The following is a 142,509-nucleotide window of genomic DNA, read 5'->3' on the forward strand; positions in this document are numbered from 1 at the left end:
AGGACTGTAATGCAGCGTTTGCTGGTATAACCACTGCGTCTCCTATACAGCCTGCCTGCCTACCTGATATCTGGGATGGATATTAGTCCTGAGAAGGACTGTTTGTTTCATCTGGCAGCCTTTACAGAACCTACACTAACTATTTCGCAGGATATATCTCTCCCTAAAACAGCAGCACTGTCCCTACACTGTCTGATCCGGAGCGACTGTGTCCAAGATGGCGGCGCCCGGTTTTAAATACTTGAGGTGACGCTGTGCGGCCAGCCAATCACTGTAATACCCACAACCAACATGGCTGCGGCATTACAGTGACTGGCTGGCAATCCCTGCATGTTCATTGGCTCTGTAAAGAGCGCCAAACATGCAGGGCGGAGATCCGAGCTCCCGCCCGAGTAACCTGGAAATGCTCGGTGCTCACCGAACATCCCGAGTAGCGTGATGCTCGGGCGAGTACCGAGCAGTGTCGAGCATGCTCGCTCAACACTACTGGCCGTATCTCATATTGGCCAAACCTGGTGACAGGTACCCTTTAAATCAGGGTTCCCCAACTCCAGTCCTCAAGGTCCACCAACAGATCATGTTTTCAGGATTTCCTTAGTATTGCACAAGTGATAATTCCATCACCTGTACAATATGTATGTCTTGCTGGCCTAAAGAAGAGAGGGCGTAAAGGGGGGGTTACTGTAGCTCTGGCGTCTCTGCCTCCTGCCGGGCAGAGACGCCGTTCCCCCTCACCGCCGCGTTCCCGGTCCGGAGTCCTCCAGCTCCCCTGCTGCTGTTGCGCGCATCGCAAGCAGCTTCTCGGACACTGTGCTTAGGGCGCGTGCGCGCTCCCTCCCTCCTAAAGGGGCCGCACGCGCCGTCCTAAAGAGTCCCCGGCCAATGGCCGGAGGACCACTCCTGTTTAAAGCACCACCTCCAAAGTGGAGGTGCCTGTGCAAGGTTGTTGTTTATGTGCTAACACTCTCCTCATCCCTCAGGTTCCAGTGCCCGCCTGCCTGTCTATCAGCCGTGCCCGCCAACCTGCCGTGTCCGCCGGCTCGCCTACCCGGGTTACCTGTCTGGCTCCCTGCCGTGCCCGCCTGCTTGCCTACCTGGATCACCCGTCAGGCTACCTGCCGTGCTCATCCGCTGTATCTGTCAGCTTCAACCATCTGATCCGTGGGAGTCGCCTGCTCTCAAACAAGGTCGATCCCAGAGTGGCACCTGGTTCACCTGCCCGGTCTCTCCTTGGTTCACAGAGTCGACTAAGCCGCCGTGTGACCAGGGTCGGTCCGAGTTGGCACTTAGTTACTTCCCTCTGGTCCCTCCTTGCATCCCATTACAGAGGTTCCACCACCCGGACACGTAACCGTTTGCACAGGCCATGGAACCCGGTGGCTCCCAGGCTCCTTCGCTCTCCGACCTGTACCAAGAGGTCTCTCGCCAGAGATCCCAACAGGATACCACCCTGTCCTATCTGCGGACAGTCAACTCCAGCTTGGACGCGCTGTCCACCCCGACTGTGTCCACCTCTGACCGAACGGCACCTCAACCAAGTAGCGCTGTGGTACCCGGCTTTGGACCCCGGCTTTCTGCGCCTCCACGTTTTGGTGGTGACCCTGTCCTATGTCGGGGCTTCATAAATCAGTGCACGCTGCACTGTGAACTCCTGGCACACCAGTTCACCTCCGACCGGGCCAAAGTGGCATTCATCATGTCTTACCTCACCGGAGAGGCGTTGGCGTGGCCTAATCCTATGTGGGATAGAGAGGATATCCTCTGGTGTCCGATCTTCAGGCTTTCCTCGCGGCTTTCCGGAAGGTGTTCGATGAGCCCGGACGAAAATCTTCTACTGCCTCCTCACTTCTCCAACTCTGCCAAGGGAGTCTCTCTGTGGGCCAGTATGCTGTGTGTTTCCGAACCCTCGTATCTGAACTTGCCTGGAACAAGGAGACCCTGGTGTCCACCTTTTGGGAGGGCCTTTCCAGACGGATCAAGAATGAGCTAGCCGATCGTGACATACCTCCCTCCCTGGACGACTTGGTGTCATTAGCTACCCGGATTGACATCCGTTTTCTGGAACGCGCTAAGGAGATGACCCGTGAGAGGAAACCTCTGCGCCTCGCTCCCGTCCTCCAAACTCCAGTCTTGCAACCTGTACTCCCCTGGGTGTCTTCTCCATAGAGCCTATGCAAATTGACCAAGTAAAGATGGTCAAGTCTCGCCAGGAGACCCGTCATGCTGGGGGGAGTTGCTTCTATTGTGGCAATATAGAGCATCAGATCCGCTCTTGCCCGGTAAGACCGGGAAACTCCAGTGTCTAGGACCGCTCGAGAGAGGTCATCCTAGGCAAGAGTTCTTCCTCTCTGCCCTTGACTCTGTCCGCTTCTGTTACCAGTGGTGACACCCGCTTCTTCGAGACTGCCCATCTGGATTCCGGAGCCACTGGGAATCTCATCCAACATGCCGTTGTGGAGCGTTTTCAGATTCCTACCATACGTCTGGCGGATCCTTTAGCGGTTTCCTCTCTGGATGGAAAGCTTCTCCCTGAAACCATCTTGTTGATCACTGAGACGGTAACTCTTCAGGTGGGAATGCTGCATCCGGAGAAGATCTCCTTTTACGTACTGTCCGGTCTCTCTCATCCCTTCTTGCTTGGCCTGCCTTGGTTACAGAGACATGAGCCTGTCCGGAATTGGAGCTCGGGTGAGGTGCTCCGTTGGGGTCAGGAATGCCATAAGACCTGTCTGGTTCCGGATCATCCTGCTCGACCCCCGTCTACTCCGGCTAACCTACCTTGCCTGCCAGCACCCTACTGGTCCTATACGGACGTCTTCGATAAAAAGGAGGCAGAGACACTACCACCTCATAGGCCATATGATTGCCCCATCAACTTAATACCTGGTGCTTCGTCTCCTCGCAGGTGAATCTACTACTTTTCACTGGCCGAGACCCGTGCCATGTCTGAATACATTGAAGAAAATCTTGATAGGGGATTTATCCAGAAATCCACCTCTCCCGCTGGAGCTGGATTCTTTGTCAAAAAGAAAGACGGCTCTCTTCGTCCTTGTATCGACTATAGGGGCCTAAACCAGATTACCATCAAGAATAAGTACCCATTCCTGCCTCTCATCTCAGAGCTGTTTGAACGCCTTAAAGGCGCAAAGAACTTCAATAAGCTCGACCTGCGTGGGGCGTACAATCTGGTCTGGATTCGCCAGGGAGACGAGTGGAAGATGGCATTCAACACTCGGGATGGTCACTACGAGTACCGCGTGATGCCCTTCGGTCTCTGTAATGCTCCAGCCATCTTCCAGGAGTTAGTAAACTATATTTTTCGAGATCTTCTCTATTCCTGCATTGTGGTGTACCTGGACTATATCTTGGTGTTCTCCCCTGAACTGCCCTCTCACCGGAGGGATGTTCACCAGGTCCTGCTGAGGCTCCGGAAGAATCGCCTGTATGCTAAGTTCGAGAAATACCTCTTTGAGCAGACCTCCCTGCCATTTGTGGGGTATATTATCTCTGAGACCGGACTGCGGATGGATCCCGAGAAGGTGTCTTCTGTCTTAAATTGCCCCCGACTGGAGGGGTTGAAGGCTATTCAGCGGTTTCTGGGATTCGCTAACTATTACCGCCTCTTCATTTCTCCTCCCGGACAGCTCCCATCTCTGCTCTTACCCGTAAGGGAGCAAATCCCAGGGAGTGGTCTTCCGAGGCAGAGAATGCCTTTATCTCTCTTAATCAAGCTTTCTCCTCCGCTCCTTTGCTACACCGTCCGGATTGCAATAAACAGTTCTTCCTGGAGGTTGATGCCTCTTCCGCCAGAGCAGTGCTTACCCAGAAATCCTCGTCCGGACGAATGGTGACCTGCAGCTTCTTTTCCAAACTCTTCTCTCCGTCCAAGCGCAATTACTCCATAGGAGATCGAGAACTGCTGGCCATCAAATTAACGCTGGAGGAGTAGCGCCACTTGCTTGAGGGGGCTCTGCACCTGGTGGTCATCTACACTGACCATATAAACCTTGCTTATTTGCAGAAGACTAAACCCGCGTCAGGCCAGATGGTCTTTGTTCTTTGCTCGATTCTGCTTCAATCTCCATTACCGCCCGGCAGACAAGAACATTAAAGCCGACGCTCTATCCCGCTCTTTTCTGTCTTCCGACCTGGAGGAGGAGCCTCTACACATCATTTACCCCTCCAGAATTATGACTGTTGCTCCATTTGACCTGTCTCATCTACCTCGTGGTAAGACCTTTGTAGCTGCTCAGGATTGGAAGAGGGTCTTACTCTGGGGCCATTCGTCCCAACTGGCTGCCCATGCCGGCCAGAGGAAGACACTTCTGCTCATTGCTATTGGTGGCCCACCCTGCCCAAGGTTATTGTGGATTTTGTCGCGGCTTGTTCCTCTTGTGCCCATAACAAGATACCTAGGCACCTTCCAACCTGTCGCCTCCTTCCTCTTCGCGTGCCTTCCACTCCATGGCAACGTATTGCAATGGATTTCATCACGGATCTTCCTGTATCAGCCGATTGTACTGTCATTTGGATGGTCGCCGACCGGTTCTCCAAGATGGCTCACTTTATTTCTCTGCCTGGTCTTCTGTCGGCACCTGTGCTGGCTAAGGACTTCATCCGTCACATCTTCCATCTCCACGGCTTACCTCTCCACATTGTCTCGAACCGAGGAGTTCAGCTCACTTCTCACTTTTGGAGAGCCACGTGCAAGTTGCTGGATGTCTCTTTGGATTTTTCTTCTGCCTATCATCCTCAGTCCAATGGTCAAGTGGAACGTATCAATCAGATCCTTACCAGTTTTCTTCGGTATCTTGTCAACGTTCACCATAGCGATTGGGTTGAGCTCCTGCCCTGGACTGAGTTTTCCTATAACAACCATATGAGTGAGTCTTCTGCTAAGTCTCCGTTTTTTGTGGTCTACGGTCAACACCCACGGTTTCTGTTTACTGTCTCCTCTTCAGTGGACAATCCTGCCGCGGAGTCTCTCGTCAGTGAATTTTCTGCGATTTGGGAAGACACTAGATCTGCTCTCCTTCAGTCCTCCGAGCAAATGAAGAAGCATGCTGATAAGAGACGTCTGGATTCGCCTTAATTCTGTCCGGGAGACAAGGTCTGGCTTTTGTCCAAATATGTCCGCCTCAAGATACCATCATACCAGTTGAGTCTGCGGTTCATCGGTTTGTTTGAGATTCTGAACCAAATAAATCCAGTGGCTTACAAGCTGAAACTCCCAGCCTCCTTACGGATCCCCAACTCCTTTCACGTGTCTCTCCTCAAACCGGTTGTCCTTAATTCTTTCTCTGACGATTCAGGTACCACTCCAGCTCCAGTCTCCGCTGAGGATGTCTTTGAGGTAGAAAACATTTTGGCCATCAAGAGGGTAAGAGGAAAGACTTTCTTTCTTGTGGATTGGAAGGGTTTTGGTCCTGAGGAGAGATCTTGGGAGCCCAGAGAGAACATTCATGCCCCTCGTCTTCTAGAAAATTTTCTTGCGGGCCTAAAGAAGAGGGGGCGTAAAAGGGGGGTACTGTAGTGCCGGCATCTCTGGACCACTCCTATTTAAAGCACCTCCTCCAAAGTGGAGGTGCCTGTGCAAGGTTGTTGTTTGTGTGATAACACTCTCCTCAGCCCTCAGGTTCCAGTGCCCGCCTGCCTGTCTATCAGCCATGCCCGCTTGCCTGTCTACTTGCCATGCCCGCCAGCTCGCCTACCCAGATCACCAGTCAGGTTACCTGCTGTGTCCTCCTGCTTGCCTACCCGGATCACCTGTCTGGCTACGTGCCGTGCCCGCCTACTTGCCTACCCGCATCACCCGTCGGGCTACTTGCCGTCTCATCCGCTGTACCTGTCAGCTTCAGCCATCTGATCCATGGGAGTCGCCTGCTCTCACACAAAGTCAGTCCCAGAGTGGCACCTGGTTCACCTACCCGGTCCCTCCTTGGTTCACGGAGTCGACTAAGCCGCCGTGTGACCGGGGTCGGTCCAAGTTGGCACTTAGTTACGCCCCTCTGGTCCCTCCTTACATCTCAGCACAGAGGTTCCACCACCCGGACCCGTAGCACAATGCTAATGAAATCCTGAAAACATGATCTGTTGGTGGGCCTTGAGGACTGGAGTTGGGGAACCCTGCTTTAAATGACGTAGGACCAACTGATCTCACACCGGAAACACACAGAAAGGAATGCCCCACCTTATAAAAATCATTTCTCTCTAGGCTGGCCCATACTGGTTCTGTATTCATGTGCTGATGATGGGACTTGTTGTGAATTCATATGCTGATGTAGTCATATACTGATGGAGGTTTTGTTGATGTAGTTGTGTACTGATGGCAGTTCAAAATACAGATTTTTTTGCTGCGCTTTTTTGCTGCGATTTTGCCTGCAATTTAGCTGTGTTTTTGCCACGATTTTGCAGCAATTTTTTTTCCCCACATATTGCCTGTGTTTTTGCTGCAATTTTGCTGCTTTTTTTGCCTGCGTTTTTACCATGATTTTGCCTGCCTTTCTGCTGCAATTTTGCTGCATTTTTTAGGCTACAATTTTGCTGCGTTTTGCATATTATGGGTGAAAAACGCAGGCAAAAACGCACCGAGAAATGACATGCTGCAGATTATTTTCTATTTTCATTTTTGGTGCGTATTGCCTGCATTTTTCACCCATTGAATGCACTGAAAAAACGCAGGCAAAAAACGTGGCAAAAATGCACAGAGAATTGACATGCTGAAGATTATTGTCTGCCCCAAATCTGAAAGTCAAAAAATACTCAGCGTGTGCATGACACTTCAGGTTCCTCATTCACTTGGCTGCGGAAAAAAATTGGTTTTGGTGCGTTTTTGTACATCAATGAATGCTTTTTGGAGCTAAAGATATTTGAACAAAGAAACTTGGGGCAACCATTTAACCCTTGGATTACCGTTGGACCCAGAGTGAGTATTTCCAATTCCGCACTTGTTTTGTCAGTACATGCGGATCCACCACATGTAATGACATTTCAATCGGTCAAAATCTGCAGCGGAGATGCTGCTACAAAATTAACATGCTGCGGGTGAGTTGACACAGTGTCAAAAACAAGCACAGTGGGCATGGGATTTCTTATAAATGAAATTAAATAAATAATTAAATAAAAAAATGGCGTGGGCTCCCGCGTCATTATCATAACCAGCAGAGGGAAAGCCGGCCACTAGGGGCTGATATTACTAGGCAGGGAAGGGGCCATTAGCCAAAGATGTTCCAGATCTATTAATAACAGCTCATAGCTGTTTGCTTAGCCTTTACTGGCTAGATTACAGGGGGACCCAAGAAAAAACTTGACACAGGGTCCCCCTATAATATCTAACCAGCAGAAGCTAAACAGACAGCTGTGAGCTGATATTAATAGCCAGGGAAGGGGCCATGGATAATAGCCCCCTCCGAGGCTAATAATATCAGCCCTCAGCAGCCCCAGAAATGGCGCATCCTTAAGATGCGCCAAATCTGGCGCTTAGTCTCACTCTTCCTACTTGCTCAGTGACTGTGGCAAGTGGGGTAATAGGGTTGGGGTTCATGTCAGTCATGTATTGGCAGCTGACATGAAGCCCAGGTTAGTAATGGAGAGACGCCCCCATTACTAACCCTGTAGTAAAGTTTTTGAAATAAAGACATGGACAGAATAAAGTAGTTTATTTCAAATAAAATTGCACATGGTTTTAATAATTTATTTAAAAATGAAAAACACTGTGTACTCACCTAATGCCTAATCCCCGATGTCCTCATCTTCTGTAAGAAACCAAAAATAAAAAACACCCATATCACCTCACTGATGTGACTGCTCTACAAGAGAGCAGGCTATACACTGACACTGCTACATCTCTATGCTATATAAGCGATCAGGCTGCAAAAAGTGAAAGTCCCATAGTGGGACATAGTGTACAAGTAAAAAAGTGCCAGAAAGTGAAAAAAAAATTGTAAAGATATAAAAAAAAAGTTAAATAATCCCCCAAAAAATAAAAATATACTTTACCCATAAATACATATATATTTTTTTGCTTTTTTCATAATAAGAGTACACATATTTGGTATTGCCGTGTCCGGAACGACCTGACCTATAAAAATTTCCCACTAGTTAACCCCTTTAGTGAACACGGTAAAAAATAAAAATAAAAAACAAAGCAAAAAATGATGTTTTATCATCATACCGCCAAACAAAAAATGGAATAAAACGTGATCAAAAAGACGAATGTAAATAAAAATGGTACTGCTGAAAACGTCATCTAGTCCCTCAAAAAACAAGCTATACAGCTCCATCTACCGAAAAATAAAAAAGTTATAGCTCTCAGAATAAAGCGATGCGAAAGTTGTTTTTTTTTCTATAAAATAGTTTTTATTGTGTAAAAGTGCCAAAACATAAAAAAAAAACAATATAAATGTGGTACCATTGCAAACGTACTGACCCGAAGAATAAAGCTGCCTTATCAATTTTACTACACGCAGAACGGCATAAAAAAAAAAAATTCCTGAATTGTTGGATTTTGTTTATTCTGCCTCCCAAAAATCAGAATAGAAAGCGATCAAAAAATGTCACGTGCCTGGAAATGATACCAATAAAAACATCAACTTGTCTCACAAAAAACAAGCCATCACATGACTCGGTCTGCCGAAATATGGAAAAATGATAGCTCTAAAAATATGGCGATGCAAAAAATAGTTTTACAAAGAAAAGGGTTTTTCAGTGTGTGACAGCCGTCAATCATAAAAACCCGATATGAATCTGGTATCGCTGTAATCGCACTGACCCGAAGAATAAAGTCGTCTTATCACTTGTACCGCATGAGGAAAGGCGTAAAAAATAAACTCTAGGGTTAGTGTTGGGCTAGGGTTAGGTTTTTTTCAAAAGTAAACAAAAAAAAATGAAGACAATATGGCGACTAGTGTTGAGTGCAAGTGCTTGCAACTGGAGTTTGCATCAGGTACTCGGGTATGCACAGAGTATCGCAGGTGCTTGAGTGACATGCTCGAGTCTCAGCCCCATATGTTTTGCAGCTGTTATACAGCCAAAAAAAACTCACTGGGATTGCCTGCCATGTACGAGCAATCCCTGCATGTTTTTTTGGGGTGTGAAACATGCAGGTCAGGGACTCGAGCATGTCACTCGCCGACCTGAGTGCCCGATACAAACAAGTACAAGTAGCGAGCACTTGCGTCCAAGGCTAATGACAACTTATTCAATATGATGACCTAATGTTATCAAATTCTGTGTCATACCTCTGGGTTCAAAATGTTCACTATACTCTTTGATAAAATCCTTGAGGAGTGTAGTTTACAAAATGGGGTCACTTCTGGGGGGTTTCCACTGTTTAGGCACATCAGGGGCTCTCCAAATCCGACATGGCGTCCGCTCTTGACTCCAGACAATTTTGCGTTCAAAAAGTCATACAGTGCTCCTTCCCTTCTGAACCCTGCCAAGTGCCCAAACAGTCTATTTTCCCCGCATATGTGGTATCGGCGTACTCAGAAGAAATTGCACAACAATTTTTGGGATCTATTTTCTCCTCTAACCCTTGTGAGAATAAAAACTTTTGGGCTAAAATCTCATTTTTGTGGAAAAAGTTAGATTTTTTTTATTTTCACGGCTCTTTTCCTGTTGGGGTGACCTGCTCACACATGGCCGGTTAGCTCAGTTGGTTAGAGCGTGGTGCTAATAACGCCAAGGTTGCGGGTTCGATCCCCGTACGGGCCAAGATCAGCTTTTTAGAGGTCACGTTCACTAGTTTAGTCACAGGTAGGTTGATGCTGAGGTTGGTTTCTTCTTATTCAGCAGTTTCTTAGTTGCAACATTTTCTTTTCTGATTTTACTAGTTTAATAAAGAGCAAAAAAATTCACAAAAATAAACTACAATGTAAGTCAGGTGCCCTGAGGTGAACACACTTGAAAGCTGCTACAATAAAAATATACTAGTGGCACAATAATCGGCGTCAAAGAAAGCGGGCACCGAAAGGTGTTATCAAAAAGGTTAAATGACTTAGGGTCAACTGATCTCACACTGGAAACACACAGAAAGGGATGCCCTGCCTCATCAAAATGATTTCTCTCTAGGCTGCCCCATACTGGTTCTGTAGTCTGTATTCATGTACTGATGATGGGTCTTGTGGTGAATTCATAGGCTGATGTAGTCATATACTGAAGGAGGTTTCATTGCTGTAGTTGTGTACTGATGGTGGTTGAAAATACAGCAGTCTGAATGAGGCCATATATGTTAGCCGAACAAATGTTTGACTAAAGCTCCCATACACTATAGACAGCTGTCCCATCATTAGGCCGGCTGCTATCTGGCCCAATCCTCTCATATACAGGAACACTTACTCTGCCGAGTGAGTGCAAAGTTGCAGTTTTCTTCACAATCTCACCCCACTTGTCATTTTTTTCCCATTTTTCAGTACAGAATGTGGTAAAATGGATGGTGTCATTCAAAACTACAACTCCTCCTGTTAAAAGCAAGCCCTCAAACGACTATGTCTACAGAAAAATAAAAAAGTTATGGCTTTTTGCACAAATGAAATGGCAAAAATGAAAAATGAGCAGGGCCCACTGTGGATCATATTATCACTCACATACTTCGTGTTTACTTTCTAGTAGTGTGGTGTCCGAGGTCGCACCACAGCCAATCCTCGTTAGTATAGTGGTGAGTATCCCCGCCTGTCACGCGGGAGACCGGGGTTCGATTCCCCGACGGGGAGGTTTCTTATATTCTTACTCTGGACTCTGGAACTCTGGAATTCTTCAAATTGCTACGGAAACGTAATTCATCCGGCAATATATTGATATTCAGGAGCTGTTTATATTTTATTGTTTGGTTGTCAATTACTACAGGTGCATGTACCACCAAAAATCACCACATGTTTGATAAATCCATCCCACAAAAACAGAATGCTTGCGCTCGCACATATTTCCAGTTTTTCCTGTTGGGGTGACCTGCTCACACATGGCCGGTTAGCTCAGTTGGTTAGAGCGTGGTGCTAATAACGCCAAGGTCGCGGGTTCGATCCCCGTACGGGCCAAGATCAGCTTTTTTAGAGGTCACGTTCACTAGTTTAGTCACAGGTAGGTTGATGCTGAGGTTGGTTTCTTCTTATTCAGCAGTTTCTTAGTTGCAACATTTTCTTTTCTGATTTTACTAGTTTAATAAAGAGCAAAAAAATTCACAAAAATAAACTACAATGCAAATCAGGTGCCCTGAGGTGAACACACTTGAAAGCTGCTACAATAAAAATATACTAGTGGCACAATAATCGGCGTCAAAGAAAGCGGGCACCGAAAGGTGTTATCAAAAAGGTTAAATGACTTAGGGTCAACTGATCTCACACTGGAAACACACAGAAAGGGATGCCCTGCCTCATCAAAATGATTTCTCTCTAGGCTGCCCCATACTGGTTCTGTAGTCTGTATTCATGTACTGATGATGGGTCTTGTGGTGAATTCATAGGCTGATGTAGTCATATACTGAAGGAGGTTTCATTGCTGTAGTTGTGTACTGATGGTGGTTGAAAATACAGCAGTCTGAATGAGGCCATATATGTTAGCCGAACAAATGTTTGACTAAAGCTCCCATACACTATAGACAGCTGTCCCATCATTAGGCCGGCTGCTATCTGGCCCAATCCTCTCATATACAGGAACACTTACTCTGCCGAGTGAGTGCAAAGTTGCAGTTTTCTTCACAATCTCACCCCACTTGTCATTTTTTTCCCATTTTTCAGTACAGAATGTGGTAAAATGGATGGTGTCATTCAAAACTACAACTCCTCCTGTTAAAAGCAAGCCCTCAAACGACTATGTCTACAGAAAAATAAAAAAGTTATGGCTTTTTGCACAAATGAAATGGCAAAAATGAAAAATGAGCAGGGCCCACTGTGGATCATATTATCACTCACATACTTCGTGTTTACTTTCTAGTAGTGTGGTGTCCGAGGTCGCACCACAGCCAATCCTCGTTAGTATAGTGGTGAGTATCCCCGCCTGTCACGCGGGAGACCGGGGTTCGATTCCCCGACGGGGAGGTTTCTTATATTCTTACTCTGGACTCTGGAACTCTGGAATTCTTCAAATTGCTACGGAAACGTAATTCATCCGGCAATATATTGATATTCAGGAGCTGTTTATATTTTATTGTTTGGTTGTCAATTACTACAGGTGCATGTACCACCAAAAATCACATGTTTGATAAATCCATCCCACAAAAACAGAATGCTTGCGCTCGCACATATTTCCAGTTTTTCCTGTTGGGGTGACCTGCTCACACATGGCCGGTTAGCTCAGTTGGTTAGAGCGTGGAGCTAATAACGCCAAGGTCGCGGGTTCGATCCCCGTACGGGCAAAGATCAGCTTTTTAGAGGTCATGTTTACTAGTTTAGTCACAGGTAGGTTGATGCTGAGGTTGGTTTCTTCTTATTCAGCAGTTTCTTAGTTGCAACATTTTCTTTTCTGATTTTACTAGTTTAATAAAGAGCAAAAAAATTCACAAAAATAAACTACAATGCAAGTCAGGTGCCCTGAGCTTTAGTCAAACATTTGTTCGGCTAACATATATGGCCTCATTCAGACTGCTGTATTTTCAACCACCATCAGTACACAACTACAGCAATGAAACCTCCTTCAGTATATGACTACATCAGCCTATGAATTCACCACAAGACCCATCATCAGTACATGAATACAGACTACAGAACCAGTATGGGGCAGCCTAGAGAGAAATCATTTTGATGAGGCAGGGCATCCCTTTCTGTGTGTTTCCAGTGTGAGATCAGTTGACCCTAAGTCATTTAACCTTTTTGATAACACCTTTCGGTGCCCGCTTTCTTTGACGCCGATTATTGTGCCACTAGTATATTTTTATTGTAGCAGCTTTCAAGTGTGTTCACCTCAGGGCACCTGACTTGCATTGTAGTTTATTTTTGTGAATTTTTTTGCTCTTTATTAAACTAGTAAAATCAGAAAAGAAAATGTTGCAACTAAGAAACTGCTGAATAAGAAGAAACCAACCTCAGCATCAATCTACATGTGACTAAACTAGTGAACGTGACCTCTAAAAAGCTGATCTTGGCCCGTACGGGGATCGAACCCGCGACCTTGGCGTTATTAGCACCACGCTCTAACCAACTGAGCTAACCGGCCATGTGTGAGCAGGTCACCCCAACAGGAAAAACTGGAAATATGTGCGAGCGCAAGCATTCTGTTTTTGTGGGATGGATTTATCAAACATGTGGTGATTTTTGGTGGTACATGCACCTGTAGTAATTGACAACCAAACAATAAAATATAAACAGATCCTGAATATCAATATATTGCCGGATGAATTACGTTTCCGTAGCAATTTGAAGAATTCCAGAGTTCCAGAGTCCAGAGTAAGAATATAAGAAACCTTCCCGTCAGGGAATCGAACCCCGGTCTCCCGCGTGACAGGCGGGGATACTCACCACTATACTAACAAGGATTGGCTGTGGTGCGACCTCGGACACCACACTACTAGAAAGTAAACACGAAGTATGTGAGTGATAATATGATCCACAGTGGGCCCTGCTCATTTTTCATTTTTGCCATTTCATTTGTGCAAAAAGCCATAACTTTTTTATTTTTCTGTAGACATAGTCGTTTGAGGGATCATATTATCACTCACATACTTCGTGTTTACTTTCTAGTAGTGTGGTGTCCGAGGTCGCACCACAGCCAATCATTGTTAGTATAGTGGTGAGTATCCCCGCCTGTCACGCGGGAGACCGGGGTTCGATTCCCCGACGGGGAGGTTTCTTATATTCTTACTCTGGAACTCTGGAATTCTTCAAATTGCTACGGAAACGTAATTCATCCGGCAATATATTGATATTCAGGAGCTGTTTATATTTTATTGTTTGGTTGTCAATTACTACAGGTGCATGTACCACCAAAAATCACCACATGTTTGATAAATCCATCCCACAAAAACAGAATGCTTGCGCTCGCACATATTTCCAGTTTTTCCTGTTGGGGTGACCTGCTCACACATGGCCGGTTAGCTCAGTTGGTTAGAGCGTGGTGCTAATAACGCCAAGGTCGCGGGTTCGATCCCCGTACGGGCCAAGATCAGCTTTTTTAGAGGTCACGTTCACTAGTTTAGTCACAGGTAGGTTGATGCTGAGGTTGGTTTCTTCTTATTCAGCAGTTTCTTAGTTGCAACATTTTCTTTTCTGATTTTACTAGTTTAATAAAGAGCAAAAAAATTCACAAAAATAAACTACAATGCAAGTCAGGTGCCCTGAGGTGAACACACTTGAAAGCTGCTACAATAAAAATATACTAGTGGCACAATAATCGGCGTCAAAGAAAGCGGGCACCGAAAGGTGTTATCAAAAAGGTTAAATGACTTAGGGTCAACTGATCTCACACTGGAAACACACAGAAAGGGATGCCCTGCCTCATCAAAATGATTTCTCTCTAGGCTGCCCCATACTGGTTCTGTAGTCTGTATTCATGTACTGATGATGGGTCTTGTGGTGAATTCATAGGCTGATGTAGTCATATACTGAAGGAGGTTTCATTGCTGTAGTTGTGTACTGATGGTGGTTGAAAATACAGCAGTCTGAATGAGGCCATATATGTTAGCCGAACAAATGTTTGACTAAAGCTCCCATACACTATAGACAGCTGTCCCATCATTAGGCCGGCTGCTATCTGGCCCAATCCTCTCATATACAGGAACACTTACTCTGCCGAGTGAGTGCAAAGTTGCAGTTTTCTTCACAATCTCACCCCACTTGTCATTTTTTTCCCATTTTTCAGTACAGAATGTGGTAAAATGGATGGTGTCATTCAAAACTACAACTCCTCCTGTTAAAAGCAAGCCCTCAAACGACTATGTCTACAGAAAAATAAAAAAGTTATGGCTTTTTGCACAAATTAAATGGCAAAAATGAAAAATGAGCAGGGCCCACTGTGGATCATATTATCACTCACATACTTCGTGTTTACTTTCTAGTAGTGTGGTGTCCGAGGTCGCACCACAGCCAATCCTCGTTAGTATAGTGGTGAGTATCCCCGCCTGTCACGCGGGAGACCGGGGTTCGATTCCCCGACGGGGAGGTTTCTTATATTCTTACTCTGGACTCTGGAACTCTGGAATTCTTCAAATTGCTACGGAAACGTAATTCATCCGGCAATATATTGATATTCAGGAGCTGTTTATATTTTATTGTTTGGTTGTCAATTACTACAGGTGCATGTACCACCAAAAATCACCACATGTTTGATAAATCCATCCCACAAAAACAGAATGCTTGCGCTCGCACATATTTCCAGTTTTTCCTGTTGGGGTGACCTGCTCACACATGGCCGGTTAGCTCAGTTGGTTAGAGCGTGGTGCTAATAACGCCAAGGTCGCGGGTTCGATCCCCGTACGGGCAAAGATCAGCTTTTTAGAGGTCATGTTTACTAGTTTAGTCACAGGTAGGTTGATGCTGAGGTTGGTTTCTTCTTATTCAGCAGTTTCTTAGTTGCAACATTTTCTTTTCTGATTTTACTAGTTTAATAAAGAGCAAAAAAATTCACAAAAATAAACTACAATGCAAGTCAGGTGCCCTGAGGTGAACACACTTGAAAGCTGCTACAATAAAAATATACTAGTGGCACAATAATCGGCGTCAAAGAAAGCGGGCACCGAAAGGTGTTATCAAAAAGGTTAAATGACTTAGGGTCAACTGATCTCACACTGGAAACACACAGAAAGGGATGCCCTGCCTCATCAAAATGATTTCTCTCTAGGCTGCCCCATACTGGTTCTGTAGTCTGTATTCATGTACTGATGATGGGTCTTGTGGTGAATTCATAGGCTGATGTAGTCATATACTGAAGGAGGTTTCATTGCTGTAGTTGTGTACTGATGGTGGTTGAAAATACAGCAGTCTGAATGAGGCCATATATGTTAGCCGAACAAATGTTTGACTAAAGCTCCCATACACTATAGACAGCTGTCCCATCATTAGGCCGGCTGCTATCTGGCCCAATCCTCTCATATACAGGAACACTTACTCTGCCGAGTGAGTGCAAAGTTGCAGTTTTCTTCACAATCTCACCCCACTTGTCATTTTTTTCCCATTTTTCAGTACAGAATGTGGTAAAATGGATGGTGTCATTCAAAACTACAACTCCTCCTGTTAAAAGCAAGCCCTCAAACGACTATGTCTACAGAAAAATAAAAAAGTTATGGCTTTTTGCACAAATGAAATGGCAAAAATGAAAAATGAGCAGGGCCCACTGTGGATCATATTATCACTCACATACTTCGTGTTTACTTTCTAGTAGTGTGGTGTCCGAGGTCGCACCACAGCCAATCCTCGTTAGTATAGTGGTGAGTATCCCCGCCTGTCACGCGGGAGACCGGGGTTCGATTCCCCGACGGGGAGGTTTCTTATATTCTTACTCTGGACTCTGGAACTCTGGAATTCTTCAAATTGCTACGGAAACGTAATTCATCCGGCAATATATTGATATTCAGGAGCTGTTTATATTTTATTGTTTGGTTGTCAATTACTACAGGTGCATGTACCACCAAAAATCACCACATGTTTGATAAATCCATCCCACAAAAACAGAATGCTTGCGCTCGCACATATTTCCAGTTTTTCCTGTTGGGGTGACCTGCTCACACATGGCCGGTTAGCTCAGTTGGTTAGAGCGTGGTGCTAATAACGCCAAGGTCGCGGGTTCGATCCCCGTACGGGCAAAGATCAGCTTTTTAGAGGTCATGTTTACTAGTTTAGTCACAGGTAGGTTGATGCTGAGGTTGGTTTCTTCTTATTCAGCAGTTTCTTAGTTGCAACATTTTCTTTTCTGATTTTACTAGTTTAATAAAGAGCAAAAAAATTCACAAAAATAAACTACAATGCAAGTCAGGTGCCCTGAGGTGAACACACTTGAAAGCTGCTACAATAAAAATATACTAGTGGCACAATAATCGGCGTCAAAGAAAGCGGGCACCGAAAGGTGTTATCAAAAAGGTTAAATGACTTAGGGTCAACTGATCTCACACTGGAAACACACAGAAAGGGATGCCCTGCCTCATCAAAATGATTTCTCTCTAGGCTGCCCCATACTGGTTCTGTAGTCTGTATTCATGTACTGATGATGGGTCTTGTGGTGAATTCATAGGCTGATGTAGTCATATACTGAAGGAGGTTTCATTGCTGTAGTTGTGTACTGATGGTGGTTGAAAATACAGCAGTCTGAATGAGGCCATATATGTTAGCCGAACAAATGTTTGACTAAAGCTCCCATACACTATAGACAGCTGTCCCATCATTAGGCCGGCTGCTATCTGGCCCAATCCTCTCATATACAGGAACACTTACTCTGCCGAGTGAGTGCAAAGTTGCAGTTTTCTTCACAATCTCACCCCACTTGTCATTTTTTTCCCATTTTTCAGTACAGAATGTGGTAAAATGGATGGTGTCATTCAAAACTACAACTCCTCCTGTTAAAAGCAAGCCCTCAAACGACTATGTCTACAGAAAAATAAAAAAGTTATGGCTTTTTGCACAAATGAAATGGCAAAAATGAAAAATGAGCAGGGCCCACTGTGGATCATATTATCACTCACATACTTCGTGTTTACTTTCTAGTAGTGTGGTGTCCGAGGTCGCACCACAGCCAATCCTCGTTAGTATAGTGGTGAGTATCCCCGCCTGTCACGCAGGAGACCGGGGTTCAATTCCCCGACGGGGAGGTTTCTTATATTCTTACTCTGGACTCTGGAACTCTGGAATTCTTCAAATTGCTACGGAAACGTAATTCATCCGGCAATATATTGATATTCAGGAGCTGTTTATATTTTATTGTTTGGTTTTCAATTACTACAGGTGCATGTACCACCAAAAATCACCACATGTTTGATAAATCCATCCCACAAAAACAGAATGCTTGCGCTCGCACATATTTCCAGTTTTTCCTGTTGGGGTGACTTGCTCACACATGGCCGGTTAGCTCAGTTGGTTAGAGCGTGGTGCTAATAACGCCAAGGTCGCGGGTTCGATCCCCGTACAGGCCAAGATCAGCTTTTTAGAGGTCATGTTTACTAGTTTAGTCACAGGTAGGTTGATGCTGAGGTTGGTTTCTTCTTATTCAGCAGTTTCTTAGTTGCAACATTTTCTTTTCTGATTTTACTAGTTTAATAAAGAGCAAAAAAATTCACAAAAATAAACTACAATGCAAGTCAGGTGCCCTGAGGTGAACACACTTGAAAGCTGCTACAATAAAAATATACTAGTGGCACAATAATCGGCGTCAAAGAAAGCGGGCACCGAAAGGTGTTATCAAAAAGGTTAAATGACTTAGGGTCAACTGATCTCACACTGGAAACACACAGAAAGGGATGCCCTGCCTCATCAAAATGATTTCTCTCTAGGCTGCCCCATACTGGTTCTGTAGTCTGTATTCATGTACTGATGATGGGTCTTGTGGTGAATTCATAGGCTGATGTAGTCATATACTGAAGGAGGTTTCATTGCTGTAGTTGTGTACTGATGGTGGTTGAAAATACAGCAGTCTGAATGAGGCCATATATGTTAGCCGAACAAATGTTTGACTAAAGCTCCCATACACTATAGACAGCTGTCCCATCATTAGGCCGGCTGCTATCTGGCCCAATCCTCTCATATACAGGAACACTTACTCTGCCGAGTGAGTGCAAAGTTGCAGTTTTCTTCACAATCTCACCCCACTTGTCATTTTTTTCCCATTTTTCAGTACAGAATGTGGTAAAATGGATGGTGTCATTCAAAACTACAACTCCTCCTGTTAAAAGCAAGCCCTCAAACGACTATGTCTACAGAAAAATAAAAGTTATGGCTTTTTGCACAAATGAAATGGCAAAAATGAAAAATGAGCAGGGCCCACTGTGGATCATATTATCACTCACATACTTCGTGTTTACTTTGTAGTAGTGTGGTGTCCGAGGTCGCACCACAGCCAATCCTTGTTAGTATAGTGGTGAGTATCCCAGCTTGTCACGTGGGAGACCGGGGTTCGATTCCCTGACGGGGAGGTTTCTTATATTCTTACTCTGGACTCTGGAACTCTGGAATTGTTCAAATTGCTACGGAAACGTAATTCATCCGGCAATATATTGATATTCAGGAGCTGTTTATATTTTATTGTTTGGTTGTCAATTACTACAGGTGCATGTACCACCAAAAATCACCACATGTTTGATAAATCCATCCCACAAAAACAGAATGCTTGCGCTCGCACATATTTCCAGTTTTTCCTGTTGGGGTGACCTGCTCACACATAGCCGGTTAGCTCAGTTGGTTAGAGCGTGGTGCTAATAATGCCAAGGTCGCGGGTTCGATCCCCATACGGGCCAAGATCAGCTTTTTAGAGGTCACGTTCACTAGTTTAGTCACAGGTAGGTTGATGCTGAGGTTGGTTTCTTCTTATTCAGCAGTTTCTTAGTTGCAACATTTTCTTTTCTGATTTTACTAGTTTAATAAAGAGCAAAAAAATTCACAAAAATAAACTACAATGCAAGTCAGGTGCCCTGAGGTGAACACACTTGAAAGCTGCTACAATAAAAATATACTAGTGGCACAATAATCGGCGTCAAAGAAAGCGGGCACCGAAAGGTGTTATCAAAAAGGTTAAATGACTTAGGGTCAACTGATCTCACACTGGAAACACACAGAAAGGGATGCCCTGCCTCATCAAAATGATTTCTCTCTAGGCTGCCCCATACTGGTTCTGTAGTCTGTATTCATGTACTGATGATGGGTCTTGTGGTGAATTCATAGGCTGATGTAGTCATATACTGAAGGAGGTTTCATTGCTGTAGTTGTGTACTGATGGTGGTTGAAAATACAGCAGTCTGAATGAGGCCATATATGTTAGCCGAACAAATGTTTGACTAAAGCTCCCATACACTATAGACAGCTGTCCCATCATTAGGCCGGCTGCTATCTGGCCCAATCCTCTCATATACAGGAACACTTACTCTGCCGAGTGAGTGCAAAGTTGCAGTTTTCTTCACAATCTCACCCCACTTGTCATTTTTTTCCCATTTTTCAGTACAGAATGTGGTAAAATGGATGGTGTCATTCAAAACTACAACTCCTCCTGTTAAAAGCAAGCCCTCAAACGACTATGTCTACAGAAAAATAAAAAAGTTATGGCTTTTTGCACAAATGAAATGGCAAAAATGAAAAATGAGCAGGGCCCACTGTGGATCATATTATCACTCACATACTTCGTGTTTACTTTCTAGTAGTGTGGTGTCCGAGGTCGCACCACAGCCAATCCTCGTTAGTATAGTGGTGAGTATCCCCGCCTGTCACGCGGGAGACCGGGGTTCGATTCCCCGACGGGGAGGTTTCTTATATTCTTACTCTGGACTCTGGAACTCTGGAATTCTTCAAATTGCTACGGAAACGTAATTCATCCGGCAATATATTGATATTCAGGAGCTGTTTATATTTTATTGTTTGGTTGTCAATTACTACAGGTGCATGTACCACCAAAAATCACCACATGTTTGATAAATCCATCCCACAAAAACAGAATGCTTGCGCTCGCACATATTTCCAGTTTTTCCTGTTGGGGTGACTTGCTCACACATGGCCGGTTAGCTCAGTTGGTTAGAGCGTGGTGCTAATAATGCCAAGGTCGCGGGTTCGATCCCCGTACGGGCCAAGATCAGCTTTTTAGAGGTCACGTTCACTAGTTTAGTCACAGGTAGGTTGATGCTGAGGTTGGTTTCTTCTTATTCAGCAGTTTCTTAGTTGCAACATTTTCTTTTCTGATTTTACTAGTTTAATAAAGAGCAAAAAAATTCACAAAAATAAACTACAATGCAAGTCAGGTGCCCTGAGGTGAACACACTTGAAAGCTGCTACAATAAAAATATACTAGTGGCACAATAATCGGCGTCAAAGAAAGCGGGCACCGAAAGGTGTTATCAAAAAGGTTAAATGACTTAGGGTCAACTGATCTCACACTGGAAACACACAGAAAGGGATGCCCTGCCTCATCAAAATGATTTCTCTCTAGGCTGCCCCATACTGGTTCTGTAGTCTGTATTCATGTACTGATGATGGGTCTTGTGGTGAATTCATAGGCTGATGTAGTCATATACTGAAGGAGGTTTCATTGCTGTAGTTGTGTACTGATGGTGGTTGAAAATACAGCAGTCTGAATGAGGCCATATATGTTAGCCGAACAAATGTTTGACTAAAGCTCCCATACACTATAGACAGCTGTCCCATCATTAGGCCGGCTGCTATCTGGCCCAATCCTCTCATATACAGGAACACTTACTCTGCCGAGTGAGTGCAAAGTTGCAGTTTTCTTCACAATCTCACCCCACTTGTCATTTTTTTCCCATTTTTCAGTACAGAATGTGGTAAAATGGATGGTGTCATTCAAAACTACAACTCCTCCTGTTAAAAGCAAGCCCTCAAACGACTATGTCTACAGAAAAATAAAAGTTATGGCTTTTTGCACAAATGAAATGGCAAAAATGAAAAATGAGCAGGGCCCACTGTGGATCATATTATCACTCACATACTTCGTGTTTACTTTGTAGTAGTGTGGTGTCCGAGGTCGCACCACAGCCAATCCTTGTTAGTATAGTGGTGAGTATCCCAGCTTGTCACGTGGGAGACCGGGGTTCGATTCCCTGACGGGGAGGTTTCTTATATTCTTACTCTGGACTCTGGAACTCTGGAATTGTTCAAATTGCTACGGAAACGTAATTCATCCGGCAATATATTGATATTCAGGAGCTGTTTATATTTTATTGTTTGGTTGTCAATTACTACAGGTGCATGTACCACCAAAAATCACCACATGTTTGATAAATCCATCCCACAAAAACAGAATGCTTGCGCTCGCACATATTTCCAGTTTTTCCTGTTGGGGTGACCTGCTCACACATAGCCGGTTAGCTCAGTTGGTTAGAGCGTGGTGCTAATAATGCCAAGGTCGCGGGTTCGATCCCCATACGGGCCAAGATCAGCTTTTTAGAGGTCACGTTCACTAGTTTAGTCACAGGTAGGTTGATGCTGAGGTTGGTTTCTTCTTATTCAGCAGTTTCTTAGTTGCAACATTTTCTTTTCTGATTTTACTAGTTTAATAAAGAGCAAAAAAATTCACAAAAATAAACTACAATGCAAGTCAGGTGCCCTGAGGTGAACACACTTGAAAGCTGCTACAATAAAAATATACTAGTGGCACAATAATCGGCGTCAAAGAAAGCGGGCACCGAAAGGTGTTATCAAAAAGGTTAAATGACTTAGGGTCAACTGATCTCACACTGGAAACACACAGAAAGGGATGCCCTGCCTCATCAAAATGATTTCTCTCTAGGCTGCCCCATACTGGTTCTGTAGTCTGTATTCATGTACTGATGATGGGTCTTGTGGTGAATTCATAGGCTGATGTAGTCATATACTGAAGGAGGTTTCATTGCTGTAGTTGTGTACTGATGGTGGTTGAAAATACAGCAGTCTGAATGAGGCCATATATGTTAGCCGAACAAATGTTTGACTAAAGCTCCCATACACTATAGACAGCTGTCCCATCATTAGGCCGGCTGCTATCTGGCCCAATCCTCTCATATACAGGAACACTTACTCTGCCGAGTGAGTGCAAAGTTGCAGTTTTCTTCACAATCTCACCCCACTTGTCATTTTTTTCCCATTTTTCAGTACAGAATGTGGTAAAATGGATGGTGTCATTCAAAACTACAACTCCTCCTGTTAAAAGCAAGCCCTCAAACGACTATGTCTACAGAAAAATAAAAAAGTTATGGCTTTTTGCACAAATGAAATGGCAAAAATGAGCAGGGCCCACTGTGGATCATATTATCACTCACATACTTCGTGTTTACTTTCTAGTAGTGTGGTGTCCGAGGTCGCACCACAGCCAATCCTCGTTAGTATAGTGGTGAGTATCCCCGCCTGTCACGCGGGAGACCGGGGTTCGATTCCCCGACGGGGAGGTTTCTTATATTCTTACTCTGGACTCTGGAACTCTGGAATTCTTCAAATTGCTACGGAAACGTAATTCATCCGGCAATATATTGATATTCAGGAGCTGTTTATATTTTATTGTTTGGTTGTCAATTACTACAGGTGCATGTACCACCAAAAATCACCACATGTTTGATAAATCCATCCCACAAAAACAGAATGCTTGCGCTCGCACATATTTCCAGTTTTTCCTGTTGGGGTGACCTGCTCACACATGGCCGGTTAGCTCAGTTGGTTAGAGCGTGGTGCTAATAATGCCAAGGTCGCGGGTTCGATCCCCGTACGGGCCAAGATCAGCTTTTTAGAGGTCACGTTCACTAGTTTAGTCACAGGTAGGTTGATGCTGAGGTTGGTTTCTTCTTATTCAGCAGTTTCTTAGTTGCAACATTTTCTTTTCTGATTTTACTAGTTTAATAAAGAGCAAAAAAATTCACAAAAATAAACTACAATGCAAGTCAGGTGCCCTGAGGTGAACACACTTGAAAGCTGCTACAATAAAAATATACTAGTGGCACAATAATCGGCGTCAAAGAAAGCGGGCACCGAAAGGTGTTATCAAAAAGGTTAAATGACTTAGGGTCAACTGATCTCACACTGGAAACACACAGAAAGGGATGCCCTGCCTCATCAAAATGATTTCTCTCTAGGCTGCCCCATACTGGTTCTGTAGTCTGTATTCATGTACTGATGATGGGTCTTGTGGTGAATTCATAGGCTGATGTAGTCATATACTGAAGGAGGTTTCATTGCTGTAGTTGTGTACTGATGGTGGTTGAAAATACAGCAGTCTGAATGAGGCCATATATGTTAGCCGAACAAATGTTTGACTAAAGCTCCCATACACTATAGACAGCTGTCCCATCATTAGGCCGGCTGCTATCTGGCCCAATCCTCTCATATACAGGAACACTTACTCTGCCGAGTGAGTGCAAAGTTGCAGTTTTCTTCACAATCTCACCCCACTTGTCATTTTTTTCCCATTTTTCAGTACAGAATGTGGTAAAATGGATGGTGTCATTCAAAACTACAACTCCTCCTGTTAAAAGCAAGCCCTCAAACGACTATGTCTACAGAAAAATAAAAAAGTTATGGCTTTTTGCACAAATGAAATGGCAAAAATGAAAAATGAGCAGGGCCCACTGTGGATCATATTATCACTCACATACTTCGTGTTTACTTTCTAGTAGTGTGGTGTCCGAGGTCGCACCACAGCCAATCCTCGTTAGTATAGTGGTGAGTATCCCCGCCTGTCACGCGGGAGACCGGGGTTCGATTCCCCGACGGGGAGGTTTCTTATATTCTTACTCTGGACTCTGGAACTCTGGAATTCTTCAAATTGCTACGGAAACGTAATTCATCCGGCAATATATTGATATTCAGGAGCTGTTTATATTTTATTGTTTGGTTGTCAATTACTACAGGTGCATGTACCACCAAAAATCACCACATGTTTGATAAATCCATCCCACAAAAACAGAATGCTTGCGCTCGCACATATTTCCAGTTTTTCCTGTTGGGGTGACCTGCTCACACATGGCCGGTTAGCTCAGTTGCTTAGAGCGTGGTGCTAATAACGCCAAGGTCGCGGGTTCGATCCCCGTATGTGCTAAGATCAGCTTTTTAGAGGTCACGTTCACTAGTTTAGTCACAGGTAGGTTGATGCTGAGGTTGGTTTCTTCTTATTCAGCAGTTTCTTAGTTGCAACATTTTCTTTTCTGATTTTACTAGTTTAATAAAGAGCAAAAAAATTCACAAAAATAAACTACAATGCAAGTCAGGTGCCCTGAGGTGAACACACTTGAAAGCTGCTACAATAAAAATATACTAGTGGCACAATAATCGGCGTCAAAGAAAGCGGGCACCGAAAGGTGTTATCAAAAAGGTTAAATGACTTAGGGTCAACTGATCTCACACTGGAAACACACAGAAAGGGATGCCCTGCCTCATCAAAATGATTTCTCTCTAGGCTGCCCCATACTGGTTCTGTAGTCTGTATTCATGTACTGATGATGGGTCTTGTGGTGAATTCATAGGCTGATGTAGTCATATACTGAAGGAGGTTTCATTGCTGTAGTTGTGTACTGATGGTGGTTGAAAATACAGCAGTCTGAATGAGGCCATATGTAACGGGTCTGGGAGGCGGAACCTCTGGGCTACTATACAAGGGAGCGGTCCTTGTAAGGGAGCGGGTGGCGACCAGGCAGGCAGTCACAGCAGGTGACCGGGACAGTCTCTGGGTGTACGGGCAGGAGGTCACGGCAAGTGATCAGGGCAGTCTCTGGAAGAACGGGCTGGAGGTCACGGCAAGTGACCGGGGCAGTCTCTGGAAGAACGGGCTGGAGGTCACGGCAAGTGACCGAGGCAGTCTCTAGGTAAGGGGTAGGTACGACCTGTGATGGCTGAACCTCCAGGTAGGCTAGCAAGGCAGATGGAGGATGTGTGCTCCCAGGTGAGCAAGCGAGAGTCTCTGGAATAGCAGGTGGTCACAGCACGTGACGGCGGAGCCTCCAGGTAGGCAAGCAGGCAGGTAGCGGAGAAGCGCTCCCAGGTGAGCGGGCAAGAGTCTGGAATAGCTGGTGGTCACAGCACGTGACAGCGGAGCCTCCGGGCAGGCAAGCAGGCAGGTAGCGGAGAAGCGCTCCCAGGTGAGCGGGCAAGCTGGTCCATAGACAGACTGACCGGAGTTGTAAGGCAGACCGTCGGACCTCAGGCAGGCAGGCAGGTAACAGGAAATCAGGCAGGATTAGGACAGCAAGCTGGCAGGAATCTGGCAGGTAACTGGCAGGTAACTGGCAACGGGACCTGAGGGCTGAAGCAGAGTAGAACGGTGCAACAACATTGCTCGGGCACCTCCATTTTGGAGGAGGTGCCTTATATATGGTAAAGTCCTCCGGCCATTGGCCGGGGACTCCTTAGGACGGCGCGCGCGGCCCCTTTAAGAGGGAGGGAGGGCGCGCGCGCGCGCCCTTAGCACAGTGGCCGGGAAGGAGCGCGCGCTGCCAGCAGAGCGGGAGAGGGACGCCGGGCACGGAGCAGAGCGGTGAGGGGAACAGCGTCCCTGCCTAGCAGAGGGCAGGGACGCCGGCACTACAGTACCCCCCCCTTTAGGCCCCCCCTTTTTTAGGCCAGATAGAAATTTAGCTAGGATGAGAGGGGCATGGATGTTCTCCTGGGGCTCCCACGTTCTCTCCTCAGGACCAAACCCCTTCCAATCTACCAGAAAAAGGTCTTTCCTCTTACCCTTTTGGTGGCAAGAATGTTCTCTACCTCAAACTCATCCTCAGCAGAAACCGGAGCAGGAGGCGTACCTGTAGATTTGGAAAAAGAGTTAAGCACCACGGGTTTGAGGAGAGATACATGGAAGGAGTTAGGGATCCGTAAGTTGGCCGGGAGTTTCAATTTATAGGCCACTGGGTTGATCTGACTGATGACCTCCAGAGGACCGATGAACCGAGGCCCTAACTTGTAAGAAGGTATCTTGAGTCGAACATATTTAGTTGAGAGCCAGACTTTATCTCCTGGACGAAATTGTGGAGGATCCAGGCGTTTTTTGTCAGCGTGTCTTTTCATACGCTCGGATGACAGAAGGAGTGCGGACCGGGTACTCTCCCATATGGAGGAAAATTTGCTAACGAGAGATTCCGCAGCCGGGTTGTCCACAGAGGTGGAGACAGGAAAAGGAATCCGAGGATGCTGACCAAAGACTACAAAAAACGGGGATTTGGAGGAGGATTCGCTCTCGTGATTATTATAAGAGAACTCGGCCCATGGTAGGAGATCCACCCAGTCAGAATGGTGGGCATTAACGAAGTGCCGGAGGTAACTGGTCAGGTTCTGATTGATCCGCTCCACTTGACCATTGGACTGTGGGTGGTAAGCGGACGAGAAGTCCAGGGTGACGTCTAGTAGTTTACAAGTGGCTCTCCAGAAACGTGAGGTGAACTGTACCCCACGATCCGACACGATGTGGAGGGGCAGGCCATGAAGACGGAAGATGTGGCGGATAAAGTCTTTAGCCAGCTCGGGTGCAGACGGAAGGCCTGGCAGGGGAATAAAGTGAGCCATCTTGGAAAAGCGGTCAGCGACCACCCAAATGACCGTACAACCGGCAGAGACGGGGAGATCAGTTATAAAGTCCATTGCTATATGCTGCCAGGGGGCAGCAGGACAGGAAGCGGAAGGAGGCGTCCGGCTGGCAGATGTCTCGGGACTTTGTTGCGGGCGCAGGACACACAGGCAGAAACAAAGTCTATTATGTCCTTGTGCAGGGTAGGCCACCAATAGTGCCAGGCAATAAGCTGGAGGGTCTTTTTCTGACCGGCGTGGCCCAGCTAGTTTAGACGAATGGCCCCAGTGTAGGATCTTCTCCCGATCAGGTACTGAAACAAACGTCTTACCGGGAGGGAGACGATTTAGACTCACGGGAGCCACCTGCATTACTCTGGCGGGATCGATGATATGTTTAGGTTCTTCCTCGAGATCGGACACCAGAAAGGATCGGGACAAGGCGTCTGCTTTGACGTTTTTGTCAGCCGGGCGAAAATGAAGAACAAAATCAAAGCGAGCAAAAAACAAGGACCACCGGGCTTCGCGCGGGTTAAGTCTCTGGGCATGCTGGAGGTAAGCCAAGTTCTTGTGGTCAGTGTAAATTATTACCGGATGAAGAGCCCCCTCGAGTAGGTAACGCCACTCCTCCAACGCCAGCTTGATGGCCAATAACTCTCGGTCTCCTATGGAATAGTTGCGCTCAGAAGAGGAGAAGAGTTTGGAGAAGAAGCCACAAGTTACCATTCTCCCGGAAGATGATTTTTGAGTAAGTACCGCTCCGGCTCCAGAGGAGGAGGCGTCAACTTCCAGGAAGAACTGCTTGTTGCCGTCCGGGCGATGCAGCACCGGGGCGGAAGAGAAGGCCTGTTTTAGGGAAAGAAAGGCCTCCTCTGCTTCGGGCGGCCACTCTTTGGGATTAGTACCCTTACGGGTGAGCGCGGAAATTGGGGCAGTCCGGGAAGAGAAGTGCGGGATGAAGAGGCGGTAATAGTTGGCGAAGCCCAGGAACCGTTGAATAGCCTTCAACCCCTCTGGTCGGGGCCATTTCTCGATGGCAGACAGTTTCTCAGGATCCATTTGTAGGCCGGTCTGAGAGATAATGTAGCCCAGAAACGGAAGCGAGGTCTGCTCAAAGAGGCACTTCTCATATTTAGCATAGAGATGGTTCTGCCTGAGCCTGAGCAGGACCTGACGAACATCCCTCCGGTGAGTCTGGAGATCCGGAGAGAAGACCAAGATGTCGTCCAGGTACACCACTACGCAGGAGTAGAGAAGGTCCCGGAAGATGTCATTGACCAACTCTTGAAAGACGGCAGGAGCGTTACAGAGGCCAAAGGGCATTACCAGATATTCATAGTGGCCGTCCCGGGTGTTGAATGCCGTCTTCCATTCATCCCCCTGACGGATACGAGCCAGGTTGTACGCCCCACGGAGGTCCAGTTTGGTGAAGATTCTAGCCCCCCTCAGACGATCAAATAACTCCGGAATGAGCGGAAGGGGGTACTTATTCTTCACCGTGATCTGGTTAAGGCCTCTATAGTCTATACAGGGACGGAGAGAGCCGTCCTTCTTTTTGACGAAAAAGAAGCCTGCTCCCGCCGGGGAGGTAGATTTCCGGATGAATCCCCTGGCCAGATTCTCCTCAATATATTCGGACATCGACCGGGTCTCAGCAGCGGATAATGGATAAATACGCCCACGGGGAGGAGAAGTACCAGGTAACAGGTCGATAGGGCAGTCGTATGGTCTATGAGGGGGTAGTGTCTCTGCCTCCTTTTTATTAAAGACATCAGCATAAGACCAATAAGGAATCGGAAGTCCAGGTAGATTAGCTGGGGTAGGAGAAGGACGGACGGGATGAACGGGAACCAGACAGGTCTTATGGCAGCCCTGTCCCCAGCGAAGGACTTCTCCGGTCTGCCAGTCAAGAACGGGTGCATGTTTCTGGAGCCAAGGTAGGCCTAGCAAGAGGGCGTGAGAGAGTCCAGGCAGAACATGGAAGGAGATACTTTCAGAATGCAGCATTCCCACCTGCAGAGTAATGGATTCGGTGATGAGTTGGATGGGGCGTGGTAAGAGCCCCCCATCCACGGCAGCAACAGACAAGGGTACAGCCAGAGGTTTGGTGGGGATGCGGTATTTCTCTACCAGGGACTGTGAAATAAGATTCCCGGCTGCTCCAGAGTCCAGTTGGGCTAGTTCGAAATAACGGTTCTCCCCGTAGACGATTGAAACTGACAACAGCAGGGATGGAGAGGATTTATTCTTGTCTAGGTGGACCTCTCTGAGCGAACCTAGACACAGGCGTTTCCCGACCTCTCCGGGCAGGCACGGATTCGGTGTTTCTTACTGCCGCAGTAGAAGCAGGTCCCCTCGGCACGGCGTAAGTCCTGACGGGTCTTGACCATCTTGGTCTGGTTGACCTGCATAGGCTCAGGAGGGTGTACCTGGTTAGAGACAGAAGGAGTGACGGGTTTCTGAAAAGTAGGAGCTAGACGTGGTAACCTCCTCTCACGGGTGACCTCTCTGGCACGCTCCTGGAACCGTAGGTCAATCCGGGTGGCAAGAGTTATTAAGTCATCGAGAGTGGTAGGAATGTCCCGACCGGCAAGTTCATCTTTAATACGGCCGGACAGACCCTCCCAGAAGACGGAAACCAGAGCGTCGTTATCCCAGGCCAGCTCCGAGGCAAGGGTACGGAACCGTATGGCATATTGGCCCACGGTGAGACTTTCCTGACGGAGGCGTAGCAACGATGATGCGGATGAGGTCTTCCGTCCGGGTTCGTCGAAGACTTTCCGGAAAGCCGTGAGAAAAGCAGGCAAGTTGGACACCAGGGGGTCTCCTCTCTCCCATAGAGGATTTAGCCAGGCCAGGGCCTCCCCGGTGAGATGGGACATGATGAATGCAATTTTGGCTCGGTCGGAGTTAAACTGGTGGGACAATAGTTCAAAGTGCAGGGTGCACTGATTTATGAAGCCCCGAGCCTGGGCTGAGTCGCCTCCGAAGCGAGGAGGTGCAGAAAGCCGAGGTCCGGGGTAGGATATCATGGTGTTAGTGGACAGCGGAGCTGCCGGATTGCGAGACATGGCACTGGCGGAGGTTGTTGGTGGAACAGTCAGAGTGTCCAGGCGAGTATTGACATTCCGCAGGTGACCCAGGATGGACTCCTGTTGGGACCTTTGACGGGACAGTTCATGACACAGGTCCGAGAGCGAGGGAGCTTGGGTGCCACCGGGTTCCATGGCCCGAGCAAACTGTAACGGGTCTGGGAGGCGGAACCTCTGGGCTACTATACAAGGGAGCGGTCCTTGTAAGGGAGCGGGTGGCGACCAGGCAGGCAGTCACAGCAGGTGACCGGGACAGTCTCTGGGTGTACGGGCAGGAGGTCACGGCAAGTGATCAGGGCAGTCTCTGGAAGAACGGGCTGGAGGTCACGGCAAGTGACCGGGGCAGTCTCTGGAAGAACGGGCTGGAGGTCACGGCAAGTGACCGGGGCAGTCTCTAGGTAAGGGGTAGGTACGACCTGTGATGGCTGAACCTCCAGGTAGGCTAGCAAGGCAGATGGAGGATGTGTGCTCCCAGGTGAGCAAGCGAGAGTCTCTGGAATAGCAGGTGGTCACAGCACGTGACAGCGGAGCCTCCAGGTAGGCAAGCAGGCAGGTAGCGGAGAAGCGCTCCCAGGTGAGCGGGCAAGAGTCTGGAATAGCTGGTGGTCACAGCACGTGACAGCGGAGCCTCCGGGCAGGCAAGCAGGCAGGTAGCGGAGAAGCGCTCCCAGGTGAGCGGGCAAGCTGGTCCATAGACAGACTGACCGGAGTTGTAAGGCAGACCGTCGGACCTCAGGCAAGCAGGCAGGTAGCTGATGTGCGCTCCCAGGTGAGCGGGCAAGTTGGTCCTTAGACAGACTGACCGGAGTTGTAAGGCAGACCGTCGGACCTCAGGCAGGCAGGCAGGTAACAGGAAATCAGGCAGGATTAGGACAGCAAGCTGGCAGGAATCTGGCAGGTAACTGGCAGGTAACTGGCAACGGGACCTGAGGGCTGAAGCAGAGTAGAACGGTGCAACAACATTGCTCGGGCACCTCCATTTTGGAGGAGGTGCCTTATATATGGTAAAGTCCTCCGGCCATTGGCCGGGGACTCCTTAGGACGGCGCGCGCGGCCCCTTTAAGAGGGAGGGAGGGCGCGCGCGCGCGCGCCCTAAGCACAGTGGCCGGGAAGGAGCTGCCAGCAAAAGCTAAGACTAAAGCTCCCATACACTATAGACAGCTGTCCCATCATTAGGCCGGCTGCTATCTGGCCCAATCCTCTCATATACAGGAACACTTACTCTGCCGAGTGAGTGCAAAGTTGCAGTTTTCTTCACAATCTCACCCCACTTGTCATTTTTTTCCCATTTTTCAGTACAGAATGTGGTAAAATGGATGGTGTCATTCAAAACTACAACTCCTCCTGTTAAAAGCAAGCCCTCAAACGACTATGTCTACAGAAAAATAAAAAAGTTATGGCTTTTTGCACAAATGAAATGGCAAAAATGAAAAATGAGCAGGGCCCACTGTGGATCATATTATCACTCACATACTTCGTGTTTACTTTCTAGTAGTGTGGTGTCCGAGGTCGCACCACAGCCAATCCTCGTTAGTATAGTGGTGAGTATCCCCGCCTGTCACGTGGGAGACCGGGGTTCGATTCCCCGACGGGGAGGTTTCTTATATTCTTACTCTGGACTCTGGAACTCTGGAATTCTTCAAATTGCTACGGAAACGTAATTCATCCGGCAATATATTGATATTCAGGAGCTGTTTATATTTTATTGTTTGGTTGTCAATTACTACAGGTGCATGTACCACCAAAAATCACCACATGTTTGATAAATCCATCCCACAAAAACAGAATGCTTGCGCTCGCACATATTTCCAGTTTTTCCTGTTGGGGTGACCTGTTCACACATGGCCGGTTAGCTCAGTTGGTTAGAGCGTGGTGCTAATAACGCCAAGGTCGCGGGTTCGATCCCCGTACGGGCCAAGATCAGCTTTTTAGAGGTCACGTTCACTAGTTTAGTCACAGGTAGGTTGATGCTGAGGTTGGTTTCTTCTTATTCAGCAGTTTCTTAGTTGCAACATTTTCTTTTCTGATTTTACTAGTTTAATAAAGAGCAAAAAAATTCACAAAAATAAACTACAATGCAAGTCAGGTGCCCTGAGGTGAACACACTTGAAAGCTGCTACAATAAAAATATACTAGTGGCACAATAATCGGCGTCAAAGAAAGCGGGCACCGAAAGGTGTTATCAAAAAGGTTAAATGACTTAGGGTCAACTGATCTCACACTGGAAACACACAGAAAGGGATGCCCTGCCTCATCAAAATGATTTCTCTCTAGGCTGCCCCATACTGGTTCTGTAGTCTGTATTCATGTACTGATGATGGGTCTTGTGGTGAATTCATAGGCTGATGTAGTCATATACTGAAGGAGGTTTCATTGCTGTAGTTGTGTACTGATGGTGGTTGAAAATACAGCAGTCTGAATGAGGCCATATATGTTAGCCGAACAAATGTTTGACTAAAGCTCCCATACACTATAGACAGCTGTCCCATCATTAGGCCGGCTGCTATCTGGCCCAATCCTCTCATATACAGGAACACTTACTCTGCCGAGTGAGTGCAAAGTTGCAGTTTTCTTCACAATCTCACCCCACTTGTCATTTTTTTCCCATTTTTCAGTACAGAATGTGGTAAAATGGATGGTGTCATTCAAAACTACAACTCCTCCTGTTAAAAGCAAGCCCTCAAACGACTATGTCTACAGAAAAATAAAAAAGTTATGGCTTTTTGCACAAATGAAATGGCAAAAATGAAAAATGAGCAGGGCCCACTGTGGATCATATTATCACTCACATACTTCGTGTTTACTTTCTAGTAGTGTGGTGTCCGAGGTCGCACCACAGCCAATCCTCGTTAGTATAGTGGTGAGTATCCCCGCCTGTCACGCGGGAGACTGGGGTTCGATTCCCCGACGGGGAGGTTTCTTATATTCTTACTCTGGACTCTGGAACTCTGGAATTCTTCAAATTGCTACGGAAACGTAATTCATCCGGCAATATATTGATATTCAGGAGCTGTTTATATTTTATTGTTTGGTTGTCAATTACTACAGGTGCATGTACCACCAAAAATCACCACATGTTTGATAAATCCATCCCACAAAAACAGAATGCTTGCGCTCGCACATATTTCCAGTTTTTCCTGTTGGGGTGACCTGCTCACACATGGCCGGTTAGCTCAGTTGGTTAGAGCGTGGTGCTAATAACGCCAAGGTCGCGGGTTCGATCCCCGTACGGGCCAAGATCAGCTTTTTAGAGGTCACGTTCACTAGTTTAGTCACAGGTAGGTTGATGCTGAGGTTGGTTTCTTCTTATTCAGCAGTTTCTTAGTTGCAACATTTTCTTTTCTGATTTTACTAGTTTAATAAACAGCAAAAAAATTCACAAAAATAAACTACAATGCAAGTCAGGTGCCCTGAGGTGAACACACTTGAAAGCTGCTACAATAAAAATATACTAGTGGCACAATAATGGGCATCAAAGAAAGCGGGCACCGAAAGGTGTTATCAAAAAGGTTAAATGACTTAGGGTCAACTGATCTCACACTGGAAACACACAGAAAGGGATGCCCTGCCTCATCAAAATTATTTCTCTCTAGACTGCCCCATACTGGTTCTGTAGTCTGTATTCATGTACTGATGATGGGTCTTGTGGTGAATTCATAGGCTGATGTAGTCGTATACTGAAGTAGGTTTAAATCGAAGGTTAACAGCAGCTCAGATTAGAGACCAGGTCATTGCCACACAGAGTTCTAGCAGCAGACACATCTCTACAACAACTGTTATGAGGAGACTTTGTGCAGCAGGCCTTCATGGTAAAATAGCTGCTAGGAAACCACTGCTAAGGACAGGCAACAAGCAGAAGAGACTTGTTTGGGCTAATAACACAAGGAATGGACATTAGACCAGTGGAAATCTGTGCTTTGGTCTGATGAGTCCAAATTTGAGATCTTTGGTTCCAACCACCGTGTCTTTGTGCGACACAGAAAAGGTAAACGGATGGACTCTACATGCCTGGTTCCCACCGTGAAGCATGGAGGAGGAGGTGTGATGGTGTGGGGGTGCTTTGCTGGTGACACTGTTGAGGATTTATTCAAAATTGAAGGCATACTGAACCAGCATGGCTACCACAGCATCTTGCAGCGGCATGCTATCCCATCCGGTTTGCGTTTAGTTGGACCATCATTTATTTTTCAACAGGACAATGACCCCAAACACACCTCCAGGCTGTGTAAGGGCTATTTGACCAAGAAGGGGAGTGATGGGGTGCTACGCCAGTTGACTTGTCATCCACAGTCACCAGACCTGAACCCAATCGAGATGGTTTGGGGTGAGCTGGACAGCAGAGTGAAGGCAAAAGGGCCAACAAGTGCTAAGCATCTCTGGGAACTCCTTCAAGATTGTTGGAAGACCATTTCCGGTGACTACCTCTTGAAGCTCATCAAGAGAATGCCAGAGTGTGCAAAGCAGTCATCAAAGCAAAAGGTGGCTACTTTGAAGAACCTAGAATATAAGACATATTTTCAGTTGTTTCACACTTTTTTGTTAAGTATATAATTCCACATGTGTTAATTCATAGTTTTGATGCCTTCAGTGTGAATGTACAATTTTCATAGTCATGAAAATACAGAAAAATCTTTAAATGAAAAGGTGTGTCCAAACTTTTGGTCTGTACTGTATATATTATTATATATATAAATATATATCTGCCCAGGATCACAACCTGTAGATCGATACAGTATACATAACACATGACAAACCTGTCCTAAGGTAATAGAATATGAATGAGTGCTCCAAGGTAAAAAAAACCTGATCATGATCAGATCAAGCAAGTGACATATGACCATAGGACACAGCTAAGCAGAGAGATCAAAAAATGTAAAAATGGGAGAAGGTATTGTGACGATACAGCCTAAAATCTTAATAAGCCAGATGTTTAGATTTGTTAATCCAAGAGAAATACCCTATGATCTTGGTGTATTTATGTCTGGTCAATAAGAACAGACCAGTATTTGTATGACCCTGAATGTTGAATTTGATTCCTTAGGAAACAATCGTGTTTACTATGCTAATGACAAATTGTAGTAAAAGTCAGTTAGACGTTTATTTACAAGAGCCAATGTGATACCAACTATGTAAACAGACTAGCTCAAACAAGGATAGCTGAGCCCTGCACCTTTACCTCTTACCTGTGACTGATGACCTTACAGAGATGTAAATATTAACAGGGATGTCTGTAGTGCTGCAGACAGAATCAAAGGAGAATCAAGGAGAGTCAAAGACTTTACAAGGAGAATGAGAGACATCCTTCAGGACAGCAGATCGATTGCCTGGCATTACCCAAAGAGACACAGATTTGAATTCTATATGATTCTAGCCTAAGGGTACGGCCCTGACTGGAAAGATTCGGATCTGCTCCCTTGACCATCAGAGAGACATGGATACATTTTGGGGAGACCAGGTTGGGGTAAAGAAGTCACCTGGCACCATGGATATGTTGTTTGGGGTTGCTAGGAGGGACCCACTGCTCGCCTGGAGCTCATGTCTATTCAGAGAAGCCAGATTGTGACCCACCAGTCATCTGGCCCCATGGAATCTCTCGGAGAGGCTAGGATGTGACTCTCGGGTCTCCTGGCCTTGTAACTCGATGGACTGCTAGCTTCCTAAGCTTGCCGCTAACTTCTCTCTGTGGGGGCCCGCCCGAAGCGGGGGGCCACTGGTTAAGGTAGTCAGCCCTGGATGTCTCCAAAGTCGCAGCTGTTCTATTCCAGGCAGGTGGAGAAGGAAGGGTGAGATTGTGTAATGTTGTACCATCTTGGGTATTTGCCGGGACTGTTCTATATGTTTATTGTCCGCTTTGTGGTTCAATAAAGTATTGCCACCCTGTTTTAACCTCACCCTGTGTTGTCTGAGTAGCGTTACGACCACGGAAGACCCCAGGTCTTCACAGGTATCAAGCTCCACACGTTACGCCACAAATTATGCCAGTTAAGGCACTAGCAAAACAACCCCAAAACATCTTTGAACCTCCACCATATTTGCCTGTAAGTAGTGTGTTCTTTTCTTTGTAGGTAAACAGTAGAATGATGTGTTTTACCTAAAAGCTCTATCTTGGTCTCATCTGTGGACAAGATAATTTCCCACAAGTATTTTGGCTTAATCGTGTATATTTTGGGAAACTGCAGTCTAGCTTTTTTATGTATCTATGTTAGCAGTGGGGTCCACCTGGGTCTCCTGCCATAGCGTTTCATTTAATTCAAAGGTCAATGGATGATTCACGCTGACGCACCCTGAGCCTGTAGGACAGCTTGAATTTCTTTGGAACTTGATTGGGCCGCTTATCCACGATCCGGACTAACCTTCGTTGCAACCTTTCATCAATTTTTCTCTGGCATCCACGTCCAGGGAGATTAGCTACAGTGCCATAGGTTGTAAACTTGATTATGTTGTGCACCGTGAAGAGAACAACATCAAGATCTCTGGAGATGGACTTGGAATCTTCATATTGTTGGTATTTTTTAACAATTTTGTTTAAGTCCTCAGACATTTCTCTTCTCCTCCTTCTGTTCTTCGTGCTTAGTGTGGCACACCCAGACACACAATGCAAATATTGAGTCAACGTCTCCCCTTTTTATCTGGTTTCAAGTGTGATTTTCATATTGCCAACACCTGTTACTTGCGACAGGTGAGTTTGAACTAGCATCACATGCTAGAAAGAAAGCGGTTTTACACTCAATTTTGGAAAGGTGCCAACAATTTTGTCCAGCCCATTTTTGAGGTTTTATGTGAAATTATGTTCAATTTGCCTTTTTTTGTCTGTTTTGTTTTTGTGTTGTTCCAATACACACAAAGGAAATAAACATGTGTACAACAAAATGTGTAATTGCAATCATTTTATGGGAGAAATACTTCATTTTCGGGAAAAATTTCAAATGGTGCCAACACTTTCGGCCATGACTATTTATTTTTCTTTTGTTTTACTGTGGCTCTCTGCATATAAAATTGCAGTACAATGAGGTTTCTGAAAGAGAACACCTGATACATGCTGCCCTATCCACAAGCATGTATCATGCACTTGGCTATATGAACTTTGAGAGTATGTTTTCTCTGAAACGCTATAGCGTTTCAGAATCAAAAATGCCTCACTAAGCTGCCAGGGACCAATCCACGCCGGAGATTAGTAGGGCAGTCAAGTCTCTGCCTACATATATGTATTTATGGCTGAGATAATACAGCCAGTTTCTGATACATGTTGCCCCTGGATTGGGCAGCATGTCTAAGTTGTCAGGTTCCCTTTAAGTATTTGAAGAAATGGTCATTCTTTTGAACTGCTTTGAGCAGGGAGTTGGACCAGATGACCCAGGAGGTCCCTTCCAACTCTACCATTCTATGATTCTATGATTCTAACTCCATTAAGTAAATGAAGTCAAATGAAAATGTTTGACAAATACACAAGGATATTACAGGTAGGATTAGATATGGTGGTAAAGGCCACATGATCGTGTGGCAATTAGTCATCGCAGTGGGCATTTCTGCCACATGCATCCGACTGCACCGTCTGATCCCTCCCTAAGCCTAACTCTGTCATCAAACACATAGCACAACAATGTCGTACCAATCTGATAAGGGGCATACAAGTTTGCGGGGTGGTCCTATGCTGCGTGTACAAACGTGTGGTGCCATATATCTGCAGGATCTCAACTATATCTATTTTCTTTGTTGCTTGCCAACACAAAGGAGCGAATTTCAGAGCAAAGCAGGAACTCAATGGTTCAATAAATTAAACACTGGGAGAGATTTATCAAAATCTCGTGCATCGGAAAAGTGATCATTTTACTATCCAAAACTTGTTCAAAATTGAAAAGGGAGAATCTGATTCGTTTCTGTAGGACACTACTGCTTTTATTAATTTTGATAAATCTTCACTGATGTGGTTTTGTGCTGCTTTAGACATAAAGTGCAAATCAGTCAGAGCATGGATCAAAATGCATGAACTGGCCGAGCCTCTCAAAACTGATCGTCACGGGCATGTATTAACCTGTCACACTTGGGTCGGCAAGACCTGTGGCCAGTCTGTGCATTTTAGTCCATTCGCAGGCTGCTTTGCATGGATATCTGAAACAGCCCTGACAAAGCGCACATCAAAAGCAGGCAAGCTATTAGGGTTATTCTCATAAATAAATAATAAAAAAAAAAAAGATAGCCAAGTTGGTATAAATAGCTTTAAAATCAATGGTGTAAACATTTTATTAATTTTTAACAAATCATTTTATTTCAAAAGCAAAATTGTGCATTTTAGGAAATTGGAAAACATTCTGCAACAGGTGATGTGTGAACCCGATAACAAAACATATGTACATATTGACCGAGAAAAAGGTTCACATAAAACACTGAATACAGCTGGAAGACGAGCAGCCAATCAGTGAGTTTTTCAGATTGCAGATAGTTGAAGTCTACTCTTCTTCAGGATCTAAGACGAGAACCTAATTTTTCCCACAAAACAACTTGAAATGTGTTGGTCAAAACCTAAAAATTCTGGGGCAGGTGTCCAGGTTGCACAGCACACTATGGCCCCGATTCATCAAGACTGGCATTTTTCACGCAAGTCTTGATGAGGGGGCATGCTGGAGTCAGACGATCTTGATTTATTAAGAGGGGCCTATTTAATCTAGAAGTGGGCATCTTCAAATTTTCCACAAGGCTTTCTACGGATGACAGCCGTCCTCAGGATACAAGCATTTTTTGACAGACTTCCCGGTGTCCTACACATGTTCTAATCTTCTGAGACACAGATGGGTAGTTTAGCAAAACCTAGTTCAGTTCAGGGAGTTCATCATCTCAAGAGCCTGTTTCAGTTCTACGAAGAAAAACAGATTATCATTAAATTTTGTAACCAAAACAATACTACGTAAAATGCTCTTCTGAAAAATCTAGTTTCTCTTATCTCTCCATTGGATTAATTTATTTGTTCATTATACAGTGGGGAAAATTATTATTTAATACACTGCCGATTTTGCAAGTTTTCCCACCTACGAAGAATGGAGAGGTCTGTAATTTTTATCGTAGGTACACTTCACCTGTGAGAGACAGAATCTAAAAAAAAAAAAAAAAAAAAAAACATCTAGAAAATCACATTGCATGATTTTTACATAATCAATTTGCATTTCATTGCATGAAATAAGCATTTGATATAATAGAAAAACAGAACTTAATATTTGGTACAGAAACCTTTCTTTGCAATTACAGAAGTTAGATGTTTCCTGTAGTTCTTGACCAAGTTTGCACACACTGCACCAGGGATTTTGGCCCACTCCTCCATACAGATCTTCTCCAGATCTTTCAGGTTTCGGGGCGGTCACTGGGCAACATTGAGTTTCAGCTCCCTCCAAAGATTTTCTATTGGGTTCAGGTCTGGAGACTGGCTAGGGCACTCCTGGATCTTGAAATGCTTCTTACGGAGCCACTCCTTATCTGCCTTGACTGTGTGTTTTGGGTCATTGTCATGCTGGAAGACCCCGGCACGACCCATCTTCAATGCTCTTACTGAGCGAAGGAGGTTGTTGGCCAAAATTCATGATACATGATCCCATCCATCCTCCCTTCAATACGGTACAGTCGTCCTGTCCCCTTTGCAGAAAAGCATCCCCCAAGTATGATGTTTTCCCCACCATGCTTCACAGTTGGGACGGTGTTCTTGGGGTTGTTCTCATCCTTCTTCTTCCTCCAAATAAGGCGAGTGGAGTTGATGCCAAAAAGTTCTATTTTGTTCTCATCTGACCACATGACCTTCTCCCATGCCTCCTCTGGATCATCCAGATGGTCAATGGCAAACTTCAAACGGGCCTGGTCATGTGCTGGCGTAAGCAGGGAGACCTTACGTTCCCTGCAGGATTTTAATCCATGACGGCGTAGTGTGTTACTAACGGTAATGTTTGAGGCTGTGCTCCCAGGACTATTCAGGTCATTGACCAGGTCCTCCCGTGTAGTTCTGGGCTAATTCATGACCGCTCTCAGAAATATCCTTACCCCACAAGGCAAGATCTTGTATGGAGCCCCAGATAGAGGAACATTGACAGTCATCTTGTGTTTCTTCAATTTTCTAATAATTGTGCCAACAGTTCTTGCCTTCTCAGCAAGCTGCTTGCCTATTGTCCTGTAGCCCATCCCAGCCTTGTGCAGGAGCACAATTTCGCCCCTGGTGTCCTTAGAGAGCTCTTTGATCTTGGCCATGGTGGAGAGGTTGGAGTGTGATTGATTGAGTGTATGGACAGGTGTCTTTTATACAGGTAAAGAGTTCAAACAGGTGCAATTAATACAGATAATAAGGAGGGATTCTTAAAGAAAAACTAACAGGTCTGTGAGAGCCAGAATTCTTGCTGGCTGGTAGGTGAACAAATACTTATTTCATGCAATAAAATGCAATTTAATAATTTAAAAATCATACAATGTGATTTTCTGGTTTTTATTTTTAGATTCTGTCTCTCACAGGTGAAGTGTACCTACGATAAAAATTACAGACCTCTCCATTCTTTGTAGGTGGGAAAACTTGCAAAATCAGCAGTGTATCAACTACTTATTTTCCTCACTGTCGATAGTATAGAGAATGAAACTACTAAACACTGGTCCGTATGGAGCCTTACACACTGTCTGAATACCAGCAACCATTACATTCTTTTAAATTTGCATCCGAAAATCTGCTCCGGTTTCCAAGTTTTAGCACGACAATATGGAAAGTCTCAAGACACCATGAACGTTGTCTCAATGGCATATTTTCTGTCAATTTCTTATGATGTGCTTTCTATTTTGGGGCTCTCTACTAGGTTTTATCTTCTTTAAAACAACTAATAGAGATTGGCGGATCGAGAGTCTATCAGTCAGATCAGTAGTCTCTGGCAGCAAAATGGGAGCTCTACAAATCTCTTTGCTCCTGGGATCTCCGTTGCAGCTTTAGATTAGGTGAGCGGCCAAAGTCATAATTGCCGCTTGATGCCCTGATGACATTGCGTCAGCCTGCATAATCAAAAGCCCATATCACTTGCCAGAGACTACTCAATTGACCGATGGACCAGAGACTTGCAAATTGATCCGCCCATCTCTACTGTCCAATTATTCTGGATATTTGATAATACGGTACCCATAAAGTTTCAGTAAAGCCAAATTTAGAGGGGTTGTCATCTTAATAGATGGGTAAAATTGCAAAGTACTTGTAAATTGCAAAGTTGCTTGCTTTTACTCCTTATTAAAAATTCTCTCCATTCTTAAAAGAATGAAGGGATGTTAAAAAATGTTAGTTTACTTCTTGTTGCCTAAGTTACCTGCCACCGTCTGCCGTCTATCAGTAGTGGCCAATTTCCTAGGTAAGAAGCTTAGCGCTTACAAGCTCTAGAGACAACGGATTGTTACTTGCAGCTTTGAAGGAGGCCAGGTCACTGTGCCCGGTTAGCCTCAATGCCTCCGTGCTCCTCCAAAGCAAAGCAGCTTCACATAGCAGCACTGGAGCTCAGAGGCTCAATCATGATTCTTGTCTAAACGATCAATAATTCCTAAAGACAGTTTGAGAGCAATTATTTAAGGAATTTTACCAAAAAGAAGGATATGTACATGGGTCCCACAGGGAAACACACTTTTATTGAAGAGGACAAGTAATACTAATCTCGCCCCAACACTGACATGAGTAGAACCCTCAACAAAAGAACTCACTATTTTATCAATGTGTATATTATCGACACTACAGATATGTATTAACCAATATAAAATCTTTTCCCATACACATTACTATCTTACCTGTTAACAAAACTCTTAATTTACCGGCGGACATAGTTACATTGACGGGTCTGGAGTTAGCAGAATCTTTCACGCACAGGTTTAGGTGGACTACTGGTTCATTCACTTCCCGCAGAACACTGGAGCCGAGAGTCTGGTCCACCCGCCAGCTCAAGGAGGATAAGCGCGATACTGCAAAGGCAAGAGGGACAGCCATGCACATGGAAGGGTTACAAAAGCAAACAAGTGTCACTAGTGGAGAGAAAATAATGAACACATCAAAAAAAGGATTTTACAACTGACTTCCTTTGTTTTCAGAATGCAGAGAGGTTTCGACCTCTAGAAATAAGATAAAAGATAAATTTATAATATTTAAAACTTCCCCTGTCATCTTAATAAAAGAAGAGGGCTCATCTTTTTTTCCATATCAGGCTAGGATAAATGTGGTTGCTACTGCTTGATGGTATAGGATATATTAGAGGTGTAAATATCTTATTTCTGGTGGGACATGATAAAGGTATAATTATCAGGTGATGTACAATACTAATCACCAGGATTGTAATCTGAGAGCAGCATTATGTAGGGACTGAGACCCTGATTCAAGTGATTTATCACTTGCTGGGCTGCTTGCTGTCATTTTGATACAATCCCTGTTTTATCTGCTCCACATCTTGTAGTTCTCTGAATGCTGAGCTCTGTATAACCCCATCCACCACTGATTGGTAGCTTTCTGTACACACCAAACACTGACACAAAGCGGCTAATCAGTGGTGCGGAAAGGGCTACATAGAACAAATTGACTAGGAGGCACGTGACACCTAGTCCTGTAATAATATCCTGCTGATAAAACACTGATTTTATTAAAACAGCAACACACAGCCCAGGAAGTGACATATCACTGGAATCAGGCTCTCAGCCCCTACTAGTCTCAGGTTACAGAGAAAAATCCTGCAGACATATTCCCCTTCGAGATAAGCATAAAGTTGGTTAGCTCAGTTGGTTAGAGTGTGATACTAATAAAAGCCCAGATCGTGGGTTCGATCTCTGTACAGGAGAGGAGCTTTTCACACAAGTTTTGTCACTAGTCAAAGATATGTCCTCTCCTGATGAAATATGCCCCATCATCCTAACTTTGTAGGGGGTTAGGCTGTGTTAGCATGTCCTGTTTTATTTCTATATTTATGATGCGTTTATACATTGCAATCTGCTGGATGTTCACAACGGAGTTCCAAAACTCTGTATTCAGATGTATATGGAGGAATACCTACAGATTAAATGGGCAAGGCATAGTATATTAAAAAAAAAAGTTATTTTGAACACATTTAGTCAGTTTTTTTGTATCTACAAAAAGAAAAAACGTGAGCACGTTTTTTTTTTTTGTTTGTTTCCCAAAAATAGGGTATTAAAAACATTTACATTTTTTCCCAATCATTCTCTGTGGGAGACGTGTTGAAATGTATAGCAGCACGGTTCCATATGTCTAATGCCCTGTTCACACTGCATTTCAGCAGTGGTTTTAAATTTTCCGCCAAAATAGTCCTAGAAACAGGATTCAGTAAAACCACCAAAAGGGCCATAGATTGAACGGCATTTGTGTTTATTCTGTTTAGACGGGCACAGAAATATGTTGTGGTACACTTTCAAAAAAAAAAAAGACAAAATAAAAAATTCAGTACATATGCTTGTGCCATGGCTGCCAAGCCCTAGTGGGGGCCGCTACTGAATACCGTTTTATAGGGCTATTAAGGTGAAACCTTCAAACGCAGTGCTGAAATACATTTTAGACCCTATATTTACATTGTATGTTTCCCTATCAGTACCTTAGTCAAAATAAAAAATAAAAACTTTATAGACTTTGGCCTCTACTCATAAAAGTTTTTACACCAGTATTCTGGAGAAAATGTTTTGAAAAGTCACATAATTTTGGCGAAACTCAAGGCTGCGCTAAAACGTTGCGACATTTGGTAGTCTCACAATATTTTCACCCAGCTTCAACAAAGTGGGCATAGCTGGGGCAGGACGAAGGATTGGCTACTACTACTTGTTAAATTCATCATGAGAGGCGGAGATCGCTAGGCCACAAATCTTACTCCAGCAGGGACTGTAGTAGGATTTATGGCGAAGCGCACACAAGGTGTATGTCTCTTCATGAAGCAAAAGCGTTTGACTCCAGCACATCTCCTCATCAAGGAAGTCTTGATGAATCAGGTCCATTGATGGTCATATACATCCAAATTCAGACAGGCGTAGCATATGTTCTTGAAGTTTATATCCTACTGTGACAAAGTCACTGGCAAAGTGCAGGAGGGGAGATATGTTTCACTGAGGCTACTAGCTTCAGTGATGTGAAACCTGGAAGTATTCTCCTGAATAATATGTGCTGAGAGGGTTAATCAGCCATATTTAAAGGGCATGTTTTTTTGTGAATGGCCATAGTGCGGGTGGGAGGCCATTCACCTTATCTCCACCCCAGGGTGTGGTCTGGGGTTTAAATACTCAGCCTGTAGAGGCATTCAGTGTTCAGTAGGTCTGGAGAGAATACCTCCAGATCTGTTTGTGTAGAGCTATCCTGAACACATGGAGTTGCTGAACGCAGAGCAGGCGGATCCCTGCTACCCCATAGACTGTGCTTTTGTGTTACCATTTTGCTTTGCTTTCCCTGTTTTGCCCAAAGGGCACCCATATTGTCTATGGGCTGTTCACATGTCTGTTTTTTTGTGGGCCGTGTGACTGTGCAAAAATCACGGAGACGTGGCATCATGGATGAAGAGTGCCAATACATGTTTAGGAGTCTGAAAATCACAGACAGCACATGGATGTCATCAGTGTGAAGTCCGTGAATAACATCGTAATAAAGGTTTCTAATTTTTCCAACAAAATTTACAAAACCAATCTTTTAAAGGGACCATATCCCATTTGAAGTGACTTTGAGGGGTCTACGTGACAAAAAAATATCCAAAAGTGACTCCATTTTAAAAACTACACCCCTCAAAGTGCTCAAAACCACATTCAAGAAGTTTAGTAACCCTTTAGGGCAGGGGTCTCAAACTGAGCCGGGTAAAGGGGCCTTACATAGAAAAAATATGAATACTAAGGGCCGCGTTCTTCGGGGGAGAAGATGACGTTTTCAGTGATACCATTATTTTTTTATATGACTTTTTGATCATCATCTTTTTTTTTTGGTGTGTTTATTATTTTTAATGGTGCTTATCATATGGGCTATGATACAGGTCTTCCCTTTTTACTTCAAATTGTACATAAAACAGTATTTTTTATGGCCAAATACTATTCCATTATTTTTTACTTTACATTTTCTTTTAAATGTTTTCCTTTTTTTGACCTCCAATCGACCCCATACAGTAATATAGTTTTTCAATTTCCATATAGTAATACAGGCTCCCATCCGGTAATAATGTATCCACTCCTGTAATACTGTCCCCGTACTATAATAACATCCCCAATCCTGTAATAATGTTCCTCACTCTGTAATAATGTCGCTTGTCCTGTCATAATGTCCCCATCATGTAATAGTGTCTCCTGTCTTGTAGTAATATCTCTAAGCTTGTAATAATGTCCTTAGTCCTGTAATAATGTCCCCATCACGGTCCCATCTTATAGAAATGTCCTCATCCTTCTCCCCTGACCTCGCTCCTATGGCAAAGACACACACGTAGTTGAGAAGCACTGATGTCAGCAGTCCCAGACTCGCTGGATGCTATTATCTCAGGGGGCCGCACAATGGAACCTCAGGGACCGTGTGTTTGAGACCCCTGCTTTAGGGTCTTCACCGGAATTAAAGCAATGTGGAAGGAAAAAAATTTAACATTCTACTTTTTCCCACAAAAATATTGCTTTAGCCCCAAATGTTGCATTTCTGAAAGGGTAGCAAGAGAAAATGGCCGGTACAATTTGTTGTGCAGTTTCTCCTGAGTATACCGATACCGCATAAGTGGTGGAAAACTACTGTTTGGTCACGCGGAAGGGCTTGAAAGGGAGGGAGCAATATTTGAGTTTTGTAACGCAAAATTGGCTGGAATAGCGGACGCCATGTAACATTTGCAGAGCCCCTGCATTTTGGAAACTACACCCCTCAAGGAATTTATCTAGAGGTGTGTGGAGCACTTTGAACCCATAGGTGCTTCACAGAACTTTATAACGTTGACCCGTGAAATGCTACTTTAGCCCCAAATTTTTTCCTTTTCACTATGGTAACAGGAGAAAATGGATCCCAAAATCTGCTTTGCAATTTCTCCTAAGTATAACAATACCCCATATGTGGTGGAAAACTAATGTTTGGGCGCACGGCACGGCTTAAAAGGGAAGAAGCGCCAATTTAATTCTGGAGCTCAATTTTGGCAGGAATAAATTGCGTATGCCATGTTACATTTGAAGAGCCCCTGACATGCCAAAACAGCAGAAACCCCCACAAGTGACTTCATTTTGGAAACTGCACTTCTTGAAGAATTCATATAGGGGGTGTAGTGAGTATTTTTTAATCATCAGACGATTCACAGAATTGTATGAAATTGGGCTGAGTCATTGGCAAATTACAGTTTTTTTACACTAAGATATTGCTTTGGCCCCATGTTTTCAATTTCAGAAGGGATAATAGCAGAAAATGAAAAGTACAATTTGTTACACAATTTCTCCTGAGTACACCAATACCCCATAAACTACTTTTGAGGCACAATGCAAAGCTGAGAGGGAGAAGGTCACAGCTGACGGAGGCAGGAGTGGGGCGATGCTGCAAGCCTCAGGCTGGAAAAAGAGGGTGTTCGGAGGTGCGACACTGCAGGTGTTCGGTGGTTGGGGAGGCTCCGCCGACATTTTGTGAAAGCCCGGAGCCCTGCACTTCCATGGTTTACGTGGACTCCGGAAAATGGCCGCCTGGAACAGCACATAAACAGATGAAGATCTCCGCACCAATTGGACAAAAGAGGGAGCCCCCTTCCTCTCCCAAATGCTGCGGTCGATATCGATTGCGGCATTTAGGGGGTTAAACAGCCGGGTCTTGGCTGTCACATAAGCCAAGCTCTGGCGGCGATCGCGTGGGCATAGCTCCTGGGCCGCACACGATTGCCATGACGTAACCATACGTCAAAGGTCGGGAATCCCTATCCAACCATGACGTATGTGTACGTCAAAGGTCGTGAAGTTGTTAATACTGGATATTTAGCAGCATGTTGATAGAAACTCACAGCGGAGACTGTTTTCTCTCAGCGTTTCTTGCAAGGCAGTCTGCTTCTCTTCGTAAGAGCGGCAAAGGGAGGCAGCATGTTCTATGGAAAACAAGGAGAGTTCATTGAACTTTTACATACAGCACATAATACATGAATGGCCTTACTAATAGAATAATAAACTGTAACAGCCAGGTAGATGCTAGGAACAGGTACAAGTAGAGTAAAAGACTTATTTTTTTCCTTACCCCTGGGAAGACCCAGCTGCTGGAGTTCACTAGACAGATTATCACCGCTCACATTATGCTTGGCCGCACTGGAGAGGATAAAACAGAGGACAGCAACCGTGGCTTTTATGTCACCAGACTCTACAGGAAAAGGAAATTGTGCTATTAATATTGTAATTTACTAGTCACGTACACAGATATGGTAGTGTAACCATTAGAGTACAGGAAAATATAGAAGTTTTACGCATTTGCCAGGCTACAGATTCTTGTGGTGTTCACATGACAACACTTCCCGTCTTTGCTCTGGTCTTGTTCAGTCACATCACCAATTTATTTTGATTTAAATTATTATCCACATCAATGTCCACATCCTTAAAGAAGCACTCCCAAGAAATGTTTTGTTTGATAAACCAGTGTAAATATGTGTAGTGCAAGTGTAATAAAATACTTCTCTTCTCTCTCTTGTGACTGAAATCCCAACTCTGTGGATCGCACCGACCGTGATGAGCTGGAAGTCGCTTTTACAATTTTACATTTAGAAATGTTTCACAAATTAAAAATGTATTTAATTGCTTCAACAGCGGCCGTCATGTGTGTCTATTTGTGCACAATGATTTGGATGCATATAATGTTCACGTGATAAGAATAATGGAAGAAAGTATTGTCATTGCACTAGAAGAACAGAGGGGACGCAGGCGACCAACTTGTGACTTCATGGCAGCAAAGAATCAAGTTGTAAAAAATTATTTCTCATTTTTCATTCACAATAAACAAGTTTTTCTGAAAAGGTGGAGTGAAAGTAGCTGCACAAATATTTTATTTGGAGTTGCTGTATGTCTTCACCCGCTCCTCACAAGAGCCTACTGTCTTACTGTTCTGAGAGTTATACTGAATTTTAGCCATTTCCTAGCTTCTTCAAATCCATTAATTAGGTCTATACAATGAAAAAGTTACCATCATACAGTAGTTAAGGTAACTAAAGTGTATGTATATGAAGCAAAGTGGTTACAACACATACAAGTTGTCATTTAAGACTCCCCTTCCAAATGCTGTAGAAAAGCACATTGTTGTGATGGAGAAGATCCCATGCACGAGCGTCTATTCTCTATTAGTAAAGATTAGCTCCCTTTTTAGAGTACTCAATATGACTACATATCACATTAGTCGTCAGAAGTTTGAAAATGCATCATGTCATAAAATATTAAAGGGTTATATTCAAGTTTTTTATATTGCTTTAAGTTAGACAGCATGAAAAAAAGCAAGTTTGCAAATGTCTTGCTTTTTCTATCTCCTGTCACTCTCCTTCTACGAAAGCTTTTATCTTACACTGTTTATAGTTTGTTGCCAAGGGAACCTTCAAAGGTTGAGATCTGACAGTTAAATCCTGAGATCCCAAGTCACCCATCTCCATCCAACCACCACTCCAGCAGTCTTTTATTGCAATGCTGGAGTGGGGCTACTATCGCAAGTTCCCTACCCCTATTCTCATACTTACCAGCCACTGTCTTTATCTTTTATCAGCGCCGCTCCAGTCAGTCTCCAGCAGTTTGTGACCTGCCGGATCACTCAAGTGTTTGCTGGAGCGAGCCATAGGTCACTTTTCAATGCAAGTCTATGAGACCCTTGCTCTGACTCTCGTAGACGTACATTGAGAGCTTGTGACCGTTACCTCACAAGTTACGGTCACAAGATGGCAGCACATTACCGGAGCAGGAATAGCTGCAGATGGCGGGTGAGGAGTGGAATATTAGATGCAGGGATTCTGCATTAGTAGCACCACTCCAGCACGGAAATAAAAATAAATGCTCGAGTGATGCTTTAAATTTTATAAAATCGTTTGACAGTGCAGCTCACCTTCCGGGCCCAAGCGGCTATCATCAGTCCTGCAAAAACACAAGCCCATGTCTCCTAGCAATTGGTTGTTTGAGCAGTGAGTCACGACTCACTTTCCCCATGAGCTGCTGAGCCATGAATTCCTAACTGTACAAATAACAGTGCAGACTTTATAATGGGTGCATTGACAGTCACAGTAGCACAATTCTGCTTAGTCATAACTGCCACTGAATAAGGAGAGCCGCCCCCCACCAACAAGGAAGTCAGGAGACTGGGGAGCAGTGTGCTCCTGAAGACCCATATTTACGCTAACCCTTTAAATGAAATTTGTGAGTGCCTGCAGCTTACCCTAGTGATGATGGCTGATCATTATAGATCCTGGCACTCTTACTTGTGGCTGTCAGCTGTCATAATTTTAGGAAACTATGGGCATAAGCAATTGAATATGGACAGGGGGATATTCAGATGGGAAAAAAATCCTGCCATATGTCTTACTTTTCCTTCTTTAAAATTGTGTTTTTATTATCTTCTTTAAAATTATGTTCTTCAAAAGGTCTCCCAGAAGAACTGATAACATATCGCTAGGATATGTCATTACTTGCTGACCAAACAGCTGGGACCCCCCATGACCCTAACAAAGGGTTTACAGCACAAGTTATGCACTGCAGTTTTTTCACCATTTTACCCCCCGCAACATGTTTTTCCATCTATATGCTCTGCTACAACTGGGTTGTGTTTCTTTAAAGAGCTGGGACCCACTCAAAGAAACTGCCGAAGGAGCTTCTGACCCTTTTTGTCTCTCTACTAGCAGGGATCCCATACATTAGACCCCAGTAATCATGGAGTGATGACTTATCCTACTTTTTGAGATGGGAATAAGCCTTTAAAACATAAATTGTGAATGTTGTGCAAAAAAACAATATTAATAACTTTCTAATTAGAGGATTCCCAGTGTGTGTGTGTGAGACAATGAAACAAGTAATACAGTGAAGCATCTCACCAAAGCGAGCGTCTGCAGTCAGCTTCAGGATCTTTTCATACTGTTAAGTACACAGAGATAAGTGAGTCAGCACACCAGCATCATCAGTATGGTATAAATGCCTGTTCCTACATCAGTGCTTACATCAATGGCTTCTCCCAGATGCTCCTTCAGCACTTGTGCACAGATCAACTTCAATTTAACAGAGGACTGAGAAAGGAAATAGAAGACATTTAGGATACGGCTAAGAGCCAGATGGAGACAGGAGCAGTGATAACTATAACTGAGTTAGGGTAAGGCGTACAGAAACAAAAAGCACATAACCGGCCTCATATACTTGAGACAAAGTGCATTCATATAACTGTTATATCAACTATAATTAATATGTTGAAGGTTAACAGGCCCATAAAGTCATTGCAAAAAGCCACTCCGGTTTGGCTAGAGATTCAATCGATCAATGTAGTGGCTTCAGCATCAAAAAAGGGATTTTTAAGCCTTTAAAAAAAAAAAAAAAAAAAAAAAAAAAAACACAGCCCAGCATATTCATCTACCGAGCCCAGCATATTAATAATAATAATTTTTATAATAATATTTTTTATTTATATAGCGCCAACATATTCCGCAGCACTTTACAATTAAGCGGTGACGTGTACAGACAATAAATTCAATACAAGGTGAGACAGTTTAAACAGTTACATTAGGAGTGAGGGTCCTGCTCGCAAGCTTACATTCTACAAGGAAATGGGGGGACACAATAGGTGAAAAGTGCCTGTTATTTCAGGTCTGGCAATTATAATAAATAGGGATTTTCATATAAAGTTGCATGATCCGGTCATCAGCCCATATGTTTAAGTGCAATAATCAAGTATCGAATGCATGGAGGGTGTGGAGACCGATTACTAGTAGGGTGCAGATTCTGAATAATAATTTAGAAGGAGGGGACAGGGGAAAGTTAGTTTACTGAGTAGTTGAGGTATTCTTGTTTAAAGAGATGGGCTTTTAAAGCATGCTAGAAGAAGTGGTGGCTAGGCATCAGTCGGATCATCTGCGGTAGGGCATTCCAGAGAACTGGCGCAGCACAAGAGAAGTCTTGAAGACGGAGGTGTGAGGTTCGGATTATGGGGGATGTTAGTCTTCGGTCATTTGTAGAACGGAGGGCACGTGTAGGGTGATAGACAGAGATGAGAGAGGAGATATAAGGCGGTGCAGAACTGTGGAGAGCTTTGTGGGTGAGAGTGATGAGTTTATATTGGACCCTGTAGCGAATGGGCAACCAGTGTAATGACTGGCACAAGATGGAGGCATCAGTGAAGCGGCTGGACAGAAATACGACCCTGGCTGCCGCATTCAGGACGGATTGGAGAGGAGAAAGTTTGGTAAGAGGGAGACCAATCAGAAGAGAGTTGCAGTAGTCCAGACGAGAGTGAATAAGAGCGACAGTAAGAGTTTTAGCAGTTTCAAAGGTGAGAAAAGGTCAGATTCTGGAGATGTTTTTAAGATGCAGGTGACAAGAGCAAGTGAGTGATCGGATATAGGGAGTAAAGGAAAGGTTAGTTTCGAATATGACCCCAAGGCAGCGGGCATGCTGCTTGGGAGTTATGGTTGAACTGTGGTGCCCCTGAGGGTTCGGTCGCCACAGAGGTACTGCATCTCACCCAGAGGTGTGGTATCTCACTCTCAGGTAAGGAAGGAGTACAGCTCGGGACCCTAACACCTGCATCCAACACATACCCGCAGTGGGGCCAGGGCGAGATTGCTCCTAAGGGAGAGCACAGTCCTGGGTCCCTAGCTGAGGGGAGGTGCTATGTAGTGGGTGTGGGTGGAGGAAGCAGCTTAGGGGAGCACATGAAGAAAAGTATAAATAGAGAAGCCATCTTGTAAAGATAGTTTAGTCAGATCAGTCTACAGTGAGAGGAGTTGGGAGCAGGAGCTCTGCTCAGGCAGAAGGCCTGAGGAGAGGCCCAGGACTGAAGGAGAAGGAGAGAGGAGAAGGAGAGAGGAGCAGGAAGGGCTCCAGGAACGAAGAAGGGACCCCAGGGGTACGGGCAGTGCTGGAGGCCACCCGTACGCCCGAATCCACCAGGAGGTGGAGGGGTCAGGCCACACAAAGGGGACCGGTCCCTCAACTAGCAGAGCACTCTATGTCTCAACTAGAAACCGGAGGCTGCACTATTTCAAGTCCTGCAGCCAACAGTCCATATCAGTCTCACCAAGAAGGTAGCCATAGAGGACCCAGGGGACAGAACCGACGTCGCCCAACAAGGCCCGCAGGTATCGGATTGGGACACTTGGTATGGGGTGCAGGGAGACGGCCAGAGAGAGAACACACAGAAGGGGGTCCCGCTAAGTACTCCGGAGATATCTGAGGGTGGACTGAACCCCTCTCTGAGTAAAAGCAGCACGACGAGGGAAGTTACACTGGTACCTGTAACTTGGACTGCAATAACCGTGAGTAAAGACCCTGAGGACTGCACTCCACTGTCTCTGTGATTATTATCTGCGCCATCACCCCTGCACTACAACGCCCAGCACATCTACAACATCTACACTGCCCTGGAGCTAAGCTCTACCTGTGGAGAGCCACACCAGCTTTGCTGCACTAACACCAGCTCCAGAGGACCTGCTCCGCAGCGGCGGCTCCCTTTAGCCGCATACCACAGGTGGCGTCACGAACTTTGTACATAAATCCCCTGTAAATATTCCCCTTTTGACTGACCGCCCTGGGTCACAGACGGGGTCACCGCCACTGTGACATCTCCCCTAGCAACGACCGGCCCGGGACTGAGTACCCCACGGCCCAGGGGGCGCGTCAGAACCCTCCAAGGTAATTTCGATGTTAGGTAGAGTTAGGTTAGTAGAGGGGAGAAACACAAGTTCAGTTTTGGAGAGATTCAGTTTAAGATAGAGGGAGGACATGATGTTAGAGACAGCAGACAATCCTTGGTATTTTGTATTAGGGTAGGGGTGATGTCAGGGGAAGAAGTGTATAATTGGGTGTTGTCAGCATAGAGATGATAATGGAATCCAAATATGCTGCATATTCATCTACCGAGCCCAGCATATTCATCTACCGAGCCCAGCATATTCAACTACTGATCCCAAGATAATGGGAGGCCCCATCGGTCTCTCTGATTCCTTTTTCTGGCAGGGGCAGACATGAGATTGCTGTAGCCAATCAGGTGCCAGAGTGGTTACCAACGTGTCCCCTCTATTGTCTGTGATCAAAAATATAGATAAATACCTCTGCGACCACTGGCTGGCCAGTCTACTAACCACAGAAAGAGACTGGTGGGAGACACAAGCAGCAGTAAGCAGTATGGAGGGATATGCATTTTTCGCTATTTTTTTCTAAACTAGGCTGGGACCCGTGTTATAGACAAACAAGAGGGACTGGACAACCCCTTTAATGTGCATGGCGCCTAGTAAGTGAACCATAGCCAGACCACCTCCAACCTTACTCTGTAGTATACATTATATTCTTGGGTCAGATCTGTGGGAGTATTTTTATGCACCAAAGAGGACTGCGAGAAATAAAGCTCAAGAACTCAAAGTGGATATTGTAGAAATACATAATTAACGTTTTATTGCTAGAAAATGAGGAATTACATCAAGTTACCGATAAATCTAATAATCTCTGCTTACTTCATGAAACTAGCAGATAAGAGATCTAAGAATACTCAACTATTTTAGCCAACGTACTAATTTCTGCCAAAACCCAGTCCGGGCAATCCAGATCACCACAGAAACGGAATCTCTGCAAAGATATATAAGCAATACACAATGAGAAAGCAGAGAAAAGTTATAGGCCAAATACAACACAGAGGGCTTGAGAGGATGTCCACTACTTTTTCATGGATCACCTATTTTTATGATAGGCCCTCAATGTCTGACTGGCTGGGGTCCGACACCGGCACCCCCGCTAATCAGCTGTTATAGGTGTCGGCAGTGGCCCACCGCCTTGAAGTATTTGCTTGAGGAGCTGCCATCTTCTCATAGTGGCCGAAGCTTGGTACTGCACACCCGCCTACTATTCAAATCAATAGGACGCGGATGTATAGTACCCTACCATGGCCACTACCAGAAGACGGAGCAGCTCCACATGTGAGTATTTCTGTCGGTGACCGCCAACACCGATAACACCTGATCGGCGTGGGTGACGGGTGTCGGACCCTGGCTTATCAGACATTGATGCCATAATCTAAGGATAGGGCATCAATGAAAAAGTAGTGGACATCCTCTTTAAGTTATAGGGGTTGTCCCCTTCCAGAAAAGTTTTTCCTAGAAGCTCCATTAGTTTTTAAACAAACCCTACCTAAAAAGGTGTCTTACTCACCCTACCACAGTCCAGCACTGAGTTTCCGCTGCTGCCCTGGTGTTTGTCGTTATCTGCAGTGCTGCAGCCAATCACTGAGTCCAGCTGCTCTGAGCGGCTTCAGCCATCTACACCCGCAGAGCCACAGGGCTCAGTGCTGTCAACGTGACGCCAGCGCTGCAGACATCAGGAGCAATGGCAGAGAATCAGTGCGGGATCCAGAGAGCGCGAGTACAGATTAGTTTGTTTTTTTCACTAGTAACAGAGCTTCTAGGAAAAACTTTTCGGAGGGGGACATCCCTCACACACATACAGTGTATTCATTGTAGAGGTAGAAGATTAAGCTATTCCGTTTCAAATCATTTCTATTTTCTCCGCTTACTGCCAATGAGTAAAAACTTTCACATAAATTTGTAGCTAGAAGCTGAACATCTGTCATGATCATTCCCAACAAGCAGAGGAGTAGGGCTTGTGCACGGAGAGTCCGGCACCTCTTCCATTCACTGCCAGCAAGCAGACATCATGAGCCACGAAAACACATACAGTATGCAGCCATTCAGCATTAATTCTGCGGCTTTTCGTTGCAGTGAGTTCACGTTCCCATGTATCGCAGTGCTGCAAGACTTCTGCATGTTTTTCACAGCACCAAAATACACAATAGTAATGTAATAGCAATACACTCTGTTTATCGTGTAGGGTTTATTGCTTTGTCTGATCCTTTTGATATAGATTTGGCAGAGCATTTATTAAGAGTGGAAAGCACTGAGTCCACACTTAAAAACCCCATCTTTTACATGCGCTTTTCTGCTTGTTCCATTTGCAATAAGCTCCACGTCATCCACAACATTTTTACCTCTCACGGTGCGTTCCCACGTTCAGGACTTGCTGCAGTTTTGATGCAGCGTATTTGTGTGTCAAAACCGAAGTGGCCAGATGTTACAACATAGTGGATGGATTTCTAGAAATCCCATGTCCACTATGCGTCTCTGTGCACCTGTAGATCACCTGCGGAAACTGACAGGCGGCGCGTCTTTCAGATCCGCAGCATGTCAATTTCTCTTGTGGGTCCACATGTGGATTTTCCCCATAGATTTTCATCAAAGTGGAAAATCTGCATGTTTGCAAAAAAAATAAAATGCGTGTCCGCTCATTTGTGGAAGTGGTGTGGAAGTTCTGCAGCATTGGGGCCAGGGCCAGGGCTGTGCAGTCGGAGTCGTGGAGTCGGTGTCCATTTTGGTGGAGTCGGAGTTGGAATCGGAGTCGGTATAAAATGGACCGACTCAAACTCCTAAAATATATAATAAATTGGGTACAGTAGTTCAATGCAGTTTGTGGGGAATATTTTTTCATAAGAATTTGGGAAAGTTATTAAATGTCCTATTCCTGATCTGAGGGTCTAGACTTTTAGCTGAGATGAATCTGTGCTGCAGTAAATTTATCTCTTAAACATGAGCCATGTATGGGGGAGTCGGAGTCGTGGAGTCGGTGTCATGGAAATTGAGGAGCTGGAGTCAGAGGTTTGGCTTACCGACTCCACAGCCCTAGTTGGGGCTGCAGCGGGTCCTGAACATGGGAACGTACCCTCACACTCTATCCTTCCTGGGCCTCACCGAAACATGCCTGACGCCCTTCGACACAACACCACCTGCTGTGTTGTTGTGACCTTCAATTCACCCACCCTACTCACCCAGGCAATAGACATGGTGGTGGAGTGGATTTTCTCTTTTCTAACAACTGCATCCCACCTCTACCCTCCCTCATCCGTCCGTCTTTTGAAGAACATTCTGTCTGTATATACTCTCCCTTCAACCTCCAAGTGGCCATCATATACCGACCCGGCCGCTGCCTTTATTGATCACTTTTCCACTTTCTCTCTGCTGACATTCCCACCATCATCTTGGATGACTAAAATCCCCACTGAAATCTGCCAGTCGGCAGCCTCAAAACTCCTGTGGCTCGTTTCATCCTCTGGTCTTACTCAGTGGTCCTTTGCAGTCACCCACACAGACGGACACACACTAGACCTTATCTTGACCCGCCTCTGCTCCCTATATCTGACCACCATCTACTCACTTTTTCATCCCTTTCCTCTTCAACTATCCCACCATGTCCAGCAACTAGTGCAGCCCTGCAGAAACCTCGCACATCTAGACATTCACACACTCTGACTCTATTCTACTGCTGTCCTCCATATCTTCACTTCACGACACAGACCGTGCCCCCATTTTCTGCAATGCCACAGTTGCATCAGCTATTGACTCAGCTTTGCCAAGTGTCCAGGGTTGCAGAGCGGTGTTGGAAGGAAACGCACTCGCAACAAGACTTCACCACATTCAAAAAAAAAAACCTTGCATATTTAGCGGCAAGGTGCGAATGAGTTTTCACTTTGTAATAACTCGAACGCCACAGATTTTCCACACAAAAAAAAACAAAAACATACAAAAAACCGAATAAACCACAACGTCATTCATACTTATTATTGATTTTAGGTATTTTTATGCCAAATTCATTGTGGCTTTTGCACCATGTTTGTGGTAGTTTTTAAAGTCATCCTCATTTTTTTGGCTTTGCATGGAAATGCAGGTGCAGTTGTAATTATCCAGATGTTTTGGCCAATTCATGATTTGCAACTTTTTGCAAAGTGGAGTACCAAATCTGTCCAGTTTTTAATTTTTTTTGCACAGTTGAAGACCAGAGTATGACATTTTAAAGCTTATTGAAGCAATTATGTAACATTTTACTCTAAAAATATGCTAAAAACAACTTTGAGGTTTGCACCAAATTCATTGAACATCATGCTCCATTTTGATGCAAAGTCCAACAGCAAAAGAGAAAATCAAGGCAGAAAACCCCCTCAGTAAACTCACGATTGATGAATTGGTGCCCAAGCATATAAGAAAGCTGCATAACCTCTTAAACATGAAGAAATTAATAGGAGCAGTCCTTTTTTTTATAACTTTCTCCCTTTTATAGCAACAATGTGTGTGTTTGTGTGTGTAATATACTCACCGGTCAACATCTTATGACATTTTCAGTGGCGATCCGGTGTCACATGCATTTGTGACCTGCCGAATCACAGTGTCTTCTATGTGGACAGAAAGAGGTCCCATTTAAATTTTCTCAGTGCAAGTCTATGAGATTCAGGGCTCATTCAGAGGTCAGGTTTTTTGACATACAAGAAAAAAGACAGCGTTTCATCAGTGATTTCATCAGGGTGTTGCCAGACATTAGTTAGAGTTTGGTCAGTATTTTTCACTGATGTGTAAAGAAAAAAATAGAAAGGTGGTTAAACCTTTTTTTTTATCTGTCAGTGAAAAACTGGATGGCATCTGAACGCTGTGAGATTTTTTTTCATGGACCCATAGACTTGCATTGCCAAGTTTCATGCGACACATCTCCGAGATCACGGACATGTGAACAGCCCCATACACAGTTATAGGTACGAGTGCAATCCGTGAGAAAATCGGATAGCACACGTACATGAAAAAGAGACGTCTGAATGAGCCCTCAGAATGACGCTACAGAGGCTCCTTCTCGTGCTCATAGACTTGCATTGAGAGAATAACCACGGCTCCACACAGAAAACACGGATCCTGCAGGTTACAAATGTGGTCAAATGATGGTGGAGTTGACTGGAGAGCTACTGGGAACGGCAGAAGATGGCAATGCTATGCAGGTACTGCTATAAGCAGTGTTCTGGTATGAGCACATGACGTCTTTTTCAGGCTACTCTTATTTTCTCTGGCATTTTGTAAAAATGAATTATCTTTTTTAGTGTTCTTTTGGACATTTCCTGAATGCTTTTTCGACCACCGTTGGATTTTTTGACCGTTTTCCAGACATTTTTTTAACTTCATTAAACAATGAAGAAACTGATCACGCTTTTTTTAAAGCAAAAATGCTCAAAAGAACGCCGGTCATCTTTTGAGCTTTCCCATTGACTTGTACAGTAAAGTATCGAGAATTCTCCAAGCAGACGTTACTTGAAGAATGGTCGGGTCACTTCTTTTAATAGTTTGGCATCTCTGGAAACCTGAAGCAGTTAAAAGAAGCTCAAAAGACTGAACATATGTGCAGCAAGGTGTTTTTGCTTAGAAATACAAATATTCATTCTTTTGAACATTTTGTCAGCGCTTTTTTTCAGGCATGTTTTGGAGCGGAATCCACCTGAAAAAGACGCTGTGTGCAAGTACGGACAATGGAGGTGTGTGTGTGTGTGTGTGTGTGTGTGTGTGTGTGTGTGTGTGTGTGTGGTGTTTGCAGTACTTACTCTGGGCATCTACAGTGATACAAGTTCCCATCTGAGTAATGTATTGAGCAGTATTTTTAATGCTGACTCCATCTGGCTGGTTCTTACTGCTATATATGTAATATGTCACCTATGACATCACACAGCGGCTTTTGGGGGGGGGGTTGGTGTGTGGATAGATATTTTTATCTATTTTCTCAATTTCAGCTTCACAAAGGAAAGACAATGTATTCTGATGAGGCGTGGTCACTGCAGGGGAGCTGCCTAGGGAGGGGCGCTGCAGGGCGGCAGCCGACGGAGTGCCGCTGCTGAGGGGCAACCGACGGAGGGGCGCTGCTGTAGGGCAGCCGACGGAAGGGCGCTGCTGAAGGGCAGCCGACGGAAGGGCGCTGCTGAAGGGCAGCCGACGGAAGGGCGCTGTAGGGCGGCAGCAGAGGGAGGCGCGCTGCAGGGCGGCAGCAGAGGGAGGCGCGCTGCAGGGCGGCAGCAGAGGGAGGCGCGCTGCAGGGCGGCAGCAGAGGGAGGCGCGCTGCAGGGCGGCAGCAGAGGGAGGCGCGCTGCAGGGTGGCAGCAGAGGGAGGCGCGCTGCAGGGCGGAAGCCGAGGGAGGGGCGCTGCAGGGCGGCAGCCGAGGGAGGGGCGCTGCAGGGCGGCAGCCGAGGGAGGGGCGCTGCAGGGCGGCAGCCGAGGGAGGGGTGCTGCAGGGCGGCAGCTGAGGGAGGGGTGCTGCTGAGGGGGCAGCCGACGGAGGGTCGCGGCTGGGTTGCACTGACATGACAGATCCACATCAAACAGCACGATGATCACTGGCAGGTAAATCCCATCTGTTAGTATCATGTCTGTTGTGATCTGTGGTCACATGGACGGGAGCACCCGCTCCGTCCATTATCTGCAAGAAAGGAACTATTGGTGAGCACGCTGCAGTTACCAGACGAGCCCCTTTTCTAGGACACAGCAACGGAGCGCCCATTGGCCCTCATAACATGTGCACCATCACTAACAGCCCGCACATCGCCGGACTCACCATGTCGCTGGAGTCTGAAGCCTCGTCGGTCAGCTGACCAGATAGCGGTCATGTGATCTGACTTCACTGTGCTTTTTTTTTTTAAACAAGCTTTATTGACGTGTGCGCAACACTAACATTCGTGTAGGCTGAGCGGCAGCACCGTGCTGCAGCTGCGCGAAGTTAATATCTATGAAAGCGATGAGCTCGTGTTCTGTCATAATCGCGTCTGCCTGCGACAAGCCCAAAATCCGAGGAGCTCAGTAGCTGCGCTCTACGCCACAAAGATTTAACGCAGGATTGTTGTTTAACCCTTCCAGGACCAGATCATTTCCATTTTTGCGCTTTCTTTCTAGAACAATAGCCTTTTTTTTAATAAAAAAAACAAACATTTTTTTCCTTCAACGTAACTGTATGAAGGATGGCTGCAAACCGTAAAAAATCCCAAGAGTGAAATATTGAAAAAAAAAAAAACCTTTAATTCGATGGTCTCTGGAACAATGACACCAGCAATGGGACAATGTGAATGCTGCCAGAGACTGATAGTGGCATGCAAGTGGTTAAATAGCAGCTTTAGTCGCTGGCCCTGGTCAGTGCTGTTAGCGGCAGGTTGTATGACACCGATGTCACCTGTTGGGTGTAGTGACCTGCGGATCCTGAGCCGCTTCATAATCCTGCACCCAAAGAAGGATGAACTAATAGGCTATGTTCTCACCATGAGCTTATGGTGACTTTTTGATATTGCAGATTTTCTGCACCCTTTAAGTAAAATAGGTCATCGTGGGAACGTAGCTTTACATCCTATGTCGGGAAGGGGTTGAGTCAAGAATTGCCTCTAATGTGCTGTGTAAGTTTTAAAAAAGGGAAATATGTTTGTGTGTCCCATTGGGACTAATGATACATATGTAGATAACAACCATTGTACAGCGCTGTGGAATACAAGGAGCTAATTAACATTAAATATGGTTCCCCATCCCATAAATCTGGTATAAGAATAATTACTTTTACATAATATATTGCTCGTATTTTTTACGTAATAATTCTTTGTATTTAGGGTCAAAATCTTTTTCCAGTTGTTTTCCTTCAGGTTTATTAGAAACGTGACCCCAAACAGTATCATAAAATCAAGGGAGAAAGTTTTACATGGATCAGTTTCAATGTGAATCTACATTATAATGAGCGAATTAGAACAAGGCATGGTCATCAATGCAAAACTAACCGGGGACAGTATTTCACTAACTGACAACCTTATCGGATTTTCTAGTGCAATGTGAAAAGTGATCTGGTGGATAATTAAGGCTACGTTCAGTATTTGGTCAATATTTTACCTCGGTGTTTGTAAGCAAAAACCAGGAGTGAAACAGTCAGAGGAAAAGTATAATAGAAACACTTCACCACTTCTGTATTTATCCTCCACTCCTGGTTTTGGCTTACAAATATTTATGTAAAATACTGATCAAATACTGAATCTGTGAACGTGGCCTAAAGGAGGATATCAAGAATTTCTCTAATGAACAGGCGAGCAAAGTTAAGCAAAATGCAGCTGAATACAATGCTGATGCGCCAACTAACATTCTCCAACACACAACTTGTCGTCCCTTAGCACATTTGGGATATAACAGCTGACAACCAGTACTAGTGCTCAGTGGCGTACCGCCAATGGCGGCAGGCCACACCACTGCTATGGGGCCCATGAACCAGGGAGAAGAGTGAATATTCATTCTCTTTAGTAGTGGGCACGGAGGAGCGCTGAGCCATGGCTCCTGCTGTCAGTGCTCACTACTAAAGAGAATGCATATTCACGCCTCTACATGCTCATAGTCCCGGCGTGGAGAAGAGTGAATGCACCGGCAGCAGCAGCTCATCTTGGCGTCTGAGAGCGCTCACTGCTCAGATGCCGACATGAGCTGCTGGTAGACAGGACGCAGCACTGGAGCAGAGGTGAGGAAGGAAGGTGAGTACAAGTGTTTATTTTTTTTTATGTGTAAAGTGATTGGGACACACATACCAGCATTGGGGGATGAGGGGGCCCACACATACCAGGATTGGGGAATGAGGGGGCCATACATACTAGGATTGGGGGATGAGGGAGCCATACATACCAGGATTGGGGGATGAGGGAGCCATACATACTGTAACGGGTCCGGGAGGCGGAACCTCTGAGCTACTATACAAGGGGGCGGCCCTTGTAAGGGAGCGGGTGGCAGTCTCTGGGTGAACGGACAGGGAGTTACGGCAAGTGATCAGGGCAGTCTCTGGGTAAGGGGTAGGTACGACCTGTGATGGCAGAGCCTCCGGGTAGGCTAGCAGGCAGATGGTAGATGTGTGCTCCCAGGTGAGCAAGCGAGAGTCTCTGGAATAGCAGGTGGTCACGGCACGTGACGGCGGAACCTCTGGGCTGGCAGGCAGGTAGGTAACGGAGAAGCGCTCCCAGGTGAGCGGGCAAGAGTCTCTGGAATAGCTGGTGGTCACCGCACGTGACAACGGGACCTCCGGGCTGGCAAGCAGGCAGGTAACGGAGATGCGCTCCCAGGTGAGCGGGCAAGAGTCTCTGAGATAGCTGGTGGTCACAGCACGTGACAACGGAGCCTCCGGGCTGGCAAGCAGGCAGATAAGGGAGAAGCGCTCCCAGGTGAGCGGGCAAGCTGGTCCATAGACAGACTGACCGGAGTAGTAAGGCAGACCGTCGGACCTCAGGCAAGCAGGCAGGTAGCTGATATGCGCTCCCAGGTGAGCGGGCAGGCTGGTCCTTTAGACAGACTGACAGGAGTAGTAAGGCAGACCGTCGGACCTCAGACTGGCAGACAGGTAACAAGTATTCAGGCAGGAATCAGGCAGGTAACTAGCAGGAAACTGGCAGGAAACTGGCAGGTAACTGGCAGGTAACTGGCAGGTAACTGGCAACGGGACCTGAGGGCTGAAGCACAGGTGAGACACAGGTGCAAACAACATTGCTCGGGCACCTCCATTTTGGAGGAGGTGCCTTATATATGATGAAGTCCTCCGGCCATTGGCCGGGGACTCTTTAGGGCGGCGCGCGCGGCCCCTTTAAGAGGAGGGGAGCGCGCGCGCGCGCGCCCTAAGCACAGGGGCCGGGAAGGAGCGCGCGCTGAGAGCAGAGCAGGAGGAGGACGCCGGGACGGAGCGCGCGCTGACAGCAGAGCAGGAGGAGGACGCCGGGACGGAGCGCGCGCTGACAGCAGAGCGGGGAGAGGACGCCGGGACGGAGCGCGCGCTGACAGCAGAGCGGTGAGGGGAGCAGCGTCCCTGCCTAGCAGAGGGCAGGGACGCCAGCGCTACAGTACCCCCCCCTTTAGGCCCCCCCTTTTTTAGGCCAGACAGAAATTTAGCTAGGATGAGAGGGGCATGGATATTCTCCCGGGGCTCCCACGTTCTCTCCTCAGGACCAAACCCCCTCCAATCTACCAAGAAAAAGGTCTTTCCTCTTACCCTTTTGGTGGCAAGAATGTTCTCTACCTCAAACTCGTCCTCAGCAGAAACCGGAGCAAGAGGCGTACCTGTAGACTTAGAAAAAGAGTTAAGTACCACAGGTTTGAGGAGAGATACATGGAAGGAGTTAGGGATCCGTAAGTTGGCCGGGAGTTTCAATTTATAGGCCACCGGGTTGATCTGACTGATAACCTCCAGTGGGCCGATGAACCGAGGCCCCAACTTATAGGAAGGGATCTTGAGCCGGACATATTTGGACGAGAGCCAGACTTTATCCCCAGGACGGAATTGAGGAGGATCCAGACGTCCTTTGTCAGCGTGCCTTTTCATACGCTCGGATGACAGAAGGAGTGCGGACCGGGTACTCTCCCATATGGAGGAAGACTCGCTCTCGTGATTGTTGTACGAGAATTCGGCCCATGGCAGGAGATCCACCCAGTCAGAATGGTGAGCATTAACGAAGTGCCGGAGGTAACTGGTCAGGTTCTGATTGATCCGCTCCACTTGACCATTAGACTGTGGGTGGTAAGCGGAGGAGAAGTCCAGAGTGACGTCTAGCAATTTACAAGTGGCTCTCCAGAAACGAGAAGTGAACTGTACTCCTCGATCCGACACGATGTGACGGGGCAGGCCATGAAGACGGAAGATGTGGCGGATAAAGACTCTAGCCAGCTCGGGTGCAGACGGAAGACCTGGCAGGGGAATGAAGTGAGCCATCTTGGAAAAGCGGTCAGCGACCACCCAAATGACCGTACAACCGGCAGAGACGGGCAGATCAGTTACGAAGTCCATCGCTATATGCTGCCAGGGGGCAGCAGGTGCTGGCAGAGGAAGAAGGCGGCCGGCCGACAGGTGTCTCGGAACCTTGTTGCGGGCGCAGAACACACAGGCAGAAACAAAGTCCATAACATCCTTGTGCAGGTTAGGCCACCAGTAGTGCCGGGTAATAAGCTGGAGGGTCTTTTTCTGACCGGCGTGGCCAGCTAGTTTAGACGAATGACCCCAGTGTAGGATCCTCTCCCGATCAGGTACCGATACGAACGTCTTACCAGGAGGGAGACAATTTAGACTCACGGGAGCCACCTGCATTACTCTGGCGGGATCGATGGGGCAGTCACATGGTCTATGAGGTGGTAATGTCTCTGCCTCCTCCATATCAAAGACATCAGCACAAGACCAATAAGGAATCGGAAGTCCAGGTAGATTAGCTGGGATAGGAGAGGGACGGACGGAATGGACGGGAACCAGACAGGTTTTATGACAGTCTTGTCCCCAGCGAAGGACTTCTCCGGTTTGCCAGTCAAGCACGGGTGCATGTCTCTGGAGCCAAGGCAGACCTAGCAAGAGGGCGTGAGAGAGTCCAGGCAGAACGTGAAGGGAGATACTCTCTGAATGCAGCATACCCACTTGCAGAGTAATGGATTCGGTGATGAATTGGATGGGGCGAGATAAGAGGCCCCCATCCACGGCAACAACAGACAAGGGTACAGCCAGAGGTTTGGTGGGGATGCGGTATTTCTCCACCAGGGACAGTGAAATAAGATTTCCGGCTGCTCCAGAGTCAAGTTGGGCTAGTTCGGAATAACGATTCTCCCCGCAGATGATTGAGACAGACAGCAGCAGGGATGGAGAGGATTTATTTTTGTCTAGATCAAGTCCTCTGAGCGAACCTAGACACAGGCGTTCTCCCGACCTCTCCGGGCAGGCACGGATCCGATGCTCCTTACTGCCACAGTAGAAGCAGCTCCCCTCGGCACGGCGAAAGTCCTGACGGGATTTGACCATCTTGGTCTGGTCGACCTGCATAGGCTCAGGAGAGTGTACCTGGGGAGAAACGGAAGGAGTGACGGGTTTCAGAAAAGTAGGAACCAGACGTGGAAGCCCCTTTTCACGGGTGACCTCTTTGGCACGTTCCTGGAACCGTAGGTCAATCCGGGTGGCAAGAGTTATTAGGTCATCGAGAGTGGTAGGAATGTCCCGACCAGCAAGTTCATCTTTAATACGGCCGGACAGACCCTCCCAGAAGACGGATACCAGAGCTTCGTTATCCCAGGCCAGCTCCGAGGCAAGGGTACGGAACCGTATGGCATATTGACCCACGGTGAGGCCTCCCTGACGGAGGCGTAGCAGAGATGATGCGGATGAGGTCCTCCGTCCGGGTTCGTCGAAGGCTTTCCGGAAAGCCGTGAGAAAGGCAGGCAAGTCGGACACCAGGGGGTCTCCTCTCTCCCATAGAGGATTTAGCCAGGCCAGAGCCTCCCCGGTGAGATGGGACATGATGAATGCAATTTTGGCTCGGTCGGAGTTAAACTGGTGGGACAATAGTTCAAAATGCAGGGTGCACTGATTTATGAAGCCCCGAGCCAGGACGGAGTCGCCTCCGAAGCGAGGAGGTGCAGAGAGCCGGGGTCCGGAAAAGGATACCATGGTACTGGCCGTAGTTGCAGGTGGTGTTGTCAGAGTATCCAGGCGAGTATTGACATTCCGCAGGTGACCCAGGATGGACTCCTGTTGGGACCTTTGACGGGACAGTTCATGACACAGGTCCGTGAGCGAGGGAGCTTGGGTGCCACCGGGTTCCATGGCCCGAGCAAACTGTAACGGGTCCGGGAGGCGGAACCTCTGAGCTACTATACAAGGGGGCGGCCCTTGTAAGGGAGCGGGTGGCAGTCTCTGGGTGAACGGACAGGGAGTTACGGCAAGTGATCAGGGCAGTCTCTGGGTAAGGGGTAGGTACGACCTGTGATGGCAGAGCCTCCGGGTAGGCTAGCAGGCAGATGGTAGATGTGTGCTCCCAGGTGAGCAAGCGAGAGTCTCTGGAATAGCAGGTGGTCACGGCACGTGACGGCGGAACCTCCGGGCTGGCAGGCAGGTAGGTAACGGAGAAGCGCTCCCAGGTGAGCGGGCAAGAGTCTCTGGAATAGCTGGTGGTCACCGCACGTGACAACGGGACCTCCGGGCTGGCAAGCAGGCAGGTAACGGAGATGCGCTCCCAGGTGAGCGGGCAAGAGTCTCTGAGATAGCTGGTGGTCACAGCACGTGACAACGGAGCCTCCGGGCTGGCAAGCAGGCAGATAACGGAGAAGCGCTCCCAGGTGAGCGGGCAAGCTGGTCCATAGACAGACTGACCGGAGCAGTAAGGCAGACCGTCGGACCTCAGGCAAGCAGGCAGGTAGCTGATATGCGCTCCCAGGTGAGCGGGCAGGCTGGTCCTTTAGACAGACTGACAGGAGTAGTAAGGCAGACCGTCGGACCTCAGACTGGCAGACAGGTAACAAGTATTCAGGCAGGAATCAGGCAGGTAACTAGCAGGAAACTGGCAGGAAACTGGCAGGTAACTGGCAGGTAACTGGCAACGGGACCTGAGGGCTGAAGCACAGGTGAGACACAGGTGCAAACAACATTGCTCGGGCACCTCCATTTTGGAGGAGGTGCCTTATATATGATGAAGTCCTCCGGCCATTGGCCGGGGACTCTTTAGGGCGGCGCGCGCGGCCCCTTTAAGAGGAGGGGAGCGCGCGCGCGCGCGCCCTAAGCACAGGGGCCGGGAAGGAGCGCGCGCTGAGAGCAGAGCAGGAGGAGGACGCCGGGACGGAGCGCGCGCTGACAGCAGAGCAGGAGGAGGACGCCGGGACGGAGCGCGCGCTGACAGCAGAGCGGGGAGAGGACGCCGGGACGGAGCGCGCGCTGACAGCAGAGCGGTGAGGGGAGCAGCGTCCCTGCCTAGCAGAGGGCAGGGACACCAGCGCTACACATACCAGGATTGGGGGATGAGGAGGCCATGCATACCAGGATTGGTGGATGATGGGGCCATGCATACCTTGATTGGGGGGATGAGGGGGCCATGCATACCATGATTGGGGGATGAGGGGCCATGCATACCATGATTGGGGGGTGAGGGGGCCATGCATACCAGGATTGGGGGATGAAAGGGGCCATGCATACCAGGATTGGGGGATGAGGGGGTCCATGCATACCAGGATTGGGGGATGAGGGGGCCATGCATACCAGGATTGGGGGATGAGGGGGCCATGCATGCCAGGATTGGGGGGATGAAGGAGCCATGCATACCAGGATTGGGGGGATGAGGAGGTCCATGCATACCAGGATTGGGGGGATGAGGGGGCCATGCATACCAGTATTAGGGGGATGAGAGGGGCCATGCATACCAGGATTGGGAGGATAAGGGGGCCATGCATACCAGGATTGAGGGGATGAGGGGGCCATGCATACCAGGATTGGGGGATGAGGGAGCCATGCATACCAGAATTGGGGGATGAGGAGGCCCAAACATACCAGGATTGGGGGGGATGAGGGGACCATGCATACCAGGATTGGGGGGATGAGGGGGCCATGCATACCAGGATTGGGGGGATGAGGGGGCCGTGCATACCAGGATTGGGGGGATGAGGGAGCCGTGCATACCAGGATTGGGGAGATGGAGCCGTGCATACCAGGATTGGGGGATGAGGAGGTCATGCATACCAGGATTGGGGGATGAGGGGTGTCATACGTACCAGGATTGGGGGATGAGGGGTGCCATACGTACCAGGAATGGGGGATGAGGGGTGCCATACATACCAGGATGGGAAAATTTACCAGTAGCTGCTGCATTTCCCACCCTAGGCTTATACTCGAGTCAATACGTTTTCCCAATTTTTTGTGGTAAAATTAGGGGCCTCGGCTTATACTCGGGTTGGCTTATTTAAAATATACGGTATTTTTAAATCAGTGAGTACATGGTGCCCATAATACTGCAGGACTGTGGAGTGAATTATACTATATGGGGGCTGCATTTTACCCTATGGGGTGTGTATTATACTGTATGGAGGACTATGGCGAGTGCATTATATTCTATGGGGGACCATGGGAAGTTCATTATACTATATGGAGGATTATGGGGGGCGCGTTATATTATATGGAGGATTATGGGTGGTGTATTATAATATACGGAAGGCTATGTGGGGCCATTATAATATTTTGAGGCCTATGTGGGGGGCCATTATACTGTATGAAAGCAATTATATGGTGTGAAGGTTTGTGTGAGGTCCATCATATTGTATGGAGGGCTGTATGGGAGTCACAGTTTGGGGATTATAATGTGTTGGGGTCACCATACATTGCCTTGGCAGTTGAAGTGGGGTACAATAGGGTCATTATACTGTGCATGTGGAGGCTAATATGGAGGAATGCACCATGGGGGTATCATACTGTGTGTGGGGGGCACTTTTATTGGCATCATACTTTATGGGGCAATAAAAGAGGAATCTAGGACTTCAGCAGGAGGAAAATTACTATGTAAAGGCTGGAAAGTTGTGAGAACTTCTCTTCTGTGACACAGACTAATGTTTGTTGTTTTTTTGGGGGGGGCTTCTGCTATGGGGCCCCATGATTTCTATGTACGCTCCTGCTAGTGCTAATAGTATCTAAGGGCAACAAAAAGACAAGACCCTAGTGAGCAAAAGAACCTTTAAATTAGGATCAGAGGGTGGTTTTAAAGTGTCGCCTGATGGGTTGAAACCAGATTTCTTTTGAACCATGGTGATGAGAGGAGCAATGTTTCCACAAGTAGCAGTAAGGCCACTTGGTCAGTTTTTTACCTCAGTATTTGTAAGCCAAAACCAGGAGTGGGTGATAAATACAGAAGTGGTGACGTGTTTCTATTATACTTTTCCTCTGATTGTTCCACTCCTGGTTTTTACTTACAAATACTGATGTAAAAATCTCACCAAATCCTGAACATGTGCATGTGGCTTAATCCCTTCCCTTCGCAGCCAATTATCTTCTTTGCTCTTTTTTTTCTTCTGGTTCATCCAAGAGGCATAACTATTTTATTTTTTCCATCCACATAGTATGATGGCTTGTTTCTTCCAGAAAAAAATGTCATATTACTATTCAAAGTACTGAAAAACTTCCTATTTTTTTTAAACAGTGCTTTACTGGCAATATAACACTATTGCTGGAGACAGAAACTCATGCACTATTAAACAGTACTAAGTAGTAGTTGTTGCAATATATACAATACTAAGCATTATGCCAACACCCCCACTCAACAACTACGTATCCTGTTAGTCTCATAGTGGTTCTGAATTCTTCAAATTTGGCTCTTGGAAATGGCTTTGTCATAACATCAGCTATTATCTGGTCAGTCTCACAATAAACAGACTCATGTATGCCACATTCTATCAAATCACGGAGGTGATGATGTTTATCGTCAATGTGTTTGGTTCTCACATTGATCGTTTCACTGCATACAAGTTTAATTCATCCTTGATTGTCTTTATAAATCGCCGTCGGTTGAGTTGATTGCTTACCAAGATCGCCTAACAATTTATTTAACTAAATGACCTCTTGACTTGCATGAGCTGCAGACACAAACTCTGCTTGTGAAGATGACAAGGCTACAGACATTTGTTTTCTTCTAGACCTCTTCTTTTTCTCTGAAGAGGCAATTTGCATATTAAATTTCCCAGTGGAGCATTGTAGGTCAAATAAGCCTCCTTACCTTGACATGCCAGAGTCGGTATGTCACTCTCCACAAGGAGAAATGTTACCCCTTAGACCTCAGTCCAGAGCCTCTCATCTAGCCAAATCAGTTCTCTCATACTTTGCACTGACGAAGGCCAACAGCCCAAAATACAGTGTCTGCAAATTGAGATTCTGATTTGGCTTTTATCCTAAGTCATATTGCACGACTCATTAAAGGGTTGATTGTGACTTGTAGGATTGCTGCTTCCAATAGGTGGCGCTATAGAGTTCAAGTCCTCTTTTTCTCTGAAGAGTCAATTTGCATACCTTCTAGACCAAGAAATTGAACTTTCTCCAAGTTTGAGCAAATAGCTGCTTGTCGATTCACGATCATTTAAGTCACCAGCCCAGTCTTTTTTTCCACATAACCGGTGAGTTTTAGATCTCCTGTTGCAGATATCGTTAAATTTATGTCTTGAGTCTTTCAAATATCCAAGAACTCTCTTAACAACATTCCAGTCTTTTTGATGTGGCTTTTCCGCAGAACTGCAGAGAATTCCAATTGTTGCTGCGATATCCGGTTAAGTCATAGTTGCTATGTATAGTAGTGCCCCCACTGTTGTCTGTATTTCTCATTGTTAGGTAACAGATCATCTTCTCCTTCCAACTTTAAGTAGGATGGTTCCATAAGGCCATGGCCCCACTATCAGTATTCGGTCAGAATTTTTTCTCAGGAGTGTGAGCCAAAACCAGGAGTGGGTGATAAATGCAGAATTGGTGACTTGTTTCTATTATACCTTTTCTCTGATTGTTCCTCATCTGGTTTTGGCTCCCACTCCTGAGAAAAAATACCGACCAAATACTGATAGTGAGGCCGTGGCCTTAGGATTGATATACCTTTAACTTCTGACATTCCAACCTGATTCAGAATTGAGTTAATTTTTGCACTTTGGTTTAGAGGAAAGCTTCCATCTTCTTCTTTTTGAACCTGAATTCCTAGATAATATGTCACATTTCCAAGGTCTTTTGTTTCAAAATGTCGATTCAGAATGTTAGTCATCTTTGCAATTTCTGTTTCCATAATCATATCGCCCACATATAAGAGAATATACATCCACTTTCTGTCTGTACATTTTGTGTATAAACACGGATCTGCTTGACCTCTTTTAAATTTCTTGGAGATTGCTTAAGGCCATAGAGAGATTTTTTTAGTTTGCAAACGAGATTCTCTTTACCCTCTTTGATATAACCCTCAGTTTGAGTCATGTACAAATCCTTTTCAATGTCACCATTTAAAAAGGCAGTTTTTATGTCCACATGTCTGACAAACCTTTTTTGTACAGCAGCTATAGCCATTAGAGTCATGAATGTGGTCTGCTAGCAACTGGAGAAAATGTGGCATCATGATCTTCACCATATTTCTGAGGATATACTTTTGCGACTAATCTTTCTTTAAATCTATGAACCTTGCCATCAGAGTCATACTTGGTCTTAAAATCCCATTTCCATTTAATTGCTTTCTTGTCTTGTGGTAGTTTGGTTAGTTTCCAAGTTTTAATTTATTGAAGGGACTTCATTTCCTCATTAGCAGCATTTATCCACTTTAGTTTTTCATGGACAGGTAGTTGTTGCATGACTGTGGCTCTGACTGAGGTAGTGTTTTGACAAAATAGGATAGACGTTTAACTAGTATACCCTTGTTTGATCTCGACGATCTCCTGACTTCAGTTTCACTTGATTTTTCTGTTGCTTTTTCAGTGGTTGAAGAACCTAACCAAACTTCTACATCCTTTTTCTTGTTATTTTGAAATTGTGACTGAAATTGTTATTGATTCAGCTGGACTACTGGTATGGTGTCATGAAACTTGAGCGACACAAGTGTTCACGAGGATTACACACAACCTAAACCACACAACAGTCTTAGCTTAAATCCTCCAAATGCTTTCTCAAACAAAAACTCTCCACCACACTCCTAGCACCATGCAGCATAAGCTAGCACTGGCAATGACTCAAAGCCAAAGCCCAGAATATATAGGAGCGGGGAGTGGCTAACATTGAACAGCTGAGAGCCTTAATGCAGGTAAGCTTCCAGGAGCTCACAGCTGAGCAGATTAACCCCTGCACTGCTGAAAGAAACTTGCACCATTCAATATCAAGGTGAAATGCTTCTAGTGAGTGCTGGAGTGGAAGAAATCAGATGCTGCTGTCGTCTGGCTCCTCTCTGTCACTGTAAACCCGTGACAGTACCCCCCCTTCTATGAGAGACCTCCGGAACCTCAGAACCGGGTGTATCAGGGTGTGTCGCGTAAAAAGACTGGATCAACCTGGCTGCGTGGACGTCAGATGCTGGTACCCATATCCTCTCCTCAGGACCATAACCCTTCCAGTGTACCAGATACTGAAGTGAACGATGAACTAAGCAAAATTCAACGATCTTAGCTATTTGGAATTCAAAATTTCCATCCACAATGACCGGAGATGGCAGTAGCGGTGATGGTACATATTTCTTGAGTAGAGATCGATGAAACACATTATGGATCGATGAAACACATTATGGGCAACAAAGCAAGTTGGAATGCTACAGGATTGACGACGGCCACAGTCTTATAAGGACCGATGAACCTGGGACCCAGTTTCCAAGAGGAAACCTTCTACTTAATGTTCCTTGAGGACAACCACACCAAGTCACCAACACACAGGTCCATACCCACCACACTTCTCTGATCAGCCACACTTTTGTATTTGGACCCCATCTTCCTAAAGCTGTTACGAACCCTTTGCCACACAGACGTAGTAAGATGAAAACCGTTCCTCTTCAGGTATTCCTGAAGAACGATTTCTATTAAATGAGCTGAACTGAGGATGAAATCCGTATGCCCTGAAGAATGGGGACTTACCAGTAGATTTATGACAATGATTATTCACCTCGAATTCAGCTAGAGGTAAGTAAGTAACCCAATCCTCCTGATTCTCAGACACAAAACACCTAAGATAGGTTTCAAGATTCTGGTTAACACGTTCATGTTGCCCATTAGACTGTGGGTGAAATGCTGAAGAGAACGACAAATGGATCCCCAACTGAGTGCAAAACGCCTTCTAAAATTTGGAAATAAATTGCACCCCCATATCAGAAACAATATCGGTAGGGATCCCATGTAATTTTACAATCTCTCTAATGAAAATCTGCGCCAAAGTATTGGTGTTAGGTTATGCAGGTAGCGCAATGAAATGTGACATCTTACTGAATCTGTCCACCACCACCAAAATTACAGTATTAACTGCCAACACGGGTAAATCAGTGATAAAATCAACAGATAAATGAGTCCACGGTCTACTAGGAATCGCCAATGGTTAGAGAGACCCAGACGGATGAGTATGAGAGGTCTTAGAATGCGCACAGACATTGCAGGTGGCTACATACACTTGAACAGCCTGATGAACCCCTGACCACCAAAAACGCTGAGTCAGAAGATCTGTGGTGGCTTTACTACTGGAATGTCTGGCCAAGACCAAATCATGATGTTGACTAAGAATTCTAAGACAGAGATTCACAGGTACAAACAGTTTACCTAATGGACAGGCAGCAGGGGCGTCCCCCTGAGCCTCAACAACCTCCTCAAGATCAGAGCATATAGATGCAATAACCACCTCTTTTTGAAGTATAGGAACCGGTTCACAATTATCTCCACCTCCAGGAAAGCAACGAGATAAGGCATTCGCCTTAATGTTCTTATTCCTCTGCCTATTTGTAACGAAAAAGTTAAATCTGATGAAGAATAATGCCCATCTTGCCTGTCTAGGCGTTAGACATTTTGCAGACTCTAGATATACCAGATTCTTATGATCCATGATTACCATAACCGGATGAAGTACCCTCTCCAGAAAATGACACCACTCTTCAAAAGCCCACTTGATTGCCAAGAGTTCACTGTTACCAATGTCATAATTTCTTTCAGCGGGTGACAGTTTTTTAGAAAATTATGCACATGGATGCCATTTACCAGGAGACGCACCCTGCGACAAAACAGCCCCCAATTCAGACACGTCAACTTCTACAATGAATGGCTGAGTGACGTCAGGCTACATGAGAATCGGCGCAGATGCCGGTTGCATGGATTTATATAGTGTGACCAAGTTGTCAAGCACTTTCCAAGTGATGCTAAAATCGCTTGGAAAGCGCTTGTCAACTCGCATGCGGAAATGTATGTGAAGAACGCTTCACATCCGCAAGTCCCTGGCAGGAAAAACCCATGTACAATCCGCATGTACAATCCGCATGCATTTTTTCTGCCAGGGAGATGCAGAAACGCTCAAAAAAAATCCGGAGCATTTCTGCATCGTGGGCACATAGCCTTACATTAATTGTATGACTCAATATTGAGCACACATAGCCATCTATACACAGCAGGAGGCCGCACGTAGCCATCTATACACAGCGGGAGGCCGCACGTAGCCATCTATACACAGCAGGAGGCCGCACGTAGCCATCTACACTGTGTTCCAAATTATTATGCAAATAATATTTTCTCAGATTTTCCCAAATTACCTATATGAATTGCAGTCATTGTAATTTTCCAGTCAAATAACTATTAGAGTGCAATTGAAAGGGTTTTGTACAAACTGCCTATGATAACAGTATATTTTTAAAAAAATAAAAAACTCAAACTGCACTCAAAATGCATGTTCCAAATTATTATGCACAGCAGAGTTTTCAACCTTTTCATTTTAATAAAGAACAAAAAAATGGTCATTTTTGAAATTATAAGCATTAGAGGGTCAGAGCAGAGCGAGGCTGCCGGAGCAGTGAGCAAAGGGTCAGAGCAGAGCGAGACTGCCGGAGCAGTGAGCAAAGGGTCAGAGCAGAGCGAGACTGCCGGAGCATTGAGCAAAGGGTCAGAGCAGAGCGAGACTGCCGGAGCAGTGAGCAAAGGGTCAGAGCAGAGCGAGACTGCCGGAGCGGTGAGCAAAGGCAGAGCAGAGCGAGACCGTCTGGAGCGGTGAGCAAAGGCAGAGCAGGCAAGAACCGCCGGAGCGGTGAGCAAGGCAGAGCAGGGAAGAACCGCCGGAGCAGTGAGCAAAGGCAGAGCAGGCAAGAACCGCCGGAGCAGTGAGCAAGGCAGAGCAGGCAAGAACCGCCGGAGCGGTGAGCAAGGCAGAGCAGGCAAGAACCGCCGGAGCGGTGAGCAAGACAGAGCAGGCAAGAACCGCCGGAGCGGTGAGCAAGGCAGAGCAGGCAAGAACCGCCGGAGCGGTGAGCAAGGCAGAGCAGGCAGAAACCGCCGGAGCGGCGAGCAAGGCAGGGCAGAGGGGAGAGTGCTCTGTTCACAAGGAACAGACAGGAAGGGAAAGGCAGAACCAGATACCCACAGGGTACTTGCAGTGAAGTAGCGAGTGGACCACAAACTCACAAACGGAAGTACAGTGACAACGAGCAAGAGTTAGGTATGAGTTCAGACTCTGCAGAAAAAGGGAAGATATGGGCGTAGAGAGAAACGGGAAACAGGCTGGAACAGACACTGGGAAAAGACACAGACAACAGATCTAGGTATGTGGCCCCTAGAGGGCGGAAGGAACAGGCTAAGAGCGTGTTCACACGGGCCAGGAAAGGCAGAAAGACAGCTGGCTAGAGTACACAGACAGGACACAGTTCAGACACGGGAACTGATACCGCAAGGCAGGAAACAAAAACAGGACCTGGCACATCAGTGACTAGAAGCCAACTGACAGAACAAGATGCTCAGGCATGGATTTCAAGGAGGAGCTGGTTTAAATACCAGGTGACAGACAGCAATAGGCTGAGGACGCATTAGGGGTGTGTCTGCAGCAGCTACAAGAAACAGGAAGTTCGGCGGGTGTCGCCCTAAGCAGCCAGAGCAGAGCAAAGTTAACAGTATGGAAAGAAGCCAGAGTGGCCGTCTGGACTGGAAATCAAGTGCTCGCTCTTGCACAGTGGGAGATGGACCACTATGCAAGGACGCCGCCAGGTATGTTACAAGGAGGCCGCACGTAGCCATCTATACACAGCAGGAGGCCGCACGTAGTCATCCATACACAGCAGGAGGCCGCACGGCGCCATCTATACACAGCAGGAGGCCGCACGGCACCATCTATACACAGCAGGAGGCCGCACGTAGCCATCTATACACAGCGTGAGGCCGAACGGCACCACCTATACACAGCGGGAGGCCGCACGTAGCCATCTATACACAGCAGGAGGCCGCACGGCGTCATCTATACACAGCGGGAGGCCGAACGGCACCACCTATACACAGCGGGAGGCCGCACGGCGCCATCTATAAACAGCGGAAGGCCGCACGGCGCCACCTATACACAGCGGGAGGCCGCACGGCGCCACCTATACACAGCGGGAGGCCGCACGGCACCACCTATACATAGTGGGAGGCCGCACGGCTCCACCAATACAAAGCGGGAGGCCGCACGGCGCCATCTATACACAGCAGGGGGCCGCACGGTGCCATCTATACACAGCGGGAGGCCGCGTGATGCCATCTATACACAGCAGGGGGCCGCACGATGCCATCTATACACAGCGGGAGGCCGCACGGCGCCATCTATACACTGCAGGGGGCCGCACGGTGCCATCTATACACAGCGGGAGGCCGCACGGCGCCATCTATACACAGCGGGAGGCTGCACGGCGCCATCTATACACAGCGGGAGGCCGCACGGCGCCATCTATACACAGCAGGAGGCCGCACGGCACTATCTATACACAGCAGGAGGCCGCACGTAGCCATCTATACACAGCGGGAGGCCGCACGTAGCCATCTATACACAGCGGGAGGCCGCACGGCGCCATCTATACACAGCGGGAGGCCGAACGGCACCACCTATACACAGCGGGAGGCCGCACGGCGCCATCTATACACAGCGGAAGGCCGCACGGCGCCATCTATACACAGCGGGAGGCCGCACGGCGCCACCTATACACAGCGGGAGGCCGCACGCCGCCACCTATACATAGTGGGAGGCCGCACGGCTCCACCAATACACAGCGGGAGGCCGCACGGTGCCATCTATACACAGCAGGGGGCCGCACGGTGCCATCTATACACAGCGGGAGGCCGCACGATGCCATCTATACACAGCAGGGGGCCGCACGATGCCATCTATACACAGCGGGAGGCCGCACGGCGCCATCTATACACCGCAGGGGGCCGCACGGTGCCATTTATACACAGCGGGAGGCCGCACGGCGCCATCTATACACAGCGGGAGGCTGCACGGCGCCATCTATACACAGCAGGAGGCCGCACGGCGCCATCTATACACAGCAGGAGGCCGCACGGCACTATCTATACACAGCAGGAGGCCGCACGTAGCCATCTATACACAGCGGGAGGCCGCACGTAGCCATCTATACACAGCGGGAGGCCGCACGGCGCCATCTATACACAGCGGGAGGCCGAACGGCACCACCTATACACAGCGGGAGGCCGCACGGCGCCATCTATACACAGCGGAAGGCCGCACGGCGCCATCTATACACAGCGGGAGGCCGCACGGCGCCACCTATACACAGCGGGAGGCCGCACGCCGCCACCTATACATAGTGGGAGGCCGCACGGCTCCACCAATACACAGCGGGAGGCCGCACGGTGCCATCTATACACAGCAGGGGGCCGCACGGTGCCATCTATACACAGCGGGAGGCCGCACGATGCCATCTATACACAGCAGGGGGCCGCACGATGCCATCTATACACAGCGGGAGGCCGCACGGCGCCATCTATACACCGCAGGGGGCCGCACGGTGCCATTTATACACAGCGGGAGGCCGCACGGCGCCATCTATACACAGCGGGAGGCTGCACGGCGCCATCTATACACAGCGGGAGGCCGCACGGCGCCATCTATACACAGCAGGAGGCCGCACGTAGCCATCTATACACAGCGGGAGGCCGCACGTAGCCATCTATACACAGCGGGAGGCCACACGGCGCCATCTATACACAGCGGGAGGCCGAACGGCACCACCTATACACAGCGGGAGGCCGAACGGCACCACCTATACACAGCGGGAGGCCGCATGGCGCCATCTATACACAGCGGAAGGCCGCACGGTGCCATCTATACACAGCGGGAGGCCGCACGGCGCCACCTATACACAGCGGGAGGCCGCACGGCGCCACCTATACATAATGGGAGGCCGCACGGCTCCACCAATACACAGCGGGAGGCCGCACGGCGCCATCTATACACAGCAGGGGGCCGCACGGTGCCATCTATACACAGCGGGAGGCCGCACGATGCCATCTATACACAGCAGGGGGCCGCACGATGCCATCTATACACAGCGGAAGGCCGCACGGCGCCACCTATACACCACAGGGGGCCGCACGGTGCCATCTATACACAGCGGGAGGCCGCACGGCGCCATCTATACACAGCGGGAGGCCGCACGGCGCCATCTATACACAGCGGGAGGCTGCACGGCGCCATCTATACACAGCGGGAGGCCACACGGTGCCCCCCCCCAGAGACAGAAGGAGGCCGCACGGCGGCATCTATACAAAGCGGGAGGCCGCACGGCACTCCCCCCCAAAGACAGCAGGAGGCCGCATGGCGCCATCTATACTCAGCAGGAGGCCGCACGCAGTCATGCACGCAGTCACACACACACACAAACATATACAGACATATACATACATGCATAAACACATTTGAAACACAAAAATACATATAAACAGACATCACACAATGATATCTGCCTGCACACACACACTCACACACATACATACATACATACAGTGCCTACAAGTAGTATTCAACCCCCTGCAGATTTAGCTGGTTGACACATGCGGAATTAACTTGGCATTGTGACATTTGTACTGTAGATCAGCCTGGAAGTGGGAAATGCACTGCAGCAAATTTTGTTTTTGTTTTTTTTTTTTGTTTTTTTTTAAAACGTTAAAAGTTAATTCAGAGTGTCATTTATTATTCAACCCCTCAAACCACAAGAATTCTGTTTGGTCCCCCAAAAGTATTAAGAAGTAGTTCAGGCACCAAGAATAATGAGCTTCACATGTGTGGATTAAAGATCTTTTGCCAGCCTTTTCTGACTATTTAAGACCCTCCCCAAACTTGTGAACAGCACTCAGACATGGTCAACATGGGAAAGACAAAGGAGCATTCCAAGGCCATCAGAGACAAGATCGTGGAGGGTCACAAGGCTGGCAAGGGGTACAAAACCCTTTCCAAGGAGTTGGGCCTACCTGTCTCCACTGTTGGGAGCATCATCCGTAAGTGGAAGGCTTATGGAACTACTGTTAGCCTTCCACGGCCAGGACAGCCTTTGAAAGTGTCCTCCCGTGCCGAGGCCAGGCTTGTCCGAAGAGTCAAGGTTAACCCAAGGACAACAAGGAAGGAGCTCCGGGAAGATCTCATGGCAGTGGGGACATTGGTTTCAGTTAATACCATAAGTAACGTACTCCACCGCAATGGTCTCCGCTCCAGACGAGCCCGTAAGGTACCTTTACTTTCAAAGCGTCATGTCAAGGCTCGTCTACAGTTTGCTCATGATCACTTGGAGGACTCTGAGACAGACTGGTTCAAGGTTCTATGGTCTGATGAGACCAAGATCGAGATCTTTGGTGCCAACCACACACGTGACGTTTGGAGACTGGATGGCACTGCATACGACCCCAAGAATACCATCCCTTCAGTCAAGCATGGTGGTGGCAGCATCATGCTGTGGGGCTGTTTCTCTGCCAAGGGGCCTGGCCATCTGGTCCGCATCCATGGGAAGATGGATAGCACGGCCTACCTGGAGATTTTGGCCAAGAACCTCCGCTCCTCCATCAAGGATCTTAAGATGGGTTGTAATTTCATCTTCCAACAAGACAATGACCCAAAGCACACAGCCAAGAAAACCAAGGCCTGGTTCAAGAGGGAAAATGTCAAGGTGTTGGAGTGGCCTAGTCAGTCTCCTGACCTTAACCCAATTGAAAACTTGTGGAAGGAGCTCAAAAATAAAGTCCACATGAGACACCCAAAGAACCTAGATAACTTGGAGAAGATCTGCATGGAGGAGTGGGCCAAGATAACTCCACAGACCTGTGCCGGCCTGATCAGGTCTTATAAAAGACGATTATTAGCTGTAATTGCAAACAAGGGTTATTCCACAAAATATTAAACATAGGGGTTGTATAATAATTGACCCACACTTTTATGTTTAAAATTTAATAAAATTCAACTGAGCAACATAACTTTTTGGTTTGTAAGATTTATGCTTCTGTTCATAAAACCTACTCTCGTTTGCACTTTGAAGGCTCTAACTTATTTGCATCTTATCAAACCAGCTAAATCTGCAGGGGGTTGAATACTACTTGTAGGCACTGTACATACACACACACACACACACACACTCACACTCACACACACAGACACACACACACACTCACCATCCCCCGGCTCGGCTCTTTTCCGGTGCAGCACTGCAGGCCGGGTGCGCACTGCGTGACGTCACAGCTAGGAGACACGGCCTCGCACACGGCCGTGTCTCCTAGCAGTAATGCGGCCGGGCCAGCACAGGGAAGTTAATTGCTGCAGTGCTGGCCCGGCCGAAGAAGAAGCAGCGGCCGGGCGCCGCTGCTGGGGGAGCGGTCCGGGGCATCCCCCACCACTGTCCGCCGGTATGTGCCGCGGCGCCGCACATATAATGAGGGCAATCTGGCCATAGACACCCCGGAGCCCCGGGCCCCCTGGAGGTTCGGGGCCCGGGCGGTAGCCCAGATAGCCCTCATTATAATCCGCCTATGACCATGAGCAAGTTGTTTTTGAGCTAACTTTCTGATTACTTCTGGGTCTCCATGTGCAAGATGCAAGTGCCATACATTGGTACACTTCTTGTACTGTTCATGTTTATCAGTGTATACACTTTCCTTGCAGTTTAGTTGGTACAACTCATCTTTAATTTTTCCTTCTTCTAGTGTGTGACCTTCTTTTTGAGATGTTATAGTTGTCATCTTTTAAAGTAACATTATTTGCTTTTCCTGTGAGTTTCTTCACAGAGAACAGATTGCTTTCAAGACTAGGGATATAGAGCACGTCCTTTATTGGGATCTTTCTGCTTTGTGTTGGGGAGACTTAACAATTAATGTAACCATATCCTATTACCTCTGATTTCATATACTGACCATTAGCCAAAATAACTTTTTCTGACTTACTTTGGTCAAGGTTAGAGAAGCTTCTGTCATTAATAATATGACTAGATGCCCCAAAGTCTATACACCTTGCATGCTTTGATGTATTTGCAATAACAGTAAATGCATCTTCAGTACTTCATTCTCCTGCTCTTCTTTTTGTTATATACTAGGAATGAGCGAACCAGATTTGTAAAGTTTGGGATTTGTACCGGGTATCTAGTGTACGGTACCGAACTCTGAACACAGACATTTTCCCGGAAGTCCGTTTTACTGTTCGTGTTCGGTGTCGAATAAAGTTTGTTGAAAGGGTGCAGTACAGCTAATCAACAAGCTTTTAGGCTTTGGACACTTTCGGAGTCATCACAGCCATGCCAAGTATAGGCATGGCTGTGAATGGCCGGTGCAAGACGTGACTTGGCCTGTGGATCACTGGTTGCGTCGCCATTTCGGTCTCAGCCTGGCGCAGTGTGCTCTAACAGCCTGGAGCACAGTGCCCTAACAGTCTGGTCTAGAATGAAATAACAGCCTGGTGCAGCATGCCCTAACATGCTACATTGTGCTCTAACAGCCTGGTGCTGAGTGGCATAACAGCCTAATGAAGAAAGCCCTAACAGCATGCTGCAGGGTACCCTATCAGCCTGGTGCAGACTGCCCTAACAGCCTGGTGCAGAGTGCCCTAACAGCCTGGTGCAGAGTGCCCAAAAAGCCTGGTGCAGAGTGCCCTAACTGCCTGGTGCAGAGTGCCTTAAAAGTCTGGTGCACTGAGCCATAACAGCCTGGTGCAGAGTGCCCTAACAGCCTGGTGCAGAGTGCCCTAACAGCCTGGTACAGAGTGCCCTAACAGCCTGGTGCAGAGTGCCCTAAGAGTGTAATAATCTGCTAGGCACTTTCTCTTCTCTACTGTGTACTTTTTTGGGGTGGAAAAAATGAGGAGAGCATCAAATAGTAGATGTTGCCGTGTTGTTGCTGCTGGTGGTGGTAATGTAGCTGTTGCAAGGAAAGAATGTGGTCGTTCTGTACTTCTGCTTTTTGATGATCCCGCTGGCTGGGGTTTTGCGGGCCATCCACCAGGTCCTGCCCCACAAGTGGAAAAGATTGAGTGCACTGATTCTCAACCATTTGTTCAGTTGGAGGATGAGTGCGTGGGAGTGTTAATGCACACGGTCAGCGAACCACTGCCGCACATCTCTGATGATGACAAAACGCAGGTGCCAACTGCTGCATCTTTCTGCATTGTGCAGACCGGCAAGTGGCAGGGGTGAGGAATGGGTGAAAGATGATGCGGGGGGATGATGAGTTCCTAGACCCCACATGGAGTGAAGGCCATCCGTGTGATAATCGCAGTTCAGATTAAGAGGAGGTGGCCATGCTGCCCCACCTGCACAGCAAAAGAGGGAGTGGGGTGCAAAAACACAGCGTCTGGCCCCTAGCCAGTACGTCATATGCTACTGCCCACTGCACCAACGAACTGAGCACACCAATGCCAGCTTAAAGGAAGTCCCTGGTGTGGCATTTCTTCAGGCAATAAGCTTACGACAAGAGACAGTTTGCATACTGTGTAGTCAAAACCTGAAGCAAGGCATAAATGTTCTGAACCTGAGCACAACCTGCATGATGAGGCATATGAATTCAAAGAATGAGCTGCAGTTTTGTACACACCTGAAAAATCAGGGAAGATCTCAGACTCCTCCTTCTCCCTCTTCTGCTGCGGTCTTGGACTCTCTCCCAATCAACAATGCCACCTGACTCAACGCAAAGAGATGTGATAGCACCACCAGAAGTGTCACCAAGCATTTCCACACCATCCCATGGAAATGTTCAGCTGTCCATCCCCCAAAGGCTGTAGAGAAAGCAAAAGTACACCCATACCTACTCATGAGCATTGGTCTTGAATGGCAGCATTTCAGAATTCCTTTTGAAATGCTGCTATTCTGGCTAGTGAAGAGTTTTAAAAAAACTGATGGCGGTGGCTGTCCCAGAGTACCTGGTTCCCAGCCGCCGCTACTGTTTCAGGTGGGCCATCCCTGCACTGCACACACATGTTGCAGAAAAAATCAGGTGTCCATTGCGCATCCGTGGCAAGGTCCACAAAACCACCGATACGTGGATCAGTAAGCAAGGCCAGGGTGTCAGTATGTCTCCCTAACAGCCCACGGGTTAAATGTAGTGGTGGCTGGGCCTGAGGCAGAAGGCATTCTGGTGTATGTCCTACCACCACCGAGGATTGCAGGACATTTCTCTGTCTATGTTGCCTCCTCCTCCTACTCTGCTTCCTCCACCGCCTCCTCATCTGATCTAGGGAAACGACAGCAGGCTGTTCTGAAATGTATTTGTTTGGCAGAAATATCAGCGCAGGAACTGTAGATGGGGATCAAACAACAAACTCATGAGTGGTTGGTGCCGCTGAACCCCAAGCCTGGCCTGGTGGTGTGCGATAATGAGCGAAATCTCATAGCACCTCTGGGTCTAGCCAGTTTGACGCACATCGCTTGCCTGGTGCATGTGCTGAATTTGGTGGTACAGAGCTTCCTTAAAAATTACCCTCTTGTCAGAGCTGCTGAAAGTGTGGGTCACCTGTACGCGCTTTCGGTGTTCTTACCCTCCTGCTGCTCACCTTTCTACACTACTGCGTCACTTCTGCCTTCCCGTTCACCTCATATTCAAAATACCCACAAGGTGTAACTCCACCTTGCATATGCTGGAGAGACTGTGCGAGCACCAGCAAGCAATAGTGGAGTTTCAGCTGCAGCACGCACGGGTGAGTTGCTCTGCAGAACAACACCACTTTATGACCAACGAATGGGCCTCCATGGGACGTACATGCGTTGTTGCGCTGCTTTGAGTACTCCACCAACATGGCCAGCGCTGATGATGCCATCACCCGCATTACTATCCCACTTCTATGCCTGCTTGAAAAAATGCTACAGACCGATGATGGATTGAGGTGGTGGCACAGGAAGAAGAGGAGGAGAAACAGAGACCATTCACACCATTATCAGGTTGTTCACGCATGGCTCGGAGGGAGGGTTCCTGTACCAACAGCGTCCAGGTACACAACTTTACAGCCAGGGGACAGTTTAGGAAGAGGAGGAACCGTGTTCAGTGCCGTGTGGCACTCACAACATCTCACAGGCATCGCTGGAGCGTGGCTGGTGGGATACTGAGGACCCATGCGATACACCTCCCACTGAGGACAGCTTGTCTTTGCCTATGGGCAGCCTGGCACACATGAGCCAATACATGCTGCTGTTCCAGCGCAATGGCCGCCGAGTTGTCTGGATTGTTACCAGTGCTGATTACTGGATGGCTATCCTACTGGATCCCCGCTACAAGGACAACGTAAGATTCTTACTTCCGTCACTGGAGCAGGATCGGGAAATGCGGGAATACAAGCGCACACTGGTAGACGCACTACTGACAGAGTTACCACCTGACAGCGGGGGCTCAGTAGAAGAACACGGCTGAGGAGGAATTTTGCCAATGCTGCTGTGGCACCAGCACCACCCCGGAATATGGCCAAAATGTGGTAAACTTCCTCAGCATGCCACAACATCCGGCACCACCATCTGATATGGTCCGCGTTAGCAGGAGGCAGGGTTTCAACAAGATGGAAGAGTACATGTCCACACGTATCCACGTACTAAGTGATGGGTCTGCCGCATTTAACTTCTGGGTCTCCAAATTGGACACATGAACTGAGCTTGCACTTTACACCTTGGAGGTACTGGTCTGACCTGCGGCATGTGTGCTGTCGAAACGTGTGCTTAGCATGGCATGGGATGTGATCACAGACAGGCGCATCCGCCAGTCCACAGCCAACGTGGGCAAGATCACATTCATTAAAATCAATCAGGCGTGGATCCCACAAGACTTGTCCGTACCTTTGGCTGACTTGAGAAGTAGACCTGCCGCACCCAGTCATTGTTATACTCCACCGCAGTTTGTTCGTTCTATTAGCCATTCCCAATGTTTTGGGGCCTCCCCAAATTAAAAAAAAAAAAAAAAAAAGAAATAGCTAGCTTCTCTACCTCTTCCAAATTCACCACTACGTCCACTTCCACCTCTCCCTCAACCTCCTCCTTCACTTGGATCTCCACCTCTCGTCTCAAGATGGTTATTTTTTTAATCTATGCTATTTTAAGTAATTTCCCTAAAAGAATACAAAAAACCCCACAAAAACAGTGTTGGCTACCTCCTCCTCTGTCTCTTCCACCTACAACACCACGTGCACCTCCTCCTCAACATCCTCTTCCACTTAGACCTCCGCCTCCTGGTTCAAGATTGATTTTTTTTTATTATTCTATGTTATTTTGTCATTTCCCTAAAAAAATACACAAAAACAAACAAACAGAAAAACATTGTTGGCTACCTCTCCACCTGGCTCAAGATTATTATTTTTTTCTTTTTATTCTATGTTATTTTAAGTCATTTTTTTATCCACATTTGTTTGCACTTCAGTTGTCCTGCTCTTCCCTCATTTTGCTTTCTTTTTTAGCCACCCCAGCCCTTACTACGACCATTTTACAGCACCAAAGTTTGTGTCCCCATTGATTTCTATGGCATTTGGGGTAAAGTTTGGGTCAAGTTCTGGTGCCAGAACCAAACTTTGGATTACAATTCAACCGAACCCGACTAACCCAAACATCCACGGGTTCGCTCATCCCTAGTGATACCTACAATATAAATAAACAGTGGTGCTGAGTCATAGGCTGGACTTAACTAGCTGACATATGACTGTTCCTTTAAAATGTTGCATAGTACAGATTAGTATAGACAGTCCAGTGGTGGGAGCCCGGATGTTGGCTGCAGAGGTGGGATCAGTGACCACCTTTCCATTAAATATTAAAGGCTTAACAATAAATGTGTGTACAAAATTCATGTTCGCAATAAAGTACTAGATGAAACAATAATTTTTAGTTGTCTTTATTTAATTCATTTGTGGGATATTATTGAACAGTGGAGTATTACAGAGTGGCCTCTTAGGAAGTCCAATTTATTTGTCCACGTCCCTAGTCAGTAAGAATTGGACAGGGAATAACTTCTTCATACAGGAAGAAATTGGTATTCTTTATAAATGGGACAGCAGAGTTTGTAATATGATAAATGGAGGCATATAGGGAAAGGTTTGTTGTTTTACTGCTGTAGTTTTTCAAAATATGATACGAATTTTCTTGAGATCATGTAATGCTACTTTGTGATATTGCCTGATCATTCTCATTGTCATTTAAATAGACTTTTATGTCACCTGAATCAATCATGATAATAATAGAGAATGGAGAGCATGAGTGGGAAGATAACTTTTAGAGGAGAGATGCAGTAAGGAAGGTTTGTGGGAAACAAAATGTTGAATGCAAAGATCAATCATCTTCCGAAAACAGGATGTCTGAAGAAGTTCGGTTATGCCATTTGTCATTTCAGAGTCCAAAAATTTTAAGTGGAAAGAAAATTATCTAACTAAAATAGAATCTATAGTCAGGGCGTTACTACATCCTTTATTTGTAGTTGTATGCGTAAAGTTTCCTGTCTCTGTGGCCCTGTACTATTGAACCAAAGGGGCTTTATATACTAATATACAGCTCTTTATTATGGGGTACGTCAAAGGGAACATAAAGTCTTGCTTTGGAATCTGATGGGTCATTTAGAAGTACAATAGGGCTCTGTACAGGTCTATTGGTGCTGTATTATAGGTCTTTACAACTGAGGGGTTTGCCGTGTATATGACCCTTAGTGCTTGTCTGTGCTAGGAAACTTTCAGAACTATACCTGCTTATGATCAGAGATGCAAGTAGTTAGCACACTGTAAAAGATTACTTGACTTGATATCGCTCGTCATCACAGAAGAAGAGGAATGACTAAAATTGTCACTATTAAATCGTGCAAATTACTGCCATCATAAAGGCTATATTCACATTTAGCATTTTTTGCTGCAATTTTTGCTTTTTACAGTACCCACAAAAAGTATCAGACTTCAGAAATCTCATGCACACGCTTGTTTTTTTTCCTGACTGAATTTGAGACCTGCAGCGTTCTTGAAATCAGCACGTCCATTCTTACGAGCGTTTTTTTACACCCAAAGAAAGCAATGAGAAAGTGAAAAAACGCAACAGAGTTTTTCACCACGTTTTTGGTGAATAAAACTTTATTAAACATATACTGTTGACACAGCACACCCAAAAAATGCTGTGAAAAAACGCAGCAAAAACGCTGTTAAATGGGCGTTTTGAACTGTAGATATTTTTAATGGCAAGAGAGCAGGTTTTGGCTTCAGAAAAAAATATTGCGTGCGAACATAGCTTAAAGCTTTAGCCTGGCACAGTACTCAATAGAAAGGTCCATGTCTCTGCAAATGTATGGCACTTTAGGCAATGTCTTTTACCTAGGTCTATAGGTGAAAGTATCCTAGATCTGCTGTAGTGCAGTAAATGAAGACATTGTGATGTGTACAGTAATATTCCATATGCCTTTTTTTTACTATTAGCTTCATGTCTAAGAGAACTGGAAAATGAGTGGAAGATGATCGATAGGTTATTGTGTTAGGATAAAATAGGTACACATTGCTAAATATCATTTTTATACTCATGTGCTTTGTAATAGCTGAATATACGTGTTATTTGTATAGTATTGGCTATGTTATCATTCTAAATGTGTGTCGGTCCAGTGAATACATAGGGTATTGTCAATCTAGTTATTAATATTTATTTAGGCTACAAAATGTTGTTGTTTTTTTTTCACACAGGATTATTAAAACATTTGCTAATAATAGGTATATTCAAACAGATTGATCATCTATTACACAGAATGGTTACAATAAATGGGTTGTCAGTTCTGTAATGTTTGTGATGTCATATAAATAATAAAATTACTCAGTTTTGGCGTCCTATTGCATGGTCCTAATAATAACACTTTTTAGTACTACCATGAATCAAACCGTCACTGTTTTTGTTATTTTGGGATTTTCACACTTGGAATCATTGCGCTATCCTATCTTTGTAATTTTGCTTTTTCTTTATTTTCTAATTATTACTGGAAATGTAACCATAGCTCTTATTATCTGGGTTGAGCCACGTCTGCATATTCCCATGTATATGTTTGCGGGAATGTTGTCTTTTTTAGATTTATGTTACACTGCAGTCACAATTCCACAAATCCTGGTCATATTTTGGGTGGGACGCGTCTATATTCACTTCAGTGGGTGCCTACTACAAATGTATTTTTTTCATTCTCTGGGGATAACTGAAAATTATCTTTTGACTGTTATGGCTTATGACCGCTACATCGCCATTTGTAACCCCCTCAGATACTCTACTATCATGACTTCTAGATGCTGCAAGCATCTTGTATTAGTTTGTTGGTTATGTGGTTTTATGAGTCCAATAACAAAACTAATTTTGGTAAATTTTTTACCATTTTGTGGATCGAATGAAATACACCATCTTTTCTGTGACCTGTCACCTCTTCTACACCTTGCTTGCGCAGACACATTTCTTAATGTTATTACAGATTTTATCATCAATTCTTGCATCATTATTTTGACTTCTGCATTCATTGCTTTGACGTACACTAAAATCCTGATTACAATACTTATGATGAACAGTGCGGAAGGACGTAGAAAGGCTTTCTCAACATGCGCAGCTCACATCACGGTTGTGTTGATATTTTTTGGAAGTGTAGCCTTCATGTATGTAAGACCACAGAGAGTATATGCACCTGAATATGACCAGCTGATAACTATTAACTATACCATTTTGACTCCGTTGTTAAACCCTGCTGTTTATAGTCTAAGGAATGAAGAGATAAAGAAGACCATTAAGAAATATCTTCATCTCAGAGGTACTAGTAGTAGATTGTAAATTATTTGATCTTCTACTCTTGCTGGCTATAGTCAAAGAACATCTTGAAGAACTGTCACGGTTAAGAAAATTGAGCTCTGCTCAGGAGGAGGCCAAAAGGGCTACAAAGAGTTGAACTAGTTCACTGTATCATTATGTTCTGAAATTAATAAAAATATTTGTTACTAAGCTCCAGAATATTGCTTCAGTCTATATAGGTTGAGACAATGGGGACCTGGTCTGGTTAGTACATCTAAACTTGAATAGCTGAAAGAAGAGCTAAAAAATGCAATCTATATATATAATCATCTTATCCCGTCTGTCTGTCTGTCTGTCTTTCTGTCTGTCTGTCCTGGAAATCCCGCGTCGCTCATTGGTCCGGCAGCGGCCAATCAGCGCCGCGGGATTTCGGAAAAAAGATGGCGGCCGTTAGCAGCTCATCTGCGGGACGGAGATGCAGCCGTGAGATGACCGGCGCGAGGCGATCATCTCCCGGCCGGTAGCAGCAGAAGGACCGCCGGCGCCGCTGACCTCCATGCGGAAGGGAGGACCGGGAAGCGGCGCTGCGGGTCGGGATGCTTCTGCTGCGAGCAGTCGCTCATCTCCAGGCTTCTCGCAGCGGAAGTAGCCGTACAGGCAGCGGTGCTGACATCCATGCGGAAGGGAGGACTGGGGAGCGGCGCTGCGGGTCGGGATACTTCTGCTGCGAGCAGTCGCTCATCTCTCGGCTTCTCGCAGCGGAAGTACCCGCACAGGCAGCGACGCTCCCGGGTACTCACCAATACTATTCCGCTCCACAGTCCTCACAATACGATTCGATGATTGGTCGCGGTCTTCGGCCGCGACCAATCACTGATCTTGCCGCAAAAGTTAAACACCGCTGTGCTGATTGGTCGCTTACGCTGCCTGCGACCAATCACTGATTTGGGCGCCACATTTAAACACTGCTGTGATGATTGGTTGCGGACGCTGCCCGCGACCAATCACCGATTTGGGCGCCACATTTAAATAGCGCCCGCGACCAATCACCGATCTGGGCGCCACATTTAAATAGCGGCCGCGACCAATCACCGATCTTGCAGACACATTTAAACACCGCTGTGCTGATTTAAATGTGGCGCCCAAATCGGTGATTGGTCTCGGGCAGCGTCGGCGACCAATCAGCACAGCGGTGTTTAAATGTCTCTGCAAGATCGGTGATTGGTCGCGGCCGCTATTTAAATGTGGCGCACAAATCGGTTATTGGTCGCGGTCTTCGGCCGCGACCAATCACTGATCTTGCCGCAAAAGTTAAACATCGATGTGCTGATTGGTCGCGGACGCTGCCCGCGACCAATCACCGATTTGGCCACCACATTTAAACACTGCTGTGCTGATTGGTCGCGGACGCTGCCCGCGACCAATCACCGATTTGGCCGCCACATTTAAATAGCGGCCGCGACCAATCACCGATCTTGCAGACACATTTAAACACCGCTGTGCTGATTGGTCGCGGACGTTATTTAAATGTGGCGCCCAAATCGGTGATTGGTCGCAGGCAGCGTCCGCGACCAATCAGCACAGCGGTGTTTAAAGGTGTCTGCAAGATCGGTGATTGGTCGCGACCGCTATTTAAATGTGGCGCACAAATCGGTGATTGGTCGCGGGCAGCGTCCGTGACCAATCAGCACAGCGGTGTTTAAAGGTGTCTGCAAGATCGGTGATTGGTCGCGTCCGCTATTTAAATGTAGCGCCCAAATCGGTGATTGGTCGAGGGCGGCGCCCGCGACCAATCAGCGATTTTGAACACAAATGTCCGGACCTTAGTAACACCATGTGGCTACTGTCGGGAGATCAGCGGGTAGCGTGTCAATGGAGGACCGGGGAGCGGCGCTGCGGATCGGGATACTTCTGCTGCGAGCGCCCGCTCATATCCCGGCTTATCGCAGCGGAAGTAGCCGCACAGGCAGCGCCGCTGACCTCCATGTGGCTAGGGTGTCAAGGGAGGACCGGGGAGCGGCGCTGCGGGTCGGGATACTTCTGCTGCGAGCAGTCGCTCATCTCCCGGCTTCTCGGAGCGGAAGTAGCCGCACAGGCAGCCAGTCCCCGGTCCTCACCAATACAATTCGCTGATTGGTCGCGCCCTCCTGCCGCGACCAATCAGAGATTTTAACGCTAAATTCAAACACACTGTCCGCTCCTTAGTAACACGGCACGCAAGATTTAAAACCCGCTTCTATGATTGGTCGCGGACGCCGCCCGCGACCAATCACAGATTTTCACGCCAAATTTAAACACACTCTCCGGCCAATTACCGCAACATTTCAAATAGCTACGCCACCTTCAGGAGATAGCAGGGCTAACTCCGCCCATGTGGTCATGTGACTCACAAACTGCTCATAACGTACTGAGCAGGTTTTCTCAGTCACACTATGCGAGGGACTTCAGTCAGACTGTGCGAGGGACTTCTGTCACACTGTGCGAGGGACTTCTGTCACACTGTGCGAGGGACTTCAGTCACACTGTGCGAGGGACTTCAGTCACACTGTGTGAGGGACTTCAGTCAGGTTTACTGAACACGTTCTGCCAGTGACAGCGCGCTGAAGAGATACTTCTTTACGCTTCCTGTTTTATAATGGGTCATAAGCGAAAATACGCCACGGAGGAAGACAGAAAAGCAGCAGAAGCAGCAAGAAAACGGCAACGTCGAGAGCAACAGACACCACAACATACTGCCGCCAGACAAGCCCAGGATGTGGAATCTCACAAAAAACGCCGGGAACATGAGACATCGCAACACAGTGCCGCCAGACAAGCCCAGGATGCGGAATCTCACAAAAAACGCTGTGAACATGAGACACCGCAACACACTGCCGCCAGACAAGCCCAGGATGCGGAATCTCAAAATAAACGCCGAGAACAGGAGACACCGCAACACACTGCCGCCAGACAAGCTCAGGATGCGGAATCTCACCAAAAACGCAGGGAACAGGAGACACCGCAACACACTGCCGCCAGACAAGCCCAGGATGCGGAAGCTCAACAAAAACGCCGGGAACAGGAGACACCGCAACACACTGCTGCCAGACAAGCCCAGGATGCGGAATCTCACAAAAAACGCCGGGAACAGGAGACACCGCAACACACTGCCGCCAGACAAGCCAAGGATGCGGAAGCTCAACAAAAACGCCGGGAACAGGAGAAACCGCAACACACTGCCGCCAGACAAGCCAAGGATGTGGAAGCTCACCAAAAATGCCGGGAACAGGAGACACCGCAACACACTGCCGCCAGACAAGCCCAGGATGCGGAATCTCACCAAAAATGCCAGAAAAAGGAGACACCGCAACACACTGCCGCCAGACAAGCCCACGATGCGGAATCTCAACAAAAACTCCGGGAACAGGAGACACCGCAACACACTGCCGCCAGACAAGCTAAGGATGCAGGATATCGCCAAAAACGCCGGGCACAGGAGACACCACAACACACTGCCGCCAGACAAGCCCAGGATGCGGAATCTCACCAAAAATGCCAGAAAAAGGAGACACCGCAACACACTGCCGCCAGACAAGCCCACGATGCGGAATCTCAACAAAAACTCCGGGAACAGGAGACACCGTAACACACTGCCGCCAGACAAGCCAAGGATGCAGGATATCGCCAAAAATGCCGGGAACAGGAGACACCGCAACACACTGCCGCCAGACAAGCCCAGGATGCGGAATCTCACCAAAAACGCCGGGAACAGGAGACACCACAACACACTGCCGGCAGACAAGCCCAGGATGCGGAAGCTCACAGAAAACTTCGGAAGCAGGAGACAACACCACACACTGCCACCAGACAAGCCCAGGATGCGGAAGCTCACAGAAAAATTCGGCAACAGGAGACACCACAACACACTGCCGGCAGACAAGCCCAGGATGCGGAAGCTCACAGAAAACTTCGGGACCATGAGACACCACAACACACTGCCGGCAGACAAGCCCAGGATGCGGAATCTCACAGAAAACGTCGGGAACAGGAGACACCACAACACACTGTCGCCAGACAAGCCCAGGATGCCGAATGTCACAGACAACGTCGGGAACAAGAGACACCACAACACACTGGCGCCAGACAAGCCCAGGATGCGGAATCTCACCAAAAACGCCGGGAACAAGAGACACCACAACATACTGTCGCCAGACAAGCCCAGGATGCGGAATCTCACAGACAACGTCGGAAACAGGAGACACCACAACACACTGCCGCCAGACAAGCCCAGGATGCGGAATCTCATAGACAACGTCGGGAACGGGAAACACCGCAACACACAGCGGCTAGACAGGAACACAATGCGGAATCTCATAGACAATGTCGGCTGAATGAATCTCCAGAATCCAGGACAAACCGAGAACAACACGATCGACAAATTTATCAAAAACAAATGCTCTACCAACTAAGGCAAACCCAGCAGAACATTCAACAACTTGCACGTTACGTAACAGACAATGAAACTATAATTATTCAACACTACTGTGGGAAGATGAGTGTAGTTTGTTCAAAATGCGACTCTCTGAATTTCATCGAGGAAAAACCATCTGACAATCAGTTTACTCAATGCTGCCAAAAAGGAAAAGTGATGCTACCAAGATGTCACTACTCAGCTCTGTTTGAGCAGTTGATGAAAGGAACGCATGAACACAGTAGAAATTTTATGGAAAATATCAGAAGTATCAACAGTTCTCATGCGTTTGATTCACTTGGTGCCAACATTGCACCGCCCCCTGGATTCGGACCGTATTGTTTTAAAATTCATGGCCAGATCTACCACCGCACTGGAACACTTCACCCAGAACTAGGACAACCACCAACATTTGCACAATTATACATCTTTGATCCAAATGAGGCTACAGAACAAAGGATGAACCGAAAAGAAAATGAAAAGTGTAATGCAGAACTGATGAACCTAATTGTCGTACATTTACAAACAATCAGCCCATTTGCTGCCTGCATATCGCATGCTAAAAGACGTCGAAGCTGAGGAGGAACAGAGCTATACAAAATGGGATGGAAATGCCTTCTATTATCATGGCCATTAAACAAGAACGTCAACAAGATCCCCGATGTTACAACAAACCACATGTAAGTGAGGTCGCAGTTGTTTTTCAAAACGATAATGGAGAGCCTCCTTTTCAAAGAGATATATTAGTCCATCTTAAGCCAGACAAAAACAACCCTTTCGTTCCTAAAACACAATGCATTAGCATTTTGCACAGCAACCTTGATGCACTTCTGTATCCGCTATTCTTTCCAAGCGGTGATCAAGGGTGGCATGAAAACCTACACCAGCAAGGAACTTCAAGAAGAATTACACAACTACAGTACTACAGTTTTCTTCTGTCTGTGCGAAATTACTTCAATCCTATTTTAAACGGTGGGAAACTGACACAACAGTACTTAGTCGACGCATACGTTAAAATTGAAGCTAATCGGCTCAATTTCATACGAATGAACCAAAAACAACTTAAAGTTGAAGACTACTGCGTTCTTCAAGAACATTTGCAAAAACAATCAATTCAAAAAGGAATTCCAATTGGAAAAACAGTAATTCTCCCGTCGTCCTTTTAAGTTAGCCCCCGCAACATGCAACAGCGTTATCAAGATGCAATGGCAATAGTAACAAAGTATGGAAGACCTGACATTTTTTTAACAATAACCTGTAATCCTAAATGGCTGGAAATTACCGAAAATCTACAACCCTGGCAGCAAGTTGAACACAGGCCGGACTTAGTTGCACGCGTATTTAGACTAAAACTCAGCAGCCTTTTTAAAGACATCAAAAATGGCCTTTTTGGAACAGTCGTAGCAATGGTACACGTCATAGAGTTTCAGAAATGAGGTCTCCCACATGCGCTTATACTAATTATTTTAGACGCGGATTCCAAGTTTCGCACGGAGGACGAAATTGACAACATAGTGTGGGCTGAAAATCCTAACCAAGAAAAGTATCCTGAATTGTATAATATTGTAATCTGTAATATGGTTCATGGCCCATACGGTGTAGCAAATCCAAAAAGTCCATGCATGGAAAACGGAAAGTGTACAAAAGGGTTTCCAAAGGAGTTGAAACAGCACACTGTTAAAGATTTTGACGGCTACCCATCCTACCGGAGACAACTGATTGATAACATTGTACACAACAAAAAGATTATAAATAACTCATGGATAGTTCCATACAACCCGTACTTATTAAAACGCTACAACTGTCACATCAACGTTGATATCTGCGCTTCAATAAAAAGTGTTAATTATCTTTTCAAGTACATCTACAAGGGGCATGACAAAGCTAACGTCGAAATACAACAAAAAACAGTCAATCATGATGAATCATCACGGTTTGTTGACTCAAGATATGTCAGTGCTCCAGAAGCTGCTTGGAGAATATTTGCTTTTCCAATGCATTCACAGTCCCATGCCATTATATGTTTAGCTATTCACTTACCAAATCAACAGCAGCTTTATTTCTTTGAAAATGCTCAAGTCGAAGATGTCTCAAAAAATTTAAGCACAACGTCAACATTAATGGAATGGTTTTTGCTGAGCCAACGTGATGAAAACGCAAGGCAGTATTTGTATCGAGAGATTCCAGAGCATTACGTTTGGAATAAAACTTGGAAGCCAAGACAACGAGGACTTAGCAGAATAATTGGACGCATGTATACTGTTAGTGTCAAGGATCAAGAAAGATATTGCCTTCGGCTGTTACTACTACATGTCAAAGGAGCTAGAAGTTACGAAGATTTGAAAACAGTTAATGGAGTATTGCACGATACATTTAAAGCTGCAGCTTTGGATTTAGGACTTCTATTGGATGATATTATGTGGACACTTACTTTAGAAGACGCAGTTACCCTACATATGCCTAAGAAACTTCGTGAATTGTTTGCCTACATTTGTGTCTTTGGACCGCCTACAAATCCGGCTCAACTTTGGACAAATTTCAAAGAACATATAATTGAAGATTACTGCTTACGTCTTCACAACAAAAGTGGAAATTGTCAAAATTGCAAATCTTATGCCATGCAAGATGTCCAAAATGTCCTACTACTGCATGGAAAAACATTTTCAGACTTTAATTTGTCACAGCCTGCAAGTCAAGTTGCACAAATTCAAGAGTATGACGAAGCTTATGAATTATTGTTAGCAACAGAGAAGAAAAACTCCTTAAATCAAGAACAACGGATTGCATATGATACTATTGTGAGCGCTGTAGAAAACCAAGCCGATCCAATGCCAAAATGTTTCTTTATTGACGGTCCTGGAGGCAGCGGTAAAACATACCTCTATGAAGTTTTAATGCATCACGTTAGAGGGTTGGGAAAAGTCGTATTGCCATCGGCTACAACAGGTATTGCAGCAAACCTTTTAAGAGGAGGTCGCACTATGCATTCACTCTTTGGGATACCAGTTCCAGTCAATGAAATCTCCGTTTCCAGAATCAAACAAGACACATTTCCAGGAAAACAGTTAAACGGTGCAAATCTTTTGATACTTGATGAGTGCACCATGGCACCCAAATATGCTTTGAGCTTAATTGACAGACTTCTGCGTGAAGTTATGACTACAAATATTGCAGAAAAAAATGAAATTCCTTTTGGAGGTAAGTTTTTGTTCTTGGCTGAGATTTTAGGCAATGCCTTCCAGTTGTACCAAATGGAACAAGAACAAATATTATCGAGTCAACCTTAAAAATGTCAGACCTTTGGAAAGAGTTTAATAAACTCCAACTAATTAACAACATGCGATCTTCTGACCCAGAGTACAGCAACTGGCTTCTTAAACTTGGTAATGGTGAACTTAGCAATGAATATAACCTTGGAGAAGACATTATTGAAATACCAGAAGACATGTTGTGCACTGACTGCATCGTAAGTGATGTTTTTGGACAACGCGTTGAAATAGATGTGAACGATCAAAGCAGTGTTGAGAGGGCCTCTTCCTATGCAATTCTCTGTCCCAAGAACGATGACGTAGCTCTGCTAAATTCCCGTGTGATGGATAGAATGCCTGGAGAGTATAAATTGTACAAAAGTGATGATTCGGTGGATGTCGACAATGAAGATGAACGAGAGCATTATCCAGTTGAATTTTTAAATAGTGTTACGCCATCAGTAATGCCATCCCACAGACTACAACTTAAAGTTGGAGCAATCATAATGTTGCTGCGGAATCTAAATACAAGAAATGGTCTATGTAATGGAACTCGCCTTATTGTTACTGGACTCCATTCCTACATAATTCAATCAAGAGTGATCACTGGATCTGCAAAAGGAGACGAAGTGTTCATTCCACGCATTGATTTATGTCCTTCAGACATCGGTCTTCCATTTAGGCTTCGAGGTTGACAGTTTCCAGTAAAACCAGCATTTGCCATGACAATAAACAAGTCACAAGGTCAAACTGTACACCGTGTTGGCATATATTTACCGGAGCCCGTTTTTGGTCATGGACAACTCTATGTTGCATTTTCAAGAGTTAAAATGAGATCCAATGTCAAAGTGCAAGTTTTGGATACCCATTTACAAGGAAAGTTGCTTACAGATAGCCCAAAAGTATTCACCAAAAATGTTGTGTACAAAAATATTTTAGGTTGATATTGTTAAGAAATATATTCTAGGGTCTTACTTCTTTTGTCCGATGATTTATTGTAAAATATTGTTACATATTCATGGAATAGTTTATATATTTTGATCATCTGTTTAATAATTTTGTTCAGTTGTATTAAGTTCTATAACCAATAATAGTTAATAATAAAGTATTATTTTGTGTATTCATTGTATTATTCTTAAATCTTCATAGCCGCATCTGCAGCATGTGCTACTAAAGTGAATGCAGATTTGTGCCTCTCCACGCACTTAGTGCGTGGAAAGCAGCGAATCTACAGACATCAGCTAATCACAGCAATATCTGAGAGCGCGTGCTGTGCCTCACATCCTGCGACGAGCTGCTGAAAACAGGATAGACATCGCTGGAGCAGAGAAAAGGAAACAAGGTGAGTATTAGGGTTTAGTTTTTTAACTGTGCTGTGGAGATGGGAGAATGAGTAGGTCATACAAAACCAGGATAAGGAGGCCATACAAGCTAAGATGAGGAAGGCGTACAATCCAAAATAAGTCAGCCAGGATTAGAGGAATGATGGAGCCATACAAACCACATTGACAGACCACGCTGTGGATGCTGGATGTGACACGATGTGGGATAACCCCGCCCACAGCCCATCATTCACTGTGGTGTGCGGAACAGCAGACCCCTGGCTGCAGCCGCAAATAGTCGTGATGTAAACGGAAGCAAGATCCGGCTGCAGGCGGGAGAATTACGTGCTGGCTGTGCGTCGTCAGCGATTTTGTCACAAGCAGTATTGACAACATGACGTAATGAAAAAATTCATTAGGGGCACCGAGGGGATACATTGTGAAGTTAATTAAAAGTAGTGCACAACCCATTTAAACACTGCCTCGCTGCTTAGTCGCACCCGGTCAGCCGCATGCATATTCTAGAATACCCGATGCATTAGAATCGGGCCACCATCTAGTATTAAAATAAATGTGTGTCTAAGGCTGTGTGCTCATTATGCATTTTTTAAGCATTTCCGCAGCGGCAATTCCGCTGCAGAAACGCTTAAAAAATGCTTGGTAGAAGGTGTGCCATGTTCCCCAATGATAATCCGCATGTGCTGTGCACATGCTGCGGAGATTTCTGCTGCGGATTATTATTGCAGAAAAATCCGCAGCACTACCAATTATTTTGCGGAATCACAGCGCCATTGATTTGGATTGAATTGCATAATATCCACATGACTACATGTGCACATGCGGATATTAAGCGATTCAATGTGCGGATGGTACCCGGGTCTGGAGAAGAGGAGACTCTCATCCAGACCCGGGTACGATAGTACCTGTAAAAAAAAGAATAAAATAAAAAATATACATTATACTTACCTTCTGATGGCCCCCGGTGTCCTTATCCGATGCGTCTTGGCTTGCCGGCAGCTCGTTATGGTCTAAAAAGGACCTGCCATGACGTCATTTAGTCATGTGACGGGTCACGCGACCGATGACGTCGGCGGTCACGTGACCCGTCACATGACTAAATTACATCATGGCAGGTCCTATTAGTCCACCGCGAGCTGCCGGCAAGCCAAGTTTCATCGAATAAGGACAACGGGGGCCATCTGAAGGTAAGTATAATATTTATTTTTTACCATTCTTTACGGTCACACTATATAAATCCATGCAGTTTGCATGGATTTATATAGTGTGACCAAGTTGTCAAGCACTTTCCAAGTGATGCTAAAATCGCTTGTAAAGCGCTTGACAACCCGCATGCGGAAATGCATGTGAAGAACGCTTCACTTCCGCTTGTACCTGGCAGGAAAAACGCATGTACAATCCGCGTGCGTTTTTTCTGCCAGTGAGATGCAGAAACGCTCAGGAAAAATCCGGAGCATTTCCGCATCGTTGGCACATAGCCTTAAGGGGAAACTGTCACCTGATTCATTTGCCCAATTCATGGACAGCGTGAATCGTAGTTCAGCTGTGTTATTGAAGCCATTTATATTTTGTTCTTAATGGAGTTGTCTGGTCAAAAGTGATAAGTTTGCAGTCACTCTGTGTGACTGCAGACTTATGAATCCCCCCAGCGCTGGCACTGTGTGTTGTAGGGATTCACCAGTTTCTGACTCAATAACAGAGGGTATGTATAAGTTATATATACCCCCGGCCAGTGGGCATGGCCTGGCTCCATACACTTGTATTGAGCGAAAACACGCCCCGTCTAGTGACGCAGATGGCCAGTGGGCGCATCTGACTAGAAGGCGCAGCCTCGCTCCGGTCCCGAGCCTGAAACCGGCGAATCCCCGCAGCTCACAGTGTGTGCTCTGGGAGGATTCATAAGTCTGCAGTCACACAGAATGAATGCAGACTTATCACTTTTGACTGGACAACCCCTTTAAGTGCTGCTGCTTTTCAGAGGAAACATACTTCTGGGGACTATGCATCTTGGATAGCTAGTCCAAGGCAGGTCCCTGGCGTCTCCTTGCCTGATCCCCTTGACCTGACAGTCAACTGGAACGGAGCAGGTAGAATGTGCTGCGGACCTGTCTTCGACTAGTCAACTGAGATGCAAGTTCGCTTGCTAACTCTTCTAAGCATGTTTTCCCTGACAAAACACAATACATCAATTAACATCTCTTGGACTATAAAGCAGCCTTTCTTACTGCGTCAAATATTGATTTATTTAAGTGATGAGTCTCTTCACTCTCCTAAATGTAACCACACAACTGACATAAGAAAGAAAATAAGAGTGGGACATACAGTAGAAACACCTATTAACGCAGTCCAGGACCGATGTATGTTTGATCTTTCTGTTGGGAAAAAGTATACACTACCACAGGCAACAATAAAAGCAATGATACCGCCATAGGCCTCGTTCACACGTTCAGTATTTGGTCTGTATTTAGCTTAGAAATACTGATGTAAAATACTGACCAAATACTGAATTTGTGAGTGTGGCCTTTGAGAGACTGTATTGTGGTCATATACCAGCTATACATTCACTACTTTTTTTTAGTAAAGGCCTATGGTCAGGAGAAGGTCTGAGCTGTAGAATAACAGTAAAGATGTTGTCATGTTAATCTTTTGCAAACTTTGCAGAACTATTTACATCAAGATGTATTATTCTGATTAATATAGTGAGAAAATCAAATCAGACTTCTAAATTAACTGACATACTTTCCTAAAATTATTTAAGATTACTAAACTCATTCAGACCCCATAAAAAGCATCTAAATTCAACCAGTCTACAGAAAAGCCCTTAAAATAAATTAGACCCCTATATAACTAATTTCTCAGCCTCTAAAATTAATTCCTCAGACCAGCTCTTTAATTATTTGAAACCTCAGGACAAATCCTAAGAAGATACCATCTTACTGGAAGTAAATTGTAGTGTTGAGCGAACATGCTCGATACTGCTCGGTACTTGCCCGAGCATCACGCTACTCGAGATGTTCGGCGAGCACCGAGCATTTCCGGGTTACTCGGGCGGGAGCTCGGGTCTCCGCCCTGCATGTTTGCCGCTCTTTACAGAGCCAATGAACATGCAGGGATTGCCAGCCAGTCACTGTAATGCTGCAGCCATGTTGGTTGTGGGCATTACAGTGATTGGCTGGCCGCACAGCGTCACCTCGAGTATTTAAAACAGGGTGCCGCCATCTTGGACACAGTCGCTGCGGATTAGACAGTGTAGGGACAGCGCTGCTGATTTAGGGAGAGATATAAACTGCGAAATAGTTAGTGTAGGGTCTGTAAAGGCTGCCAGAACAAACAAACAGTCCTTTTCAGGACTAATATCCATCCCAGATACCAGGCAGGCAGGCAGTATAGGAGACACAGTGGTTATACCAGCAAACGCTGCATTACAGTCCTGTGTGCTCCTGTTGCTGAAATTGCTGGACTTAGCACCAGGTGTCGGGGGCCAGGAAAAATCCTTTTTTTTTCATCTAAATCCTCCTTTTTTTTTCCTCCTTCACACTGTACAAATACCCATCTTATTAACCTTTTGGTGTGTCCCCCCCCCCCAAAAAAAAAAGCGTGTCTCTGATTTTTCAGACACAAATATAACTGTTGAAAATAGTCTGGTGTAGGCTAGAGAAATAGAAGTGTTGTTTTGCACTTCAACGGTTCAAACCTCTGTATTATCCATTTTGGGCCATTTGTATCTAAAAAAAAAACAGTTTGAGTGTGTCTCTCACTGTTCAGTCGCAAATATCTCTATTTAAAAAAGTGTGGTATACCCCAGTAAACAATAACTGTGGTTTTGCCATCCCACGGTAAAAAATCTCTATTATTCAGGTTTTGGTAGTTTTTTCCGTAAAAAAAAACAGTAGTGTCTCCTGACTAGAGATGAGCGGTGTTCGACTAGAACTGTTCGCCAATCTCAAATTCGAGCTGTTTTGGGCGGTGTTCGAGTTGTTCGACGAACCCGAACGATTTGCAAAAAATTCGGCTGTTCGAGGTTATGTTCGATAACTGTTCGTGCACCAAAAGCGTGTCCTGCATGTCTGGCGCTATTTCGAGCACCAATCATGCAGGGATTGTCTGCCACTCACTGTAATGCCACAGCCATGGTGGTTGTGGCATTACAGTGTTTGCCCAAATCGATGGGAACAGTGCCAACAGTGAAACATGAAAAGCCGGCAATTCAGCAGCGGCATACACCTGTACCCGACAATTTAGAACCGAAAGAATAGAGCTTCACACATAGATTAGATAGATATAAACATGTCAGCCACATACAGTCATATGAAAAAGTTTGGGCACCCCTATTAATCTTAAGCTTAATGTTTTATAAAAATTGGTGTTTTTGCAACAGCTATTTCAGTTTGATATATGTAATAACTGTTGGACACAGTAATGTTTCTGCCTTGAAATGAGGTTTATTGTACTAACAGAAAATGTGCAATCTGCTTTCAAACAAAATTTGACAGGTGCATAAGTATGGGCACCCTTATCATTTTCTTGTTTTAAATACTCCTACCTACTTTTTACTGACTTACTAAAGCACTTTTTTTGGTTTTGTAACCTCATTGAGATTTGAACTTCATAGCCAGGTGTATGCAATCATGAGAAAAGCTACTTAAAGGGGCTACTTGCAAGTTGTTCTCCTGTTTGAATCTCCTCTGAAGAGTGGCATCATGGGCTCCTCAAAACAACTGTCAAATGATCTGAAAACAAAGATTATTCAACATAGTTGTTCAGGGGAAGGATACAAAAAGCTGTCTCAGAGATTTAACCTGTCAATTTCCACTGTGAGGAACATAGTAAGGAAATGGAAGAACACAGGGATAGTTCTTGTTAAGGCCAGAAGTGGCAGGCCAAGAAAAACATCAGAAAGGCAGAGAAGAAGAATGGTGAGATCAGTCAAGGACAATCCTCAGACCACCTCCAGAGAGCTGCAGCATCAACTTGCTGCAGATGGTGTCACTGTGCATCGGTCAACTATACAACGCACTTTGCACAAGGAGAAGCTGTATGGGAGAGTGATGCAAAAGAAGCCGTTTCTGCAAGCACGCCACAAACAGAGTCGGCTGAGGTATGCAAAAGCACATTTGGAGAAGCCAATTTCTTTTTGGAAGAAGGTCCTGTGGACTGATGAAACCAAGATTGAGTTGTTTGGTCATACAAAAAGGCATTATGCATGGCGGCAAAAAAACAGCATTCCAAGAAAAACACTTGCTACACACAGTAAAATTTGGTGGAGGTTCCATCATGCTTTGGGGCTGTGTGGCCAATGCCGGCACTGGGAATCTTGTTAAAGTTGAGGGACGCATGGATTCCACTCAGTATCAGCAGATTCTTGACAATAATGTTCAAGAATCAGTGATAAAGTTGAAGTTACGCAGGGGATGGATCTTTCAGCAAGACAATGATCCAAAACACTGCTACAAATCTACTCAGGCATTCATGCAGAGGAACAATTACAATATTCTGGAATGGCCATCCCAGTCCCCAGACCTGAATATCATTGAACATCTGTGGGATCATTTGAAGAGGGCTGTCCATGCTCGGCGACCATCAAATTTAACTGAACTGGAATTGTTTTGTAAAGAGGAATGGTCAAATATACCTTCATCCAGGATCCAGGAACTCATTAAAAGCTACAGGAAGCGACTAGAGGCTGTTATTTTTGCAAAAGGAGGATCTACTAAATATTAATGTCACTTTTCTGGCGAGGTGCCCATACTTATGCACCTGTCAAATTTTGTTTGAATGCAGATTGCACATTTTCTGTTAGTACAATAAACCTCATTTCAAGGCAGAAACATTACTGTGTCCAACAGTTATTACATATATCAAACTGAAATAGCTGTTGCAAAAACACCAATTTTTATAAAACATTAAGATTAAGATTAATAGGGGTGCCCAAACTTTTTCATATGACTGTATATACGAAGTACAGTGAAAGTGCTGCTTACTGTACTTGTCATTTAGCGTAAAGGATTTATCAAAAAAAATAATAGTGTTTTCATGCACCGTCTCTTTAAAAAAGCCGGCCGGCAATTCAGCAGCGGTACCCGACAATTTATAACAGACAGAATAGAGCTTCACACATAGATTAGATAGATAGAAACATGTCAGCCACATATATACGAAGTACAGTGACAGTGTTGCTTACTGTACTTGTCATTTAGCGTAAAGGATTTATCAAAAAAAATAATAGTGTTTTCATGCACCGTCTCTTTAAAAAAGCCGGCCGGCAATTCAGCAGCGGTACCCGACAATTTATAACAGACAGAATAGAGCTTCACACATAGATTAGATAGAAACATGTCAGTCACATATATATGAAGTACAGTGATAGTGTTGGTTACTGTACTTGTCATTTAGTATTAAAATAAAGGATTTATTATTAAAAAAATTGGCGTGGGGTTCCCCTTAATTTTAGGCTCTAGCGGAGGTTAAGCAGACGGCTGGGGCAGATGTTTGAAGCCTGGGAAGGGGGTAATACCCACGGAGCTTCCCAGGCTACTAATATCAGCCCCCAGCTGAATACATAGCCTTTACTAGCTATTAAAATGGGGGACCCCCCAAAAAAAATGACGTGGGGTCCCCCCTAATTTAATAGCTAGCAAAGGCTAGGCAGACAGCTGGGGGCTGATATTAATAGCCCAGGAAGGGAGCCATGAATATTGGCCCCCTCCCAGGCTAGAAACACCAGCCGTCAGCCGCCCCAGAAATGGCGCATCCATAGGATGCGCCAATTCTGGCACTTAGCCTCGCTCTTCCACGCTGCCCTGGTGCGGTGGCAGGGGGTAATAGGGTTGGGGTTGATGTCAGCTTATAATGCCAGCTGACATCAAGCCCAGGTTAGTAATGGAGAGGCGTCTATAAGACACCCCCATTACTAACCCCATAGTCAAAGTTAAAAAAAACACAAACACCCAGAATAAAGTCCTTTAATTGAAATAAAGACACAATCCTTTATTGTTCTAAATTAAACCATACTTACCGTCACGCCCATTCCAGCTGAAGCCAACGATCTCCTGCAATAAAAGAAAAATAACAAAGCAACCTCATCCTTACCTTTCCATGGTTCCCACGACAGCTTCAGCTCTGCTACATCGAGATGACAGGCTGGACCGCAGCAGAACGCTGCCATCCAGCCTCTCATCCCGCAGACACTGAGAAGCGCAGGCTTGCTTGCGCTGCTCAGCGTCTCTCTGTGACGACATCCAGATGAGCCGAGTTCATGTCCAATGAAATCGGCTCACCTCATGCACGTCACTGACAGCGTGGGAAAATTCTCACGCTGAAGCGGTGAGTGCAGGAGAATTCTCCCACGCTGTCAGTGACGTGCATAAGGTGAGCTCATGTCCAATGAACTCAGCTCACCTCCTGCACGTCACTGACAGCGTGGGAGAATTCTCCTGCACTCAGCGCTTCAGCGTGAGAATTCTCCCACGCTGAAGCGCTGAGTGCAGGAGAATTTTCCCACGCTGTCAGTGACGTGCATAAGGTGAGCTCATGTCCAATGAACTCAGCTCACCTCCTGCACGTCACTGACAGCGTGGGAGAATTCTCCTGCACTCAGCGCTTCAGTGTGAGAATTCTCCCACGCTGAAGCGCTGAGTGCAGGAGAATTTTCCCACGCTGTCAGTGACGTGCATGAGGTGAGCCGAGTTCATTGGACATTAACTCGGCTCATCTGGATGCCCTCACAGAGAGACACTGTGGAGCGCAAGCAAGCCTGCGCTTCTCAGTGTCTGCGGGATGACAGGCTGGATGGCAGCGTTCTGCTGCGGTCCAGCCTGTCATCTCGATGTAGCAGAGCTGAAGCTGTCATGGGAACCATGGAAAGGTAAGGATGATGTTGCTTTATTATTTTTCTTTTATTTCAGGAGATCGTTGGCTTCAGCTGGAATGGGCGTGATGGTAAGTATGGTTTAATTTAGAACAATAAAGAATTGTGTGTTTATTTCAATTAAAGGACTTTTTTCTGGGTGTTGTGTTTTTTTTAAATACTTTACTAGAAATTCATGGTGGTCATGTCTAATATTGGCGTGACCCCATGAATTTCGGGCTTAGGGCCAGCTGATAATGCCAAGCTGGCCCTAACCCCTTTATTACCCAGTGAGCCACCGCATCAGGGCCCTGGATGAGTTGGGTACAGCGCCAGAAGATGGCGCTTCTATGAACGCGCCATTTTCCGGGGTGGCTGCGGACTGCAATTTGCAGCGGGGGTGGCCCAGAAAGCTTGGGCCTCCCTGCGCTGCGGATTCCAGCCCCCAGCTGCCTAGTTGTACCTGGCTGGACACAAAAACAGGGCGAAGCCCCACATCAATTTTCTTTAAATTATTTCATGAAATAATTAAGAAAAAAAGGGCTTCCCTATATTGTTGTGTCCGGCCAGGTACAAATAGGCAGCTGGTGGTCGGGGGCAGCCCGTTCCTGCCTGCTGTACCTGGCTGGACACAAATATAGTGCGAAGCCCCACGTCAATTTTTTTTAAATTATTTCATGAATTTCCTGAAATAATTTAAAAAAATTGAAGTGGGGCTTCGCACTATATTTGTGTCCAGCCAGGTACAGCAGGCAGGAACGGGCTGCCCCCATCCACCAGCTGCCTATTTGTACCTGGCCGGACACAACAATATAGGGAAGCCCTTTTTTTCTTAATTATTTCATGAATTTCATGAAATAATTTAAAAAAATTGAAGTGGGGCTTCGCACTATATTTGTGTCCAGCCAGGTACAGCAGGCAGGAACGGGCTGCCCCCATCCACCAGCTGCCTATTTGTACCTGGCCGGACACAACAATATAGGGAAGGCCTTTTTTTCTTAATTATTTCATGAATTTCATGAAATAATTAAAAAAAATTGAAGTGGGGCTTCGCACTATTTTTGTGTCCAGCCAGGTACAACTAGGCAGCTGGGGGCTGGAATCTGCAGCGCAGGGAGGCCCAAGCTTTCTGGGCCCCCCCCCCGCTACAAATTGCAGTCCGCAGCCACCCCGGAAAATGGCGCGTTCATAGAAGCGCCATCTTCTGGCGCTGTACCCAACTCATCCAGGGCCCTGGTGCGGTGGCTCACTGGGTAATAAAGGGGTTAGGGCCAGCTTGGTATTATCAGCTGGCCCCAAGCCCAAAATTCATGGGGTCACGCCAGTATTAGACATGACCGCCATGAATTTCTAGTAAAGTATTTAAAAAAAACACAACACCCAGAATAAAGTCCTTTAATTGAAATAAAGACACAATTCTTTATTGTTCTAAATTAAACCATACTTACCATCACACCCATTCCAGCTGAAGCCAACGATCTCCTGCAATAAAAGAAAAATAATAAACCAACCTCATCCTTACCTTTCCATGGTTCCCACGACAGCTTCAGCTCTGCTACATCGAGATGACTGGCTGGACCGCAGCAGAACGCTGCCATCCAGTCTGTCATCCCGCAGACACTGAGAAGCGCAGGCATGCTTGCGCTCCTCACTGTCTCGCTGTGACGGCATCCAGATGAGCCGAGGTCATGTCCAATGAACTCGGCTCACCTCATGCACGTCACTGACAGCGTGGGAAAATTCTCACGCTGAAGTGCTGAGTGCAGGAGAATTCTCCCACGCTGTCAGTGATGTGCATGAGGTGAGCTCATGTCCAATGAACTCAGCTCACCTCCTGCACGTCACTGACAGCGTGGGAAAATTCTCCTGCAATCAGCGCTTCAGCGTGAGAATTTTCCCACGCTGTCAGTGACGTGCATGAGGTGAGCCGAGTTCATTGGACATGAACTCGGCTCATCTGGATGTCGTCACAGAGAGACGCTGAGCAGCGCAAGCAAGCCTGCGCTTCTCAGTGTCTGCGGGATGACAGGCTGGATGGCAGCGTTCTGCTGCGGTCCAGCCTGTCATCTCGATGTAGCAGAGCTGAAGCTGTCGTGGGAACCATGGAAAGGTAAGGATGAGGTTGCTTTATTATTTTTCTTTTATTGCAGGAGATCGTTGGCTTCAGCTGGAATGGGCGTGATGGTAAGTATGGTTTAATTTAGAACAATAAAGGATTGCGTCTTTATTTCAATTAAAGGACTTTATTCTGGGTGTTTGTGTTTTTTTTAACTTTGACTATGGGGTTAGTAATGGGGGTGTCTTATAGACGCCTCTCCATTACTAACCTGGGCTTGATGTCAGCTGGCATTATAAGCTGACATCAACCCCAACCCTATTACCCCCTGCCACCGCACCAGGGCAGCGTGGAAGAGCGAGGCTAAGTGCCAGAATTGGCGCATCCTATGAATGCGCCATTTCTGGGGCGGCTGACGGCTGGTGTTTCTAGCCTGGGAGGGGGCCAATATTCATGGCTCCCTTCCTGGGCTATTAATATCAGCCCCCAGCTGTCTGCCTAGCCTTTGCTAGCTATTAAATTAGGGGGGACCCCACGTCATTTTTTTTGGGGGGTCCCCCATTTTAATAGCTAGTAAAGGCTATGTATTCAGCTGGGGGCTGATATTAGTAGCCTGGGAAGCTCCGTGGGTATTACCCCCTTCCCAGGCTTCAAACATCTGCCCCAGCCGTCTGCTTAACCTCCGCTAGAGCCTAAAATTAAGGGGAACCCCACGCCAATTTTTTTAATAATAAATCCTTTATTTTAATACTAAATGACAAGTACAGTAACCAACACTATCACTGTACTTCATATATATGTGACTGACATGTTTCTATCTATCTAATCTATGTGTGATGCTCTATCTTTCTGTTCTAAATTGTCGGGTACCGCTGCTGAATTGCCGGCCGGCTTTTTTAAAGAGACAGTGCATGAAAACACTATTATTTTTTTAAATAAATCCTTTACACTAAATGACAAGTACAGTAAGCAACACTCTCACTGTACTTATTATATATGTGACTGACATGTTTCTATCTATCTAATCTATGTGTGAAGCTCTATTCTTTCTGTTCTAAATTGTCGGGTACAGATGCTGAATTGCCGGCCGGCTTTTTTAAAGAGACGGTGCATGAAAACACTAATATTTTTTTTAATAAATCCTTTACACTAAATGACAAGTGCAGTAACCAACACTGTCACTGTGCTTCTTATATGTGTGACTGACATGTTTCTATCTATCTAATCTATGTGTGATGCTCTATTCCTTCTTGTCTAAATTGTCGGGTACCGGTGTATGCCGCTGCTGAATTTGCCGGCCGGCTTTTTTAAAGAGAGTGTCTTCTGAGCAGTTTGTCAGCTTTTGGACACCTTTGCAGGTGTTTTCTATGTGTTTCTATGTGTTTTTGTTTGCCTGCCATTGGTTTTAACGGTGTTCGACGGTGTTCTAAGGTGTTCGACGAACAGTTCGACGAACAGTTCCTCGAACATCCCGGTGTTCGACGAACCGAACCGAACCCGAACACTACGGGGGTGGCTCAACACTACTCCTGACTGTTGTGACACAAAAATATATCTGTTGAAAATAGTCTTGTGTAGGCCCGACATCCGAGTGTGGTTTCGCAGTTCCACGGGTCAAATCACTGTACTATCCTGTTTTGGGCCTTTGGTATCTAAAAAAAAAGCAGTTTGAGTGTGTCGCTCACTGTTCAGCCGCAAATATCTCTATTTAAAAAAGTGTGGTATACCCCAGTAAACAATAACTGTGGTTTTGCCATCCCACGGTAAAAAGTCTCTATTATTCAGGTTTTGGTAGTTTTTTCCATAAAGAAAAACAGTAGTGTCTCCTGACTGTTGTGACACAAAAATATATCTGTTGAAAATAGTCTTGTGTAGGCCCGACATCCCAGTGTGGTTTCGCAGTTCCACGGGTCAAATCGCTGTACTATCCAGTTTTGGGCCTTTGGTATCTAAAAAAAAAGCAGTTTGAGTGTGTCGCTCACTGTTCAGCCGCAAATATCTCTATTTAAAAAAGTGTGGTATACCCCAGTAAACAATAACTGTGGTTTTGCCATCCCACGGTAAAAAATCTCTATTATTCAGGTTTTGGTAGTTTTTTCCGTAAAGAAAAACAGTAGTGTCTCCTGACTGTTGTGACACAAAAATATATCTGTTGAAAATAGTCTTGTGTAGGCCTGACATCCCAGTGTGGTTTCGCAGTTCCACGGGTCAAATCGCTGTACTATCCAGTTTTGGGCCTTTGATATCTAAAAAAAAAAGCAGTTTGAGTGTGTCGCTCACTGTTCAGCCGCAAATATCTCTATTTAAAAAAGTGTGGTATACCCCAGTAAACAATAACTGTGGTTTTGCCATCCCACGGTAAAAAATCTCTATTATTCAGCTGTTGGTAGTTTTTTCCGTAAAGAAAAACAGTAGCGTCTCCTGACTGTTGTGACACAAAAATACATCTGTTGAAAATAGTCTTGTGTAGGCCCGACATCCCAGTGTGGTTTCGCAGTTCCACGGGTCAAATCGCTGTACTATCCAGTTTTGGGCCTTTGGTATCTAAAAAAAAAAGCAGTTTGAGTGTGTCGCTCACTGTTCAGCCACAAATATCTCTATTTAAAAAAGTGTGGTATACCCCAGTAAACAATAACTGTGGTTTTCCTCTTCCACGGTTCTAATCTACTCTTTATTACCCTTTTTCCATTGATAGTGCAAGTGTAAGCTATTTTACTTCATTTACAATGGGCAAGGCGCGTGGCAAGGGACGTGGAAGTGGACATTCTGGTGATGGTTCGTACAGAGGACGGGGCCGTGGCCAAGGTGAAAATGTGCCACAACCAACAGCCACATCTTCTCGCTCCCACTTCTTGACCGAATTACTAGGGAAGCACAGAACAACACCAGTATTGAGAACTGATCAGTGTGAACAGGTTATTAATTGGATAGCAGATAATACTTCCAGTTACCTGGGCACCACCACCTCCGGTCTGTCTTCCACACGGTCAACTCTTTGTAGCCGTGAGTCTCGACCGCATACTCCTCCTCACCCTGATGCTCCTTCCTCCCACCATGCCGAGTGTCGTCAGACAGCAAGTGATCCCATACATACACTCTGAAGAGCTGTTCACTGGTCCATTTCCATATTTGGGCCCCTCGCCTGATATGCTTGAAGTGGTGGAAGAGGAGATCCCATGTTGCGATGCCCAAATATTTGAACAGCCACGGCCACAGGAAGTCGACGTTGGCAATCTGTCACAAGAGGTGGACGATGACGAGACACAATTGCCAGGAAGTGAGGAGGAGGATCGTGGTGCTCAAGTGGAAGAGGAGGAAGTGGTGGATGATCTAGTAACTGACCCAACGTGGAAAGAGGACATGCAGAGTGAGGCCAGCAGCACACAGGGGGAGGGAGGCAGAGTACCCCAACAGGCAGGAAGAAGCAGTGTGGTGGCCGCAGACAGAAGGCAGGCAACCGTTCCCCGTAAAACCAACACAAGGGACGTTGCCAGTACAAGCGGTAGGTCTTCCAGAGTCTGGAATTTTTTTAAAGACTCTGCTGATAACCCCAAAAAGGCCATATGTTCCACCTGCCATGCCAGCATCAGCAGGGGTGACAAAACTACCAGCCTGACCACCACCAGCATGATCAGGCAAATGGCAGCAAAGCACCCGACTTTGTGGGGCGAAACCCAGGGTCCACGACCAGTGTCAGCGGGTGTCACCACTGCTTCTTCCACTGTTGTGCGTGCATTAGAACCCCCTGTTGTGTGTGCAAGGCAATCCCCTGTCCATACTGCATGTAAAGATGCCCCCTCCTCTCAGTCTTCACTTGTTATGGCAGTTTCTCAAGAAACAGCATCAACGTCCACGTCCACGTCCCACCGCAGCGTTCAATTGTCCATATCCCAGACCTTTGAACGAAAGCGGAAATTCGCAGCTAACGCCCCACAGGCCACAGTCCTAAATTCGCACATTTCACGACTGTTTGCATTGGAAATGCTGCCTTTTAGGCTGGTGGAGACGGAATCCTTCCGCAATCTTATGGCGGTGGCCGTCCCTCGGTACTCGGTCCCCAGCCGACACTATTTTGCCCGGTGTGCCATCCCCGCACTACACAAGCACGTGTCCCAAAGCATCTGCCGTGCCCTCAACAACACAGTTACTGGGAGAGTCCACCTGACAACGGACACGTGGACAAGTGCTTGTGGCCAGGGACGGTACATCTCTCTGACGGCACACTGGGTAAACATAGTGGAAGCCGGGACCCAGTCGGACCTTGGGACGGAACACATCCTCCCCACACCGAGGATTGCAGGCCCTATGTCAGTCAGAGTTGCCCCCACAGTGTACAGCTCCTGCGCATCCTCCTCCTCCTCCTCCTCCTCATGTTCAGCCTCCATCTCAGATATCACTACATCAGTTACAAGCTGGAAGCATTGCAGTACTGCCTCCGCCAAGCGGCAACAGGCTGTGCTGAAACTCCTAAGCTTAGGTGATAAACCTCACACTGCTTGTGAGTTGTGGACAGCTGTGAAAGAGCAGACAGATCTGTGGCTGAGACCGCTGAACCTACATCCCGGCATGGTCGTGTGTGACAATGGCCGTAACCTGGTGGCGGCTCTGAGGCGAGGTGAGATCACACATGTACCATGCCTGGCTCATGTGCTTAACCTCGTGGTTCAGCGGTTTCTTAAATCGTACCCCGAGTTGCCAGATCTGCTCATGAAAGTACGCCGCCTGTCAGCTCATTTTCGCAAGTCGGCTACAGCTTCCGTCGCCCTTGCTGTGTTGCAGCAGCGTTTGCAGCTTCCGGCACACCGACTGGTGTGTGATGTCCCCACACGTTGGAACTCTACCCTCCACATGTTGCAAAGGATTTGTGAGCAGAAGAGAGCAGTTGTGGAGTACCAGCTGCAACAAGGCCGTCGATATTCAGGTCAGACTCCACACATAAGACCTCAGGAGTGGACCTGGATGTCTGACATATGTACCATCCTGACAAACTTTGAGGAGGCCACCAAGATGGTGAGTGGCGATGACGCCATCATTAGTGTCAGCATCCCACTTGTCTGTCTTTTGCAACGCTCTCTGCAGAGAATTAAAGAGGAGGCATTGCAGCCAGCGTATAATGAGATGGATCAAGAAGCCGTAGCGGGCGATTACACACAGCCCAGCCTCATCTCATCCCAACGTGCATTGGGGGACAATGAGGGAGAGGAGGAGGAGGAGGAAGAACAGGAGCTGCTATCATGCGTTGTAGACGGTAGTACCTGTACAAGTGTCATACCGTCGGTTCAGCGTGTGTGGCCTGAGGACAGGGGGGAGGAGGAAGAGGAGGAGGAGGAGGAGAGCATGGTCAGTCGTCATCTTGGTGAGGACACGGAAATCTTGCCCGTTACCAGTCTGGCACGCATGGCTGACTTTATGTTACGCTGCCTTAACCGTGACCCTCGCGTTGTCAAAATGTTGGGTGACAGTCATTACTGGTTGGTGACACTTGTAGACCCCCGCTACAAGGAGAACTTTCACTCTCTTATTCCTGAGGTGGAGAGGTCTACAAAAATGGGGCAATACCAGAAGGCCCTTGCTGCAGAACTCTTAAAAAAATTCCCATCTGAAAACGCTAGAGGCAGAGGTCACAGTTCGTTGCCCAACCAAAGCGTACAGGCGAGAGAGATGCAACTCCAATCCAGCAGAGTCAGGGGAACACTGTCAACGTTCTGGGACAGTTTTCTGACACCCGCCCAGATTACAGGCCCTGAGGAACGGGGTACTCTCACAAGGAGTGGAAAGTTTCAAAAGATGATGAGGGAGTACCTTGCCGATCGTACCAGCGTCCTCCGTGATTCCTCTATGCCTTTTATTTATTGGGTATCCAAGCTGGACACTTGGAATGAACTCGCTCTGTACGCCTTGGAGATCCTGGCCTGCCCTGCTGCTAGCGTGTTATCGGAGCGTGTTCTTAGTGCCGCTGGGGGAATTATAACTGATAAGCGCACTCGCCTGTCAACTGACAATGCTGACAAGCTGACCCTTATCAAAATGAACAAGGGCTGGATTGGGCCAGACTTCTCATCACCACCAAATGACAGCAGAGTAACATAAAGTCAAATCCACTGTGTTATTTCTGGAGGTGTATTCACATGCACCGCTTCACAGCCACACATGGGTATACGCTTCCTCGTTTCGGCTGTTTAATCTTCTTCTCCTTATCCTCAGTCTCAACCACCACTATACCACCAGGGTGCCAGCATTGCAAGTTCCTCTGTCCTTATTTTTGGCAGCTTTTGCTTGCAAGGCATAAGCTAATGCTATGGGACACCCACTCCCCAATAATGGGACTTATGTTTGTAATATGCTGTACTGCATGGCTCTTGTAAGGGGCATTGCAAGTTGCTCCGTCCTAATTTTTGGCAGCTTTTGCTGGGAAAGCATAAGCAAATATTATGGTACACCCACTCCCCAATAATGGGACTTATGTTTGTAATATGCTGTACTGCATGGCTCTTGTAAGGGGCATTGCAAGTTGCTCCATCCTAATTTTTGGCAGCTTTTGCTGGGAAAGCATAAGCAAATACTATGGGACACCCACTCCACAATAATGGGACTTATGTTTGTAATATGCTGTACTGCATGGCTCTTGTAAGGGGCATTGCAAGTTGCTCCGTCCTAATTTTTGGCAGCTTTTGCTGGGAAAGCATAAGCAAATACTATGGGACACCCACTCCCCAATAATGGGACTTATGTTTGTAATATGGTGTACTGCATGGCTCTTGTAAGGGGCATTGCAAGTTGCTCCGTCCTAATTTTTGGCAGCTTTTGCTGGGAAAGCATAAGCAAATACTATGGGACACCCACTCCCCAATAATGGGACTTATGTTTGTAATATGCTGTACTTCATGTGACGCGCCCCCTGGGCCGTGTGTACACGTGTGTGGGATACCCAGTGCCGGGTCTCTGGGTTCTGTAGTCTCCGTGGCGGTGACCCGGTCCCATGGCTCAGGCTGGTCAAACCAGTGGCAGTCTTTCTTAGGTTTTGAGGTTAATTGTCCGACTGCGCCACCCGTGGATTGCGGTCAGGGAGTACCACCGCTGCGAGGCAGACCGCTGAGGCTGGTGGTGTGTGCGCAGCATAGAATGGGATAACTCCCCTCGGGAGGAGTATAGCCTCAGGGCAGTGAGTGTGGATGATGGGGGTGATGGTGCACGAGCGCAGCAGGAATGGCTCAGAGTCTTTGCAGTGCAGTTCAGGGTCTTTACTGATGATTATAAGGTAGACCCTCCCGGGAGTACTGGCTAGCATAAGAGGCCTGGTCAGTCTGTGAGCAAGCAGGAGTTCCCCTGGCCAGGTGGAGTTGTAGGCCTCCCCGTTTGTCTGCACTCTTCCTGGCTACCTTTCTGTAAGCGGGTAGAAGTAGCCCACGTCCCTGAGTGTACCGTGTAGTGCTCACCCGTATGGCTAGTGACTTGGGGCCTTCTGTTAGCCTCCGCTCCACGACCGCGGTGCTGGTCCCTTGCTTGTGACTGAGCCTCCGGGCTTCTACGGCCAGAGGACCTGAAATCCCCTGCCGGCTGGTTTCTGCTGCTGGATATAAAAGTCCTCACAGCTTCAGACTCCTGTGTCCGGTTCCTATTGTCTTCTGCCAGGGCGAGCTCTGCTCAGCTTCCAGTCCCTGGTCTTTAGCTCCTAGCTCCTACAGAGCTGCTTGCTGTTACTTTCCCTTGCTCTCACTCTGACTCTGACTGTTCTCTGACTCACTCAACCCCCCCCCCAGATCCAGTTTATAAGGGCAGGATTGGGGCAGGAGGATGTTGCATGTTTAAGGGATCCTGACCAGGAAACCTCCCACTTGCTCTCCGACGTAATATCTCTATTACTGTGGTGACCAGACCCCTGGGGTGCCACACATGGCTCTTGTAAGGGGCATTGCAGTTCCTCATAATTTTTGGAAAGCCTTCCATTCACTGCTTAGGCCAACAGTGCACAGGAGACCCAGTTGCTATAAATGGAAAAAAAGGTTTAGTTAACGCCCTCTGACCTCCATGTCATTTCCAAGGGGCAATGGAGTGGCTCGAAATTTTTGGTAGGCATTGCACTCACTGTATGCCCTATAACTGTGTAGCCGAACCGCTCCTTTTGTTACAGAAACATATCCTATAAGACATATCTGGTTGACTGGCCAGATATTGATGTGAATGGTCCCTGTTCCTCCTGCTCTTTCTCCTTTGTCACTACCTCATCCATCATTTATCACCTGAAGCTTTGTTTTAACGGGAGTCATAGAACTTGGATAGTAGCAGGAAAACATCCAGCAATCCTCGGAGGAGGTAGGATATGCGCCAAAACGCTGACCACCTCAGGCCTAGCCGCTACTACATACATGCGCTTGCATTACAACAAAACAATGCAGATGCTAACTTCTATCATCCTCATCATGCTCCTCACCTTGGCACTCTCAACTCCCCTGATGGAGAAGCCAGGGCCCACCGAAGGAGTCTGATAGTCCGGTGGGCTCGGCCAATGCTGCCCTAAAGCAGGCCAGGCTAAGAAAAGTGTGGGAAAGGTTACTGGGACAAATAGGGGTGGCTGGGGACCGAGTATGGACACCCGGCCACCCCCTGGAGGCTGGGGAGCAAGCGGGGACACCCGGCCACCAGGCGGCTGGGAACTGAGTATGGATACCAGGACGCCGACACAGCCATGGCGTGGTGGCCAGATTCCGCCTCCACATGCCTAAAAGGCCCAATTTAAAGGCAAGCAAGCAAGCAGGCTGGTATTGCAGCCTGGGGGTGGGTGGGTGGCAGGCTGTAGACTTGCGCTTGCATTGCAAGGAATGGGAGAGGTACAATTGAACACTGCCCTGGGACAAGGACTTGAATGGGGATAGTTGCAAGTCTGCAACGACAGGTGCAAGGTGGGAGGCATCTTCGCATGTACCATGAACAGGGGTTTGACATGCACACACTACAGCGGAATAGGCTCTCCTTCCCACTAAATGCACTGGGGAGGGCACAGGTAATGTTTTGGTATACGCACTTAATCTTATGTATAAGGCACACCAGGACAAATATGGGCGGCTGGGGACTGAGTATGGATACCTCGCTGCCGAAGCAGCCATGAGGTAGTGGCCAGCTTCGGCCTCCTCCAAACTAAAAGGCCCCATTTCAAGTGCAAGCTAGCAGTATGGAATTGCAGTCTGGGGGTGGGTGGCAGGCTGCATACTTGAGCGTGTATTGCAAGGAATGGGGGAGGTACAATTGAACACTGCCCTGGGACTAGAACTTGCATGGGGATAGTTGCAAGTCTGCATCTTCTGATGCGGTAAGGATCACTTATGATGGGCACACTTTTAGACAGTGACCTGGGAGTCAGAGATGCTTCCAGGGGTCTTCCCCATGCTGTTCCCTTGTCTTTTCAGCACTTTATGCATGTGTCACAGAGCACATGGCCAGATAAGGTTGTAAAATGTTAAAATGACATTTCACGGTGAATGCATTTGTCATAGTTGAAAGCAATACAAAAGTGCAAAAATGCATAAAAAATGCTACTTGTGAACATAGCCGAAGGTGTGGAGGAGTATTTTTGTTTTTGGTCATTTATTTTAACTTATACACAAGTCTTTACCCTGGAAAGGATGTTCCTTAACATATTTCACAGGAAAAAAGTTTCACTTTCGTTTTTGAGCGTTTTATTGTGAGCCTGTAAAAGTGGCTTAATACCTCTGACCACGTTGTTGACAGCAGTGACCTGGGGGTCAGATATGCTTCCTGGGGCGATCCCCATGCTGTCCCCATGTCATTTGAGCACTGGGGTCAGATATGCTTCCTGGGGCGATCCCCATGCTGTCCCCATGTCATTTGAGCACTGTCACTATCGTTTTGGGCACTTGTTAGGCTTTTAAAAGACTGCCGAGGGTGCCACCGCAAAAATGCTCGAGTCTCCCATAGACTAACATTGGGCTCGTTGCTCGGGTCGAGCACCCGAGTATCACGGCGAGCTCGGCCCGAGCTTCGAGCACCCGAGCATTTTAGTGCTCACTCAACAATAGTAAATTTTCATTGGTGCAGTCAGGTATTAGTTATACAGTAGCCAGTCAGACACGCACATAGACAAATTGTCTACACAGCATGCGCACTGAGTATGGGTATACCTGCGCTGAGCTCAGTGAGCAGTGTCCTGTCACTCAGTAAGCTCAGCACAGTTCAGGGGCTCGCTTATTGCAGTGAGTCATTCTCCTCTGCTCCTCAGTGTGTGCGATCGCCTCCAGCCACTGCAGATGCTGATGCAGAATTGTCAATCAGATATATTACAGCGTGGGACAGTATCTTGGACAGGTGAGTATAAGTGTTTTTTATTTTATTCTTATTTTTACACTTTCTGGACACAGCGGGGGCTAAATGCAACTGTCAACACTGTCCCCTGCTGGCGCTGATCGCAGCCCAAGCAGGGGATAATGATGACAGATGCCTTTAGCACCCGGCGCTTGGGAACAGCACGAACTGTACCGCTGATTCCCAGGCGCCGATACATGTCACACGGATGTCATCTGTGTGGGACGTTTTGAGGCCCGCACAGCGTGAAAAATACGGACATGTCAGCGTGTTTTGGCCATGGACACACGGTCCGTGGAAACACTCTGACATGTGTGCAGAGAATGGGTCCACGTGTAAATGTCTCCAGTTCGTGTGGAAACTGTCACCTCACATACAGGAGACAGTGATGTGTGAAAGATGCTTTATTCGGTATCTCATGCATACACAGCCCCATTAAACACTTAGGGGGTGATTCATTAAGACTGGCGTAGCGAAGGCCAGTCTTAATGAAGCACTCGTTGGAGTACACTGACATTACTCATTAAGCATTTTTCTTTGCTTAAGTACTCTCGTTAATTTTTTATTCAGTAAATGTGTGTGTGTATGTAATGTAGAGTGAGTGTATTAATATACTCATCTGCTGCTCTCTCAGGTGTCCAGCGCCATTCTTCTTTTCTGAGTGGTGTCACTGCAATTGCGAATAGCCAGCTAACTCCATACTCTATGCGTTAGCCAGAAGTTTTTTTTCTACAGTGTGAGTATATGGTGCCTTTGTTCAGACACTCCATAGGCTTACATTGTAAAAGCCACTTCCCGGTCACGCAGAGCGCAGTGTGACCTGGAGAGACTGAATTGTGGTGACGTCAATGAGAAGTGGAGCAGAATGGCGCTGGATCCCAGAGAAAGCAGTGGTAGGAGAGTATAATAATACACTGACACTACATTACATGCATCTATACTCACATTTACTGAATAAAAAACTTAATGGGAGTGCTTTTTTAATGAATTAGTTGCATCTGGTACGCAGCATGCACCACCGCCAGAAGTGTACTCCAGCTTTAGTGGCGTAACTTATGACGGTGACAGGCGGGTGTGACCCCGCCCTCCCACATGGCACCTATTTTGGCGTAGCTGGCTGGGACTGGCATGTAAAAGTCAAAAGTTGTGATGTTTTTAAAGTAATGAGGAAATGCCAGAGTAATGCCAGAAAACACCTTAACGAACCGCTCTCTTATTTTTTTGGTCATTTGGCACATCTTGGGCATTTTGCCAATAGTTAACATAACTGTATATTTAGTGCAGCTACCTACCGGTGAGGCACATGTGTGGTTTCCGAGGATGTCATTTTCGCATGACCTATGCGCAGACAAAGCCCATGACTTGGGCATGCAGTGTGGGTTTCATTGGGCACCAGTACATGGCGTACTCCTAATATACGGACAGGCAGATGGGTCTGACGGAATGAGGTGTCTGTACAATATTATGTCTTTACATGCACGTGTTTTAAATATGGTTTATTAAGCAATTACAGAACTTTGTTATATTTTATGGAAATGTGGCAAATGAAAAACAAAATGCCACTTTTACTGACTATTGTAGTCTCAGAATTATTCAACCCAAAGGCGTAGCTAGCGGTTCAGTGCAGGGGGGGGACACATCTGAGTGGGTCGCTAACCTAGGTAACTATGGTGGCGCACACTAATCATTGTGGTTATAGGGGAACCTCAGCAGATGACCATGCTGTTACTGAAAAAAATCACTATAAAAAGAAATGACTGGTACTAGTTCTGCAGAACATATTAAGAGATTACAATACAGTTTTAGACAGTGACTTACAGCTGATGTCTATCTGATGGAGTCGTTCATGTTTCCCATCTTTTTCATGTGGCCCAGACCGGCATGACAACTTCTTCCAGACACAACTTGTCTGCAGAGTTTACAACAAAGACACATTTGACTTCTCACATTTCCTGCGTCTATCCAGCACTCTCATCTATTCCCAACCTGCACAAATTCCTCATCCTACTGGTACCGTAATGCTGAGTCTGCTGATGCTGTAGCTGACCTTATTATTAGACTTGCTATGTGACATTGCAAAGGTACTCCCTTTAGTGCACCACATAATAATGCCGCGCAATATGCCCATTAAATAGTAAAACACCCATTTTTTGTCTACTGGATGGTAAAATTGCCCTTAGACAATATTAATGCTCCCTGTGAGTGTTTGAGAAAGTAATTTGCCAACCACTCTTTTGTGCCAGTTTGATGGTTACAATACCATGAGTGACCCTATAATGCAATAATGCCTCTTAAGTTCTCACTTGCCATTTAATATTGACCTCTGAGCGCCCTTAACATGTTACAATGTCCCCTGAGTATCCCATTAGCAAGTGATAATAATAATAAATAATTAATAGTAATAATTTATCCTAGGGACTGAACTGACTACACAAGTTAGCTGCAATATTTTGGTAGTGACCTTACATGGAGGTGAAGGAGCTGACCTTTTGTAACTTTTTGACCCCTTTCACAGAACATGGCTGCATCCCCTACCACAAAGAGCCCTGACAATTTAGAGAATGATTTTTCTTGCTTCTACGGTGGCCAGTATTTAATCATGAATTTTAAGCTAAATCCTGGAGACTAGATGTGAATCTTTCAATAATAATTTCTCTCTGTACAGGTTCCACTCCTGATTTTGGCTTACAAATAATGTTGCAAAATACTGCATTACAAAAGTACTAAGGCCTCGTTTAGACATCCTCTCTTTTGCAAACAAGAAACCGATGGACCGTATTATATCCGTGTGCTCTATACAGTTATCATACATTTTTGGTCCTTGTGTCCATTTATACCAGGAATATCATCAGGTTTTTTTGCACTGCACTTGGTTGACACATGGATTGCATTTCGACATCATCGATCTCATTATTTTTGAATAGGGAAATTGAATCCGTGACCTGGATAAAAATTAGACACTCCATTTGTTTTTATTGGGAAAATCTGTCCAGAAAAAAGAAACTAGGACATGCCCCCAAAACTATAATAGGTACTAGTAATGAGCGAGCATACTCGCAAGTACTCGGTACTCGCCCGAGCATCTCAGTACTCGAGATGCTCGGAACTCGCCGAGTACTTGCAAGATGCTCGGGCAGATGCTTGGGTCCCCTCCCTGCATGTTTGGCGCTATTTAGAGCGCAGCCATGTTGGTTGTGGCATTACAGTGATTGGCTGGCCGCACAGCATCATCGGGTCTATATCAGACCTGGCACCGCTGTGCTCGTCAGTCTACTCCGCAATCAGGCAGTGTAGGGAGAGGTGCTGCTGAGCTAGGGAGAGATTTGGTTGTGTATTAGGTAGTGTAGGGAGAAAACAAGTACATTATACATATCCATCTCAACAAACAGTCCTTCTGAGGACTAATCCATCTGCAGAGATATCAGGCAGGCAGTGTATATAGGCAGGCAGGCTGTGTATATAGCAGACTGCAGTGCATATAGCACAAGAGCACCATTCCAGTTCTGCCTTCTGCTGCTGTTAGACATTTCTAGACAAAGGCCCAGGTCTCAGGGGCCAGGAATAATTTTTTTTGGATCTTAATCCTCATTATTTGCTGAAAACGCAATACAGAGAACACAGTTTTTCTGCGCCATTTGCTTGTTGACACTGCAGAATACAGCCAGGTCCTTTCCATATTACAACGCTAAAAATCCAGCTATTTAAAACTGTGGTTTGTCCGTCACACGAATCACATATTATTGCGCTGAAAATACTGCCATTTTTGGCCTCCAATCATATTTTTTTTTCTGTGTGCCAGCAAAGTTTTTGCCACTGGCTTGTTGTTCAAAATAGTTACCTACAGGCCAGGTATTTCAAACTGTGGTTTGTCCGTCACATGGATCACATATACGTTTTCTGAAAATTCTGCCATTTCTGGCCTCCATTCTAATTTTTTTTCAGTGTGTCAGCGAAGTTTTCGACACCAGTTTGCTGTTCAAAATAGTTACCTACAGGTCAGGTATTTAAAACTGTGGTATCTCCATCACACGGATTACATATAACTTCGCTCCAAATTCAGCCATTTGTAGTGAGCGTGGAAGATATTGTCCTCCATTTAAAATGGGCAAGGCGCGTGACAAGGGACGGGGAACTGGACGTGATGGTGATGGTGATGGTGCATGCAGAGGCTGAAGTCGTGGGCAAGCTGAAATTGTGCCACAACAAACACCCACATCTTCTCACATGACCTTCCTGTCCCAATTCCTAGGGGACCGCAGCACACCACTATTGAACCCAGAGCAGTGTCAAAAGGTTGTTGGTTGGATAGCGGATAATGCTTCCAGTCGCTTAGCCCCCACCACCACCCTGTCTTCCACACGGTCAAGTCTCAATAGCCGTGAGTCTGGACTGCATATTCCTCACCCTGATCCTCCCACCATGCCGAATGCCCGGAGACAACTGATCCCACACTTGGACACTCTGAAGAGCTGTTCACTTTTCCATTTATAGATTCGGACCTCTCGCCCGGTCTACTTGAAGCGGGGCAAGAGGAGATTGCATGTAGCGATGCCCAAATATTTCAGCAGTCACGGTCACACGAAGGCGACGGAGGGAAACTGTCAGAAGAGGTGGACGATGATAGACACAATTGGCAGAAAGTCAGGAGGAGGACCAGGGTGTGGAAGTGGAAGACGAGGCGGTGGATGATATAGTAACTGACCCAACCTGGCAGGAGGACATGCAGAGCAAGGACAGCAGCACACAGGGGGAGGGAGGCAGAGCACCTCAAACAGGCAGGAAGAAGCAGTGTGGTGGCCGCAGACAGAAGGCAGGCAACCGTTCCCCGTAACACCAACACGAAGGAAGTTGCCAGTACAACTGTTAGGTCTTCCCGAGTCTGGTTGTTTTTTAAAGGCACTGCCAATAACCCCAAAAGGCCATTTGCACCACCTGCCAGGCCAGCATCAGCAGGGGTGGCAAAACTAGCAGCCTGACCACCATCAGTATGATCAGGCACATGGCAGCAAAGCAACCGACTTTGTGGGCTGAACCCCAGGGTCCAGGAACTGTGTCTAAGGGTGGCACAATTGCTTCTTCCGCTGTTGCGCATGCAAGCCAATCCCCTGTCCATAGTGCATGCAAAGATGCCTCCTGCCCTGCAGCTGTCGTTGCACACTCTCAAGTAGCTGCATCAGGAAGCACGTCCACGTCCTTGTCCCAGTGCAGCGTTCAGTTGTCCATACCCCAGTCCTTGGAACTTTTAGCGCAAATACGCAGCCAATGCCCCACAGGCCACACTACTAAATTCCCACATTTCACGACTGCTTGCGCTCGAAATGTTGCCTTCTAGGCTTGTGGAGACGGAAGCATTCCGCAACCTGATGGCGGCGGCCGTCCCTCGGTACTCGGTCCCCAGCCGCCACCATTCCTCCTGGTGTGCCATCCCGCATTACACAAGCATGTGTCCCAAAACATTAGCCGTGCCCTCAACAACGCAGTTACCGGGAAAGTCCACCTAACCACGGACACGTGGACAAGTGCTTGTGGGCAGGGACGGTACATCTCGCTGATGTCACACTGGGTTAACAATTTAAAGACGGGACCCAGTCAGACCTTGGGACAGAACACGTCCTACCGACACCAAGGATTGCGGGCGCTAGGTCAATCAGGGTTGCCCCCACAGTCTACTGCTCCTGCACCTCATCCTCCTCAGCCTCCTCCTCCTCTTCAGCCTCCATCTCTGAAATGACCACATCAGTCACAAGCTGAAAGCACTGCCTCAGCCAAGCGGCATCAGGCTGTGCTGAAGCTAATATGGTTAGGTGACAAACCGCACAATGCTGAAGAGTTGTGGACAGCTCTGAAAGAGCAGGCAGATCTGTGGCTCACACCGCTGAACCTACAGCCAGGCATGGTTGTGTGTGACAATGGCCATAACCTGGTGGCGGCTCTGAGGCGAGGCGAGCTCACACATGTACCAAGCCTGGCCCATGTGCTTAATCTCGTGGTTCAGCGGTTTCTCAAATCCTACCTGGAGCTGCCGGATCTGCTTGTTAAAGTACGCCGCCTGTGTGCCCATTTTAGAAAGTCACCTACAGCTTCTGCCGCCCTTGCCGTGTTTCAGCAGCGTTTGCAGCTTCCGGCTCACAGACTGGCGTGTGATGTCCCCACGCGTTGGAACTCTCTACACTGCAGATGTTGGGAAGAATTTGTGAGCAGAATAGGGCAGTTGTTGAGTACCAGCATCAACAAGACCGTTGGTATTCAGTTCAGACTCCACACATAAGACCTCAGGAGTAGACATGGATGTCAGACATATGTACCATCCTCCAAAACTTTGAAGACTCCACCAAGATGGTGAGCGGCGATGGCGCCATAATTAGCGTCACCATCCCGCTTCTCTGTCTTCTGAAATGCTCTCTGCTCACAATCAAAGAGGATGCATTGCAGGCGGAGCACGATGAGCTGGAGCAAGGAACCATACAGGGTGATTACACACAGTCCAGCCTCATCTCATACCAACGTGGATTGGGTGACAATGAGGAAGAGGAGGAGGAGGAGGAGGAACAACAGGAGCTAGTTTCATGCACTATAGACGGTACTACCTGCACAACTGTCATACCATCTGTGCAGCGTGGATGGCCAGAGGACGGAGAGGAGGAGAGCATGGTCAGTCATCCTCTTGGTGAGGACACGGAAGTCTTGCCTGTTAGCAGTCTGGCACGCATGGCCGAGTTTATGTTACGCTGCCTTTCCCATGACCCTCACGTTCTAAAAATTTTGGGTGACAGTCATTACTGATTGGTGACACTTCTAGACCCACGCTACAAGGAGAACTTTATATCACTTATTCCTGAGGCGGACAGGTCTACAAAAATGGGGCAGTACCAGAAGGCCCTTGTTGCGGAACTATTAAAAAAATTCCCATCTGAAAACGCTGGCGGCAGAGGTCACAGTTCGTTGGATAACCAAGGAGTACAGGCGAGAGAGATACTGTAACATCCCTGGCGGCGTGCTGGCATGGCTTACCACGTCCCACCATGCAAGACCGCCATCTTACCTATCAGTCCATGCTGCACACTTTGCTCCAGTACCTGCTGTGTGCATGTCTCTTGTCTGATTGCTTAGGGCGGCGGCGCTGTTACTGCCTGATTCTTAAACTTAGTGTGTGCTGTCCTAATGCCTCCCCAGCCTATTGCTATGAGTCACTGGATACTTAAACCCCCTCCACCCAGTAGGAGGTGCCTGAGCAACACTTTCCTTCAGTGTGTTCTGTGCAACTGAGTTGCCAGGTCCTGTCCTGTATCTTGTCTGTTTCCGCCACCCTGGGGGCTGTATACCCAGGCCTGTTACCTGTATATTTGACTTCAAGTCTGTTCCGCCACCCTGGGGGCTGTATACCCAGGCCTGTTACCTGTATCTGTGACTTCTAGTCTGTTTCCGCCACCCTGGGGGCTGAATTCCCAGGCTCGTTCCTGTATCTTGATCCTGGTTCAGTTCCTGTCTGAACAGTGTCCTAGCCCGTTACTTGTCTGTCTCTATGCCCGTATCTTTCCTTTTCCTGCAGTGTCTGAACCTGCACCTAACTCCAACTCGTCTCTGTACTTCTGTTTGTGAGTTTAGTGTCCACTTGCTACTTCATTGTACCTTGTGTGCTCTGCTCGGCTTGTCCACCGCACTTGCGGGTTTTGCTCTGCCCTGCTTGTCTACCCGCACCTGCGGGTTTTGCTCTGCTCTGCTTGTCTATCGCACTTGCGGGTTTTTCTCTGCTTTGCTTGTCTACCGCACCTGTGGGTTTTGCTCTGCTCTGCTTGTCTACCGCACCGGCGGGTTTTGCTCTGCTCAGCTTGTCTACCGCACTGACGGGTTTTGCTCTGCTCTGCTTGTCTACCGCACCGGTGGGTTTTGCTCTGCTCTGCTTGTCTACCGCACCGGCGGATTTTGCTCTGCTCTGCTTGTCTACCGCACCTGCAGGTTTTGCTCTGCTCTGCTTGTCTACCGCACCTGTGGGTTTTGCTCTGCTCTGCTTGTCTACCGCACCTGCGGGTTTTGCTCTGCTCTGCTTGTCTACCGCACCTGTGGGTTTTGCTCCTGTATCCCAGTCTGAACTGGTCCCTATCCTGCCTGCATTCCTACCTGCCAGTACCCACCTGTCTGCATACCAGCCGTGCCTGCCAGTACCCACCTGTCTGCATGCCAACCGTGCCTGCCAGTACCCACCTGTCTACATACCAATCATGCCTGCCAGCACCCACCTGTCTGCATACCAGCCGTGCCTGCCAGTACCCAACTGTCTGTATGCCAGCCTAACCTGCCTGTTCCTGTATTCCCCGGTGTGGGTCAACAGCTGTGACCGGGGTCTGACCTGGAGTAGCACCTGGTCCCTCTGCTCGGTTCCTCCCTGGTTCACGGAGTTGACTGAGCCGCCGTGCGACCTTGGTCGGACCGAGTTGATACTTAGTCACGCCCATCCAGGCACTCCTCGGTTCATGGTCCAGTGGGATCACTAACCACGCTCATGCCAGTCAGTCCGGGCGTGTGCATAACAGATACAACTTCAATCCAGCAGAGACAGGGGAACACTGTCAAAGTTCTGGGAGAATTTTCTCAGCCCCTCTCATCGCTCAGGCCCTGAGGCTCGGGGTACTCTCACAAGGAGTGCAAAGTTTGGGAAGATGCTGAGGGAGTACCTGGCCGACTGTACCAACATCCTCCGTGATTCCTCTGTGCCTTATAATTATTGGGTATCCAAGCTGGATACATGAAATGAACTGGCTCTCTATGCCTTGGATGTCCTGGCCTGCCCTGCCGCCATCGTTTTATCAGAGTGGGATTTTAGTGCCACTGGTGGAATTATAGCTAATAAGTACATCCGCCTGTCAACTGAAAATGCTGATAGGCTGACTCTTATAAAAATGAACAAGGGCTGGATTGGGCCAGACTTCTCAACACCACCGAATGATAGCAGTGTAACATAAACTCAAATCCAGTTCAGTTTTTTTTTGGGAGGTGTATTCCCATGCACCTCTTCACACCCACACATTGGTATACGCTTCCTGATTTGGGCTATTTGCTCTTGTCCTCCTCCTTCTCTTCATCCTCATCCTCCACCACCATATCACCAGGGTGACCGTGGTCCGTGATGCAACACCCACATAATTTTTTTAACCGCTTCGCGACGCCCCACTGTATATAAACGTCGGCGCTGCCTGGGCTCTGTGCAGCGCCGACGTTTAAAAACGGTGGGTGGTCCCGCAGCACTCAGGACCCCCAGGGTCCTGCAAGCGCTGCGGTACCGGTTCAGAGCGATAGCTCTGACATGTGGCATCATGGGGACCTGATTGGATCAGGTCTCCATGATGTTAACCTGTTCCTATCTTCTAGATGCCGCGATCCATAGCGATCGCGGCATTTAAAAGATAGTGACAGCCGGTGGTCGGCGATCGGGACCCCCCACATACCTTAGTAGTGGTGGGGATCCCGGTGCTGTGACCTCTGACATCATCGAGACATGATTGGCTCAGGTCTCGATGATGTCAGCGTTACACCAGCCAATCAGAGAGATCACTAGGGAAGTTTGTTTTAGCAACAAACTTTCCCGGGCGATCTGGCTGATAAATACACTGTTTCTCCTCCGATCTCAGTGAGAGAGAAGAGGAGAAACAGTGTGACAAGAGCTGTCAGCCTTGCCACAGTAAAAGTGAAAAATAAAAACTAAAAAAGAAAGTAAGAGTTAGGGTTAGTCAGTCCTGTCAGATCAGTCAGTCCTGTCAGATCTGTCAGTCAGTCAGTCCTGTCAGATCTGTCAGTCAGTCAGTCCTGTCAGATCAGTCAGTCAGTCAGTCCTGTCAGATCAGTCAGTCCTGTCAGTCAGTCAGTACTGACAGATCAGTCAGTCAGTCCTGTCAGATCTGTCAGTCAGTCAGTTCTGTCAGATCAGTCAGTCCTGTCAGATCTGTCAGTCAGTCAGTCCTGTCAGATCAGTCAGTCAGTCAGTCCTGTCAGATCAGTAAGTCCTGTCAGTCAGTCAGTCCTGTCAGATCAGTCAGTCCTGTCAGTCAGTCAGTCCTGTCAGATCAGTCAGCCCTGTCAGATCAGTCCAGTCAGTCCTGTCAGTCAGTCAGTCCTGTCAGTCAGTCAGTCCTGTCAGATCAGTCTAGTCAGTCCTGTCAGATCAGTCAGTCAGTCCTGTCAGATCAATCAGTCCTGTCAGTCAGTCCTGTCAGTCAGTCCTGTCAGTCAGTCAGTCCTGTCAGATCAGTCCAGTCAGTCCTGTCAGTCAGTCAGTCCTGTCAGATCAGTCAGTCCTGTCAGTCAGTCAGTCCTGTCAGATCAGTCAGTCCTGTCAGATCTGTCAGTCAGTCAGTCCTGTCAGATCAGTCAGTCAGTCCTGTCAGATCAGTCAGTCCTGTCAGATCTGTCAGTCAGTCAGTCCTGTCAGATCAGTCAGTCAGTCCTGTCAGATCAGTCAGTCAGTCAGTCCTGTCAGATATGTCAGTCAGTCAGTCCTGTCAGATCAGTCAGTCAGTCCTGTCAGATCAGTCAGTCAGTCAGTCCTGTCAGATCAGTCAGTCCAGTCAGTCAGTCCTGACAGATCAGTCAGTCAGTCAGTCCTGTCAGATCTGTCAGTCAGTCAGTCCTGTCAGTCAGTCAGTCCTGTCAGATCAGTCAGTCCTGTCAGATCTGTCAGTCAGTCAGTACTGTCAGATCTGTCAGTCAGTCAGTCCTGTCAGATCAGTCAGTCAGTCTGTCCTGTCAGATCAGTAAGTCCAGTCAGTCAGTCCTGTCAGTCAGTCAGTCCTGTCAGATCAGTCAGTCCTGTCAGATCAGTCCAGTCAGTCCTGTCAGTTAGTCAGTCCTGTCAGATCAGTCTAGTCAGTCCTGTCAGGTCAGATCAGTCAGTCCTGTCAGTCAGTCCTGTCAGTCAGTCCTGTCAGATCAGTCAGTCAGTCCTGTCAGATCAGTCAGTCCTGTCAGATCTGTCAGTCAGCCAGTCCTGTCAGATCAGTCAGTCCTGTCAGATCTGTCAGTCAGTCAGTCCTGTCAGATCAGTCAGTCAGTCCTGTCAGATCTGTCAGTCAGTCAGTCCTGTCAGATCAGTCAGTCAGTCAGTCAGTCCTGTCAGATCAGTCAGTCCTGTCAGATCAGTCAGTCCTGTCAGTCAGTCCTGTCAGTCAGTCAGTCCTGTCAGATCAGTCAGTTAGTCCTGTCAGATCAGTCAGTCAGTCCTGTCAGTCAGTCCTGTCAGTCAGATCAGTCCAGTCAGTCCTGTCAGTCAGTCAGTCCTGTCAGATCAGTCCAGTCCGGTCAGTCCAGTCCGGTCAGTCCAGTCCAGTCCCGTCCGTTCAGTCCGGTCCGTTCAGTCCAGTCAAAAAATATAAAAATAAAATGTCCCGTCAGACTTATACCGCAGAGGAGGTGTATGCCCTGCTATATTCTGACACTGATGACAGTGCAATCTCAGATGGAGATGTGGATTTTGAGGGCTTTAGTAGCGGTGACACTGAGAGCTCAGAAATGAGCAGTGATTCTGGTCCATCCTCAAGCCCAAGGACCAGTACAGCAATAGGGGCAAATAGCGCTACTGGAGAAACGTCTCCAAATCAGGGAACACTGCCCAGTACAAGCGCTGTCCCTGCTACTAGTGAATTGGCGCATGCCAGTGTACAAGGGGCTTTGCCACATGATCTAGCATTTCCCAGATGGGAGGCTTCGGATTCGGCTGCTCCATTCAGCCCTGATTTCAACGCCACTCCTGGTATAAATATGGAGGTGGAAGATTTTGGACCAATTCATTTTTTTAATTTGTTTTTTACAGACAGCTTGCTAGAGCATATTGTCGTGCAAACAAATTTATATGCGTCCCAATTCATAAGCCAGAATCCCCGATCTTACTATGCTAGGGCAAATTTATGGACATCAACTAATGTCCCGGAAATAAAAAATTTTTTAGAACTTACATTTGCCATGGGGCTTGTTAAAAAACCGAGCATTCGATCCTACTGGTCCAACCACCCTGTTCAAGCCACCCCTATGTTTTCAGTTGTTCTTACTAGGACCCGTTATGAAATGCTCATGCGGTTTTGGCATTTTAACGACAATAGTCAATGTCTGCCCAGAAATGCCCCAGAACATGACAGGTTATATAAAATTAGACCCATCATTGAAAATTTGTCAGAAAAATTCTTAAGGCTCTACACCCCAACACAAAATATTTCTATAGATGAGTCCCTTGTAAAATTCAAAGGAAGACTGCACCTCAAGCAATTTATCCCATCTAAAAGGGCAAGGTTTGGAACAAAGATCTATAAAATGTGCGAAAGTTCAACCGAATACACATCCGCTTTCCGCATATATGAGGGGAAAGATAGCCAGCTAAACCCACCAGGATGCCCTACTTATCTGGGGACATCTGGAAAAATTGTTTGGGAGCTGATAAGTCCATTTTTTCAAAAAGGCTACAATCTGTACGTGGACAATTATTACACCAGTATACCCCTATTTAAAAGTCTGGTTGAACACAACATCGGGGCTTGTGGGACCATCCGTAAAAACCGTCAGGGATTTCCTCAACCATTGGTCAACCAAAAGTTTCAAAAGGGGCAGTCAGGGGCTGTACGCAACGGAGAGCTGCTTGCCCTGAAATATAGGGATAAGAGGGATAGTTTTGTCCTCAGCTCGATCCACACAGATGCCACAAGGGCCACTGTAGAACTAGGATCTACCACTCCGAAGCAAAAACCTGTGTCAGTCATTGACTACAACAAACACATGGGGGGTGTGGACCTTGCAGACCAGGTTCTACAGCCATACCAGGTATCAAGAAAGTCCTATACCTGGTATAAAAAGTTGGTTATTTATTTGTTTCAGGTGGCCACATACAATTCTTTTGTGTTGTGCAAAAAAGCAGGAAATTCAGATCCTTTTCTTGACTATCAAGAAAAGGTAATTGAAAATCTTGTTTTTCAAAGTGTTAGCCCCGCTCATCCATTAGAATCTGAGGATGTGAAAAGACTCACTGAGCGACATTTTATTGCACTTATTTCAGCAACGGAAACAAGAAGGAACCCCCAGAAAAGATGTCGTGTATGTACTAAGAGAGGAATGAGGCGTGATACCCGCTACTATTGCCCACAATGCCCATCATTGCCAGCCTTATGCGTCACTGACTGCTTTAAAATCTTCCACACAGAACCACGTTTTTAAACTGTAAAAATGTATCCCAATTTGTCATTCAAACATTTGGTTCATTTAGTGAATGACACATTCGAGTAGAGCTCACTTAATTTCCAGGGGTGGGGGTTCTCCAGAATCTAAACCTTCCATTGCGTGCTTGTTTCTGGAAATCATCCATTGAGTTAAAATGGTCACTAAACCCATAGATGAATTCCCAGAGGGGTGTCATTTCCAAAATGGGGTCACTTCAGGTCAGGATTCTTTAATTCTGGTACTTAGCGCCTCTGAAAAGTGCCAAAACAGCAGAATCCCCCTTGAAGTGACCCCATTTTGGAAATGACACCTCTCTGGGAATTCATCTATGGGTTTAGTGACCATTTACCTATCTACTTATTTTCCCACCACTAGATTAATTTATACAGAGGAGTAGATTGTAAAATTCGGTCACTTGTTGGGGGTTTCCTCTGTCTAGGCACCCCAGGGGCTCTCCAAATGCAACATGGCGTCCGCTATCGATCCCAGCCAAATTTCCATTCCAAAAGTCAAATGGCGCTCCTTACCTTCCGAGCCATGCCGTGCGCCAAAACAGTGGCTTTGCACCACATATGGGGTATCATTGTGCTCAGGAGAAATTGCACAACATATTTTGGGGTCCATTTTTTCTGGCTGCCCTTGTGAAAATTAAAAATTTGAGGCTAAAGTAGCAGTTTTGTGTTAAAAATGTGTTTTTTTATTTTCACACTTCAACATTATAAAATTCTGTGAAGCCCCTGGGGGTTCAATGTGCTCACCACACATCTAGATAAGTTCATTGAGGGGTCTAGTTTCCAAAATGGGGTCACTTGTTGGGGGTTTCCTCTGTTTAGGCACCTCAGGGGCTCTCCAAATGCAACATGGCGTCCGCTATCGATTCCAGTCAAATTTCCATTCCAAAAGTCAAATGGCGCTCCTTACCTTCCGAGCCATGCCGGGCGCCCAAACAGTGGCTTTGCACCACATATGGGGTATCAGCATGCTCAGGAGAAATTGCACAATACATTTTGGTGTCCATTTTTTCTGGCTGCCCTTGTGAAAATTAAAAATTTGAGGCTAAATTAGCAGTTTTGTGAAAAAAAGTTAAATGTTCATTATTTTCTTCCACATTCCAAAAATTCCTGTGAAGCACCTGAAGGGTTAATAAACTTCTTGAATGTGGTTTTGAGCACCTTGAGGGGTGCAGTTTTTAGAATGCTATCACTTTTGGGTATTTTCTGTCATAAAGGCTCCTCAAAGTCACTTCAAATAAGATGTGGTCCCTAAAAAATTGTTTTTGTAAATTTTGTTGTAAAAATGAGAAATCGCTGGTCAACTTTTAACCCTTATAGCTTCCTAACAAAAAAAAATTTTGGTTCCAAAATTGTGCTGATGTGAAGTAGACATGTGGGAAATGTTATTTATTAACTATTTTGTGTGATATATCGCTCTGATTTAAGGGCATGAAAATTCAAAGTTTGAAAATTGCAAAATTTTCAAAATTTTCGCCAAATTTCTGATTTTTTCACAAATAAACGCAAGTGATATCGAAGAAATTTTACCACTATCATGAAGTACAATATGTCACAAAAAACAGTCTCAGAATCAGGGGAATCCGTTGAAGCGTTCCAGAGTAATTACCTCATAAATTGACAGTGGTCAGAATTGAAAAAATTGGCCCGGTCACGAAGGCAAAAACAGGCTCTGGTGCGAAGTGGTTAAAGGGTGTTTATGATGACCGTAAAAAATTTTTTTATACAGTATGTTCATGTGTACCACCCAGGGGTAAATGTTTGTCAGCCCATACACTTAGTGCATGGGCATTACAAGTGTAGGAGACCCGCTCCTTTCTCATGGAAACATTTTTTATGAGGCCCACCTCCACTTCTCTTCCAAGGGGCATTGGAGTGCCTCCCAATTTTTGGCAGCCCTTGCATTCACTACATAGGCCAACACTATGGGAGACCCACTTCCTAATAATGGAAACATTTTTTTTCAGGAGGCCCTCCTCTACGTCTCTTCCAAGGGGCATTGGAGTACCTCCAAATTTTTGGCAACCCTTGCATTCACTGCATAGGTAAACACAATGGGATATCCACTTCCTAATAATGGGAACATTGTTTTCAGCAGGCCCTCTGACCTCTATGTTTCTTCCAAGGGGCATTGGAGTGCATCCATATTTTTGGCAACCAATGTATTCACTGAATAGGCAAACACAAAGGGAGACCTACTTCCTAATAATGGGAACATTGTTTTTAGAAGGCCCTCCTCTAAGTCTCTTCAAAGGGGTATTGGGGTGCATCCAAATTTTGGGCAGCCTTACCACTCACTGCATACGTAATAACAGTATAGGAAACCCACTCATTAGTAATGGGAACAATAAAACATAGCCGGCTGATGGCTCTCTAAGAATAGTGAGGGCTGACTGCTGGCCCTTTAAGAATAGTAAAGGCCGCATGATGGCCCTATAAAAATTGGCTTTGTGACTTTCAGAGTCCCTCCTTCATAAATGAAACAGGATGTGCCTGATGATGTCTCACACACCACATGGCCAGATAAGGTTGTAAAATGTTAAAATGACATTTCCTGTTGAATGCATTTGTCACTGTTGAAAGCAATGCAAAAGTGCAAAAACACTAAGAGTGAACATAGCCCAAGGTGTGGAGGAGTATTTTTGTTTTTGGTTATTTATTTTGCCTTATATACAAGTCATTACCCTGGAAAGGATGTTCCTTAACATATTTCCCAGGAAAATCCATTTTGGTTTCGTTTTTGTATGTTTTATTGTGAGTCCGTAAAAGTGACGTAATAGCTCTGACAACGTTGTTGACAGCAGTGACCTGGAGTCATAAATGCTTCCAGGGGTCTTCCCCATGCTGTTCCCATGTCATTTGAGCACTGTTCCCATCGATTTGGGCAATTTTTAGGCCCTCTGCAGACCGCCAGGGGGAGCCTGAAAAATGCTCGAGTTTCCCATAGACTTACATTGGGCTCATTGCTCGGGTCGAGCACCCGAGTATTCCAGTGTGCTTGACCCGAGCATCGAGCACCCAAGCATTTTACTGCTTGCCCATCACTATTAGGTACGTGTTCTATCTAGGCATTATTTGGCAGGCAAACGTAAATAGGGCCATGACCCATGGGCCAGAGGTGTGAGCTAGCCCTCTAGGCTAAAATTTCTCACCCAGCCCTGGGCTCTTACCACATGGTATCAGCCTTTCCAGTGTCAGATCACCACGCAGCATGACCAGGCATAGAGCAGGGAATCTGTTGGACATGTTGGTCCGCCACTGAAGGTGAACCATCATTCTAACCACAAGATCAGCAAGGGCACACTTCCAGATGAAAATGTAAAATATGTACAAAACCATATACTTGTTTTAATTTATGTATATTGCAACTTCTTTTCACATGCTCTATTAAGTATTGAACACTACTTTTCATGAGAAAACCCCTTGTTACCACTGCTTGATAGCAACACAAACCCTTGATGTGACTCCATACCTTAAAGGGGTGTCCCCATCTTATAAAATTATGGCAAATTGGTATGTTGTGCCATCAATTTAGGATTGTTTGGGGTCCACCCACTGGGATTCCCATGGTTTTTCAAAATAAAGGTACCACATCAAGTTTGCTTATGCATTTTTTTTTATTCATAACAAATATGCAAAAGAATCAATGTAGCCATATATTGAAAAGCCTAAAGGAAGATTCAATTACAGGTACTGTAGCTGTGATTACAAGGGCTTGCTTTATGACATGTCAAATTAATCTGATCGATTTTTTTCAGACATTAGCATCACAAGTCCACAGAGGAAGCATGTGACGCTATGCCACACACATTCACATTACGCCTCATCTTCACGTAACCTTCATCACCCCAGTCTGCACCCCAGCTGTATAAAAAACAGTGAAAGGAAGAAATTAGACAAAGCCTACACTTAGACAAGCAAACCAATCCATATCTCCAGTCCCTGATGATAACACAATTATCTAAATGTAGCACTGACTAATAAGATGCTAGAAAGTACTACATGTCTACGTCTGGGGGCTGGAAAATAACACACAGTATCCAAAAACTTGGAAGTTTTATAGTGACTTCCTACACTGCAGATATTGTTGAAGGAATTTCTGCTACTGAAAATTGTTTCTATTCATCTGAATAGGGTTGCTTCAGAAGAATGCAGAACTTTCTGCAACACAATCTTCAGTAAATACTCAATGGCATCGATTCATCAAAGGAATTTTGGCAGAATTCTGGCATCAATTGCTTTGAAAAGTTTTGTGACTTTTGGTGTTCTCATGCCAGTTTCACCCGTTTTGGTGGATCTTGGGTGGGATGAGGGTGCGGAAGGGACATGTCACCATAGCTCATCTAATTCACAACAAGCTGTGCTGTTATTACTCCAGAAATCTTACTCCAGTCAATGACTGGAGTAAGATTTCTTGCAATGTGCATGCCACTTGTCATATGCTGCTGATGCCCCGAAACAATAAAGCGATCTATGTGCCAGTGTTCATGAAGGGGCCTGATTCATTAAGAGGCGCAAGCCACTTAATGAATCAGGTGTCTTACAAGTAGGGTGCATCTTCACCTGCCTTGCCAGAAATCTTATTCCAATCACAGACTGGAGTAACATTTCTCATGTAAAGTGCGCCACGTCTGCTAATGAATTAGACAGCAGGGCGTTGCCAAGCCAGTACAGCCCATTTTTTCGGCTCTGGCTGGGAAATTCACAGTGACACCAAAAGTTGAAAAATTGTAGGCAACCTCATGCTCCGCAAAAATTTGGTGACTCTGCAATGTGTTCTCATAAAAACTATTATGTATGGGCTGCTTAGAGCACACATTTTACATTGCAACCCAAGTACTTCAAGCTACACCCTGAAAATCTTTATGAATAAATGAGTGTGCTTTTACAATGTCATTATCTACATTTTAATTTTACATATCATAATCCATAAAATATATTAAAGACAGTGCTTGATTCTATATGGCCACTGTGAAAGCATTTACCTGTTCCTTACTATCCAGTAATCTATATCTTCATTGGACTGATTATCATGTTCTGTGCCATATCCCACAATAATAACGGCGTGATTTGGATATTCACTACATCCACCTTCAAAAATACCTAAAATCATAATATACATTATAGTTTGTTTCACAAGTATTTTTCTATTGATATACAGAACAGTTTACACTTACCGAAAATTTTCCTTAGTATATGTCGCTAATTTATTATGTGAAGAGCTGAGTACAAACTGAAGCTTTGCAGATTTTCTAAAATGTTTGTGCTTTTTTTAATCTAGTAATTTTTAAAGGGGGTTGAATTTGACTTTTACCAGCTACAACTTACCATTACAATACAGCATAAAGTCATGACTTGCATCAATCCCAACTGCTATTGGTCCATTAAATACCAGGGACAGTGCCATATTGTCTTCTCCAGGCAGCAAATAATATTTGGTCACATTGAAGTCGACAGCGTTATCAGGCTTGTATAAACATTTATCTTGCTGGATAATATAGAAACAGATTTGATTAGCTGGTTATTAGGTGTGGTTTGTAACACAATGAACTATTGGAATACTCTGTTCTCTTAGAATTACAGACTTTTTTTTTTCTACTTTGCTAGATTATTCTAAACCTGGACTGCCACCAGCTCCCTATCCAAAAAAGCTGTAAGGTTTCTACTTTCCACTGGTATTGTAATGTTAGGAAATAAGGGAGATGGTAACAAGCCCTAAGACCACACAAGAGATTAGTAAGTACGTATCATATGAGTGGTCACATGACAACCACTCAATCCGGCAAGCTGAGAGAAATCCTAACATTGTGCATATTGCGCTCTTTCAGAATCGGCATCTGAAGCCCCATCCATTCACATTAGACTAATGTGAACCCATCAATATTGACGAGTTCAACACACTCTAATGTTATTAGGGCCATTGACAATTGGGGCAATAGACGGATTGTCTAGCGGCAGCTCTCTCATAGAGCACCCATGTACAAAGTAAGGCCATCAATGCTGTTCCGTGCTCGAAGAAAGGATCGTGGTCCAACCATAACAAAGGTAACCTCAGCACTAAAGAGGATGAATGCCGTAGATTATGGTTAAATTCTGTATTTTAATAGATCCAGCAAGAAGGGCTGTACAGTTATTATCCAAATAGCTTTTTCAGAAAAGAAGAGGACTTGAACTCACTCTAGTGCCACCTATTGGAGGTAGCAGTCTTAAAAGTTAATACTGACCCTTTAATGAGCTTTGAAACCTGGCTTAGGATAAGAAGCCAAATCATACACTCAGTCTGCAGACATATGTTGGGTTCTTTGCCCCTTATCAGTGTTAAATAGGAGATCTGATTTGGCTAGGTGAGAGACCTCTGACAAGAAGGCGGAGAGAGGTCATTGATGGCATAAGGAGAATTATAGGCCGTGTAATGTTCCTCTGAAAATTTAAATATGCAATTAGCTGCTTTGTACTGATGAGGTGCAAATACCCCGAAATGTGTCTGCAAATGGACTGTCTGATGTGGCTTCTTTTCCTAAGTCATGTGGCAAGGTCCGATAAAGGGTCAATATTGACTTTTAGGGTTGCTACTCCCATTTCGTGGCACTAGTGCTTGAGTAATCTTTCTCTTTGAAGAGGCTCTTTGCATATTTAAAGCACTGCATGGCCCATAAGTCTCCTCACACCGGCTTGGCACTCTCAACAAGAAATTTTCCCCTTTAGACCCACTGTCAGAGGCCTCTCACCTGGTCAAATCAGATTTCCCTCTTTGTAATGGTGAAGGGAAAACACCCTGAAAATGTGTCTGCAAATGTAGTGTCTGATTTGGCTTCTTATCCTAAATCATGTTCCACGGCTCATTTAAGGGTTGATATTGACTTTTAGAGTTGATATTCCAAATAGGCGGCACTGGAGTTCAATTCTCTTCCTCTCTGAAGAGGCTATTTGCATACTTATATTCCCAGAGGAGAATTGCATGTCCTCTAAGTCTCCTTAGGTCAGCTTGGCACTCTCCACAAGGAGAAATTTCCCCCCTTAGCCCACCAGATATTATGCAACGATTCAATCACTGCAAAAGTCATTTTTAAGTACATCTGTTGTACAAATAAAAAATAGCATTATAAACATGTTACTTGATTTCACTCCATCCCATTTCTTTGTCAGCCTGTATTTTTCGTATACAATACATCTATAATATAATCGGCTAAGCGTGTCTCTGTCTGAAGCCTTTATAGACTGCGCATGCGCGACGCGCAGTCTGGTTCCAGACAGAAGCACGCATCCAGCCGTTACAGAGAAGAGGAGTGTATGGCGCCGGAGATCACGGTATGCATAGACACTGAAGGCATACCGCGATCTCCGGCGCCATACGTACAGTACATACTTACCTGACCGGGAGAAGCGTTGCCACGGCGCCTCTCTCTTCGCCGGAGACCGGGGCAGGAGTGAGGGGTCGGATCGGCGCATGCGCATATTGCTATCCGGTGCCATTTTACTGAAGACACATTTGCAGTGTGTCTTCAGCAAAATGACGCCGGACAGTGCGGTGCTCCGGCGCCCACTCCTCCCCCGGGCTCCGGCAGAACAGGACACAGAAGCGCTGGAGCACAGAGAAGAAAGGTGAGTATAACTGTTTATTTTTTTGTATGTGTGTACAGCGTGAAAGGGATGAGGGGGCCACACATACCAGGATTGTGGGGTGAGGGACCATGCATATCAGGATTGAGGGGTGAGGGGGCCACACATACCAGGATTGTGGGGTGAGTGGACCATGCATACCAGGATTGGGGGATGAGGGGACCATGCACACCAGGATTGAGGGGTGAGGGGGCCACACATACCAGGATTGTGGGGTGAAGGGACCACGCATACCAGGATTGGGGGGTTAGTGGACAACACATACCAGGATAGTGGGGTGAGCAGACCACACATACCAGGATTGGGGGGTGTGGGGACCATGCATACCAGGATTGGGGGGTGTGGGGACCATGCATACCAGGATTGGGGGGTGAGGGGACCATGCATACCAGGATTGGAGGGGTGAGGGGACCATTCATACCAGGATTGTGGGGTGAGGGGATCATGCATACCAGGAATGTGGGGTGAGGGGACCATGCATACCAGGATTTTGGGGTGAGGGGACCATGCATACCTGGGTTGTGGGGTGAGGGGATCATGCATACCAGGACAGGGGGTGAGGGGACCATGCATACCAGGATTGTGGGGTGAGGGGATCATGCATACCAGGATTGGGGGATGAGGGGTACCACACATACCATTATTGGGGAATGAGGGGACCATGCATACCAGGATTGGGGGTGAGGGGTGCCATGCATACCAGAATAGGGATTAGGGGACCATGCATACCAGAATACGGATGAGGGGTACCATACATACCAGGATAGGAATGCGGGGTACCATGCATACTTGGATGAGGGATGGGGTGCCATGCATACCAGGATGAGGGATTGGGTGCCATGCATTCCAGAATGAGGGGTACCATACATACTAGAATAGGGATGAGGGGTACCATACATACCAGGATAGGGATGAGGGGTACCATGTATATCAGGATTGGGGATGAGGGGTACCATGTATACCAGGATTGGGGATTAGGGGTACCATGTATACCAGGATTGGGGATGAGGGGCCCATGCATACCAGGATAGGGATGAGGAGCGCCATGCATACCAGGATTGGGGATGAGGGGTGCCATGCATATCAGGATTGGGGATGAGGGAGCCATGCATACCAGGATTGGGGATGAGGGGTGCCATGCATACCAGGATTGGGGATGAGGAGTGCCATGCATATCAGGATTGGGGATGAGGGAGCCATGCATACCAGGATTGGGGATGAGGGGTGCCATGTATACCAGGATTGGAGATGAGGGAGCCATGCATACCAGGATTCGGGATGAGGGAGCCATGCATACCATGATTGGGGATGAGGGGTGCCATGCCTACCAGGATTGGGGATGAGGGGTGCCATGCATGCCAGGATTGGGGATGAGGGGTGCCATGCATACCAGGATTGGGGATGAGGGAGCCATGCTTACCAGGATTGGGGATGAGGGAGCCATGCATACCAGGATTGGGGATGAGGGAGCCATGCATACCAGGATTGGGGATGAGGGGTGCCATGCATATCAGGATTGGGAATAAGGGAGCCATGCATACCAGGATTGGGGATGAGGGAGCCATGCATACCAGGATTGGGGATGAGGGGTGCCATGCATATCAGGATTGGGGATGAGGGAGCCATGCATACCAGGATTGGGGATGAGGGGTGCCATGCATACCAGGATTGGGGATGAGGGGTGCCATGCATATCAGGATTGGGGATGAGGGAGCCATGCATACCAGGATTGGGGATGAGGGGTGCCATGTATACCAGGATTGGAGATGAGGGAGCCATGCATATCAGGATTGGGGATGAGGGGTGCCATGCATACCAGGATTGGGGATGAGGGGTGCCATGCATGCCAGGATTGGGGATGAGGGGTGCCATGCATACCAGGATTGGGGATGAGGGAGCCATGCATACCAGGATTGTGGATGCGGCAGCCATGCATACTAGGATTGAGGATGAGGGGTGCCATGCATACCAGGATTGGGGATGAGGGGTGCCATGCATATCAGGATTGGGGATGAGGGGTGCCATGTATACCGGGATTGGGGATGAGGGGTGCCATGCATACCGGGATTCGGGATGAGGGGTGCCATGCATACCGGGATTGGGGATGAGGGGTGCCATGCATACCGGGATTGGGGATGAGGGGTGCCACGCATACCAGAATAGGGATGAGAAGTGCCATGCATACCAGGATGGGGGTGAGGGGAGCCATGCATACCATGATGTTGGTGAGGGGCCCATGCATACCAGGATGAGGGATACCATGCATACCAGGATTGTGGTTGAGGGGTGCCACGCATACCAGAATTGGGGATGAAGGGTGCCATGCCTTCCAGGATTGGGGTTGAGGGGTGACATGCATACCAGGATTGGGGGTGAGGCGTGCCATGCATGCCAGGATTGGGGGTGAGGGGTGCCATCCATACCAGGATTGAGGGTGAGTGGTGCCATGCATACAAGGATTGGGGGTGAGGGGTGCCGTGCATACCAGGATTGGGGATGAGGGGTGCCATGCATACTAGGATTGGGGGTGAGGGGTGTCATGCATACCAGGATTGGGGGTGAGGGGAGCCATGCATACCAGGATAGGGATGAGGGGTGCCATGCATACCATGATGGGGATGAGGGGTGCCATGCATACCAGGATAGGATGGTGGGGACAGGCGGGGGCAGCACAAATACCAGGATGGGGGAAACACATACCAGCATGGGAGACCATATACCAATAAAAATTCTCGCCACCTGGGCGTAGAACGGGTTCAATAGCTAGCACTGTATATATGTCTTTCACAACTGCTCTCAATCTTAGTTACTCTTTCTTAAATTTTTAAAAAAGGCTATCTGTCAGCAGGTTTTTTCCATTTAAAGGGAACCTGTCAGGCTCCCCTTACCCACCTATCCATCAGCATTCAGCTATGTGTGATAAAAATCCCTCCCTATCCATCACTGTATAACATAATTCAGTTAAATAGATGCTGTAAAAAAGCATTTATAACCTCCGCTTTCCCTATGCTAATGAGGGATTTGACTAGTCGATGGGGCGTTAGTTCCCCAGACTAGTCAGCCTTCTTTCCATGTCAACACGCACCTGTGGGCGTGATAACATAATTTGCATGAGCGGCGTCATCACTGCTCATGCAAATCTGCGCAGGTGCGCCTGTCATTCCGGTCGCTTCACTATGTCTCTGAAGCCAGGAGTACGCTTCCTGGCTTCAAAGGTGCACACTGTGCATAACAAGGAAGCCATCTTCTGAACTTCTGGGCATGCGCATTGCACACCTCTAAAGCTTAGAAGCAGCTGTTTGAGATTATACTGTATGGGGGAATGGTAGGGGCCATCATACTGTATACAGGGGATGGTGGGGGCCATCAAACTGTTTGGGGGCTGTGGTGAACATCATGATGTGTTGTGGGCTATAAGGAATCATACTGTGATGTTCATAATTCTGTTTATATGGAGATGTTGGGGATCAGTCTGCATGCCTGTCATGATTGTGTGTATGAGATCATACTTTTTTGGGGCTGTGGGGGCCATACTACTGTATGGGGAGCTGTGAGAGTAATAATACTGTGTTGGAGGGTTGTCGGAGACTTTGGGCATTCATACCTTGTGAGGGCCATCATAGTGTGGTATCTTACTTTTTTGGGGGTTGTAGGAGCTCACACTGTTTGTGGGGCTGTGGGGACCATCAAACTGTGTTTATGGGCTGTAGGGGCATCATACTGTATATGGGTGCTGTGGGTTTCAGTATACTGTGTGGTGAGCTGTGGGACCATCATTCTGTGTGTGGGGGGTGTGAGGACAATTAAACTATTTTAGAGGGA

At 46.5% G+C, this 142,509-nt stretch overlaps 3 protein-coding genes and 26 non-coding genes across 32 annotated transcripts in view; 25 read left to right on the top strand and 4 right to left on the bottom strand.

Moving 5' to 3' along the window:
* The first annotated feature begins 9,640 nt into the window (after positions 1 to 9,640).
* Positions 9,641 to 9,714, top strand: TRNAI-AAU (transfer RNA isoleucine (anticodon AAU)). Its single transcript has one exon. It is a non-coding gene; the product is annotated as a tRNA-Ile (tRNA).
* Positions 9,715 to 10,640: 926 nt separating this feature from the next.
* On the top strand, positions 10,641 to 10,712 carry TRNAD-GUC (transfer RNA aspartic acid (anticodon GUC)). Its single transcript has one exon. It is a non-coding gene; the product is annotated as a tRNA-Asp (tRNA).
* A 247-nt stretch (positions 10,713 to 10,959) lies between these two features.
* On the top strand, positions 10,960 to 11,033 carry TRNAI-AAU (transfer RNA isoleucine (anticodon AAU)). Its single transcript has one exon. It is a non-coding gene; the product is annotated as a tRNA-Ile (tRNA).
* Positions 11,034 to 11,960: 927 nt separating this feature from the next.
* Positions 11,961 to 12,032, top strand: TRNAD-GUC (transfer RNA aspartic acid (anticodon GUC)). The gene has a single exon. It is a non-coding gene; the product is annotated as a tRNA-Asp (tRNA).
* A 244-nt stretch (positions 12,033 to 12,276) lies between these two features.
* Positions 12,277 to 12,350, top strand: TRNAI-AAU (transfer RNA isoleucine (anticodon AAU)). Its single transcript has one exon. It is a non-coding gene; the product is annotated as a tRNA-Ile (tRNA).
* A 722-nt stretch (positions 12,351 to 13,072) lies between these two features.
* On the bottom strand, positions 13,073 to 13,146 carry TRNAI-AAU (transfer RNA isoleucine (anticodon AAU)). The gene has a single exon. It is a non-coding gene; the product is annotated as a tRNA-Ile (tRNA).
* A 247-nt stretch (positions 13,147 to 13,393) lies between these two features.
* Positions 13,394 to 13,465, bottom strand: TRNAD-GUC (transfer RNA aspartic acid (anticodon GUC)). Its single transcript has one exon. It is a non-coding gene; the product is annotated as a tRNA-Asp (tRNA).
* A 549-nt stretch (positions 13,466 to 14,014) lies between these two features.
* TRNAI-AAU (transfer RNA isoleucine (anticodon AAU)) lies at positions 14,015 to 14,088 on the top strand. Its single transcript has one exon. It is a non-coding gene; the product is annotated as a tRNA-Ile (tRNA).
* Positions 14,089 to 15,015: 927 nt separating this feature from the next.
* Positions 15,016 to 15,087, top strand: TRNAD-GUC (transfer RNA aspartic acid (anticodon GUC)). The gene has a single exon. It is a non-coding gene; the product is annotated as a tRNA-Asp (tRNA).
* Positions 15,088 to 15,334: 247 nt separating this feature from the next.
* TRNAI-AAU (transfer RNA isoleucine (anticodon AAU)) lies at positions 15,335 to 15,408 on the top strand. Its single transcript has one exon. It is a non-coding gene; the product is annotated as a tRNA-Ile (tRNA).
* A 926-nt stretch (positions 15,409 to 16,334) lies between these two features.
* On the top strand, positions 16,335 to 16,406 carry TRNAD-GUC (transfer RNA aspartic acid (anticodon GUC)). The gene has a single exon. It is a non-coding gene; the product is annotated as a tRNA-Asp (tRNA).
* Positions 16,407 to 16,653: 247 nt separating this feature from the next.
* On the top strand, positions 16,654 to 16,727 carry TRNAI-AAU (transfer RNA isoleucine (anticodon AAU)). The gene has a single exon. It is a non-coding gene; the product is annotated as a tRNA-Ile (tRNA).
* A 926-nt stretch (positions 16,728 to 17,653) lies between these two features.
* On the top strand, positions 17,654 to 17,725 carry TRNAD-GUC (transfer RNA aspartic acid (anticodon GUC)). Its single transcript has one exon. It is a non-coding gene; the product is annotated as a tRNA-Asp (tRNA).
* A 247-nt stretch (positions 17,726 to 17,972) lies between these two features.
* Positions 17,973 to 18,046, top strand: TRNAI-AAU (transfer RNA isoleucine (anticodon AAU)). Its single transcript has one exon. It is a non-coding gene; the product is annotated as a tRNA-Ile (tRNA).
* A 1,243-nt stretch (positions 18,047 to 19,289) lies between these two features.
* On the top strand, positions 19,290 to 19,363 carry TRNAI-AAU (transfer RNA isoleucine (anticodon AAU)). Its single transcript has one exon. It is a non-coding gene; the product is annotated as a tRNA-Ile (tRNA).
* A 926-nt stretch (positions 19,364 to 20,289) lies between these two features.
* On the top strand, positions 20,290 to 20,361 carry TRNAD-GUC (transfer RNA aspartic acid (anticodon GUC)). Its single transcript has one exon. It is a non-coding gene; the product is annotated as a tRNA-Asp (tRNA).
* A 247-nt stretch (positions 20,362 to 20,608) lies between these two features.
* TRNAI-AAU (transfer RNA isoleucine (anticodon AAU)) lies at positions 20,609 to 20,682 on the top strand. Its single transcript has one exon. It is a non-coding gene; the product is annotated as a tRNA-Ile (tRNA).
* Positions 20,683 to 21,925: 1,243 nt separating this feature from the next.
* TRNAI-AAU (transfer RNA isoleucine (anticodon AAU)) lies at positions 21,926 to 21,999 on the top strand. Its single transcript has one exon. It is a non-coding gene; the product is annotated as a tRNA-Ile (tRNA).
* Positions 22,000 to 22,918: 919 nt separating this feature from the next.
* On the top strand, positions 22,919 to 22,990 carry TRNAD-GUC (transfer RNA aspartic acid (anticodon GUC)). The gene has a single exon. It is a non-coding gene; the product is annotated as a tRNA-Asp (tRNA).
* A 247-nt stretch (positions 22,991 to 23,237) lies between these two features.
* On the top strand, positions 23,238 to 23,311 carry TRNAI-AAU (transfer RNA isoleucine (anticodon AAU)). The gene has a single exon. It is a non-coding gene; the product is annotated as a tRNA-Ile (tRNA).
* Positions 23,312 to 24,237: 926 nt separating this feature from the next.
* On the top strand, positions 24,238 to 24,309 carry TRNAD-GUC (transfer RNA aspartic acid (anticodon GUC)). The gene has a single exon. It is a non-coding gene; the product is annotated as a tRNA-Asp (tRNA).
* Positions 24,310 to 24,556: 247 nt separating this feature from the next.
* TRNAI-AAU (transfer RNA isoleucine (anticodon AAU)) lies at positions 24,557 to 24,630 on the top strand. The gene has a single exon. It is a non-coding gene; the product is annotated as a tRNA-Ile (tRNA).
* Positions 24,631 to 31,702: 7,072 nt separating this feature from the next.
* On the top strand, positions 31,703 to 31,774 carry TRNAD-GUC (transfer RNA aspartic acid (anticodon GUC)). Its single transcript has one exon. It is a non-coding gene; the product is annotated as a tRNA-Asp (tRNA).
* A 247-nt stretch (positions 31,775 to 32,021) lies between these two features.
* On the top strand, positions 32,022 to 32,095 carry TRNAI-AAU (transfer RNA isoleucine (anticodon AAU)). Its single transcript has one exon. It is a non-coding gene; the product is annotated as a tRNA-Ile (tRNA).
* A 926-nt stretch (positions 32,096 to 33,021) lies between these two features.
* On the top strand, positions 33,022 to 33,093 carry TRNAD-GUC (transfer RNA aspartic acid (anticodon GUC)). The gene has a single exon. It is a non-coding gene; the product is annotated as a tRNA-Asp (tRNA).
* Positions 33,094 to 33,340: 247 nt separating this feature from the next.
* On the top strand, positions 33,341 to 33,414 carry TRNAI-AAU (transfer RNA isoleucine (anticodon AAU)). Its single transcript has one exon. It is a non-coding gene; the product is annotated as a tRNA-Ile (tRNA).
* A 5,002-nt stretch (positions 33,415 to 38,416) lies between these two features.
* On the bottom strand, positions 38,417 to 59,816 carry COMMD4 (COMM domain containing 4). Of its 2 annotated transcripts, XM_073650795.1 has the most exons (8): positions 59,736 to 59,816; positions 53,834 to 53,905; positions 50,296 to 50,361; positions 50,173 to 50,212; positions 47,361 to 47,480; positions 47,134 to 47,214; positions 41,957 to 42,127; positions 38,417 to 39,029 (listed from the first exon to the last, which is right to left on the bottom strand). In XM_073650795.1, the coding sequence occupies exons 1-8, from the start codon at positions 59,736 to 59,738 to the stop codon at positions 38,989 to 38,991; spliced, it is 594 nt and encodes a 197-aa protein (XP_073506896.1). In that variant the 5' UTR covers positions 59,739 to 59,816; the 3' UTR covers positions 38,417 to 38,988. The 2 variants fall into 2 exon arrangements, with proteins under 2 accessions (XP_073506896.1, XP_073506897.1); XM_073650796.1 differs by lacking the exon at positions 53,834 to 53,905.
* A 27,901-nt stretch (positions 59,817 to 87,717) lies between these two features.
* Positions 87,718 to 88,650, top strand: LOC141165160 (olfactory receptor 6N1-like). The gene has a single exon (XM_073650797.1). The coding sequence runs from the start codon at positions 87,718 to 87,720 to the stop codon at positions 88,648 to 88,650; it is 933 nt and encodes a 310-aa protein (XP_073506898.1).
* A 46,015-nt stretch (positions 88,651 to 134,665) lies between these two features.
* The window catches only part of LOC141166308 (procathepsin L-like), a 15,863-nt gene continuing 8,019 nt past the window's right edge, over positions 134,666 to 142,509 (bottom strand). For all 3 annotated transcript variants that reach the window (XM_073652871.1, XM_073652873.1, XM_073652872.1), the window contains 3 exons: positions 136,396 to 136,555; positions 136,053 to 136,170; positions 134,666 to 134,931 (listed from right to left, as the gene is read on the bottom strand). In XM_073652871.1, the coding sequence (XP_073508972.1) occupies positions 134,835 to 134,931; positions 136,053 to 136,170; positions 136,396 to 136,555 (375 nt within the window). In that variant the 3' untranslated portion in view covers positions 134,666 to 134,834. The remainder of the gene's footprint in view (positions 134,932 to 136,052; positions 136,171 to 136,395; positions 136,556 to 142,509) is intronic.

The sequence above is a fragment of the Phyllobates terribilis genome, unplaced genomic scaffold, assembly GCF_046119375.1.
Source record: "Phyllobates terribilis strain yellow unplaced genomic scaffold, ASM4611937v1 Scaffold_11__3_contigs__length_659146591, whole genome shotgun sequence".
NCBI lineage: Eukaryota > Metazoa > Chordata > Amphibia > Anura > Dendrobatidae > Phyllobates > Phyllobates terribilis.

Bases quoted from the DNA above. Each gene is read 5' to 3' on its own strand.
- COMMD4 (XM_073650795.1), bottom strand. The intron at 50,362-53,833 runs GTTGAGTATTCT...TTCCTTTCTCAG, and splicing joins TTAGTACGTTGGCTAAAATA to TCCTCTGTTAAATTGAAGTT. The intron at 42,128-47,133 runs GTGAGTTTCTAT...TTGCCTTTGCAG, and splicing joins GAGAGAAAACAGTCTCCGCT to TATCGCGCTTATCCTCCTTG.
- LOC141165160 (XM_073650797.1), top strand. From the start codon at position 87,718: ATGAATCAAACCGTCACTGTTTTTGTTATTTTGGGATTTTCACACTTG.